A 144,179-nucleotide genomic window follows, 5' to 3' on the forward strand; every position below is an offset into this window, starting at 1 on the left:
AATAACTATCATATAAGTTCAAATAGCAGCTGTTAAATAAAAAGCAATAACTTTAAAATACTATGGGCTTGAGCATGCTCAAGAGGCTCCTGTGATGCTGTGTAACAGTAAATAGTAAACAGATCATTATAGATAGCACAAGGGGTTTATTTACAACTAGAAATAGTTATAATGTGCTTTACTGAACAAGATGAAAAAGTGAACATTGTTATATAGCTTTTAAAGAGCAGATAAAATGACCCAAAGTAGATGAGCAGAGGATGTATTTCAACTAACTCTGATCCTGACATGCTGAACGTGTATGACCGCTGACCAAACAAAAACAATTTTTCATGATACTTCATGCTGGTTTTGGTAATCTCGGGTGAACTTCAGGAGAAGTGATTTCAAGACTGGTACTTGAAAATGTCTGGCAACAGTCTGAGCAAGCTGCAATTTGAGGGTGGCTGTTACAGACAGAATAGGATAAGAGAAAGTGTGAAAGGGAAGAAGAAGAATGGAGCGTTGGAGTGGGAGTGGACTTGAACAGCTCCAGAGAGCTTGTCCAAATTTTGGTATGTAATCAGATGTAGATGATGATAGGTCAGCTTGTGGAAAAAACGGACCTCTTGAAACTCCCTTTTTTTATCATCTTGGACAAACCTTGACAGCAGCTCCTAAGTATGTCAGCAGGTTTCTATTACATGAGGCATTTCTGAAAAAGAAACAACGGGGAGGGATATCAGCCTTCCTGCCTTTTTTTCATCAGAACTGAAGCATTTTGGATCAGCTGGAGGCTTTTCAGAGAATTTTAGGACAGCCCAACAATAAGGAGATGCATAGTCCAATTTTGACTCACCAATTGCATGGTCGTCTGCTTCTGCATTACTTTGAAACAACATGTGTACCTTTTCACATTAAATGTGAGTGTGTGAATATAGCATCCATCTAATATGCTAGCATAGTATACAATAGGTGTGAGCACACCGGTTTGAAATTTATTTCACATGTCAAATCATTCATACCCCGCCTCTCGCCCGATGACCGCTGGGATAGACTCCAGCCCCCCCCCCCCTTCCTCTCCTAAAGGTCCTGCAGCTGGTCTCCTCAGTTCTCTGATGTTGACAGACTGTTGTTAGAAGAGGTGATGCTACCCAGTAGGGAAACATGGACCTGTCCTAACTGCTTTCTCACATTTAGCTGTAATCAAATTCAAGATGAGCTAATCTTTTTTCATGAAATAATAAAATGGTATCTTTGCCTTTATCTGTAACTTTAACACTTGATACGTTTCCTACGTTCTGCTGTAAATAAGTTATTGGTTTGTGGGTTTTAAAATTCATTGCATTCTGTTCTTTGTTGACATTTTATACAATTTTTGGAATTGGGGTTGCACTAAACAAACCTCAGCAGACTTGAGTTTGCTTCTCTTACTTTTATTTCACACTAGTCTCACAGACGTTCCCACAAGGATCAGACCAACAACCTAAGCCCCTGTGACTTAAGCTGTACGTCACATTCAGAACACTTCTGAGAGCCGTGTCCACCACCTTGCAAACGACTCACAGTGGAACCTAAATCAGCCTGACACACTTCAGCGGGTCTAGAGTTCACAGGCAAGTTATTTGGGGTAATGCAAAGCAGAACGTGAGGAATTAGAGGTCATGGATCAGATCACTGTACTAACACTCACTGTACCTTGTTGACAACCAAAAAAGGAGCTTTTTCCAACTTCCACATAGCTTTTGCATTGCTCTCTGAGAAGAGTAACACGAAGGCTGCCTTTGATTCCGCCAGTGTTCAGACTCTTAACTTAGATTTACAGTAATGAGAGAAGTTTTAAAGCTGTGAGTCCCCAGGGTCAGCTCCTTCCATCATTATCATCATCATTCCTAAAGGTAATCTGGGCTGACTTTGAACTGAGGCTTGGTGGTATGCCTCAGCCCCCCCCCAAAGATACACAGGCTTCTGTGTTTTTATGTGTTTATCTGCGTGGGGCAGCAGGGTGCGTGAGCACAGGTCTGTTTTCTGAGAATGTGTGGATTTGTTTCAGGTTCTTTCCTCTGTGTTTCTGACACATTGCAATCATTTGATTCCAGACTTTTGATGCGTAACAAGGGGGGGTTTTTATTCCTAAACAAAAAGCCTCAAAGGCCACCAGTCCATCCTCAAGATGGAAATTAGAGTTTATCAGCCTGGTTCTAAGTTCAATTTGGACTTTTTTTTTAAAGTATTAATACCTACTGCACAACTTCGTTTCTCAGTCCTGAAAAGTAAATCTACTAAGGAAACTCTTCAGAGTAAACAATAAGGACAGTGTGGAGAGAAATCTGCTCATCTGGCCAAACAAAAGGAGGATTCGTTGAATACCTGACAAGTAAGAAACGTTTTCTCTCCGAGAAAAGCATGTGTTATCTTCTGCTGTTACTCAGGATGAACATCAATGGCTGATCGTCTCTTTCGGAGTTCATTCATTTTTTTCAAAACTCTGTTAATCTTTTGGTATGAGGACCTTTTTTTTTTTTTTTTTTTTTTTTTGTATTGCGCAGTTTATGCAAAAACTGAGGAAATAGTGTTTGAAGGAGAGCAAAGTGTCGTCCTATTCAATGATGGGTCTGTAAAGGAACTCATCGCCAAATGATAATTTATCTTTTCCAAACAACTGCTCGCCCGCCTTCCATTGGCCGCGAGGCTTCAGGGTGGAGCTGCAAACCGGAACAGCGCAGCTTCATTCGTTAATGACCAAGGTTAATGGGACGGGACCGCAGAACCAGAAGGGGACTCTTTTTTTTAATTGTCTTTAAGTAATACGCGCTTTCTTTCCTTACGCCATTTGCCTGTTTGCCTCAGAAGCAGCTGCACAGCCGCGTCTTCACCGTCCTGGGTTCAGCTGGTCATGTTCAGTCGCGGCTCCAAGAAGAGAGATTCCAGCAGATCGGTAGGAAGGCAAGACAATGTATTGATGGTTTGATCCCATAGTTTAAAAAAACAAAACAAAAAAAAACAAAAAACAAACAACAACAAAAAAAAGACGCACGCGACTATTTCTTGTTTCTTTGTGAAGTTTTCCTTTAATGTTTCTGCGCTGTCTCGTTTCCAAGGAGATCGGGTATCATCTGTACAGTTTCTGTACAGTTTCTGTACAGAAACTCACTCAGTCAGGGTGATTAAACTCGTGTTTACTCTGTTTCAGTCCATGGTTTTGGTTCCCAAAAGACATTTCCTTTTTTAAAAAATTATTATTATTCCTTTAAGTGTTTGTTTTGTGATGTGTGTGTTTCTGCAGTTGATGCGACTTATAAGGGACCTGACATGACTTGTGTTTTGTAACCTACTGTGCAAAGGTCTTGGGCCAACCCTCATTTTCTTTATATTTTGCCTCCGAGGAGCCAGACTTCCTTGAAATCTTTTAAAGTGGTTATTAGCAATATAGCTCACCAGGCTTTCTGAGTGTCTTTCAAAAATTCCCTTTGGCCATTGGCTGCTTTTCCACTTGTTTTCAGTTCATTTTGTAAAGTCATTTGCACTGACATGAATCATTCAAGCATAAAAAAGGCACATAGTTCAGGAGATGAACCAGCATTGCGTCTACACGTAACAGACAACTTGGCTGTTACGAGCCGCCTATTGGAAAGACAAATGATTTATCACAATCATCGCCCAGATTCTGTGAAAACTGCCAAAGCTAACAGTTGTGCAGACCTAAAATGGAATGTTTGCACCAAAAAGGTGGTTCATACAGAGCTGTTAGCTGAAAACTCGGCATATCTGGGCTGTCGTGTGCAGAATGTGATTTTAAAAAAGCTGAGGAAAGTGGCCTAGTGTTGCGCAAAAGTAGAATTGACAGGCCAAAAACAACAACAACAAAAAATGACTATCCACAGTAAATGAACTGTATCTGAAATTGGCATCTTTAACAAATGGGAAAATAAAGACATCAAGGCCTGACACGGGTGATGCATATCGACCTTCAGCTAATCCATGCTACTGTTCACTGAAGCCTCATTAGAAATGGTCTCTACGGAAGGGTGGCTCTCAAGAAGCTGTTCTTAAGGAAGGGAAACGGGGAGAAAAGGCTGAGGTATGCCAAATGACACAAGAAGTGGACAGAAAATCAGTGGCAACAGGTCTTATTGAGTGATGAATCCTCCCCAGAGCCAATTAGAGCTCAACATTATTGAAGCAGTGTGGGATCATCTTGACAGAGAATGGAACAAAAGGCAGCCAACATCCTAACAAGAGCTTTGGAAAGTCCTTCAAGAAGCCTGGAGAAATATTCCTGAAGACTGCTCAAAGAAATGACAGAAAGCTTGTCTAAGAGGGCTGAAGAATAAAGGCGGTCACACCAAGTGACGTTTTCAAGCTGTTTAGAATTCTACTACAACTGTTTTTGCCTTCTTTGCTGTGTTTTCATGTGTTTGCACGTGTTTCAGTAAATCACTGCACCTATTACAGTGGGGACTTTAAAGCCCCCAGGCACTGCTGTCTGCATCTGCTGCTTCAAGCTGTGACCTCTCATCCTCTGTCTCTGTCTATCACAAGCTGAACCTGGCAGATGAGCCACAGAGAGGGCAGCCCTGTATCACCTGTGGAGCTCAGTGTCCTGGCTTCTCCCTGCACAGATGGAGGTACAGTTTTTTTTCTCTTTTTTTTTTTCTCTTCACCCCATGCAGCAAAGTCTTGTTGTTGTTGTCAGGCTTTAGTGAGGAAAGCGATCATTGGCGGACCAGTTTTTTTGACCAACGTCATTCTAAAAGATATTTAAAACCATGAGTAATTTGCTTCTCCACAGTAGTGACATTTAAGCTGCTGCTAATTTGGCAAAGTCCCCATCTTTTTTTTCAAACAACAACTCTTTGGGTTCCCCCTTCAAGTGGAGTGGCATTCAGGAGGAACCCTTTCAGAAACCTGGCACTTTGTATAGAATCAACCATGCACGGTACTGTGAGGAAGCCATTGTTCTGCCCCCATGTGCTCTCAGATAATAGTTTTTTTTTATTGTGGGGACAATTCTTGAAGCACTGCCTGCTGCCTCTAAAGTTACTTTGTCACAACTGAGACGACACAAACTGTATATTGTATGGGGACGTGGTCTTGCTGTGAACTACAGGTGGTTTGGGTTTGAGTGTGAAAGAGTGTGACTGATGTGTGCAACTCTGTTATGGGACTCCAGTACAAAAAGCACCACACAAGGTCAAGGAGAGAATGAAAAACATGAATCACGTTTATAGTGCTACTGACTTATTGGACATGAGCTATAGCAGCATCTCACTGTATTGTTTGCTGGCTGCTGAGGCTCAGTTTGTGGAAAATAAAACCCCCGAAGCACAAACCAGAGGCAAACCAGAATTATCACTCATGTTGTTTTTCCCCACAAGGCCAGAGTATGTTACAAACATTAGGGTATCTTTAAAAAAAAAAAAGGAACAGTTGGATCTTTTCAAAATGAACATGGCAGCCTTGGATTTGTGGGGCATTTTGCCTTCCGGTGTCCACAATTGAAGGGGAGGGTCTGAACCATAAGTCCTTTCAGTCGCCTTAGCTCTAGAGTAAACCATTACAGAGGTAACAGGGAGCTCAGGAATGCAGCCTTTTTAATTGTTTGTCCTTGGCGTCTCACAATAAAGAGCAAACCTTTCCCCTCCAACAAACTTGAATAAAAAAAATAAATGCACGCAGACTTCAAGAAGACGATCCTCCAAAAGTTTTTTTTTTTTTTTCCCAGCTCCAATACGTCTTTGTCACTTAGGAGGAACTTCTCGAGGGAGGGGTTACATGCTGATTTTCCAACCCGGAGGTTGAAGATGGTGCGATGAAGTTGTCTGTGTGCAAATATTGTTTAGTCCAGTCACATACCAGATCCTCTGTCTGTTGCTCAGGTGGCTGAGGCCAAACAAGCGTTACTTTTTTCTGAAGATGAGTGCTCATGCCCCCACAGGTTTAACTGCAATCCATTTTTGTTTGGTTAGCGTTCCAAATACTAAGATCACATCAGAGTTCTAAAATGGCATCTGTAACGCAGTCTTAGCTGGGTTTTTATTTTTATGCAATCTAGCAAATATTAGCATGCCGATGTGCTGAAATGGTTCATGTAAACATTAACTAATGATCAACGTGCTGGCCATGCTACCAGTAGCTTCAGAGAGTTGAGAGATATGAGCTATATCACTATTTCTCCACATCCAACTTACAGCTAGCTGCCATTATAAAGGTTCACTATACAATATTTTAAACTTAAATACAGCAGCATACTACAACTATTTGCTTTCTGATGTTAGTGGTGGCATAATGATGTTCCAGAGCACCTGGTCTCTCTTTCTCTGGTAGCTCGTGCTGCATGTGCATTTAATTATTGCATGTGATCCTCCACCATTGAGTGTGAAGCGAGCAAGTATGCACATGAAGCCACAAACGTACACGGCATGCTCTTTCCTTTTTGCCTGTAAAGTAAGTTTTGGTTTGGATTTCTTTCTTCCTTCCTTTTGTTTGTTTACCACCCGCCCTCCATAGATTGCGTTTATATCAGAATTCTCTTAAATATCAGTTTTCTACATGTTCAGTAACTGAACAGATACAGTTCTACCTTGCCTTTCTTTGTCCTGTCGTTTTCTTTTCCGTCTCTATAGAAGGTTCCACTATGCTAGGCACCACCGTGTGTTTAAGGCTGGTCTTTTCTAGTCTGTCCACAGAGTGTGTTGAGGCATTTCCCATTCATGGTGAAGAGGGGAGCCAGAATGGCGCTGTGTATTTAAGATCACCCAGGCCTACCAAAACATCCCACTCAAGAATTTGCTTTTTTTGTTGTCTCGCTGAGACGTGAGTGTTGAAGCAAACTCTCCATGTCTTCTGACAAAAGGTCTGGGAGAAGATCCAGGACGTTTGAGGAGCTCTGGGGTCTTTAATGTGGATGTACAGAAAATGTACAGATAAAGTGAGGCTTTCTTTAGTGTGGCTGCTTCTTTGTAGCCGTGCATGTGTAACTCAGTAAGCTGAGTTGGCTGCTCTGGGCTGGTTAGCAATAGGGCGAGATTCTCCTCGCACAACATGATCCTTCTGAATTATTAATGTTGGCCTTTGGCTTAATTGATTCTCCTTGTACTAATGAGACTCATTACCAGGCTTATTAACATGGGCCATGAGTGTGGCTGTGATATCTGATCAGGAAGATCAGATGACTCTGCCTCTACCGCAAGTTGCCACTGTGTTTTAGGGCTGTATTTAATATACGGTATACCTTGAAAGTTACACTTGACCTGCTTTGTAGACTCGGGTTGGTGCAGACATGCATCAGACGAAGAGTTTGCAGTTTGATCTTACCGGCTGCAGTTTTTCATTTCCTCTGTCCAGCAGCACAACATAAAGCCTGAATTAAGGCTGTACTGTTTTGTTTTCCAAGTTTTTACCAGAGCTGACTGGAGCTTGACAAAGCCTGTCCTTGTAATGCAACAGGGGTTCAGCTGAAACAGTAGCTGTCTAGAAGCAGTATGGGAAAAGAGATGGAGAAAAGAACAGGGGAAAGAGAGGAGATGGCACTTGCAATAGATTAAGAGGGACTGTGGTTGAGTTTTAACCCAACTCTGAATGGCTTACTGACGTCTGTCCCCTCGGTAACCCAGTTTGATCTGCATAACACAGGGCAGCCCCACTATTCTCTATGTTAACAAGACTGCCTGGCAAATAAAACTGTGAGGGCGCCCAGGCATATGAATGCGCTCTGACTATTGCAGCAGAGAATAAGGAGAGGAGGTGGAAGAAAGAAGCCATTGGTGGTCAGTGGCAGACAAAAGAAACTCAGTTGATTTATAGCTAATACTCTGTCTCTGCATTGGCACAGTCTTGATAAGCCTCTCGGCTTGATAGTTTGTCGGGGTGAAAACACTTTCTTACCCGCTGTGTTCTCTCCTTTTCGAGGCTTGTTTTCAAGCAGAAGGCAGGAGCAGCAAATGTGAGAGCAGTTTTTTGGGTCAAGAGATACAGCTGTGTAGATTGCATGTTTTGTCTTTGTCATCTATCGGAGATTCACTTTAAAGAGGTTATATTTCCTACAGTCTGTGAGTCTGACATAAATCATCATTTGACCTATGGCTTCTCATTCAGACTGAACTCTCCCCTCCCATCTCTCCGCTGTGACGCTCTACTGGCTTTGTTTCCTGCTTCTCTCCTAGTGGCCAACATTACTCCTTGTTTTCCCCTCATCCTATCTACACGGAGTCAAACCACATTATGCTCAGGTATAAACGGAGTGCTGAGGATTTGATTTGATTTTAATGAGTTGGTCTTTGTGGGGATTATGCACGGTGGTCAAGGACACAGTTGATTGTGTATGCATGAGAAACCAGCTAATTTCCTGAGGGGCCTGTTGGTCAGCTGTTGAATTCCAATGAAACTCTACCGTCAACATTTAAAATCCTTGTCTTATTTGACATAAAAAAGCAGTCTAATGTTGCAGATTTTGAGAGAACCACGGCAGAATTTTCTCCATTTATCTGATTTCCACTCTTGATGTCGGGGTTTCATTGTGTAAGCAAGTCATTACATGTCTGAATATCCCTCAAATGTGGGTACACTTTGAACAGCCATAACTCATTCAAATGAAAATAAAAAAAATAAGGCTGTATGTGCTTCAGACCCTGGGTTATATGGATGGATTCAACAGTGTTAAGAGAGGTTTGCCTTGTGATCAATTGGGGAGATCCATCTAGTATCAGCTTGACCCAATGCATGCCCCGTTGACCTCTCAAGCCATAGTCACACAGTCCATTTCAAGTCGGAAGTTATGCGCCCTCTTTGTGTATCAGAGTCCCGTGTGAAAGCACGATTTCACACAACTGGGTGAAATAACCTTTAGTAAAGTAAGCTAATGTTTACTTTGATATGTTCTTCTGAAAATGTCAGAAAGTAGTGATCAAAGCCATGCTAAAAGGACAACTGCGACATCAAGGCTCTTCAAAATGCCAGCACAGAAAAGACTATTATGCAAAGATATGCAGCCCGTCGGTATAGTTTTAGGTGAAGGGTCTCAGGAAATTATAATTGATAAATATGACATTTGAAGAAACTCTAGTTTATTCTGACGTTCTCTTTGAGTTGTCATTTTGATACACATCTGTTTCAGTACCTTTGGCAAGAAAATAGTTTATATAGACATAGTTTATGGTCATATGCTCAAGCATTGGCAACATTGAAGTTTATTAATCTTTTTCTCTTCTTTTTTTCCCTTTTCCCTAAGCGGAACTCTTTCTCCTGTTTGATTTGTTATCATTGTGTATGGTGTGTGGCATGTTTCACTGGCTGGTAAGAAAGAATATGCGTTGCGTTTCCCAACAGATCTGTGTACTGTATGTCTCGATGGATTAGAAGACACAACAGCAGGTGTTGTCATTTCATCCACCAGGTGGGTTCTGGAAGTTGTAAAAGGAGACCCTGCGAGGTGTTTTGTTTCTGCTCCGCTCTGTGCTTGTTAATGGTTTCTGTAACTTGGAGTGGTTAGTGCTGCAAGACCCTTTTTGACACCCTATGCACACCCTATTTGTTTATTCATAACATGATGGTTAAACTAAATTTTAATGGAATAATCTGTTACTGCATCTCTTTTACATTTGTCTCTCTTGTGGAAGTTAAAAGGTTTGTGTGTTGTTACAGAGATAAAAGAGGGAAAATGATCAGTTTTCAACTGCCAAACTGTCTTTGTAGTGGTATGTTGTCTCACTTGTGTGTTCTTTTGAAAATAAAATAAATATTCTTAACTCCTTTCACAACATTTTCAAAAAAACAGCAAATACCAGTGTGTAGAAATGAGAGGCTCTCGTGGGTGCTCAGCTCTGTTGAGTATTCAGCTGTTCCTCTCTTTGACACCAAACCAGAAGGGGGCAAACATGTCCTACTCAGACAAAACTTAAACTCCACTGTTTGTCACTTGGTTGCTTCCACTGTCATACAGAAGTCTAAAATTTTGATTTTACTAAGTGTTTGGTGGGTGGGGAGTGCCAGTCAGCCAGTCACTTGGTGATGTTTGTATTAAACATAGCCAATGTGTCAAGCAATGAGGTAAACATTTTCTTTTTACTCTGTTACCCTGGTAACATCAGCTCATCAATCATTTTTTCATATGGTTCTGTGCTTCAGGCTCTGCATGCTAATAAAGTCAAATGATGAACTTAAATTAGCTCATATGCTAAGGTTTTCATATCCAGCTTGTGATAAAGTCTAAGTCCATAGATCCTCATTTCTGTCTTATCCTCATTCTTATTCTCATGTTGTCCATTAAGGTCCAGTAAAGGATATACGAGGATTTATCTTAAAGTGATGAGTCATGCAAAGCTTTGCTAGTAGAGTACTGCAATGAAACGCATAATCAGTCCCTTTTTAAGGTATATGAATAAAATAACTCCTCCCTGTCTACTTAATCTATGCACACTCCATCAGTTTGTTTGCAGTTTTGTACACTTTACTCTGTTTCCCAATTGAACCCAACATATTTTCTTTAATATGGAGGTTAAATAAACGGAACAGCTGTGTGGGTCGATGGTGTCTTCTGGCAGCTTCAGCAATAAAGTCTGTGGCTTTACTCTGATCCCCATCTTTAGATTTGTCTCTGCTACTCTTATCAAGGTCATCTGGAACAGGTGCTCATGCATTTGGATTAAGACTGATAGGCATCAAAGTTGCCATTTGACACACACACACACACACGCACACACACACACACACACACACACGCGCATATGAACACACGTGCATGGTCATCCCCTGGAGATGAATCTAAAAGTCACACTGTCCAGATCCATACCCATAAATAAATGTGTGCTGGTTAATGCGGTCTTTTATTGTGGTATTTCCTATCTTGTTTCACTCGATCCTCACCAGTATTTTTGTATTTTCGCATAGAGGTGATGGGTATGGAATCTCTGAACTTTTTTTTTTCCCAGCTTTGTACCACTTGTGACTATTTTTCACCCTTTTCTCCCATGTAAACATCTGTAATTCCCCCTGACTGGTGCACTAGTGATGCTAATTTACCAAGATTTTTGCCCTTGTGTTGATCCATGCCTTAATTAAGGCTTAGTGTGCTAAACCGCTTTTGAACTGTCACTGAGAATAACGGGAAGCAGGCTAGATGCTGTCAGATGTGCAAAGAACTAAAATTTACTGTTCACAGGCCTGCAATTTCAACCCGCCCACCCCGCTTAGAGAGTTAATTCATGTTATCCTGACTGTTTCCCCTGCTGGGATACTGCAGTTAATGTGCACTTTGTTCTGGTTCTGGTATTATTGCACCTTAAAGCTGGAAACGCATCATGGTCTTTGCCTTTGTTCATATTTCTGCTTTGATCAGAGGCACATATACAATTAATGGCTTAGTTGAGATGTCCATTGATGTTATTCTAGGCTTAAGCACAAGTAACAGTACCACATATTATTACTCTGCCATCTTTTTATATCTGAGCTACCCACATACGCAGTGACGGCCACTGGTCTATAACTATTTCTGTATGATGTTAAGACACGGTTACATTGCTCGAAAACACTTACAAGATTATATTTGTTTTAATATCTCTAAAAACTTTTCTCCCGTCAACGTCTGAATTTCTCAAAGGCTCTATGATATAATATTTGGTGTTGCTCTGGAGCTATGTTTGTCTGTCGGTCGTAGTAATGTGTACATCCTTTGGGAGAGTGCTACAACTAACTTTCTAACATGAATTAAAATGTGTTCTGTATATTGGACACAATGGCATGCATTGCATTGGCTTATAGTATTGCTCAAAATCAACGAAGATATCAAAAGAAATCCTTTCCAGTGATGAGCAGCACAGATAGTCCGTAACCATAATGGTGTTTGTGAGTTCTAAGGATTACTAGAATCTCTCAGTTGATATAATTTAGGTCTCAGTTATATTATTAATTCTATTAAGGTTGTGTTTTTCATGTACAACGCTTTCCATCTTTCTTTGCCATGTTTTATAATGAACACAAAGTACTTATAAGAGTGGTAGGTAGGGGTGTGTATCTTTACTTCATAATACGTTCCTATGTGTATTGAGATGCATTTAAATACGAATTGAATAATATGATTTCAGAGCGATACATTTTTAAACAAATTTAATTTGATTTTATGCAGTTTTATCCAGTCCCGAACATTTCTTTAATGCAGCTATTCTTTTTCCGTCATAAAGTTTTTACTTCATTCCATTAGATCCAGGGCTCATTGGACCGATTAAATGACATCTTTAACAGTAAAACCGTGTTTTAAGTTGTCTCGGGGCATGTGCTTCAAAAGTGAAAGGTCACAGTATCAAAACATATAGAATTCCTCCAAGAGATCATTAATGTAATAAAAAAAAGAAATAAATCAAATGTCAGAATAATAATCTGTCAATATTTCAGCGAAATTCATAAAGTTTACCCTGCCTGTGGAGCTGGGACAAAGGTCAGCAGATCACTGAAGTCGTTAAATCACGTCCTTTGGGAACTATGACAAAAGGTACACAATTTGGTGCCAACCCACCAAATAGAGTGGGGAAAAAAAAAGATGAACCAAAGATGGACCGTTAACATAAATAGGATAAAATGAGAAAATGTATCTCCATTTGCAGGCTAAATGAGGGATAAGATAATCCGATTAATTAGAAAAACATTTAAAAGGAAAACAAATTAATACATAAAGCAGTATAATTTAATTGGAAACCAGACAAAAAAGTCGATTTTTAGATAGATGCATATACCAGGAATTAAAACTGTCTCCAATGAACAAACATATTTCCTGTCTGACTCACATTAACGTCTTTATCAGCTGCCAGGCTGCTCATACAATGTGTTGCAGTTAGAAACGGATGTGTATTTTTAGATGAAGGCCAGACAAATCACATTTGTTTTTGCTGTCAAAGCCCTCTTTGATTCTCTCCACCTCATCACTGAGATTGTCATAGATTTAATTTCAATCTATATTTGAGAATGTTTAATCACATAGCTCCACTTAACATTAGAAACTGCTCCTGATCAGTTGAATATTACATAAGCACGGTGAACTACTATCTTACAGTCATGTTTGCGTGTGTAAGAATGACCAAAAGGCCATGCAGGATAACAATAATGAGACATCAGTTTATTTGCCACCACGGTGAGGATAATGCTTCTAGCCAGGCCACCCCTTTAAAGATTTTCTGACTCCACCACTGAACCCTAGAGCCGTATATCAAAGCTTGACTCAGAATTATTTTAGATGTTTGCATTTTTTCTAACAAACTACTTAAAAATGATAGGTCATTTATTGTTGTGTACAAAGAATTATCTGGTTGTCAACTCATTGATTTATCAGTTCAGTAATAGAGTAGTGGGTGGATGGGTGGGCACGTAACGTGGGCTTTATTGGAAACCAAAGAAACATTGCCTAAATGAAATTCAGTGAGTAATTTTGTTTTCTTCTAAAGTTGCAGGTTAATTTTGCTTTTATTTCCACTGTTCAGTTGTATTAATCATTGTTTTTACTTAGAAATAATGCAGTGCTTCACCTCAGCTCACTGACCCATCGTCTGTGGCCCCCTGTCTCCTCCTCCCAGCACCCGTCCATCCATGTAGCTCCTCCATCTTAAAGGGCGAAACAAGGTTTAAGCAGTGCACCACTTCAAAGCCCTCTTTGATTCTCTCCACCTCATGTTTTACCATCTGTTAACACCTGTTCCCTTGAGGGAGTGTGTGTTTCGAAATAATTGATAATGTAAACATTGATCTGAACTGTACTCAGAACGCTGTTTGAACACACGGTGAGATTTCATGTTTCAGTGGTGATTTTTAGAGGGGGAGAAAGGAGCTCAGTTTTGTGTTCGTAGCAGCCAACAGAGGTCACTGTTGTACAGTCATCTTCATCATCCTTGTAGCATGGGCTGGACACTAAATGAAATATAGGTTTCATGTATGAACAGCAGGTAAAGAGTCAGACCTATGTACTGTACGACGGTGCCCCGAGATGATCACTTTGCACAGAAGGTTGGACTCCTAAGACTTCCCTTTTACTTTAATAACTTGTTCTAATTTTGCTGCTGACCCAAAATTCCAGTGGGACCTGAAACCTCATTTGTCTTCACTGTGCACACACAGTGTTAAATTATTTGATTGGTTTATTGATTGAGTGGCCCCACTGATTATAGGTTGGCTTAAGTAGCATATTGACCAGAGAGCATTGACTGGAGAAGGGACCGACAGCCATCAAGCCACAGTGCTTATTTGCTGTATTGATGGGTTGTTTTGATACCTCATACAGAGAAATGACAGCTTTAGGTTTGCGTGTGTGTTGGATATCTTGTGCTTAACTGCATTTCTTCATTCTCTGTTAAGCTATTTGAATATACTTCCATGACACAGCTTTGACCCTTTTTTTTTTTTAATCAATCTATTTTTTCTTCACCCTCTGAATCTCTGTCACTGTGTAATTTGTCGTCATCTGAAGAAAAAGTGGGCGATGTGTCATCTTCGCTCTGCTCACAGTCCCACACGAGTCGAGGCTAAATCTAAAAGGCTGGTTGGACTGTGATGGTGTTCTCCTCCTGTTTGACAGGCTCCTAAGCCCAGTTTCATGGATGGGAGAGTTGGCTCAAGCTGCCTCTATCAACCGACAACTGATCTGGGTGCAAATAAAATGGAGGGGAGCAGGAAGTGTGAGATGAAGGAGGGGGATGAGAAGGAGGCTCTGAGGCATGGCCAGTTTCCTCTGTTAGCGGGCTAAAGTAACACTCTTTCACAGAGATATTTGGATAGCACAGATACACACTTGCCACCAATCAGAAAACAAAACAAAAAAAAAAAGCATTTTTTTGGTGTTGTACTGCATCCAGTAATGATGTTAAAGAACACGCAAATGTTATCTTTGTTTGATTATTTATGTTTCATTTAACCAATGTTGAACATTGAATTTTAAAAAAAAAAAAGAACTTTATATAGTGTCAGTCCCAAATAAATGAAGATCCCTCAAAGCTAATGCTTTTGGTATCTGCTCCTCTGGGGAATTTTGGGTTATTGACTGTACCCGTGTTGGTTGGTCAACTAATGAGACCCTCCCATAGGAGAATAATTACCTGACACTCGAGTCCCCAAAGTTCGCAGGACCTCATGTTTTGAGTCATTGTTGCAACAGTAGGTTTAAGAAGTGCAGTTGATTAAGCCTTAAAGGTTAGTATGCTCAAAAATTTTGACACTGTGTATGGTGATATGCAGGATTTTCCTTTAAGACTTAAAATAAATCTCTCTAAGCACCAAAGATTCATGAACGTGTGAATATCTTTCTCAAAGCATCAAGACCAAATGAAACGCACACATGCAAATATCCCTGTCAGAGCAAATGGGACATTAGCCTTCTGATACATTGTTAGTCAGTTTGAATTATGTCTTTTTTTTCCCAGGACATGTAAATAATGATTTTCCTTTTGCTTTTAATGCTGATAAACATTTGGACGTTGATTAACACAAAGCCACAAAGCCAAGGTTCTGATGAAAGTCAAATTTCTCAGGCTATAGGTTTGAATGGGTTAAAAGAAGGGCTGGGCAACGAATAAAAATTTTAATCTAATTAATCACGATTAATCGCATTTGTACGCAAAATCCAAAAATTAATTCAAAAGTAGTGTATAGCTTTTAGCATTTAGTTTTATTTTAAATGTACTGCCATATGAATGAAAGTGCCATAACATTTGTTGTGCAAACACACTTTTAACATCAGCATCTTTATGTAGTTTTTATGTAGAAGCCTCGCTCCACTGTCTGTTTCCTTGAATGACTTGCTGCTATCAGTTGTGTGTTTTGCCTTTAAGTGATATTTTAGACTGGAACTACTACGCTGAGAAGACAATTCAACTTGGCAGTGTTTACAGATGACTTTGGTTCTGTTGACTCCGCCGTCTGGAAGAACTTTAAAATGAAAATGGCCGAGTAAAAGTTCCGTACCCTTCTCCATGTTTGGTGGATCCACCGATTACTTTCTTTTCCGGTTCCGCAGCAGACAGCAACAGACTTTTACAAAATAAAAGCCTGTGAGCAACAGATTGTTACAATAATAAAATAAATAATAAACCAGGGGTGATCTGTGGCGTAGTGGGTTGAGCAGGTGCCCCATGTACTAGAGGGATAAAATCCTCGCTGCAGCTGGCCCCGGTTTGAGTCCCGCATCGGACGGCCCTGTGCTGCGTGTTGTTCCCCCTCTCTCTGCCCCCTGCCTCTGAACTTTCCTATCCATTAAAAGGCATAAAACTGCATTAATGCGCGATAAAACATTTATTGGCGTTAAATAATTAAACAATAACGAGTTAACTTGCCCAGCCCTAGTTAAAAGAAATACAAATTTACAATGAAAAAATTATCTCAATATGAACAACATCATACGCCTTACACTTACTGTACATAGGCACAGCATGGTTAGCATGTTAGCATGGTGATGGTTAGCGGCAGGTGCTGCCTTAAAATTTTCTCAAGCACACTTACTCTGTTATCAGCTATGGTTGCTCAGCCTCACTACACCCACCCTCAATTATAGTTGGTCAACGAATCTTCTGCCGACAGAAATCTTAATCAACCATGAACACTGTAATCATGATTCTGCAGCTTCACTATTAAATTATAAACGGTGATTTCAAAGTTGCTGCAATGTTGGTGTTTTAGGACAAATGTACAGCATGATTGCCATGTCCAGCCAGACTTTCCATAGTTTTGCATTGTCGCATGATTGTAGTGCTACTTCAAACGTTTAAGTACACAAAAGTGTGTCTTGGAATGTTCTTGTTTGGGAATCGATACGTGCACAGATGAGCCAAAACAAAAGACACGTCCAGTGATGATAACTATTCGACATGCGAGTGTAAACGCCAATACCACAAAATCAGCAACAACCCACAATCAGTGCGTTACGCCTAGTTTTTTTTTCCACATCACACTTCAATTTCATGTCTGTGCTGTATCCATTTCAAACACGAGAAGGTAAAGTACCCTGAAATGAGCTCATACAGCTGTGTGTTGCACAGAGACAGCGTGGGCACAGACGTAGACACTGAATCACTCTGATTAAGATGGATAAAAAAGGAAGCCAGGAATGCAGACACCTGACAGAGTTAGCTCAGAGATTTGATTGAAGCCATTATCTCCCTCATTTAGTAAAATTATAGCTCTGGGCCTCCAACTGAACCACCTCTGCATACTCAAAATTTAGGCTCATGTTTTCATCTCTTCCCTTTCTTTATCCCTCATCTAGTTTATTTATACAGGTTGACCAGTTGCCAAGGAGATAAATGTTGTAAAGTTTGCCGGTGCCTTGACAGCAAGCCAGGCAAGTACTGAATTGCCAATATGACAATAGAAACAGAGGCTCTAAAGATAGGCTAATTGAGCATGCACAGGGGAGACAGAAAAAGAGAAGAAAACAAAGAGATTGACACTCCTTACTTGAGATCAAAATTAGCCTTTTTTTTTATTAGTTCAGGGCTGTGAGAACAAATACAGAAATAGAGTACACATTGCTTTGTTTTCCAATTCCTTTTTGACCCCTGATAGTGGTACTTTTCAATCTATTCACTTTGAGTTTCAAAACGTCATCATTTAAGATTAGGATACCCAACCCTGGAAACGTGGAACCTGGAAAAAATGAATAGATGAATAAAATAAATGGCCTGATAAAAAAAAATATTTATTAAACAAACATTTTTTTCTGAATTTAATTAGTCTCTGAATAATGTCAATAATGTACTAACGCACTTTCTATTGTCTCCGCGACACTCCTCTTATGCCCCGTTACCTTGTTTAGACATGATTCTGAATGGGACATCAGTTAAGTGGTGGCGTGACGGCCAAGTCCAGGGCTTGAAAATGGAGTGAGCTGATTTGTTGAGTCAAAAGACTGTTGTGTGCATGTCAGAGGTCAGCTTTTAACCAGCAAATCCCCCTTGCATCCGTATAATCCCCGTTTTGCGGTTTTCCCACACCACAGGGCTCATCTTGGACCCACCAGAGTGCAGACAGACAGACGGTCTCGATGGCTCCTGATAGCTTTCACGGGCCTCAGAGTCAACATTCACAAGTTTTCATATTTCCAACAAAGATCTTCTGCCCTGCAGAAGTGCCAGCTTATGAATTAGCCCATCAAAGTTAGGTTTGACACAATATTCAATATGTCTATCAACTGTAATGCAAACTTGAATAGGTATAGCATAAATTAGACTGTTTTTTTTTTTTTTATACAGTCTTTGTTTTTTCTGGGTTACAGTGAGAATAAATTATGCAACACAAATCAGTTTATAGCACAGTCTGTAAATGAACAGATGTACATCACTGCTATGCCATCGCATGGTTCGTGAACTATTTTGAAACCTCAAATTGGGCATCTGGCCACTATGTTGGTCTTTTTGGGGATGGAAGGGACCGTATTTGGATAAAAAGGTGAAGCTGGAGAATAATCTTTAAGCTTGGATGGACAAAAGTAATTTTCTTTGAGGACTAATATCTACTCAATTTTGAAATGATGTTCAGAAGGACCACCAGCACACTAATGACCCCATAAGGACTCATGGGAGACAATCATTGACTTGCGACTCTCACCCTTTGGCAGCTATGATAGGCTGAACAGAATGAAGCTGAACAGGATGAAATATTTACTGTCATGACCATTTTTCATTCTGTAGTGATTTCTTACCAATTCTTGTCAATACACCACAACTGCTTTTCTGTGTGTGAGGTAAAGTGGTGGACTGTAAAATCACATTAGTTCTGTTTTCTGCCTATTTTCAGCATGTTTTTTGTGCCAGTTTTGAATGTGCGCTACTTAATATTGTTGCATGTGAAGCTGCTGCTATATCCTGTCCATATACGTTTTGAAATCGCGTACTCGTTCCTGTCTTTCATCATTGTGTAGATGGGCTATGGCCATATTTGTTTTCTACTTTGTGAAGAAAAATTACATCATAATCAAGTTTTTTTTGCACTTGCCTGCAAGTATTTGAAATTTCCAGGACTTCCTTTTTTGTGATAAAAGTTTAAGAAATGTTTTAGTTCATATAGTTTTTCTCCTGGTGCACATTTTCAGATGAATATGTTATAATTCAAGTGCCCCAAACTAACCGACGCACAGAATAACTGTTACAGCATAAGTGCTGGTTGGTTTATACCTGCTTTTTCCATGTATAAAACATTGTTTTCTGTGGTCTATATAGGACCTTGAGGAGGACTTGGCACATCAGCAAAAGCTTATTGTTCGTTCCTCGTGTTCGTAGATAGTTGAGGTCTGTTAAGCTGAGGAGACTTTCTTGTTGAGTGATCTGCACTGTGTATGTCTACATTCTTTCAGAGTGAGCTTAGCCTTGCCTTCATTCAACCCCCTCTGCATTAAAAACGAAAAAAAAAACTTGCCTGTGGCAAACTCTGACACAATCACACACTCATCATTTCCCCCACAGACTGAATCGCTCATTTGGTGTAGGGATCAAAGACTTCAATATTTATAAGTGGTCTTGGGGTGTAATTTGTTTCTCGTTTGAGTCTGATGAGCCCATTCCCCGTCTGCCTTTTATTTATCTACGTGTTTATTTATTTATCTGTTCAAACCCAACTTCTTCTTCCTCATTACAGCTGCTTTAATGTCCTCGCTCGGCAGAAAGCAATTGAGATATAATGAACGCCGTGCAGGCACATTGAGAGTAAAATGTAAATTGTTTGCCTGCAGCTCTAGTGATGAAACGGGAGGCAGACAGATTGGAAAAGCCGCAGTGTATGGAAAGTCCTGTCTCTTGTCATGTGGGAACATGGAGCTCAATCCGCCTGTTTCTGGCGTGTATATTTTTTTATGGCACATTTTCATTTCCATCTGGTTGGCTTATGAGACTTTTGGCTTTGTTTGTTTGTTTATCTTCTAATGCGTTTTAAGGTAATTTTCATCCTCTTAGCTCTTTATGAGCCTGCGTTTGATCCACATCTGTCACGGGTGTGTGCCTAATGACGCCGCAGTTGTTTCCTGATCTGGTTCCCAGCAAGTCAAGATCAGGCTTGTGGCTGTGATTGACGTATAAGAGTAAATATCTTGTAATGACAATCTGCTAGGAAAACAAATGAAAAGATCCGCTCTCCTCCTGTGCTTAATAGATTGATATTTGATTCCTCCTGCAGGTTGAATGGGGCGCGTGCGTGAGCTGACTGGTTAGGATTGCCATTTAGCACAGCAGGTGCTAAAGGCTGGACACTCTTTGTTTAGCTCTGATGCCCGAAGCAGGTGCAGCCCATGTGTGCACCTGTGTGAGTTTGTATACACTTCCACACGTGCCTTCGTGTGCTTAAGGGCATACAGAGAATGGCCTCTGCAGAGTGTAAACTTGTAATATTTAATAGCTTGACACCAGAGCCAGGACGCGTGCCTCAGTTTGTCAGATGGTGTGCAGCCCAAAACTCATGTTCAACTAGTGCAAGATGGGATGAGCAACAGTGACTGTACTGTATGTGTTAATTTTTAGTTTTTTTATTATCTTGACATTGAACTGGCCTTTTTTTTTTTTTTTTAAGCGGTTTGAACTTTCATAATCAAGTCTTGAAAAAGGAAAAGCAGAATCCCCATCTGCCATGATCACCCCTCCATCCAGTTGTTGCCTGTGTATAAAACATTTATAGATACTCCTGAGACTTTTGCATCTTAACAATTGGATAGAGCTGTTTTTATCAATCCTTTTGTTTATCATCTCCTTTGGGTAAGTGGATCACATCATTCTGTGTGTGGCTGTGTGAAGGCGCAGCTGAAGGTACATCGCACAGGCTTGAAGGGGGCTGTTCACAAGGTTCCAGCTCCACCTCTGGCCTGTTTGAATTGCAGATGCTCTAACCCAAGCAAGCTGTGCTCCAAGTCCCTGAATAATGAATCTCAAGCGCAAGAAGAATGGTTGATGTGAGCGAGTGTTTGTCTCTTTCATTTGTGGACTCTTGCTGGTGTCTGCTTGCACTTGACTTAATTAGTATTCCGTAGTGTTCGCTACACAGATGCTGTGGCTGGCTTGCAGCAGAAGTTGTCTGACTGCTTATCTTTGTGTTCTTTGTTTAGCCTTCATTTTTCTAAAAGTATATTAAAGTTAATGAAACTTCTTAAAAGTAAACCCTGCAGTAGTTACAGTTTCAGGTTTTGGTATAATTACTGCCATCAACAAAAGGACCTAAACGGCACTGCATTTGCCTAAAAAGATCTTAGAAATCTTGCCAAGATTAGATTAGCACCACTCTCATGACTGTACACAAAAAAGAGGCTCCAGGTTGCCAGTAGTTAGATCGTCTAAGCATGGGTTGTTTGAATGCAAAGGGTTGTAGCAAAGCCATTAGCTTAGTAAGGAAAGTTGTACAGGAGATACAGAATGTAGACACACATGTAACTTCACAGTTTTAACTTTTCTGTTTCACTTGTGATTTTTTTTTAAATGTATTTATTTTTGTAACTCTTAATAATAGTTGTACCTTTATGGGATTTGATGGGTCTGGTATAGATGGACCATTGAACACACTCTTTCCTGCAGCTCTTCCTGTGTCTCGGACCTGCCAAAAGCGCAGTGCACCAAAACAGCACCAAAGCTCCCAGTTAGCCAGCTACTGTGACGTCAGTTTTGGCGCTAATCACAGTTTGTGAGGGCAAGAACGACGGCCATAAACCATGTTTTAGGCTGAACACTTGGCCTGCTCCAGAGCAGTTTATATTCAGAGTTCAGGATTATTTTCCTGATGATATCCAAGACATTAAAATCCAACTGAAACATTTAAATGTCAAGAGGCCGAAGTATTAAATCTATGTTAATGTCTGACGCTGAAGTTATTGATAGACCTTGAATAACTGTTCGACTGAGAAGAAAATCAAATAATTCAATCGTCAACTGACAAAGGCAGTCTGTGAATGTAGAAATCAATGACACATCTGAGGCTGATTATGAGTGATTTAGGTTAGCATAGGAGCTAGTGGTGCATGATATCAGCAGAGACACTACCCTCTTTCTAGCCTGATAAATGATTTTGTACAACAGAAGGTAGAGTGGAATAGGTCAAACACAATAGGCTTACATAGAGCTGTTGCTTAGACACACAAAAGTCCTATGCTCTTACCTCACCGTCTCCCTACCTGATGCAGTTGAATGTTGGCCAACTGACCCCTGAGAGCTCTAGAAGGCTATATGGGGGAAAAAGTGATATAAAATAATAAATGTGTGTAAGTGTATGAGAGAACATGCTTCGTCAACTGCCTGACAAAGATGAGGAGAGAGTCTTACTTTTGCACATGGTGGCGCATGTATCGTAACTCTAGGGTATCTGTCTCTATGGAACTGGAAATTCGACCAGGATTCATGTTGGCTGACATTAAGTTTCAGCAGTCCTCAGGGAGAAGTGACTGTGATGATAACAGGCTGACAGCAGTGAAGCATCCAAGAAGCACTTGTTGGATTTGGCGGGGCTGCAGAGGCAAGAACTTGCTTGAAAGTTTGCAGTCAGTGTGACGCAACAAACACACTCATGTCAAGCTCTGAAGATTTCCTGACCATGCCCTTGCTCAGAGGTGTCGGTTTCATATTTTGTTATTGTTGTTACCATGCCATTACCGCTGTTGTTTATTTGAATAGTGATCAGCTTTATGTCAACCATTCAGAGCTGTGTTTTTCCCCCAAATAGAAATCTTTTAACAATATATGTCAAGCAAGTTTCTTTTCCCAGCAAGTTTTGTCGCTCTGAAAACTTATATTTCTTCATCATTTATAATTTTTTTCTGTCCGTCAGTCTATCCCAACTTTGAATAAGGCCTGTCAAGTAGGGCTGGTTGACAAAACAAAGACAAAATTTGATCGCGATTGAATTTATGCCGACCTCGGTGATCAGCATGCAACATTTTCACTTGATCTGTCAACAGGGCCAGCTGTATGAACACTCCGGTCCACTAATTGACCCCAAAAGACCAGCGGACTGAAGAAGGAAACTAAGCAAAAACGCTAGTGTAGTCGAGGAGAACCAGGGTCAGACTTGAGGGTCATTTATGCTCCCTTTACGTACATAAATGGTTACACCCGTTTAAAATGTTGTCCAGCGTCACTGCCCACAAACTCCCACGTATGCTTTTTGTTGGCATGGTTGCTAGGCAATATTCATCCACCAGAGTTCACTTCCGAGTTCCAATGTCAATTTCACACAATGGCAAACAAGGCGACGGTGAGATCATGATAATGCAGAGAAATAAAATACATCACAGTACGTGGGTTCCACCAACTGCAAAACATTGCCCCCGCGATTTCCGGTGGTACTGCTCCTTTTGCTGCGTTTGGGCTTGCATCAGCAAGGTCTCTGAAAGAGAACGCCCCAGGCGTATGCATCTAATCACATGAAAAGGTGAAAATGTGGGTCAAGGCAACTTGATGCACCAGTTCATGCAGTCCAAGGCTCAAACAGAAAAGCATCATCTCATTTGAGGCTACTACCCCATTTGAAAATAATTCAAAATGAAGCAAATAGATTACAACAGTAGTTTCATGTTTCATCATAGCCAATCCAATTTGCACCAAAGTGCTTTCCACTAAAATAGCATCAGACATGATTTAGAGATACAAAAGTCTTGTGATCCAGAATTTGTGATTACAGTTATCGATTTTGGTTTTACATTCATAGTTTTTATTTGATTTCAAGGGGAGAAAACTTGCATTGTTTCTAAGTATGTTTGCACAGTTGAGTGATGGTCATTATTAGTATACATTGAGAGCATTAACACAGGATATCGTGATCACGATTGATCAATATAGAAAATAATATCATGATAATATGTTTTGCTGTTCTGACATGTTCTGTTTAGTTAATTGCAGTTAATCTCTCATTTATTCCTTTCTCTCTTTATCTAAAAATCTTAAAAAATAATCCTCCTTATGGCAATACATGCCATGGCAAAAACAGAAAATGAAATCAGTCATATCAATTTTTTTTTTTTTTTAGATGTATTCAGCATCCATTTAAATGTTGTTAACCGTGTTCAACATCTTAGAAGTGGCCTGGTTGACGCAAAGTTACAGTGCCACTCTGTCAGCCACCGCAGGTCCAAACAGTAAAAACAAGCAAACAGTTATGTGGTACTTGTGGAATATGGCTTTAACAATGTAATAAAACTACTGTATGAAAATGGTCCAATTGTCTCATATGATCTCTAGCCAAGACTTGACAGGCTAGGCTTGCTATTTTATAGTAACTAACTTTCATCTTGCTGCTACTGAAGTTATATCTTTTTTTTTTAGTCAAAGTCCAAAATCATAAGTAACTGTTTTTGATAAAACTTTAGTATAATTTAGTTAAAGGATCAAGAATGACTTTTCCCAGTATTAATTCAACAGTGCCCAATAGTGTGTGTTTGCTGTGCTTAACTAGAGGTTTACTGTGACAGAGTTTCAGTAATCCTCATGCTGCCATCTGTTGTTTGACCTCCTCCTTATCAACACACAGCCATCCTCCATGGGTTCAGTGTGTATTTGTGTCTCCATGTCCAATAATGAGGTGTGTTTGTTTGCATTTGCAGAGCATGACTGTCAGTCAGCCATCATGAACCAGACAAGGAGTGGGGGGGGGGGTATCATTAGCAAAACCCAACAAAGGCTTTGTTTGAGGGTTAACAGGGTCGTGATCCAGCCAAAAGGTTCACATGTGGGACTTATTTCAGTCCATAATGTAGTAATGCACAGGGTGGAGACTAGTTTTGGGTCTACTTGTTAGTGGTATCCGTAATGATCAGATTTCAGAAGGCATTCGTTCACTGATGGGAGGCTGCTTTCATTGCTTGCCGGGAAGCTGATTGATATTCATCCCAATAATCAGAAAAACTAGGAATGAACAGTGGAGAATGATTTGCTTTTATTTATTTGTGTCATCCGGTGTTCCACCGTCATAATACTCATATTTTTGGCTGACTTCCAATTAAGCAAGACCTCATGTGGATTCATTACTTTTTTTTTTGCTCCATCTGGTTAAGCTTGGAAAACTTGGAGGAGAATGTCATACTGACTGTCTAACTCTGTGTTTTTATGTTAGCTCACATCAAAAGATCCAAAGGGGGACTGTGTTGATGGATGAGGATGGCATGTTATGCATATTTTGCTATTAGAAAGTTGCTCCTAAAATATCAAGATAACCATTGTTTCGGATCACATTAGTGTGACTGTTCTTGAATCACACTTTAAAGATTTTGTTGTATTTGATGGGAAATTGTCAGAATTAATGGCATTTATTTAAAGATTGGGGAAACAATCCCACAAAAAGAAGAGTGCTGGGTTTAAAAAGTTATGATTCTTTGAAAAATTATAAAAAAAAGATTATTTGTATGGATACTACCAAAGCTCACAGTTACGCATTTAGTATTTGGTTTACCTCTCTTTAGTTTTCTAAGCTGCATGACAACATCAGGGCATAATATAGTGAGTGTTTCTTCGATGTTTCAACTGCAAAGCCTTCAGTTGATCTCTAGTAAAGCAACAACAGGATTATATATTTTTATCTCGGGAAGTACACTGTTGGAGTGAAGTCAGGGCTCGGAAAGTACCGCAAGGCTCTGATTCCTTCTTTGGCTGGTACGCTACAGATTGTTATCCTGTTTAAAGATCCTGAATATTTTAGTTCAATTCACTACAGTCCAATTTCATTCAGTTCAATACAATGATATTTTATTCATCCCCAAAGGGAAATTATATTTAGATGGATGGATGGATGGATGGATGGATGGATGGATACTTTATTTATCCTGGTAGAAATTCTGGTTATCCAGAGGCAAAAATGAATGAAATGGTGCAAAGATTTTACAAGCCCATGTGTATGTAACCTTATATTCTCAATTATGAGGTTGCAGATATGTAACGAAGAAAAGGTTCATAGAGTAAAGGATACATCATTTGTATATTTCCGTTGTTGTAATAGATTAAATAATTTGAAAAGAATGCAGCTCACAAACCTGGATTAAATTTGTTTTTGGGCTCTTTGACTAAAAGTTTGAAATGAAAGTCAATGACTTTTGTTGGATTAAAAACATTTTGTGCACACATCCTCCCCCCATGCTGTATATTAGCTTGTTTGGAGTTCTTTCTCAGGCTTTTTCCACGCATACCTTATTCCTTCTCATGCCTGTGCAGAATCCTAGCTGTTCAACTTCAAATTATCTCTGCTGTTTCTCATCTGTTTTTCATGATTTTTTGCACAGTTCCAATGTTTAAAGTTATTATTTATCAGTCTTTTGTCTGTAGCACCAAGCCCTGTTCATAGGCAATAGAATCAATGTGTACGCTTTAGATGAGCTTACAGGGTAACACATTATGTGACACATCATGTTTTGTAAAATCTGTAACAAAAACAAAGTGTAAAGCCAGTGTGTTTTTTGTATTTTTTTTTATTAGGGTGACTATTTGGTTATTTTTTGGCTGGACAAAGTAACTTCCTGTAGTTTCATGTCACTCTGAGGTTGTTGCACACATAGCAAAGACTCCAAGAATTCACAGCACAGGACGAATATGTTGCCTTTGGACACAGCCGGACTAGCTTTTTTTCACTCCGTTCTAGTTTTCTGTGTTAAGCGAGTGATTTTCAAACTGTGAAAAACTCCTCGAGAAGTGAGAGCGAGAGAGAGAGAGTTCAAAGGTGTGTGCAGAGGGAGTTGTCAAAGGTTCAAGTTTGAAGCTATACTGCATGTGGGTACACAAACATAAATGTTGGAGTCTAGTTGGCAACATTTTTCCCAGTTGTCTTAGATCATCACAGCTTTTTGTTTTAAAAGAAGCCTTTTCAGTCTTATATCCTGAATTTATAGGGATTCGGGTCAATAGGATTGTTCTCTCTCCTGTCGTCATGCTGAAAAATGGGATTTCTTCCATTCAAGCTGGTGTACTTGACACCCACTCTGCTGCCGCTGAACCTTCTTTTTCTATTTTTTTTGCGTCATTGCAGCTTGTTCTTCAGCTATTCTATGAGTCATCCTATTTCACTGCAATTTAGTCTTGAAATAGGTTTGAATTGCGACAGCATCATTATGTCTTTTCTTTTTTTTGCTTGACAGCTTTAAAATCTGTGACGGAAGAAAGGTCAAAGCAGACCTGTGGTTATCTCGATCGATAATATGAGGTCCTGTCTTAGGCTTCTGTGTGATATTTGCACTGATTACTGTTGTCACCTTCTCTTTCACAATTTGTTGTCTTTGTCATATTTCCAAGTGCTTGACAATGGGCGAACACAAAGGATGTAAAAGTTAATAGATGTGCAAGGCGAGAATAACAAAAAACACTTTTTCAGGCTTTGATTTTGGCACGTTTTCCTTGCCAACTTTCAGGACTGAGGGTGAAGTGCAGAGCTCTTCATTTTCATTCTGAAACAGCTGAACAGAGCATTCTGAATTGACACAGCAGTCCAACAGCCCTAGCAGGTATACACAATTCCTCTCAGCATTGTTCAAATCCCAGAGTTGAGGTATTTCCAAAGCCAGACCTGTTCGACACACCAGATTCTTCAGTGATTTGTGTGGTGTCTAATTTGTTCTCCACATGATGTGTACACACACACACGAACAGACGTTCCATGCACGCAGACCATCGCACACAGCCAAAAGCTGTCTGACATTTATTCCATCTCTCTCCTAACAGGCAGCTAACATTAACCGGGCTACATTACATCTGCATGTTAGAGAGCAGCTTTTAAGGGAAGCTGCATGTTGGCGGGCGTGATCAACTTGATTTCCTCTGGGTTTAGTGACCCTCACAGGATTCATTTACCATTTGAGCTCCACGTAAACTGGGAGGAATGGAGGCATATTTGGGAAACAAAACGTGGCCTCTGTGAATGCTCTCTGCCAAACCTAGGAAGTAGGTCAGCCTTTAAAGCACATCATCTCTGATCAAATCACCTTAGACGAGTGCAAGTTTGGAACAGTCCTTTTGGCTTACAGGTTCCTGACTTTAATCACCTGAAAGTATCCAAGTGGCAGCCTTGACAAGAGTCGGCTGAATTCTGCAGATGCTAAGTAAAGGTGCTTGAATGCTTCCTTTGTTTTCTCCTCTGGCTGGGGTAGAATACGCAGAACTATTTTTAATGAAAGGAAAAGAGATGATATCACTCCAGAATTCCTTGCAGCAACAACACATAATATATACATAAATTTAATTTTTGCCTTTCTTTTTTTATGGTTTTAAATGTCCAACCGTACCAGCCTGCATGACACAGTAGGAACTAAAGGGCCGAAGCATCTAATGCACTTTTTGTCGTCCACCTTTGAGAATATCGTAGATTCACTAAGGCAAATCCACATCACGTCCAAGTGATAAGGCACATTTCAACTAACAGCATCAAGAAACCAAGGAGCCCGTGGCTTTTTTTTTCTTTCTTTTCTTTTTAGTCCTTTGTCTCATTCATTCTGGAGCTGCCCAACCAACGTAGCTCATAGTCTGCGCTTTTTTAAAAGAAAATTTGTACCTTTACTTTGTCCAAGCACAGTGCCTCGTAGAGATTAGGGTTTCAGGATGCATTACTTGAAGATACCGGGAAAGAAAAATCAAATCAGCATGATGCGCTTGATTCGATGGCAGAGACGGAGCATTCAGCACACCAAATTCCTGAGACTGTAACTTTTTCACAAGACAGAGAGAGCAGGGAAGACATCGTGAGAAAATGTGTGCGAGGGGATCCGTGTTTCACCCGGCTGGTGTAAATTGGCTGCTGACCTGTTGCTCCATCACCAGGAGCAATGTTTTTTTTTTCCACAGCACAACACTTTGAAGTCCCTCTTTTTCTGTCTCTATTCCTCTTTTCTTTCCCTCTGATCTCCCATTTTCACTTTTTCACTGATTTACATCAGTAAGTGTTTTCAACCTTTGTTATGCAAAAGAATAAAAACTCAATTTAGTTCTAGCTAATGAGTGCTGAATTTGAGAAAAGGGGTTTTCTTTTCTTTTTTTTGATACAGGGCCAACTTTTTCAGGTGAGAATTTGCAATGCAAGTGGTGTGGACAGAATCGTTTGTAAAATTAGGGCAGCAAGGCACTTTTGGATTAGTGTTTCCTCTGAATAAGCCCTTTCTTCTACAATAACAGCTCACAGAAAGACTAAGATTTGGAAAAAATAACACCAATTAAAAAGTTTTTGAAGTCTGATTATGCAGTGAGTTAATGATGGTGTCTTTTCAGTTTTTGATAAAAAACTGTGACCTTTAAAGTCAACAATAAGCTATTGTAACAGTAGAAACTTGTTAAAACTGTCATTAAAACTGAGATTAAACTGTTATTATCATTAAGACAAACAAACCTCTTTGACCTGATTTGCTCTGTTTTTAATCCATCGGTCTTGACAAATCGAAATAAAAGTTGTAAAGATAGAAAATTGACGACTTCATTTGATTAAATTTAACATGTTTACATGTTGTATGACAGCAGATTATTAAATCAAATATCGGCAATTTAATTGAATGAAAATGTAAATTGAAATTAAATGCACTGAAATCAATTATAGATTCAAGTTCAGTTTATTGTTAGATTGAGTGAGAATAGTTTCCTTTTCTGTAGTGATAAATTTTTTTCTCAGTCATAAGTCAGTGTTGTTTAAAAGAGGCATGTTAATAAAGTCTTTATGAAATGTCTGTGACAGGCTTTGGTAAAATACCATAAAGGTAATTATAACCGCTCTCTTTTCAAGCATCAATCTTCTGGTCTTTTGATAGTTGGTTCACTGACGGGGATTAACTTTAGCTGAGCAGAGTTATTGGTAACAGATTTTAGATCTGGTAATGTCTGCTGGTCACAACCTCAAAAATGTATGTCTTTTGTTGTTTTTATGTTGTTTTGTGTCCTTTCACTTGATCGAGAAATTGCCAAAAGTTCAGTACATTGCTTGATAATGAAAATAGTACAGGCCCCAGTGCAATTGCTTCTCTCTTCTGTTTTAATGTGCAGTTTCTCCAGAGACTTCAATATTTCCCCAAGCCCCAAATCATGCAATTTTAAGCTTCACGTCTTTTTACAATATATACATATATATATATATATATATATATATATATATATATATATATATATATATATTTTTTTTTTTCTCTCTCTCATTTAACCAGCTGACATTTGCAGCAACGTTTTTCTAATTGTTCCTGTTGTTTTGTAGTGCAAGCGAAGCAACAAAACGAACAATTAATTGAAGGTAATTATTTCTTGAAATAGATTTTTCAGATGTTCCAGTATTGTTTTTTTAAGAAATCGGCTACTGTGTCCAACATACAGCAAACACAAAGCTGTGTTCATCGTGGCCGAACTCCAAAAACACTGGTGGGCCTTTCAGGCCATTTGTATGTTCTCTGTGTCCGAGCTTGGCTGAGGCCGGGCCCATAGTTGACGGCAGATGATCCCTTTTTTAATGAGATTTTTTTTTCCCTCCCCTCTCTGTCTCGCCTCATGGCGCCACAAGGGAATTATCTTAGTCAGATAGAAGCCCTGAACCATGAACAGAAAAGCCGTGCACGCAGCAAGGACAGCGGCACTCAGACAGACGGGGAAGGAGAGGCGGATAAGGAGGGATGGAGAGGAACACAGCAGGGGCGCTGAATGTGAGGGGAGGAGAAATGAGTTATCGTCACTTATTGACAGACGCCTATCTGCACTCACTGCTGCGAGACAAGTTCCCGATGTCCGTTTCAGATACCAGTTTTAGCTCTGAGTTGAATTAGTTGAATTTAGTCACACTATTTCCTTTTCATATTGATAATATATAACTGATATCTGTTGTTGCATGACTTTAAAACTATCTCACTCTGTCATCTGCTGTATTTCAGTCCTGTGGGTTGTCAAGGTGATATTCAGTATTCATGTGAATGCATGATCTTCGATTTATAACTCACGTCACGCCCCATCTGTCATCTATTGTGTCATGTAAAGTTTCATTTTTTTGAGCTAATGCATATTTACGTCCTTGGCTCACATGGTTCAGATTAGTGAAAGATCAGAACCTTAATCCAGCATAGAGTACATTAGGTACAGAACCAGACATTCGGATCTTCCTGTTCATCCAATCTGCATGTATTTTGACTGCGGGGCGAAACCAGAGCACCCAGAGGAAGCCCATCCAGATACTGGGTGCACAGCTGGTATACACATTGAAACTTGATGACGCAGTGGATGATTGGTAGGACAGTCTGTTGGTCGGATGGCCTTTTGGTCCATCACTTTGGTCCGGACGGAAAAATCTGAATGACTGCTGAATGGATTTCCACAAAATCCCACAAGGCAGACATCCATGGTGCCCGTGTGATGAAACTCAATGACTTTGGTCGTTCCGTGTCTTTTCATTCTTCATCAGTTTCACTTTTTTTGACGTATCCAGTACTCTGCTTCATGATCAAGCTGAAAGCCTCAGCTGCACTTTGTGTATAGTGTTAATTTGCGAATGTTATCAAGCAAAACATGTTAAACATTAGACCTGCGAAACATCGTTATATCGGGATAATCAGCATGTGAGCACAGACTCTTTATCTTAATTCCTTTCCCCCTTCTGTTTATAACACTTTTGTTTTAGTATTCAAAATCAACACTTTAAGTATACAGTATTAGTGACTAATGCATCTGAATCTGCTTTTCAAGCTTTTTTTGGATAATTTGGTCATCAAAGAACTCTTGACGAATTTAGAGCTAAATTTCATGCTTTAGCCACAATCTAATTACATTCTCGTTACCCAGGGTGCATGCCAACACCAGATGTATTGGGGTCATCTATCTGTCTATTATTATCTATTTAACCACCATCTAGCCATACTGTCAGCCAACCCCCTTCTTTCTCTGTGACTGATGACTTCTGCTCAGCACACACAAATCTTAATGAGCCTATCTGACAACTTTTAGGCTGCATTCTAGCCAGAAAGTCAGCCCGCAATGAACACTGCAAGTTATTTTCCTCATTGTTTCCTCAAGTCTGGAGACAGTTGGAGGGATGGAGGAGAGGAGAGGTAGTTAAGGAGAAAAAAAAACATAATAAGGATTGTAGGGAGGTTGCATAATGGAATGGAAACCGCATCCACACCATTGTTACAGTTCCTCTGTGTGTGCTTGCATTGTAACATGTGGGGTCTCACATTAAGCCGCCTGCTGCTTTTCAAAAGCCTTCTTGATCATTCCTTTGTTCCTCGTTTTTTTTACTTTCCCCTCCCTCGCTTCCTCTCTGTCTTGCAGCGTGGCTTCCTCAGAGAGAAGTTGATATATGACATCTGTTTGACTGGAATTGGATTGCGGACATCCCTTGTGGATCATAGAAACGCATCTCTGCTATTTCTCCATGCGTTGTGCATCTGGCTTGAAAAATGGGGCTTTAGAGTAAGAGGAAGGAGGTTTGGATTGAAATGAAAATAACTGAAAAATCGGCTTGTTAGTTCAGCACTGAAATGGCTGAACCATCAGCAATTCCAGTCTGAGATGGAAAGAACGGGGGAAGGAGGAAGCCAGAGACATATGAGAACAGAGAACTTGGGAAAATCATTCACTGAGAAAAGCAGGAAAAGAAAGGCTTTTAAAAAAAAAAGAGAGAGAAAAACAACACAAAGCCTCATTAAATCGACAGGCTGCTGTCAGAAAGCTTGTTGTCTTGTTTCCATCTGAATGATGGACCATCTGAAACTCTTGTCTTCCTTCACTTTGACTCTGTTTCCTGTCTCAATGTACATCCACAGATAAAATAGAGGAATTGGGTTCTTTAGCAGCTCTTTGTTAAATCCACTAAAGAGACGGGATTTCCTTTGTCAAGGTGAAGTTACAGACCCCCTTTGACTCGCAGTCTTCTGCTAAGTGCTCTGTCAGAATACAGAGGATGTTTAGGCCATGTGTTTTGAAAATGTCTAACGGAACAAGTAGTTTGGCTTCCTCACGGAGTGGCTGATATAACACACATGGTTTACTGGAACTGGATCAGACACAAAAAGGGAGTTAAAGGAAGAGGAGTGTTAGTTTGGGGAATTTGACATTTCCCCACTTTACCTGTGGAGTGATATGCCTTAACGCTACTCATCCTACGTTAAAACACTTTTATTGTAAGTTACTTGTGACAACAATTTTTAGATTTTGAGACGTAGTGATAGATGACAAGCAAGAAACGAGCAAGCAGAAGACCCTGCAAATTGCTGATCACCTAACAATTTAAACAATGTCATAACAGAAAGCCTTTACGCCTTGGACAAGTCTGAAAAGTAATGGGGAAATACACGCCATAAATGGAGTCAATTAATGCCATCAAACGGCTGGCTCCACAGAAACACAAAAATCAATGCTACTGTCTAAAACATAATTTTAAGCCTTCTGTTACCTCCTCTATCAACATTATGTCAGTCATGTCATTTTTGCCCAGGTTGTTTACCTACCGAGTGCAAGCAGCTGAATGCTGACTAAAAACCGTGTCATTAAAAACACAAGTTTTCGGAGTTATAAAAATCTCCCCTCAACATCCAACATCCAATCAACTCAACAGGTTTAGCTTGAAGGAAAAGCGTACATTTAATTCTTTCATTTGAAAACCACAACAGCAGTCAATGTCCTCTGTCTATTTCCCAACGAACAGGGACACACATGATGGTCCAGTTAACACATCCTCTACACCACATGTGAAGTCTCCTTTGGATTAGAATAACAGGATCAGTTAAAATTACTCAAACATCTACCCTTTGTCCTCACGAATAGCTTGGAGGCAGACTTTTAGATTTTAACATTGGGGCGCTTGAGCGCTAACATGCTGCGTTCAAATTAAGGATGAGTGATCTGCCATTAGCTGGTGCTAGAGTATCTCATTTTCCATTTCATTTCCCCGACTTAAATCCCCCCCTCCCCCCTAAACCGTGTCTACATTATGCATGGAGCAGAAAGTGTATCATAGTAGATATGAAATATGCATGAGCCTCTGTGCAGTTACTCCTCATCCCTTCATTCCTTACCCCCCAAAGGAAGGAATCATTCTGTGTTGTCTGTTTGGGTTAGTGGCTCGGATCAATGAATTGTTCTTCTTGGGGGTTTGTGTGCGCCTTCTGTCTCGTCGTTGGTGGTATTTTCTTCAAATGGCATTGGAAATTAAAAAAGAAAAAAAATAATTGATTTTTGGATCGGGATGGTGGTGACAGAGAAGTACAGGATGAAAGACTGTAAAGAAAATAGATGTGGACCCAAAGGTCGGTGTACAGAAAAAGAAAGGAAACTGAAAAGAGACAAAGACGAAAACAAGGCTGACAGATCATCAAACAGAGGGAAGCCGTTCTGGGGACTGTCAATAGAAGCAATATCCACTGATTGATTGTGTCAGTGTGTCACACAGAGCTGATCTCTGGAGACCTTGTTTTTGTGTGTGTGTGTGTGTGTGTGTGTGTGTGTGTGTATGTGATGGGGTGGGGAAAGAGTGGATCATGGCCTCAGCTGTTGTAAGAACAGGGGGCCACGCGCCTCTTTTGGAAACCCTCCAAAAAAAATCCCATATTGCGAAACCTCAGTTGCCACAAAGGGAGCGCCTCCATCTTGTGGGAATGTTTTTTGCTTCTCCACCCTGTTCTCAAGTTACGATTGTATTTGTTTATTGGCTCAAGAAGATGGCTTTTTAATGACACTGGAAAGCAAAGCACGTGTATGGTGAGAGGTTTAGCTTTGGTGTATTAGGCTTGGAGCTGATATTAACAGAGGTTTCCACCCAGTACACCCCCCCTCTCTCTCTGAGGTCTGAAGAGGGAGAGCGCACATCTTTTGGGATTCGCATGGCAAAGTTTTGGCTATGAGGATAAACAGAGGCATCACCTCGCCCACGCAGACCCACAGCTGTGCAGATGAACACTCTGCATGGATGACACAACAAGCACAAACCTCTTATGCAGTGATTTGGAAAGATCTGTTTAGATATTTGTGATTATTTCTTGAATTACAGCTTGTAAGATTGTTATGTACATCACAAGGCTTACAGGAAAGGGTGAGTATGTGTCAGTGTGTCACATCTGCGAACACACACAAGCAAAAGCATGACCTCAAACACAGATAGTCCAAACAGGGTAGAGGTCATGGCCTGATCAGACATGAGTGTGTGTGTATGTGTGTGTATCACTGTGTCTAAGACTTCATAATGTTTTCGTTGTCTTTGATACAAAAATGCGTTTAATGCTCTACATGAAAGTCTGCTGCAGATGGGATGTCTTTATTTGCAGCCTGTGGTAGATTAATCATGAGTGTGCTTATGAGTGTGAGTGACCTCAGGACTCCCGCTAAGGAGTTCTCCCGCTGTGAATGGTGGATGATACGATGACTCGGACAATCTGAGCAGTGGACAAATCAAACTGCTTTAAACATCTTGTCCAGTTTTTGTAGCTGCCTTTAAATTCGGGGTGAGCTAATGTTTTTCGTGTGAGTAAAATGTGTCCCTTTCAACATTTCATATGTTTTCTATGTGCTATATAGATTTTAAAAAAATAGGTTAATGAGATCTTTAACAACCCGCTTTCACCTGACAGACTGGAGTTCAACTCCTTCTGGAAACCACTCTTGTTCTCTTAACTTGGATTTTTTTCTCTTACGTTATGAGTACACAACAAAGCTACTTGGATTGGTATAGGAAATAACAAACCTGTTTAGGATTAGGAAAAAATTAAGATATAGTTTGCCCTTAAGTGCAGCGCTTGGATAACCATCACATTCCTCACAAACTGTCACTATGAGTCACATGGTGGGAGAGAAGCCAGGCTCCTCTAACTGAGAATTCATTGTTTCCAGAAATGTGGAATGGCTACTATTTTGCCACAAAATAGTTTTGTGGCAACTGGGTTGTCTATACATATAAAAATGTCTCTCTTTGAGCTGCATCCTGTTTATGTCAAATGTATAAGTATACATTTGAAAAACACAGAGGATTTGAGCATGTTGCAAAAAAAAATGGCGTTTTCTCAAAAGAATGTGTGGAAGAGAAGTAAGAATTTAATTTTGCTTGATACCAATCCAAGTCTCACATAGTGTCCCACATAAACTTAACTTGTCTCTGTAGAGTTTGCCTCCAGCGTGTGTTGACAACAACACTGAAGTTAGATTTTGTAGCTTTAAATTCAGCAGTTAAAGGTGGGGTATGAGATGTTTTCTGGAGCATTTTTTATCATATTGTCTGAAAACCTCCTCACGACCCCATTGCACCCACTAAAATAGAATGTTTGGAAAAAAACGAAATCTTTTAGTCCATTGTAGAGGGTGTAGCAAGAGGAAATAGCCCCTTTCACACTGCTGAATAACCCGCATTTAATTCGCGAATTTAGTGTGTCCGCTGTTGCGTTCACACTGCCGACCCGGGCTGCCGTGTCAACTCGACTCGCCTTTCGACCCGCGTCGGACCCTAGTCTTTTTGCCGAGCCGAGTTCGATGTGAACGCAATCGACGCGGGTCGGACGTGGGCGTGGCGTGACGTGAGGAGTTTAAAAGACAGAATGGACAGCTGATTCAGAACAACAGCGACAGGTGAGGACAAGTTTCACTCTGTTTTAGCCTACATCAAGTTGGAGACATTTTTTAATATGGCCAACTGGGGAGACAAGGAGGTCCGCGAGCTCCTCAGCCTCCGAGCAGAGGACGTTATTTTCCGCCACATTTCGGGGACGGTGAAAGATGGACCTCTGCTGGAAGGGTTGGCGAGAAAGATGGGAGAGCGCGGTTTCCCACGCACCATAAAGTAACATCTCCATGAACTGCATACACAATTGCATAAACGATATCTCAAGGTGTCCCGCCATCGTTTGTTTGAAAAATTTGATGCAGACAGGTGTATTTAACCCTACCTCCGACGCATGGCTTGTGCCTACATCATTGTACACGCCCAGCATTTTATGTGTTTCGTGTGACACTCTGCCACTAGGCAACTCCCCCTGAACTCGGCTTCAGGCGACACGGGTCACCAACACGCCAAGCGTTCACATTGCTCGACGCGGGTCGAAGGTGCAATTTGGACCCGCTAAGGTAGCGGGTTGCAGTGTGAAAGGGGCTTATGTCTGACCAATAGAAGTAATGATGAGAGTTATTTCTATTGGATTCTGACATGCCAATCAACCGTCAGCCCCCCTCACCCCCCCTGCGCATTCACAGACTCGTGACTCGTTCATGTGTTTTGAAGGCGTGGTTTCGAGGGGTGGGCTGAAGGGAGAGGCAAGGTTGTGTATTTTCAAAAATATAGCTTGCAGGAACCGTTTTTCCAGACCCTACCTTTAAGGGGAAAAAAACCTGCCCTTTACCACTGCAACTCAGAAACCAACTTCAGCATCATGCTTTGACGGAGCCTTAGCCTGAGGGAACTCATGTTGAGCCATGTGGGATTTTACATGTCTAGTTAAATAGGCAGTATTGAAACTGAGGCCTGTGTTTACCATGTGTTCATTAGAGGCACTTGCTTCTTGTGGATCTTGTTCTTTTGAAAATATTACCAGCTAAAATTGTTGCAGCGTAGCCAGTGTGTGTGTGGGGGGGGGTCTCTTTTTTGTCTTCCTTTGTGGTTTGACTGACACACTCTATCTGTCTTTAAGAACGGGCTATAAACTAATGCCATCATTGTATAGTAGGAAATTGAAAATATTGTGGATCACCATCCGAATTGTTCTTATCCTGATTACTGGGTTTGCTTTCTTGTTGCCTGTGTTAAAGTTGTTCTAAACAACTCTTAACAATCTCATCTGTCCTTTGTGAGCATTACAGTAATTGAGTTGGTCTTATGTGTGTGGTTGTTGCATTTTTCACCCTGGTCTGTTACTGGGATTCCACAACTGAGTGAATGTACACACAGAGTGTGTGATGCATCTAAGCTTTATTATTTCTGAAGGGAACTCTGAGCCGGATTGGTGAATTATTCTTGTTAGATAACTTGAGAGGATCTTAACTCCCTTCCTCCGCAAAGACAGAGCATGGTTGAAAGGCCCAAGATTTGGGAGATGTGTGTGTTTAATATTCCTGAGAGATTTGCAGGATTCACTCAGAGGATGAACAAACTGAAAGATGAGACGAGAAAGATGTAGTAAGTGAACAATTTTTCATTACTTGATCTCTACTCACGCTGTGTGTGTGTGTGTGTGTGTGTGTGTGCATGCACTTTAAGCAGGAGGTTTCATGGACAATCTTGTGCAAGTAAAGCTGGGCGTCGTGAAATCCAAGCACAGCCTCCCAGTAGTAAGATAGCATCTCGAAAGCACACTGAGAACTTTGTTAATTCCTGGAAGACGCTGTTTGTGTGTGCAGTTGAAGGGTATTTGGCTGTTGAGTTATTGTCAAAGTGGCTGTGCCTCACTTTTCCATCCTTATCCTCTCTTCTTTTTAGCCCACGTGAGGCACAAACAGATCGGAAACAGCTGTGAGAATTATTCTGTCTAATAAGAGCCAAGCTTGGCTTCTCGGTTAGCCTCAGACTTTAAAAAAAAAAAAAAAAAGCACCCTGCCTTGAAAATCCCCTCAAAGTTTGCAATGCTGCTTAACTTGGCTCCATATAGCTGTGTGTGTGTGTGTGTGTGTGTGTGTGTTTCTCTCTCCGCAGGGTAACCCATATGCAATGGATACCAGTCATTCTGCCAAAAGGCTAACTGCCAGACCAGAGAGAAAGAGAAGAAAGGATGCTAACTCCTTCTTCTCGTCTCTCTCTGTTTCAGTCTCTTGACTTTTCTCCCAGTAACACAGCCCATTTACTCTCCTCTCTCCCTCTTCATCACTGTTTTCATTTCCCTTGAAGCAAACGCACAGATATTTCAGTGTCTCTCACTTTTTCTTTTCTCTTAGCCTCCCTCCATCTTGGCTGATGCTCAGCTCGTGGTCTTCAGCCTCACCTCAGCTCTCATCACCCGTCACACTTTATGAGAGATCGAAAAAAGAGAGAGGCAGCCAAGCTAATAAGCAGAGGGAGCTGACAGCCAGAAACCATGAGATGATGAGATCACTGCAGAGCTGTTCGGACATACTGGGTCACGAGGCGAATTCCAGGCCTTCCTGTGGCCACACGCGATAAGCGTGGCCTTGAAAAGTGTCTGTACGACACACAGTTTAAACACTGAGGTTTCACTGATTTTATAGAGCTGATCATTAGTTTAAGAGTAAAGCTAATTTTGTTACGTCACAGAAAATGTGGCTTTACCCACCCTGCCAAACATGAAAGATTAAAACAATAACAAAGTAAATAAAACATTGTCTCTAAATCATAAGGAAATAAGCGGTGATCTCTGCTCTGAGACGCTGGGGGTGCATTCACACAACAGCCATACTGACAGATCTCAGATCAACTAAAATGAAACACAATTACGAATCAAACATAGTTTACTTTAATAGAAGAAAACTGATGAGATGTTAAATAACAAATGCATTTAGCAGATATTAAGTATCTCAGACATGTTCCAGCTTTTCTAAGTTACCAACATTGTTAAATCGCGTAACTTACATTTTCATGGTTGTTAAATCCTGCCAATCTATTCATCTGAAATATCAGCACGGGGGGGCACACCTGTGAAGAGACGAAGAGACTCATTCGGACAGTTTCAGCGTTGCGTGGGTGTATCCATTGAACTATTTTAATCCCAAAATTTGTAAAAGTACCAGGTGAAAAGGGAAGTGGGTGCTGGTAGTAATTCTTACTCCTTTTTTTGTAGTCTCCTGAACTCAGTTACTCCTGAAACTTCATTTCTCTGTGTGGGAGTGCAGCACTCAAACATCTGTGTTGCTATTCAGGCTCTTCACAAAATGAATCTACGGTGTATGACTCCAGTAAGCACGTGCATATAGGGTCACGTAACGGCGCAGTACAAGATAGTTAACTTGGCCTTTCAATCTGCCAAGAATAAATCTGGTTCTTTGAGCTGATGTGTTGCCAGGTCTGCAGTGGTGCCACATTTCAGCTTCTATCGAATAGAAAGTCAATGAAAAAACAGTTAACAGTCCAACTCCACAGTTCTTGGCCTCTTCACGTGTTTTAAGTAACTATTGTCTTACACATGTGCCCATGCAGACCTCTGAGTTTGCTTTAATCTGACTTTGAATCTTGCCCTGTTATGTTTGTATAAGAGAATCCATTTCCACCTTTTCACTTTAAGAGATTTAGAGCAGAGTTTCTAACACTCCTCTATGTACTGTAATTTTGATGCTGATCTTACTCCTGTCCTCTCTCTGATTAGCTAAAGCATGACAATGGTTTCACAGTTCACCGAAATAGTTGCAGCGCTCATTGTGTGAAAACTACCTTGTGTTGACTGTAATGTTCTTTGTGTCTGAGTAAGACTTCCAGTCACAGCCTTATTCACAAAGGTAGGCATGGCAACTGACCACATGATACATCTAGTTCTCCTTTTGCAACGTTGACATAGGTTCTTTCACGTGAAATATCTGTCCAGCATCAGGACGAGGGAACATTTCTAAATGGTGAATGTAAATTTGATCCATATAACCTGAAGATGCAGATATCTCGGCATGCCTTCATTTCATTGGAGTTATTTGGAGTAACTCTCTCCACATGCTCTTGTACTCATAAGGGTGTGACTGAATATGTTGGGTCAGTTATTGCGGGATTTGCCCTTGCATATATCCACCGTATACAAATGATTTCAAAGTTGACGCATACATTAGGAGCTCTGCCTTCGAGCAATCGGCTTCTATTCTTGCTGTATTTTTGGCCGCCTCAGCTTTGCTTTTTTTGTCTTCCTCTGACCCTCATTTCCCTCTCTCTATGGGACTGTGGGAAGAATGATTGATAACTTAATTTGTTCCAAACATAAGAGGGGGATGAGTACCTGACTTATCCTGTGTGTGCAGATACAAGGATGAGGAGGCACTTCTTTTTTCTTTTTCTCTTTTTTTTTGTTTTCCTGGACTTGCCTCAGGCCATCTTCACGCATACATGTTTTTAAGGAGGCTAAAGGTTTAACTTCTTAAAAAGCATTAGGTCAGCCATTAGAAAAGTAAGGTGTAAAGGCTATTTTTTTCTGCTGCAGACTTCTTGTGCGACGTCATGAGATGCCCTTTGTCCTGGTTGTTGCTGCTCTGGTTTTCTTTACAAATGGTAGCGATTGTGCCAGGAACAGCAGGGTGATTCTCAGCATATTTCAGACATGATGGTTGCCTTTTGTCCCAGATTTGAGTGATGTGGACTGTAGCAGGTAAGTTTCCATAGTAGCAGGAGAGGAAACACGAGGCGTTGTGGCCTGATGCCTGGAACTGATATAATCTACATAAATATTGTTCAGCGTAGTGTTATGTTGTCATGGGTGGGGACTGTTATTTTGTAATGACCCCTGCTTGATCATCCTTTGTTGATCCTTATGTCTCTGTCTTGTTTTATTTGTGTGTATGTGTATTATGAGGTGTAAATGTTAGCTGACACCCTGTGTATATGCTCAGCAGACACAGCATAACGAGTCTTTGTTGTTAGGTGGGGACAGGCTGCAGCCATCCTTATTCTCCGGAAACCCCTCAAGATTTACAGCAGTAACTCTGGCTACCTCACTCTCCTGAGAACAGTAGTGGCACAGGGTTCGAACCACAGACCATGTGATGACGTTCTGCCAACATCACCCTCGCTGATGGCACCGGAAACCTCAGACTGGAAAGGTTCAGAGGGAAATCTCTTTTTCCTGTGTTCACTCATTTGTTTTCCAGTATTTACTTGACAAATGAATGGCAGGGCAGGGAGGGAGGACGGTCACCCCTTTCAGAGTGAACCATTTTGATCCATGATTAGTTTAGGACTCGGCATCCTGAGACCCATTACAGGGACACAGTCAGCTAGTGATTTAAGTTATCCGCTGCTCACTGAATGAACATTAGTGCAACTCTGACAGAGGAGGCATTTTGGAAAGTGCTCTAGCAGATGTTTCCATAGACTGCTACCGCTGTGGGTTTACATGAGTAGACTGATTAACTACTGAACAGGGAATACTAATCTAGTATTAGGTGCTGTTTACACATACCCGGGTATTTTGATAAACGAAGACCTTTCCCTTCGTTTGTGCCTTTCGTTTATACGAAAACGGAGTTTTTTCCTCCGAAAACAAAGCTAAAAAAAAAACTCCGGCAAAAGTGGAGATTTTTTAAAAATTCCGTTTAGCGTTTGTGTGTAAACTGGTTGAAAGAGACAAAAACGGAGTTTTGGGAATGGAATGAGGAGTTGTCGTCATAGTACAGAGCCCCGCCCCTATCCACCATGTTGGCAGGATGCTAGCGTGAAAACGCCATTCTCTCCGTCCATTGTTTATCTGGCAAGCATGGAGGTACTAGCAGCATTTCTGTTGTTGAGAGCTATACTCGCTTGTGTGATTTTGAAAATTACAGTCATACAATGTATTGAACAACAAAGACATTTTTCACGGCTTTAGCAGTTTTATAGTCCAGCGCAACGTGTAAAAGTAGCTCAGTCTCGCTATCAGTCCACACACATGAGCCTGGCGCCATATTTTCTTCTTGAAAAGGATCCGGAAGTTCTTCCTGTCAGCGGTTCTCTATTAGGCTTCTGATTGGTTTGTGTGGAATTCTCATTGTTCTAACACTGCCACCGTCAGGCTTGGCATAATTTAACAGCTCTTGATAGCGTATTTATGCGGATCAATGTAGACGTGGGTTTTTTTTAAAACGGGGCTGTGTGCACCTAGTTTTTTTTGCAAACGAAGGTTAGAAAATATGCGTTTATCAAAATACCCGGGTATGTGTAAACAGCACTGAATTTTAAGAAAAGTAATTCTGCAGCTAAAGACACCTAATTTGCATTAACATCCTATTCAATAAAAACAAATGTTGTTTATCATCTGTGCTGCATTCTTTGATTATGATATCCACACCATCAGTCACACAGTACGGATGTAGTCTGGGGAAATGACAGAAGAGGCTTCTGCTGCTTAAGTCGTCTAACTTCATGCATCCATGTGCTGCCGCATAAATTGGAAACGATGCATTTAGACAACTATTTTGTAGTCTGTTAATTCAAGAGAGCGCCAGATTTACTTTACCCTTCTTGTAAGGTCAGTTTTGCTACATCTTTGCCTGTGAATCCTGCTTGGTGCCCAGTAAGGATCTAACTGCCTCACATGATTAAAAATGCAAATTAAAAAAAAAAAAAAACAAGCAAAAACATGAATAAAAACCTAATTTGCATGTTTTCACCGGAAATGTTTCCATGTTCACCATTATTGTAGTCGAACTTTTGTCAAAGTCTTCAATCATGGAGGCTACTCTGCTTCTTGTTCCCACATGTTGTCGACACAGAAAACTGCCGGAACATTTATGTGTTAAGTTCAGTTGAGGAATTGGCTGATGAAAAATGCTTTTAGGAGGCAGCGGGTGAGGTTAATGTGGACGATTTTCCCTCTCAGCAACCTGCTCGGTGGTCAGCCCCGATCACATTCATGTGTTGAAAAGCCCTGTTATAGTGTCACCTCCATGCTGCCTCATGCACACTCGGGGCTCTCACCCTGCTGACCATCTGCGAGCAGGATCGCTCGTCTCCTCCTCATCATCTCAGCCCAAGGAAGTCATTTCTTTATCCCTCTTGTTTCTCTTGGATTCTCTGATCAGCGATCTGAGCACAGACTTTTTCAATTAGGGAGGGCCGTTGAAAGTGTTTGCTTCAGGCTGCACCTCTGCTGCTCTCTTTTCCTCCTGAGATCCTCTTGTCATTTAGCGCATTTCTTCCCCTTTTCCACCTCGCTCCCATGCAGCACCACACAGAAGGGTGGGAAGCGGTGTGTGACTTTTAAACATTTTCGTCCCTTTCATTCATTCTGATGTGTTCAGAGGTGCTGATTCACGATGAGCAGTTGCCTTTGGCTGGGTGTTAAGTTTTTTTCCCACTGGTGTTGTAAATTTGGTGTTTTGAGTTCGCTGAACAGCTAATCCCCTTAGTGATTGGTTAGGTTTCTTAAGCGCACTGCTGACTCATCTCGACAAGAGATACAGACTTAAAGGAATGTTTTTTTTTTTTTTATTTCGAGAAGGCCTACACACCATAACAGCCTATTCTGCGTCACGTAAAAACAATTTTTGAAGTGATCGCGGCATCATAGTGAACATTTGCATCCTGTTATGTTCTCGGTTAATTATAACAGAGTTGTGTCAGTAAAGTGAGAGCATCACTTGGTTCTTGTCTTTCCGTTCCCGGGGGTGTTGCATTGTTGTGCTGCCAATGTAGTTGTCAGGAGTGGGCAGCTTTATCTTTAGACGAGGGGGGAAGATGGAAGTGAGAAGATGCTCGTCACAGGTGAAAGAACAGGGTGCCTCAGTAGATTAAGGAAGAGGAGTAAGGGAATAAAAAGCAAATGAATGACTGGAGGGAGGGGAAGAAAAGTCAGTTGAGAGGCGGTGCCTTGTCATCTCAGCTGCTGTGATAGAAGTGGGCTGACAGCACCCATAGCTCCCAGCATCTCACAGCTGTGCGACATGCCTTCTTTATTTTTAAACCAGACACTTATATCAGGCTGCCAGGTCCACTCAGCACACAGACTATTGTCTTGTATAGTCGTTATGTGTGTGCATGTGTTTGTCTGATTCTACACATGCCGGGATAAGTTGTTTGTGTCACTGTTTCAGTAGCAGTCCTCATAAATCAGCATGTTGAGTATTGAGTGCTCCTCTGACGCATGCTCGGACTCAATTCAGCTCAGACGTCACAAATTTAAGAACAGTTTACACACGAGGTCCGGTGCTGGCTCGGCAGTCTATTGACCATGTGAGTGTGTCAAGAAATTGACTGAGTGCTTTCCACACAGACATGCTGGCAGCTCTGTTGATGGCACCCTTGTGTGAGATGCTGGTAAACAAGGGCAGGGGGGGGAAAGAGGCTCTGATTTGATGTAGTGATGCAGCTCACACTTCTTCAACTTGGTCTGTGAGCAACCACCCAAAGTGAATACATCAATTTGATAAAAATGTTTTGACGTGTTGCAAGGGAACTTTTCATGTACATTTGTGCGTGCAGGAAAGTCATCAGGGTTCTTACTTGATAAAGTGGATTTGTTGACAGTTTTAAGACGAGACTTGTCCTTTCATTCTATTGGCTTTTCCTGCTACGTGAAACAGCCCTCTGTTCAAAGTTTCTCTTGAGTAAAACACCAGGATCTGTTCAGCTGACTGAAGAAGATGAAAACACGTGAAAATATCGAGGGTCAAAGGTGGATAGAAAGCTGGGATGAATCGAATTCTGGAAGTTGCGCTTTAGGTGCCTTTGTCCCAATTGATTTGGTAAATGAGTGGTGGCCTCACTCACCCATAACCCCCATCAGTTTTTGTGAAGATTGAACTTTTTAACACTTCACATCTTAACTGTGAATTTCCCCCTCCCACAAGTTTTCCTGTAAGACTCATAGCTCAACTTATATTATCCCATGTCATCACGCTCATGTGCTAATATTGGGAAATGGATCCGTTCTGATGTTAAGCATGTATAATGTTTACCATATGAATTATATTTGATTGCATTCACATGCTAAAATTGACTAATTAGCATTCAACATATTTTCCAGCTTAGCAGATTTTTTTTTATCAAGAACCCGAATGTCACACAAATGAAAAATTTGAAAATGGTCGTGGATGGAAAGTTAAATATAAGCTGTTTTTTCATGCAGGCTAAAATGATCTATATTACGTTTGAAGAATATGCAGCTTCTAGTGGTCATGAGAGTAACTCCATTTAAATTGTAAAAATCGCAACCATGTAGTTGATGGTTGTGCTGTATAAAGAGTACAGCAGTAGGAGCAGTACTTTACAGGACACCGTGGGGTGTTATAAATTATAAGTATAAACAGAAAACCTATATGGTCATTTCGATTGGAGGACTTGTTGGTTTCCAAAGTAAATCTTGAGAAGAACATCAAAACATAGTCATAGTCATATTCTTCCTTTTGGCACAATAAATGTTGGTGTCCTAATAGAAGAGAACAGAAGTCAATAGGAATTTTCCTCTGTGTACTCTTTTTGGTATAAAGTTTAATTAAAATCCACTCCAAAGTTTTGAAATATCAAACTAAATTGTTGCAGTGTTTGATCAACAAGCTCATTCTAAGAAACCCTCCTGTTATCGTAGCAAAAGTGGAATTTCATTTATAAAACCATTGTTCCTCAAACAATTAAGACATAGTGTAACAGCAGTCTGATTTTTGTAGTTTATGTAAATACATCAAAATTGAATTTATGTGTCTTGAATCAAGGGAAAAAGAAGGTTACATTTTTGTTTGGCTGCTTTTCTTTTGCATCCAGTTTAAATGAACATCTGTTTGGTGTTGGAAGGGAGGCATGTTGTTGGCCAGTTCAGGGTTCTACTTGAGTGCACAAGGCCTGTGTGACATAAATGACATCATCTACCCCAGTCCACAAGCATCCTTGGGACCCCTCTGCGATAATCCACATGCACCTCCAAAAATGTTTTATTGCACAGACCAACTGTACATGCTTTTTTATCAACCGTTCAAAAGGTGGAGCACACACATGAGACAGAGAAGATGTTGAGCAGAGGGAGGAGAACAGTATAGATTCTTGTTTCAAGATTGTAAGAGCACAATAACTGCAGGATGATTAATGTGCACACTTGGACAGTTTTACACATCCATAAATGCAGAAACCTTGAATTCACCTTTAAGCTTTCAGCTCAGGTTGATCAGACAAGATTTAATGGAGCATGGATGGAAGAGCAGAGAAAGTGTGTAATCACAGTTAAGGCAGACTGTTTGTGGGGGTGGAGGTGGGGTCAGCGAGGTCATTTCAATTTAGAAATATATCTCTGCATCAACCTAGTTTAATTGCACTTTTTATTCATTGTGTACTTTGACTTCTTATCAGACTAGCCTTGTCTTGGATGCGTCTGAATACACACGTAGAGCAAATGCACACATATATGTACACAGCACCCTGGAGACCACTGGAGGTGGAGAGTGCAGCCAGAAAAAGCAAGCTGCCACTCAACCCTGCCGAGCACAGCCACTGATAAGGTCGACCATGGGGAGATGTCAGCACTCAGGACCTGTCCATCAAACACGAGAGTCTGCCTCCACCAAGTACTTCACAAAAGTGATGGAAGCGATTGGTTTGGGGGGGGGGGGGGGTAAGTGAGAAAGACGGAGAAGCTGAGAGGCAGATATAGAGTGGCTCGTAATTAAGAGGATTGAGAGAGAAGAATAAAGGGAATGAAAGACAGAAAAAAACGTGAAACCTTAAAAAAAAAAAAAACACAAGACAAGGTAAAAATGCACAGAATGTGACTTTTGTTATGAGGCAGCCAAACCACCTATCTTTAATGACGCTCCATTATTTCTGCTACTCTTCTTATCGGGTTACAGAGATTAAATCAATTACCATAAGAAATCTTACAAACGTCGAGACACTGTGAGGCTGAGACCTATATGGAACAGTTGTGCTTTGTTTAAAACTTTCAGCGGAAGACAATTTCGGTAAACACAACACTGATTCAAGAATGCATGCGGAGGCCCCATCGCAGCACTTTTTACAGACAGTGTTGAAGAGGAGAAACCTTCAGTATCCTCAAGTTTAACTTCTTCCCTTTGAGCAATTCTGCAGGCAAGGGAGGAACCGAGTTTTTGCTACTGACTCAATGGATGATCATGTCACTCTTTAGTCATCTCTGCCTTCGATAACACTCACAAAAACACTACACTAAAATCAAAAATGTGCTCACACTTGCTCTTTTTTCCCCACATAGAATCATGAATGATCAAAGAGGCCCCAGATGTTGTTCCTCACCTATCTCATTCCACCATCTCTTGACATGGAAGTGGCCCTGGCAGCTTTCATTTTAACTGAGGACTGCCTCTAGTCCTGTTAGGTGGTCATTAAACACGAAGAGAAGGATTAGACTTTCATGGGATGTGGAGCGGCCTTCCATCTCCTGCTAGAGCTAATAAGGAAAAGAGACACACAGCTGAGTCTCAGAGTTAGCGACAGGATAATTTGATTTTTGTTCCACGCCTCCCTTGTTTTTCCATCATGTTTGGTCAAGAACACATGAGCCCCATAACAGCACAACACACCAGCCCTGTCTGTGGAAACTTTTTTTTTTTTCCACAGACAGAGGTGGTGTGTTTTTTTTTTTCTTCCAAATCCGGCAGTGGAAATTCTTTGTTTCTGATCTGTTGGTTGAATGTGCCACACAAAAACTGAGCTAGAGCAGAAGTAGAGATGGCTCTACTTGAACTGTATATTGAAGTCCTGTTGGAGAGTAATGATGGACTGAATAACCGGAAGAGCTATGTTTAGTCATGCTCTCAGATGGATTGATAGCAGATCCTCCATTTTTGGTCTTCATTTTATGGTGCAGGACTCTCACCTGCTAAGTTTGAGGGCAGATTCCCCACATTGACCTCACCCTGCAGTGTTAATGTTTCAGTGTCATAAGTCTTCTGCTTGCCTCACTCTTTGCTAATCCAAGAGATCAGATCTGCTGAGATAAGCACTGGGACGGTAAAAGGCTGCAGAGCAGTGCATTGTAAACTATATAACTGTCAGTTTGATCTGTGTCATAGATGGAAAGAGGGAAATAGGTCAAGGTATATCAATAAATCCTCACAAATAGCCTTGTTTTCACCCTGGTTAAATGTCTAAATAATTTAGTCTGGACACAATTAAGTACATTTGCATTCATTTATTTTTTGCTTTCCATCTCATAGGATTTATTTTTTTTTTTTTTACACAAGTCAAATAAAAGATTAATTATTTTAATTGCAGTGGTACTATTTATGGTCATGATGTGGGCATGTGAGCTGGCATTACCAGTTGGTTTCTGTGTTGCCTGGGAACTTTTTCTGTCTCTATGGCAACATGTGAGAAATCAGACTTTTCTTTGCTCTCCTTTTATCCTTGTTTATAATGTCAAGTTACCATAAATACAGGACTTCGAGAAGCACTTATGGTAATACCCCCAGTTTGTGGGGCAACAAAAGCTTTAATTAGGCCGAATGCCAACCATATGGGACAGTAGGTAGGCTCCCTACTCGTGTGGTCCAAACACACTCTCACGGAAACACACACACACAGACAAACATGCAGTTTATGCATGCATTAAAGAGTTTCAGGAAAAGTAGCATAAAAGACCGAGAACCAGATTCTGTGCTACAGGCTTGTTTTTGAGCCACGTAAAAGATTAAAGTCTCAACAAGAAGGATGTTGAGATAATGTCCTCAGGTTATTAAGTTCAGTCTACACCAACCGTTGGTTTTACTCTCCGAATGTATATTCTGCATGAGAGCATGATTAGACCATAAGACTGATACCACTCTCATTTCTGCACATTAATGTGGAGTTGGCAACAGAAACATTTAACCATACAGTGAACAGCCTGAAAGCTGGGTGGAGGCGTGTCTCTCTTTCAAAATATCTCTGTCTTTTGACTTGTCTGATTCAATTCAAAATGCTCATTGATGGCATCATGACAGCAGATTAAATGTCTGGGAAGTTCCTGTACTGACAAACTCGTCACATAGAGACCATTATGGCATGTAACTTATCATTTTATCCGAACAAGAAAAAGTGGTCGCTGAATGTTAAATGGTTAACACGATTAAAGTATAACATTAACCTAATAATGTAAACCTTGCTGTGTTAGCAAAGATGATAGTTAAATCAACTGCGGCTATCTTTTTTCCTTTGTGATTTCTGTGGTTGCCATAGTCACGCAGGGGATGCCGAGTTGCTCAGTGGCTCAGATTCTGTCTGGAAACACATTTGTATGTACTGGCAGAAGTGCTTTCAACTGCTATCAGCTGAGCCAATGGCCTCCCACCACCCGCTCTGTATTTGCACAGATGAAGGATGGCACCAATATTTACATTTAGTTCTACGAAAGAAAACAAATTGTGTATTTCCTAAAACGTCGGACTTGCTCCTTTATCACACGCCATTATGATTCACTGGTGTACCAAATGCCCTTATCGCCACACTGAGCCCAGTGAGGGCAGGTGAGGATGTAGCGAGGGCAACAACTTGGCTAATTTAACAGAGGAAGCTGCAGATCAATTATAGTAGGAGGAGAGGGAGGAGTAACTGGAGTGAAGAATGGGCTGATTTGAGGGGGAAAGGGAGAAAAATAGCAAGAAGGAGCTAATGAAAGCATGGGAGGATGTGTCAAGAAAGAGGGACGTGGAGGATTAGAGGGAGTTAATTAAAAAAGAGAAGGAGGCTATAGACTGAAGGTTAAACAAAGGTAAGTAAAGAGAGAGCGGGGTAAATGCGGGGACAAAGAAAAGCAGAGCTGGAGGGAAGTGTCTGATTGGTGGAAAGGGGATATTTGGAGGGAAAATGAATTGAGGGAGGGCAATGAGAGTCTGTACAAGGGACCTGTGCAGCTGTAAGTAGTGAAGCAAGGTTAGAGTGAGGGGGGGTGAGCAGGGTCTGAGAATGGTGCCAAGCTGTCCCAGAGGTGATGAATGAGGCCATAATGAAGTATCTTTGCTCCTCTGCCTCTGCCGCTGGCTGGCTGGAGAATAACCACAGCTCTGGCACAGTGACGAGACCCGCTCAATCATGCCAGCAGAGCGCACACACTCACAGTGAAGTCTCCATGATACACACCCACATACACACAGACACGTTTTTTGGAACAGCTCCACCTTGCAAAGCTAACACACTTTTTATGATGGGTGATCTGTCTTTCCCTACCACCCACTGTATCCCTATCACACACACACACACAAACACATATTTTTACCTTCATTCTTTCTCTGCTTCCAGAGCAGGGGTGGCAGGAGTGTGGGCTTTGTAAAACAACCCATTGTTTTGTATGACAGGTCAGTGATGCACAAGACCTTGTGGTTTTCCACAAGCACACATGTGAGAGGGATGGAAGTGAAGACAAATAGCACATTCCTCCTCTGCTGTAAACAAGTCGTGCTGTCCTGCGGTTTTCACTGCTGTCACCAGCACACCGACGCGTCAGCCTGCCAGTTCGTCCCGGAGCAGAAACAATGCGTCCTCAGTGTGAGGAGAGGACAGTGGCTAACCGTACCCGTCTTTCCCTCTCTCACTTAAATGTGCTGCTTGTTTAATGTGTTCAATAAAGATCCTGAACACAGATCTCTGACTGGCCAGGATGTCGGCTTTAAGAGGGCTTTGACCATCAGCTATAATGTTTAGCAATGACTAGTCTGCAATGTAGCAAGCATGTGAATCAGTGGTACACTGAAAAAAGCTGAGCAGTGTTACTAGCTTTACCTGTTTGTGGCTTTTCATGTTGTGACTGATTGTTGTATGTACAAGCTTGAAATGTCTTCTAGATGGGATCTGCACCTTCATTTTTCTTGTGCTGGCTTTTGTGATGCGACAAAATGCAACAAAAGCCCTCCCAGAGGCTAAACGAACGTTGCTTTTGAAATTCAAATGGAATGCAGAGTGCTTTGACTTGTGGTTTGCAGTGCGTTTGTCCAGCACAGCTCCACATGCTGAAAACGTCCCTGTTTTAGCCTTGGCTGCGTGTGGCTGCCTGCCTCCTTGACAGTGCAGCGGAACTATCTAGATGGAGGCAGTTGAAACCTCTCATTCACCCCCAAAGATGTTGTAATAATAATATAATGACACACATTTCTGTTGAAATGCAACTTTTGCCTGTACTGAACTGTTGAACCAGTTTGAACCCCTGACTTCTTCTCTAAATCTCCTCTAAAACCAACTGAAACCCTCTTGTGCCTGGTTATTTTTTTTACATTTGATAACAGTGTCTGATTTCAAAAGCTACTTGGCACCACTCTGTAAGTCCTGTGAATATTCATCTGCAGTGTGAAATGGATTATTACTCCCCCCCCCCCCCCCCCCCCCCCCTCATTGGCAATGCTTCAGGGGGGAAGCTTTGAATTAGGAAACAGCACTAGATAGGCTGCACTGCTTGAACTTTGCTGACAGGCTATTTTTCACCGATCACTCCCTAAAGACCAGAGCTGAGAGACTGACGAAGAACTGTGGTGCAAATTAGAAGACGGGTGGTGGATCTCTCTCCTACTCTCCTCTCCTTTTGTATGGCTGTCAACAGAATCTCTTCCGTGACTCTCCTCATGTTTGACAGCACACTGACCACTGATTTTCTTTTTTTCTTTTTTCTTTTTGATTTATGCTTAATGTCCCATCATAGAATGACACCAAGGTACACAGAATACGAAACATATTTCTTCCTGAAGCGCGCATTATACTACCAGATATTATACTAACACGGAGAAAAAAAAACATGCACACTCACTCACTCACTCCCAGGGTCCGTTTAGAGTCATTAACCTAACATACATGTTTTTGGATGGAGGGAACCCGCACATGGTTGATGGCAACATCCAAACTCCACGCAGAAAGACCCCAGTTGGGATTTGAACCAGAACCATTCTGACATATTACTTTATTGCCTGAAGTATGTGTGTGTGCGAGTAGATATTATTGTAAGTAGGCCATGTGCTGGAACCACCACTCGCTGCTGCTCCACTGCTCCATCTAAAGGAGCTTCTCGCCTGCATAATATAACCTACACTGCTAGCAAAGTATGTGCCAACTCACACCCTGATTAATCCTATAACACAAATAGACACTGTACTGCTTGTGTGTGAACTTTCACACTATCAGTTCCTCAGTTATACAGAAACAAATACTCAAACGCACACAGTTTGAATTAGAGCGTGTCCTGGCTTATCGTGTTCAGGGTGGTGCAGGTCACCAGAGTACTCTGTGCGTGTGTATTTCGACTGTAGATTGGTCTTGGTCTGGACTTGTAGATCTTCAAAGCAGCACAGTCTCCACTCTGTTCTGTGTAGCATGTATCTTCACCTCTGCCATGAGCTGCTCTTTTCCTCTATACAAATCTTCAGATTTTCTCACTTTCTTTCTATCAATCTGTCTTCTTGTATTTATTTCTGTTACTCATTTGCTAAATCTTCAGAGCCAAGTATCACAAAGCGAACACGCACATTGACACACACATAGCACGGGCTATTGTCACGATGGATAGCTGAGGTTCTGTTTTGTCTCTTTTACAAGAAGAGTTTGCACGTAAACCTGTGTGTGATTTGTGAAGCCAGAGGACAGAGTGAGAGATAAACATCAACAGTAATCAAATACAAAGGAATTTGGAGCAGAGGGATGGCCTGAAGAGAGAGCTCAGCAAGTCAATTCTTGAAAGATGTGTCTCCACCACTGAGGTTGGACCCAAAGTTGTTTATCATTACATTACTGTGCAGTTTTATTCACATTTACAAAACTGCATACAGGACCAGAGAAAGAAAGGAAGCGAGGGAAAACCATGATCCAAATTGCTCTTCATTAATTTAGCCACCAATTTGAGATCATTTTAGTAGCTTAGTGTTACAGTGTAATGCAACGCTATGGCTTCCTTTCTGTTTCCTTTTTCATTTTTATCTCACTCGTGAACAAATCCTGGAATCAACTTAGCAAAATGTAAGAAATCACTTAAAGCCTGCTTATGAATGACTGAACGAGGACAGACATTTCCGCTGTGTGTGTGTGCGTGTGTGTGTGTGTGTGACCCCAGTGGAGCGTGTAAGTTTAATGAGAGGGCCAGAGACTGGCCTTGTCACCAGCCTTGCAGTCTGGGCCAGACTTTAATTAGCACATGAATGCATAACCTGGTTATGATACTGTAAGGTCAAGCAAAGTTACATACTCACACACCCACACACACTCTTGTTCAGACAGTTTACCTATGAATGCACAGCAAATGTCGTGTGGGAGAGAGTATTTGAACCCAAATGGATTTGTGTCAAAGAGTATGTGTGGGGAGAGTTGAGATATTGCATCTTTTTATTATTACATCTAAGTTAGCAGATTTCATTCTCTGGAAAAACCCAGATTTTCAGACCTCCCTTGAATGTTCCCACAGTCAACAAAGCTCATGCTGCAGATAAGAAGCCCCGGTCCTAACTTTGGACGGCTCTTATCTTTGGACGCCCACTGCAGTGTGACAAAATTGCCCAGATTTTGAAAATAAAGCTCAAAGAGCTGCACCACTATCGGCGTTCTCCCTTTGCTCTTCATTCACTCCCTCCCAGCAATTTGCCACGTTTGCGAACTTCTTTTATAACTTTGCCTCTTCCCCTCATTCAAACACACGCATGTATGCTGGTGACATCAAGGTGTAAAAGTGGTCACTGCCTTCAACCCCCAGACAAAAAGGGCCCCCCTGTTTGGTTCAGGTCAAAGTTAGAAAATTAGTTGGCGGAGAAAGCCTGGTTTCCCACCTACTATGCCCATCCCCCACACTTCTTCCCATCCAACCACGCAGCAGCTTTCTCCCAACCCAACTTCATTACCATAAGACACACAAACACAAACTGCAGCAAGCCTGATGGTGTCTGTCTGCCTCTGCATCATAAAGCAGCACATAAAATCAGAGGAGTTCTTGGGGGGGGGGGGGGGGGGTCCTTTGAAGTTGAACAATGACCTCCAACTTGTTGTTTTCTGACAACCCCTCCATCCTCCGTATTTGTACACATACACACCTCCACGACATCTTACCCCTGCCAAAGGAAACACTTCCTGGGTCTAGTTTGTGTGTCTTTTGGCTGGTCAATCTGTGTTGGATAAATTGCTCTCTTTTATTCTTATTTTCATTTTGTAGCCTGTCGATCTGCGGTAAGTTATTGCTGGTGGCTGCAGCGGCATCATGCTGAGAGAAAATGATCCCTCATGGCCTGACTGATGTAATCAGAGCAGACCGCAGGCCCCCACACAGCGCTGCATGTGGCTGTAGACCCCCATCAACAAACTTTCAAAGATAATGCGTAACAGACTCAGACTATTAATTAATCTGGATAATACAGCTAAACGTTGCTCTGGTATCTAGCACACCACAAACACACACACACACACACACACAAACAGAATAATGTGTATGCAGAGTTCTTGTGATATTCTGTGAATCTCTGTAGTCGGTGGAGGAAAATTGCTGTAATCCGAAAAGCTCCAACAGAGACATTTGAACCCCCTGCAGGACTTTCACTGAACAGACACTTTTGTGTTTGACTTAAAGTCGATTATTGGAAATGCACTTTTCGGATATCTCACTGAAGATGCTGGAGTTCCCTCCATTTGTCTCCAATAATGTTGGCCCACCCTCTTCCTTCAATGCTTGTGTTTATCAGCGTTGTCACATTTGCTGCTGTCTCACAGGTGGGTGGTCTCAGATAATGAAAGGCGCTGTGGATGTGAATCTCCGCTTCTCAGTTGTTTCCATCATTTATCTGACTGTGCCCCCCCTCTCACCACTCACAATCGCGCCATGGCCATTTCTCTCACAGTCACCTGCTGACACAAACACACCTTCTGGCTGCCAGGTATCTTTTCTCCCAGCATTTTATTTATCCTAAATCTGATGCATTCCACACTAGACAAAGATTATTTTTTAGATCAGATAACCTCACTCTTCGACATCAAAAACAAAAATCAGGCTTGACGTTGTTGGAGTTCGACGCCCTGCTGTGTCAAACTGCAGGTTGTTGAGGAGCATTCTCCTTCAGTGCCACCATTTTGAATCCCTAATCGGTTTGTTGAATTCAGCAGGGGCCACACGACGGCACATGCCATACTCTGCTTACGTATGTTCGGATGCCAGAGCTTATGTCGGTCTAGATAAGACACGTTTTGACCACCTGCTTCCCAGTTTAATTATCAATCTGCACAGTCAGAGATCCCAGTCCTGGTTATTTCAGAACAAAAATAAAAAAAATAATTTATCCTCTTCTCACACAGCTATCCCAGTCTCTAGTCTGTTATTCTGTATGGTTTCCAACTTCCGAGTACATCACAGGTAAGGTGAATGTGGCTTTTTGCCAGCACAGTGGATCTCAGACACTTTATATCAAGTGCCAGTCAAACTGCAGCAAAGTACCAGTATAGAAGAAAGGGCTGACTGCTTAAACATCGTATGCTAAAAATATAGATGTTAATAAACATGATGGTGGTGCAATGTTACATTTTTCTGCTGCAGTGCCCCTATCACCATCATCATCTCGACAGAAAGGCTGTTCCATACTGAATGTGAATGCAAACTATGCCTGTATTTCCCTGTCACGGTCAGATGTGCATGTGTGAACATGTACCTACATGTGGACACCCACTTTAGATATAACAGAACTTGCCAGATCTGCCATCAGTTTTCAATCAGTACATACTATGTTGTCATGATTATCTGAAGCATTTCTGCATTTCTGGTTGGAGTTTTCTTGGTGACTGATATTTATAGCTATTAATGTGAAGCCAGACAACTTACTGGTCTGGCTCTAGTTTGTGCATACTTGCAAATTTAATGGTAACTCAAGGTGGTTGGATTAAGAATACATTCTTAAAATGAATAAACTGCAGGTTAACAGTTTAATGACTATTATGGCTGTTATACTGCAGCATTTTCTGTTGCTCTTTTTCTGTGTACCAAGTGAAAAATTGAGTTGTGGGTATTTAGTTATTACATAGAATACAAAGTTTATGTAAGTAGATCATTTTGGCACACCTAATGTATACAGTTTTCAAACCAACATCATTTGTGTGACTCTCAGTCAGCCACTTTGTCAGTTGATGCACTTGTTTATTTTGGTCACCACAAGCTTTACACACACACACACACCCATATGTGTGTGTATATGTGTATATATACATATATATATATATATATATATATATATATATATATAAAACAAAGATTTGTGAAAAGGGGAATCCTTGTAGCCTTGACCATTTCTTTTATAGAAGTAGTTCCAGTGATAAGACATTTTCAGACCTAATGCCTACTGTCACCTGCTGTGTAAATGTAAATAAAAACAGAGTGCAATGATTTGCAAATCTCATAAACCAATATTTTATTCACTGTAGAGCACAGAAAATTTATGAAATGTTTAAAGTCCATCCGTCCATTTTCTATACCCGCTGAATCCGTCGGTCGGTTGAAATGTTTAGAGTAAAATGTTTTATTATTTCATGAAAAATACTAGCTCATCTTGAATTTGATGGACGTGGACAACAAAAGGGTGGAAAGTAAGTGGTATTAAAAAGAAAGAATTGTAGGATCACGTTAGAACGCATTCGCTTATTTAGCCACAGGCCAGTAACATGACTGAGCACAGGAAGAGCACCTTAGAGATGCAGAGTCTCTCAGAAGTAAAGATGGGTGGAGGTTCGACAATCTGCAAAGAGCTGCATCTACACTATAGAGCAATTTCAGAATAATGTTCCTCAATGTGAAATTGAAAAGACTTTGGATGTCCTCTCATAGAGTGTATGAATGAAATTATTTTTGGAAATCATGGATGACTTGTCCTCTGAACTAAAATAAAGAGGAACCTTTAGGCACCTTCAAGTATCCCTAGGGAACTGTCAAACCTGAAGGTTATATACATTTTTTAGAGCAACATATGCTCCCAACCAAACGATTAGGGATGGCCTTGCATATTCCAGCAAGACAATGCTAAATTGCATACTGTATCTATTACAACAGTCTGGCTTTTTAGTAAAGGAGTCCGGGTGCTGGAGTGGCATGCCCACAGGCGAGACCTTTCACAAATTAAAAACATCATGAAATGTAAAATATGAATAAGAAGACCCAGTGCAGTTGCTAGCATCCTATGTTAGACAAGAATGGGACAACATTCCTCTCCCAAAGGTTAAGCGGCTGATCTCCTCAGTAAAGGAAATGCTACACAGTGGTAAACATGGCCCTCTCATTTTATTAGACATGTTTTTGCCATCAAATTCAAATTAAGCTAATGTTTTTCATGACTAATTCAAACATTCAACATGTTTTCTATGTTCTGTTTTGGATTTAATATTGGTTTGTGACGTTTAACAAACATTGCATTCTGTTTTTGTTCAAATCATACACAGTCTCCCAACCTTTGTGGAATTGGGAATGTGTATATACTGTAGCTTGTGGTGATAACAAATCTTGAAAACAGAGTTTCTGCTGCGAAGATCTGATGTTGCGTTACTGCCTTCCTGTTTCTGTTTACTCTCGTCTGCCTCGACCAAGCCAACAGAAACCCTTGTCCTTACAAAAAAAGAGATCAGTGTTATCTTTGATTTGGTATTTGATGTAGAATCTTGGATCACATGAGTGCAACAGTTTGAAATTTAAGTCCAGTTCCTATGTCTGTGGAAAGCATGGGAGGGCAAGGGGTGTATACACATACACACAATAAAATGTACACACCCAGTCCATGGTTGTGTCCCCGACCTCTGAGGTTTGGCTGAACAGTAGACCATGATGAAGCTCTTAAGTGGGTGCAGGCAGACCAGATGTGGCTGTCTAACCTCACAGACCTAACAAGTGGCTGCTTGGCTAGTAGCCTCACCACTGCTCAGCTGCTTAATATTCTGCCTAGAAAGCCAAGCTGGTCACGGTAGTGAACTACCAGTAGGGGGCTCACCCCAAACATATGAGGCTTTCAGAAATGTTGAGAAGCTGGGTATCAAAAAAGCTTTTATGTTAACAAGGTTTATTAAAGCCACATCCTCATGTCTTTGTTGATTAGTCTACTGCCTTTTAGAATTTAATGTGGCTTTGGGTTTGTGGCAAAACCAAGCTGTCATGGATTCATGCTCATTATTAACAGCACCGAATCTTTATATTGTCAGTAATGTTTCATAAAGAAATGATGCCTCTTTCCAGCATACTGATGCAGTTTTAGTGCATTATTCTGTAATAGATTCTACAATCCCACAATACTTATCATTTCCTTACTTTCATCTTACATTCAGTGGCAACTGAAAATATCCTCATGGTTGATTTCATAACACCTGGCATTGAGAAAAATGATAATATCAATTTTGCGTGTTCTGATTAATAAAGCAGTAGGCCTACCACAAAGGTAAAGTTATCCCAATTAGCCTTGATGAACTAAGGCAGGATTCACACAGATGTGTTGCATTAAGACATAACTGAGCGGGCCTGACGTTTGGAATTCTAGTGACCATCACAAGATCAGACAGACAATTAATCAGACATTTTAATGAGCTGGCGCCTCCATTGCGCCTCCAGCAAAATAAGTGACGCAAGAGACCCAGAATTCAAATCTGCAGCGCAAGATATCACCCAGTCAAAGTGAATGATCGGTTGATACCTTAAAAATGTGTACGGATGAATCCAGCCAAAGTCAAGGGATGCTGGATTTTAAATGAGTCCTGATTTACTTCAGACATCTTATTTGAAAATTATTTCAAAGAACTAAATGACAAGATTTACACTGAAGCTAGCTTAGCTTAGCATTAAGACTGGAAACAAGGGAAAGTGCAAGCTAGCTCAGTAATTTTCTTTATTTCCTTATTTTCCCTTTTTACACTTTGGTTATAGTACAGGTTAAAGAAATAAGACACAACATGCCATTAAATGGGTAAGTAGAGGTTGAGTAACTTCACCTGATGGTACATAGATGTACCAAGCTAACAATCCTGTGTGCAGTATAAATTTACTACTTACATTAAGTTGTTTGTTTGTCTTTTTTCTTTTTCAGTCAGTTTTTTCTTCTATGAATGCGTGTTCTAAAACAAGGCAAAAGGATCCAGTCTCTTTTCCAGAAGAAGTAGGGAATAGGAGTTAACTCTTCTATAGGCTATGGTAGAACCACATTTTCTGATAAGCATGAGGTTATGATTAAAAATAGTTTTTTATGTTTGAATTGCAGGAGTCAGCCATACTTAGCTTGACTGAAAGTCAGGAATGTCTGCCACTATTTATACAGATAAATTGCGCCTTTTGTGTCTATTTAATCAGTGGGTTGGTGCTCCTGTCAGCTTTCAGAGCCTCCATATGAGTTGCCACATGCTAGTACTGGTAGCAACTGGTAGCTTTCATATTTCAACGGACAGATGTGATGTGAGGTATTGTTTTTTCTCCTCTAACTCTTAATAACAACTTTCCCAGAATTTTACCACTTGAAACGGTGTCCTCCACCTGTGCTTTAAGTTGCAGCCACTTAACTGTGAAGTTAGCCAGAAGTCCTCAAGTTGATGATCAGACTTTGCAGGCCAACACAGGAACTCTATCGTTTGCTGAGCCTGCAGCTCAGGAGGGTGACAAATTTCAACCCTCTACTCTAAAATAGTCATTTGCGGCTGAGGATTCTTGCAGTGCGAAAATCCCTGTGGGGAAAGAGCTGCATTGACTTTGTACAAGCAGAGTGTTACTCGGCTGATTTTTAATCTTTCAGCTAACAGTCTTTTCTTGCTTCTCTGTCTCAATCAATTTTCGTGAACTTGAATCTGAAAAGAATTTGCTTAGCATGCTGAAGTCTCAACAAGACCAAACCATGAACAACAGGAATAAAATCTCATCAACAGATTACAGAGCTGAGCATGGTTTAGTTTCCAAAAATATGTTATTCATTGCACATGGGCACTAAATGTGTCCCAGATGTGAGAGCTTTGTGTGTTGTTCAGGCACTGCACCCCCAGATCACTGCTGTGTCATCAAAAAATGTGTGCTCTCTTATATCCGCTTCTCAACTTGGGAGACATTTTTATAACCATTTTTTTTTGTCTAGTCATCTATCCATTTTCCCATTTTGATCCAACTAAGCTTGTGATTATTCTTAGCAAACCCTGCTGATTCAACGTATTGATTAGATATTGTTTGAGATAATGAAAGCCTATCCCACTAGTATCAGTTCAAATACTCTTACTCTTGATTTTTATATGGAATCAATAAAGGTCACAATAGCGAAGCAGCACACTGATCTCTTGGTGGGATCTGGGGCATTTGGAGGATCAGATGGACAAGCAGGGTCAGTTGCAACAGCTAAATGCAAAGTAGCTCATGATCAATAGAGAGCAGTACCACATTTCTTCTCTTTCTGAGTGAAACCATGTAAATTTGTGGGAGGTTCTCAGAGCTCTGCACATTTGTTGACCGTATGTATCACAGCAGCCATGTGCCGTGTGTACCATGGATCAGGTCAGCAGGGAATACCAGTGTCCTCCTTATGTGCTGTTAAAAGGTTATCACAATGCTAGACAAATCTATAGGTTGATTCTACCGAATGCATGAATTTTGGCATGTGGCTTGGTTGCAGATGGATGGGTTTGGTGATAGCATGTACTCCCCCTTCCTCATTGTGTTTCTCTCTTGACTCAAAGCAATCTGGTTTTCTCACCACCTTTTGTGTCCTTCTCTCACCTGGTCTATAGCACATTGATGTTGCTTTTGTGATCTCTTTTTATGATCTTTTCCTTAGTTCCTGTCTAGATAACCTCTTGGTGAGCTGCCAGGTTGAATGACAGATTGAATATGATTAATTCTCCCGCCAGCATCAAGTCTTGTGACTGGTGTAGTCTTGGCAGTGCAGATGCTCACATCCTGACACATGTATGCTCACAAAGAGCTGCCTTTCCCGTCCTTAGTGTGTACTGCTGACTGGTATGCTGGCCCACATACCAGACGAAAGCCAGAACAGGCTCCAAACACTCTTGAGCTGCTGTGCTGTGATGTGATTAGACTTGGTGGATATCAGCTGTGCCTTTTTTACAGATTAGTGTGTCATTTTATTTTTTATTTATCAGAGAAGTGTAGCTTGGAAGGAAATCTATTTTCACAAATGTGTACATTTTTTCTTGTGTATGCTTTCTGTGTTATTGTGTGTGTAAGCATATGCAAATGTGGGAGAACCTGGCTGTGATGTCATATGCGGGTCAACAGTAGGACAATTATTGTGTCTGGAGCTCCACATGGGGTATAAGCGTTCTGTTTTCAGCTTCCTTGTGCCTGAGTAGCGCAGCCTCAACCGGGCTACACAGAGGCCCGTCTGTGGCCTGGAGAACCCGAGGAGCGCCAGGAGCCCGTGGGGCGAATAAATACACTGTGAAAAGCGTGTTAAGAGAGGTGTGAAAGAAATCGGAGGACGAGACACTAGGTTTTGTGTGGAACTGTTCCCTCCCCTTCGCCTCTGCAGTAGCTACACATGCTCTTTCTTTTTCTCTCTGTGTCTCACCCGCTCACACTTCTCCTTTCATGCACATACTTCGCAGAGAGGTTCACAGTTCAAATAAACAGAAGCTGAAGCACTGGGCCAGGTCTGGGGCTGTGGGCCAGGATGACTTTCACTCAGGGTTTTGCTTTCTTTCACGTTTTCTTAATGGGTCATGCTTTAAAATGGGGAACATAAGGGAGCAGCTGTAAGAGGGGAATGAACTAGGTGATGAAAAAGTTACAGATGGATAGAGACTTAAATGTGACTACCTATTGAGAAAGAAATTTGCACAGACCAGGTATCCAAAACAAGCTCACAGTATATGTTAAAAGGCAATATAAGTGATGGATTGAAGGTCTGTCTTTGCTCTGAGATGCATTCACTTGGAAAGTTTGACCTCACTTTGATTAAATTCTTTAAAAGGATTTGTCTGTGTGTTTATATGTGTGTGGATTACTTGATGTGACTCATCCCTCCTGCAGCGTTGCCTCTCCTTGTGTCAGTATTTTGCTGTCTACAGTCTCGGCACTCAGCATCAATCGGTCAGTAAAGCTCCAAATTCAGCGGTTTCATCTACCCATGATGAAACGCACTGCGAGCCTGTCACATCTTGTAAATGGCAATTTCCTCTCAAATCCATACTGTCTGCAGGCCTTCAGTAAGCTGTGGGCAGAGGGCATGCAGTGGCCTCATCGACAGGCACATGGTTTGCCGTGTATGTGTGTGGAATCTGCTCTTTCATCCATCCTCATTTGCTGAAGTAAACAGTGTAACGAGAGCGAAATGGAGGAAATTAATTTGCCTAAACTTGTCTTTGGTGAATATTTGTAGGCATTCTGAGTATGTTGTGTGATCTTGCTAATCAGTTAAGCTGTTTAAGCTTTTTTTCCATTTTGAGCTCAGATGGACATGCACTATATAGCCAAAAGTATTCGCTCATCTACCTTTATAGGCATATGAACTTAAGTGACATCCCATTCTTCATCCATAGGGTTTAACATGACGCCGGCCCACCCTTTGCAGCTATAACAGCTTCAACTCTTCTGGGAAAGCTTTCCACAAGGTTTAGGAGTGTGTTTGTGGGAAGTTTTGACCATTCTTCCAGAAGCGCATTTGTGAGGTCAGACGCTGATGTTGGATGAGAAGGCCTGGCTCACAGTCTCCACTCTGATTCATCTCAAAGGTGTTCTATCGGGTTGAGATCAGGACTCCGTTTAGGCCAGTCAAGTTCTTCCACACCAAACTGGCTCATCCATGTCTTTATGGACCTTGCTTTGTGTATTGGTGCGCAGTCATGTTGGAACAGGAAGGGGCCATCCCCAAACTGTTTCCACAAAGTTAGGGAGCATGAAATTGTCCAAAATCTCTTGGTATGCTGAAGCATTCAGTTCCTTTCCCTGGAACTAAGGGGCCAAGCCCAGCTCCTGAACAACAACCCCACACCATTACCCCCCCTCCACCAAACTTTACACTTGGCACAATGCAGTCAGACAAGTACTGTTCTCCTTGCAACCGCCAAACCCAGACTCGTCCATCAGATTGCCAGATGGAGAAGTGTGATTTGTCACTCCAGAGAACACGTCTCCGCTGCTCTAGAGTCCAGTGGTTTACATCACTGCATCTGACGCTTTGCATTGCACTTGGTGATGTATGGCTTGGATGCAGCTGCTCAGTCATGGAAACCCATTCCATGAAGCTCTCTACGCACTGTTCTTGAGCTAATCTGAAGGCCACATGAAGTTTGGAGGACTGTAGCAACTGACTGCAGAAAGTTGGCGACCTCTGTGCGTCTCAGCATCGCCTGTCATTTTACGTGGCCTACCACTTCATGGCTGAGTTGCTGCCGTTCCCAATCGCTTCCTCTTTGTTAAAATACCACTGACAGTTGACTGCGCAATATTTAGAACCGAGGAAATTTCACGACTGGACTTGTTGCACTGGTGGCATCCTATCACGGTACCACGCTGGAATTCACTGAGCCCCTGAGAACGAGTCATTCTTTCAGCAGTCTGGACATGTCTTTGTTTGTGGTCACAGTTCAGTCTGAATGTAGGAGAAGCAAAGTTGGCCTTAAGTTGCTAATTAATGCTCCTCATGGAAAGACTGAAGAGCTTTGAATAATGCCACGTCTGCCCCTCCCACCACAAATAGGTTGCAGCTTGTAGCTAGTCTGTAGATAGAGCATCAATGCAGCGAGTCCAACCTCAAGGTTATACTCCCACTTGGCTATCATGACATGTGTTGTAGCATTTTTGTCATCATTAATTTGACTCGAAACCACTCGTGTAAACACAGACTGGTTTCCTGATGAGAAACTCAGACATCCCTTTAGTTAGTGATTAGGAGTGTTGAAAGAGTCTCCTTTCATACATCCAGTTTAATTATGTGGATAGCAAATTGCCAACCAAACTCACAGTGCGCTTTTACATAAGCAGTGTCCGCTTTGTGTACATTTTTCAATGGATGTGTTTCAATGGATCAAAAGCCCTCAAGCAGAGCTTTATTTGACAAACTGATCCTGTCTGTCGTTGCTCTGCCCTCAAGCCCTCTTAAGCTAAATAGTTAGGCTTATCGTGATGAAGTGTTGGGATTTGCTTAACTAAATGTTGGAGCTTAAACTATTACAGGGGAACCTTTATTCCACAACTATCCCCTCACACCAGACAGAACTTGATGATTTACTCTATTTTTTTTTTTTTTATCTTTAGTTGAAATTTATGGATGTGACAAACCTCGTACCTTTATCCTTTATCTTTCTGAAAACAAAATAGTAAGATCACATATCAAGTTTAAGGCTACAGCAGATAGTAGTCCAGCTAACGAGTGAGCAATTATTCATTATTCACGATTCAACATCTGGTCAGTTGGCGTGCGATTGTGGCCACTGCTGAGGGCTGCCAAGAGATTTGTTGTAGGGAGAGCCAGAAAAATAAAGTCAAAGGAGGTTTAATGGATGGGGTGAAGTTGTGAATGAAACTTAAAAAACCTAAACCCGTAGGGTCAACAAATTAGTGCTGACGCCCACACACTTTTCATGGAGGCATTTATGAGGAGGTAAGGAAGCGGGAACATCAGTGGAGGCCGAGTGAGAAGGTTGAATCAGAGGAGTGGCTGCAGGGTGCTGAATGTGGGAGGTTTGGAGGTGGGTGGTTCATTCATGAGGCCACAAATTTATTCAGTATCAGAGCTGTGGCTTTATGCTTTGCTTCGAGAGAAATTAGAGACTTTTGTGAAATACTTTACAGCATCTTTTAAAACAGAATGTTATTAATCGCAGATGTGGAGGCTGAGCAAACAGAAAGCTGCATCTTTTCTCCCAAACTGTCTCCAGATTTCTAAAGCAAAGACACAGGAATAACAATTAGGTCAGGATTTTTCATTGTTTCTCTCTTGACTACTACAGCCGTGCCAGCATTTCATTTTTCCCCATTTCTCTCTCTGTCTCTCTCTTTTTAAACCAAAGCACAAACCAATTAGATTTTGAATCAGAATCCACATGTACATGAGAAAAGCTCATTGACATACCATTGTTGTTGGGCACAGCAAGCTGGAAACTGAGCTGCATCATTCAGGAGTCCAGTCTACAGTGGCAATGGATAGTCGGATGGACAGATGGAAGTGAAAGGATAGGAGTGTGTTTTTCCTCTGCGCTGAACAGCGCTCGTGTAAGTGGGCCAGGAGGGGCGAAAAATAGCTTTCAATCCCCATGAGGAGTTATTCTGCAAGGTCACCTCATTGCCCTGGGCCTTAATGCGTGAAACTAAGTGTCCATACTCTTCCTGTCTGCACCCCCCCCCCTCCTCTCGGTCTTTTCCTTTCTGTCTGTCTCCCTCTTATTTTCCCTTTCTGGCTTAATGGCTTAGACAGGCCTCTGTATCAGCAAGGCCTCTGCAGCAAGACTGGAGTTTGTGTGCTAACGAACCCCCGAGCTAATTAGAATTGCAGCCAAGCTGGCCGCTCTCCTCATTTCCTTGCCATTTCCCTCCTTTTGGACAAATACAATTTCACCCCCTCAACCCATGCAGAATTAATCCAGTTAATGTTCAGCACAGGATGAATAATGGCCACTTATCTGCTGGGAACATGGGTACAGAGGAGCTCTTGGGTGGAGTACCCACAGTAAGCCCCTACTCTGATGGCTCACTAAATCTGCTTTCTGGGCAGAGTAGTTGGGTCAAAGTACTGCTAGGTCATTTTAAAAATGAGGTTGTTGTACTTAAAGTTAGGCCAGTGAACTTTTATATTCACTGGCAATCCTTTCTCCTTCTTTATAACTGGATGCAAGTGTTGACATGAATCATTAAACCTTTAATGTAGCGCAAGGGCAGTTACCCAGCAGCATGTAAGCAAACAACAGTGCATCAGCCAAAAATTTACCAGTATTATCTGCAGTGCCTAACAACATCTTCCACAATTACTTCAAAAGGGTCATTCATGAGTGTTGACCACATTTATTCTCTAGAAACAGCAACGCCTAATTATTTGTGAGATCAGTCACCTGAGTAACATATTTTTAGCTGTCAGAGCATATTTGCAAAAGACAAAAATGACCTCAAGCAAATGTTTGGTTTTGGTTGGTTTTTTTGTTTCAAAATTCAAGTAGTTGTTTTGAATTTTCCAGTTTCCAGCTATTTTTCCAATGCACAACTTAAAAAGAAACTGATTGGAAACATGACTGTCGTGTGCGGTGCCTTGGTTTCTCCTGTCGATGCAAGAGCCAAGCAGGTTTTCATTACCGTTTGTTTGCCAGCGAGATCACGCAAAAACTAGCAGGCTGCTTTTCATGAAAGTCACTGGAGAGCGTGGCTAAAACGAGAGTCCAGTTTATTTTGGACGGTTTCAAATTTAAGCTGCATACACGGGTCCACGTTGCCTTTTGAACCAACACAGAGACAATGAGCGGGTCTTAAAGAGTTAGGAGTTTACTTCAGAAACGTTCTGAAGCAGTAGGAAGAAGAGCTTTATAGGTAATGAGTTCTCGCATTCTCCCTACATGTCTGAGCTATCAGCTGTTGGGGTGAGTCCCAGCTGCCTTGTGTGTTGACTCTAGAGTGATAGCCATCAGCATTTGTCACATGAAAGGAAAGGAGACTGGAGTTCCTTTAAAAAAAAAAAAAAAAAAAAAGATAAAAAGCTAGATGGAGAGGCTATATTGGGATGTCAGCTAAATTTCAGATCAAGATTGAAGGCATTGATTTATCAGGGGTGTTTTCCTGACCATATCATGGTGCATAAATCAGTTACATGATAAATGTTCTACTCCGATAAGATCCTTTGAGCTTATAAGACTTTACTTGCATACTTCAGATAGGCTCTAAGCCTCAGGGAACATGTATTTACAATATTGCTCATCCTGTGCTTTGATAACGACAGAAGCTAATGTCTATATGCTAGCTTAAAAAGGGAGTAAACCTGTTTGGCTAACTGTCTAAAATTACCAAGCAGAGGCTGTCTGTGCATGCCAGGCGTCCATGCAGCCAATGCTATCTGAGGTATGTCCCCTAAGCTGGCCTCGATGCTTTTTTTTCAGTCCTCTAGTGGCATTTGAAACAGCTCACTGCTGGTCTGGGAACAGTTTTATAGAAAATGACTTATTGAGAGAAGTGGCTCATTCTGTGGTTGCTCCGAGTGCAGGACACTGTCACTTAGGGCTCCTTGTAAAATCTTGCTTATGGGCTTATAAGTACAGCCCGAGCTGTAACTGATACTGTTATGTTAGCAAAGAGATGGCGATTATACATTCTTATGTGTGTCACCCTGCCACGTGTGAGGGGAAACTCGGGGCATGAAAGAAGGCTTTCACTAAAAAGGAGGGCTTCAGTTTTGTAACAGGGAACAGTGCCCGGAAGGTAAAAAGAGACGGTGTAGCTGTTTTTATCAGAAGTGGTGAAAAAGAAATAAATTAGTTAAAATCCTCTCCTTGCAGATTGGAGTGTATTTTAATAGGCAGGATTTTTGTATTTATCTGAACACCCCCTATTTAAAAAAAAATTAAAAATAAAAATCTAAACTTGTGTTTCATCATCAGGCACGTTAAACACAAATCCTAATCAAATTACTCTCTAACCTGTTTTTCATTCAGGCAAGTGCTTAGTTGTTTAATTTGATTTTGGTTCGCAACCAGTCAGTACGTTTTAATGACGTTAGAAAAAATGTAATTATTGTTTTAGCTTGACTAAAATGATCCCCATGTAAACATGCTATTCCACTAATTGTTGTTGTTGCCGTTTTTATTGTTGTTACTATAATCTAATCTTTATTTAACCAGACAAATAAAACTCTTGAGATTTGAAATATCTTTGAGCATTTATCACACCCGATTATTATTCACTGCAGGTCAAACTGCAGCAATAGCAGTCAGCCATAACGTTTGCTGCTTGATGTTCGAGCTTCCAAATTGTTAAGAACTTCTTTAAATGTATTAAATGAAACCAGATTCCTCCATTTAAGCTGTTTTTGCAGCTGATTCCAAGCCGAGGGAGCAGCATACTTAAACACACTTTTTCCCTGTTCGGTATAGACTCTGATGATTGAAAGGAATCTGTAAGTCATAGAAGAGAAGACGGTAACTTCCCATACGTCTTTGAGTAATGTAGGTCAGGTAATATGGTGGAAGCAGACCAAGGATGGGTTTGTATATATGAATATATCGGTGTCTGAGTCTGGAATGACTAAGTAGACTATCCAACTGGAGCATGCGACACACAATGATAGGTTTTGTGATGAACCTCAGTGCTTCATGATGTACTGTATCAGAGGCATGTAAACATTGCAAAAATGCATGCATGTAATTTACATCTCCGCAATCCAGCACGGACATAAAAGTGCCAGCCACAAGTCTTTTTTTGGCCTGAAAGGAAACACGAGACTTTCTAAAGAAAAATACAGTTTCAACCTCAGTTTCTTTCACCAGTTGCTTAATATAGAGCACATAAGACAGAGAATCATGCGGTTGGGAGCTGAATTACTCGTGCATGTATTGGTTCAAATTGAGCTAAGTGCTATGCGTGTGCCGCAGAGCTTCTGTTGTGGTCTTTGACCAAGAAGCTGGTACGCAGAAGGAGGAAAAGCTGGTAACACCAGACAATAACCACAAGAGATTATGTGAATCTTATTATCATTATTATCATTATTATTATTATTATTATAATTATTTTTAAGTAAAGTATTTAGCAATATACAAAGCTGTAAAACTGTCCAACTAATGACTTAACATGGTAAAGGTTTGCCACCTGATACATTGTTTGTCAACTGTTGCCGTCTGTGACATCATAGGTCAACACACTCCTATGCTTGTATACCAGGAAGAGAGGAGAAGTGCACTTAAATGGCCTATTTGTCCTATAAGCACAGCTCGGCTTAACTGTGCATGTGAAAATACTGAGTTATAGCACTTTTTAGAGCAGAGTGGCATTACACTTCAAATCCAACTTGTAACGGCAGTAGAAACTATGGCATTAATGATTTGTAGTAACACAGTCCTCGTTTTGAATCTTGGTAAGATAACATTTCAGCGCGAATTGACCAAAGGTCTTTACTGATTCACTGAGGAAACAGGTCTCCGAATGGTCAAAATCCTGCTAAGTTGGCTTTAATTTTTTTTCATTTCACTTCATTTTCATCGGTCTGTAAGTCTTTTGTCTCCTCTCCAGCTGATGCCTGTTTCTTATGTTAAACAGCGCTGTTGTGTTTACAGGAGCTACTCTCTCCATGTGCCCATGCAGGTCAGCTTCCTGCTGCTCCTCTCTTCCCTCCCTGTCTCTCGTCCTGCCCCAAGCCACTATATTCAGGGAAGTGTCTTAATTCACATGCAAATTCAGCCAGAGCACCAGTCATTCAGGTTGCTAATTACACCAATGTTGGGATGCTGACTTGCTGACATCACACCAGGATATTGGCATCCTGGGAGGAAAGCAGAGAGGGGAGCGGCTGCATAAAGACAGCTAGAAGGAGCCCAGAATTACACAGGAAGTTGACTATCTTGCCTTCAAACGAAAGCTATAGTTATTTTATTTATTTATTTTTCCTTTTTATCTCGATATAATGAATAAACACCAAATCCAACGTAGAGGATGTATTATTTGTGAAGTTATTGAAAATTATATATGTGAGTTGCTGCTAATGTGCTTAAACATTCAGAATCACTGCTGGTTATTCAACATCCAACAGTGTTCCTTGTGCATATACTTGGAATCGTATCACTAATTATACATTGAATTTAAGCTGTCAGAAAGAAAAGACGTATAATTAAAAAACTATATATATATGTATATATATATATATATTCAGAGACTGTCTGCATCCTGACGTCTAACTGACTTTCAAAGAATGCAGGCAGCAGCACTGGCTAATGTGCTTCATTGAATTGCTCATTCATCACCAAGTCTTTCAAAGGAAAACAAACTAATCAACTTACAATTGACCTCATATATAGGTTCACAAGATGCACTGATTATCTTTCATCCCAGAACTTTCCATCAAATGTCACATTCAACCAGCTGAAGAAGAATGTTGAATGCAGGAAATTTTGGATTGTCTGTTGATTTTAGATCTAAAAGAAATTATGCCTCTTTTCGTTCTTATATATTACTTATTGTCAGTGCACAGCTTATTTAGATGTACAGTTTAGAAAATAGTCAATTTCTTTCCAAGATTATAAACTGATGCGTTCCCAGACTTTTGGCATTTGTGCCTTTATTTTTTGATAGTTCACCGGAAACCAGTTAGTCATTGCCGTGGAATTGACGCGGTGGAATGATCTCGGGATTGAAGCGCTGCTGCTGTTCAGAGGGGTCGTTGAGCAGAGAGGGGAGCATTCTGCGCGCGCCGTGCCTTTACGCACAGAAGGTCCGCGCGGGTCGCCACTTTTCAGCAGCGTCAGTCTCAGAGGAGTTCTCCGGACTGAAGATACTTCTGGTGGAATCTGTCTTTGCTTGGACCAGTGCTTCGCCGCAGAGAGGAATCTTTTTTTTTACGCACTTTAAGTTGGCTGTGCGTTTGCAGACCTCCTGGGTGTATTTGCGGAGAGCAGGCGGGGGTTTGCAAAGGGCTGTTTTTTTTGTTTTTTTTTTGTTTTTTGACGGACAGAACAGATTTAGCGGAGAGGTGCGGATCGCGCAGCGGGCGAGACCGCTGTGTTTTCGTGGCAACGCTGGAGTTGTGTGACAAATTCTGCAATGAGGAGCGTGTATTTTAAAGCCCACAGCAAGTCGCCCATCGAAGTCAGGACTATGGTTTTACCCAGTCTCGGTTTGTAAGAAGGTGAGCAGCAGTTTATCTCTACCCCGTTGGTGTTGTTTTGTGACTTTTTGAAATGTTTGCGGTCATTAAACGCGTAATGGCACGCAGGGGATTGTGTCCGCACAGGAACTGGCGTTAAACCTCGGGAACCTTCTCTTAACTGTTTGCGTGAAGTATTTAGAGAACGACACAATTAAGTCAGTTTTATTTAGGTCCGTGGGGCCATTTAAACAAGTGTCGCCTCCCTCAATATTTTTATATTTGTCTTGAACTGATACTCGGCTTTTTCTAGCAGCTTTCTCCCTGTAGAGGGGCTTTCACTGGTTTATAGCCCCCACCCCACCCCCTGTGGCGCAGTGGTTAGACTCATGTGCAGTGGACCGTGTGTCTGTTTTGCCATAATGATTGATTTCCAAAGTAAATTACCAGATAGGTTTTCATTTTGCTTCAGCGCTTTGTTTTAAGGTGTCTGCCCAGTCCATGGTTATTTTAAAGTCATAATCTGCGTCCTGTTGGTTGAGAGGGTCTAACGTCCCCTGCAGATTGCAGGAAACTGTATTGGAAACAAGTTGCAATCGCAGCTTCGCGGGCAGAACATTACCAGACCCCATTCAGGCTAATAGACCCGTGGAGATGGCTTACTTATTACATGCATTTTAGCTGTGAAAGGGGCCACTACATTAACACATGAATTGGCTGGCAGGTAAATGATGAATAATGTGGTTTTAACACGGGCAGCTGGCTGCGGTGTTACTGGTCTGAGAGCAGCTCAAAGACAAACCAAACTGACAGGAGCCCAAATGCCACAGCATGATTTCTGACATTCTGCTGTGCCTCTGGAGAAATATCTGATGCTACTGTTGCTGTTTTTCATACTTCGAAAGAAACGTTAACATAATGTGACTTGGATAGTTCCTGGGTGGGCAGATATGCTGATAAATTTCTTCCCAAAAAAAAGGTATTGGAAATTAGAAGGCCCCCCAGCGCATTGAACATGTTGTTGATGCACACATTCACTCATGATCTGTCACCAAACTGCTGGTTTCGGATTGTGGGTTGGAACCTGTATCGCGGTTGTTTTTTAGCCCGTCTCTTCTACGATCCTCCCACCCATCACAAAGTTGTCATTTATGGAACTACGATGAATAAGTAATGCGATCTACTTTCACAGGTAGTTTCGCTGAAATGTCTCGATCTGATGCCCTTTTCTCTTTATTTTGCTTGGTATGTCTTCATTTCCCACTTCATATATCCACTGTCATATATCAGCCCTGATGTTTACATTTTTGACACCACTTATGACCAGTTGGATTGTCTTACCGCAATTCTCGGTAAAATAGAGTTTAAAAAATAAAAAATTACATCCAAATTACACCGTTGTCTGCTGTAACAGGTTAGAAAAATGAATCAAGATGAAGCAGATTGGCATGCAACATTTCCCACAAACCTTAGAGGCAGTATGGAAAGTTTTTTTTATACTGCTATAAAGTATATGGGTGACTTGACAGAGAAGAGTTTAAAATGATTATCAGAGGATAAAAAAGCTTTACTTATGTTCCATTCTCTTTAGAAAAGCTCTGTCCAGAGCCAAACAGTACACTACACTGCTGTTTTTACCAGCTGTGGGGGAGTTTGTAAGAAATTAAGTGAACTAAGTGTGGGAAATTAGTTAACTTTCCTTTCAAAATTAGCTGGAGCTGTTGGTGTTCAATACCAGTAAAATAGTTATTGTATTTCTGGTTAAATATACAGGTAGCTGTATGTTCCAATTCATTGGAGTATGGCCCAGAGGCTACTTAAAAAGATGGCAGGACTTTGGTTATCTGTAATCTGTAATTGGTTGTGACAGGTGGATGCAGGCCTAATCTTTGCCCTCAGCAACACATTGCATCAGGTTCTTGCTAATTGGTTTCTAATGGAAAATATCTTTGTCAAGCCTGCCTGCTTCTCATCAGGAGCACCTCAGTCTTTTTTAGAAGTGATTAACTCCTAATGGCTCTGAAGTCAACAGTTATCTGCCTATGTGCATCATTACCCATAGATATAAAGGTTTTGTTCACTTGTTTATGGTTAATTTGTGAAAAGCACGGCCATTTGTCAGCTGGAAGCCCCTGAAAAATTCAGCTTCGGTTGACTCAGCGGAAACGTTGAGGTTGATAAACAAAAGGCAGTTAAAGAGAAGAGTCCGTCCTTTCCTCTCACTTCCAAAGACAACAAATGTGGGGGAAGGGAAATAAAATAGACAAGACTTGGCTGCCTCCTGCATCCAGCTGTTCTCTCTTCTGCACTCTCCTCTCATCGCCCAACCTCTGCTTTGGTGCCGAGCTGCCATTTAAAGATGGGACTTTAATCTGGCCATCTAGAATGATGCCATGGAAAAGCTGCAGTGGTTTTGGGATTTGCTCAGGAATGAGAGCAGAACGAGAGTTCTGCTTCAAGCCCTCCAAAGCTGTACTTTTATGACTGACTCCTGGATACACTTGCATCAGATGTTTTTTCTAGAGTTTGTGATAGCCTTTGGCAATCATTGATTCCTTTTGTGAACATCTCTGTGACTCTAACTCACCTTTCCCCTTCTTCTAAAGCACTTTGGAACATTGTCTAAAAGGTGCTCGATACATTAATACTCGAGCCAGCTTTTGCCTTGTTTTGGAGCACACTTGCAAAGATAATACATTTGCTCCTTGTTTTAAGACGGTCAGTTTGGCTTAACCAAAGACCCTGCCTGCTGAGGGTCTTGTAATGTTGACCTACAGCAACTGAAGCAACTCTATTCATCTGTCTGAGGGGCCTATCAGACCCTAGTAATGCATTAAAACCCCCCATTACCTGAGTAACAGGGCTAACGTTGGAGAGCAGGATGATGATAATTAACCTGAAACAGTGAATCATTGTCCACTGACATCATGGTTACAGTGACTGCCATCCAAAAACAAACCCCCCAGTTTTTAAACAAACCTCACACTCCAACTGACCAATCATATGTCAGCATTTACAACTCCCCTGGGATGTAAAAGACCAGTCACATTTAAAAGCGGAAACAAGCCCTCTTACTTCCTTCTCTTTAGCTCAGAGTCATTTATGAGGAGTCGGAGATGTACTTGACTTGTATTACCAGAGCTACTCAATGTGATTTAATTGAAATCATGCAGCTTACAAGGAGAAGCTCAGGGATTAAGTTTCAGAGAAGGGAAATCCCAAGCACGTCCATGAAGCACATTGTAAATCATGGGGAGGGAAGGGAAGGGAGAGAGAGAGGAACAACAGGCCCTGTAGGTATGCAGCATGTCTTCCAGCGGTGATGAGGGGAGATCAAGATGTTTGTAAGGTGAATCACAGGAGGAAGCTTATCATCACACATCTGGACTGGGAGAGCGGGTCAGACAGGCGTTTTTCTCCCAAAGTCGCAAAATTCTCTTTCCTCTTAACGTGGAATTCCACAGAGACCGTAAAAGGCGAAGTGTGGGAAAGAGAGGTTTTTGATGTGCTGTGAAATGCTTCCCCTCATCTCCGCTGCTTGAGAGTCCTTCCTTACCCCATCACAGGTGTAATTCTCAACTATCTGGCAGAATATCAAGAGAACGGGAGAATTATTTCTGCCCTGTATCTCCTTATTTGGTGCATTTTTCCTACACTTTCAGCCGCCATCCTTACAGCGAGTGTGAGTTGTGATAGACTCATAAGATTTGTTTTGTGTGTGCCATTCAAATTGAATTATAGATGACGGCGAATGTTCATGACTGGAATGAGCCAAGCCGAGTTGCCCCCGGGCTACGGCGCTGCGCACTAGGGAACAGAAGTTGCTAAACACTTCTTTCCAGTGTGCCCACTTGACAGCTCATTCCATGACTTTATCTGTATCGCTGCTCTGTTTATCATCAATATTCATGTCAGTGATATCTCGCCACTTTGTGTGTTTTGTTAATATTCATGGAGTCAGTCAGTTAAGTCTGCAGCGTGCCCTTTCACAATGACAGGGAAGTTGCAGAGGTCTGCTGTTCTGCACTGGGTGGTGCTGGGAGCTGGAGCTGACAGAGCCTGTCAAGCTTCAGTAGATGGTGAAGAATCTTAAGTAGGGATGGATAATTCATCCAGCTTGACCCATATTTGTACGTTTTCCTCTCAAGGATTACATTTCTTAAGACTAGTAGCGACATGTCAGGTGGATGGTTTACTTATACCGACTACAAATAGTCGCCAAAATCCACCAGTGCTTCATCAGATAAGCTGAGGTGCTTTGTCTAATAAGGCTCAACCCTTGGACAAGAGGTGCTCTATTGTCAGAAAAACAAAACAGGACGAGACTTAGCCAGCTCACCATCGAGTACCGTCAGTTCTCTGAGCACTTTTCTCCCACAGGTAGCTCACGCTTACAATTTCAAAAAGCGGGGGCAGCATCAAGTGTTATTCATTTTATCTAGCGAAGCAAATATGAAGCAATCTATAAAAAAAAATCTTTAAACAAGAAATGTAAAGTGATTTAGAGCAAATAAACTATGCCACATTGCTTGTTGTAACTCAGTAGAGGTAGCAGTTGTCCTTACTGGAAACAAACCTTGAGACTAGAAAAGAAAAACAACTGCAGTGGACATCAACAAGAGGAAAATAGAGAGAGCTTTTATTTTCAGGAATAACTTTAAACTCACGGAATATCTGGGATTATATCTGAGAAGAGTCCAGCCAGTGACATGTTGTTTAAAGGTCTTGGACCGGAACTCGCATGTCACAACATGTTTCTATTTCACCTTTTAATGCGCATCAGGTCTTCTTCGAAACATGCAAAAACGTCTCTCTTTTTTTTGCACAGAAGTGGGAATTGTTCTTAGATTTTGATCATTTCCTCTCATTATCTCATTCACATCTTCTAAATGTTAATCAAAACGTAGACACCAATCAAAAGCACTGGAAAACAGATTGTTGTAAATGATACTTTGCTTCGTGGTTCTACAGCCCACTGCTGACTTCAACCCAGTTAGGAGTTTCCTCATACACTATATGATAAAAGTTAAGAAAGGCTTGTGTAATATCAAGATTTTTCCATCTGCTTTGTATCCATGTGTGTGAGCACACTATAACAGATCCTCAGTTACTCAAGGTATCAGTCTGTCAGACAGTGTCCTGTCTTTAAGCTCCTCCGTAGGGCTGACTGTCACACAGGCCGGCCTCCATCTGGGATAGTAATGAGATTGTCTCCCCTGTTTATCTGCCTGAGGGGGTTACGGGTTAGTGGGGTGTGACCTTTTGGCCACCCAGTCTCCACTTTCAAGGGATAAGCCCGTCAAGGACAAAGGAATCTGTATGTATGCAGTGTGACCATTTTCATCAGAATACAAACCAGGCAAAGATAGCTTCACAGTTTCTTGTAGTCGACTCACTCAGATATTTAACCCACATCCTATTCTTTTCTAGTGCGTCCCACTTTCTACGGAGTCGCTCTTTTCTGCTTATCTGGGTAATTTTGATGGCAAAAGTCCAGTGTGAGAAATAAAACTCTCATTATTCTCTGGACATATCAGAAAATCATGTCAAACACTCCCAAGCAATTCTTTTTTTTTAATGAATAACACTGATTCCAGCTTGTAGGTGGGTGGATCTTTGTGGGGATGAAGCACCATCCTTTACTGTTTCACACGGACAATACTGGTGTGAATACTAATTTTCGCAGCTGGTTTGGGATTCTGTATTCATACTCAATACTTCTAGAGGACTAATGAGCAGTGTGTTTGTGGCGATCATATTTAACAGGGAGAGCTGCAGTGGGAGGACTTGACCTCTCAGTTTGGGTTATTTTCAATCCTTTTCTGGCTAATTGGAGAGACCCAAACAGAACAGCAGTCTAATCTTGTCTCTTAGGCTTCTATTAAAACACACTGCTATTTAGCTATGATTTTGTTCAACAGATGCTTGTTTTCACCTTGACGATTGTGTTTTTGGGTATTTGGAGTTAAAATGTTATCAGTCTACAAATCCTATAAACAACATTATTTAGTTTGATGAGTATCTATGTCTTTGACTTCAATCCTGAATTTCCTGTTTGATAACTTCTGTCTTTAATCTGTGCCTGTCTGTATATACAACTTTGGCTTGATGAGGGTCATTGTGTTTGTCCACGGCAGGAAGATCTGTGTGCACTGTAAGTGTCGGCGTGAGGAACATGCAGTGACAGCCATGCCTGTAGAGATGGAGAAGACCGTCACCAAGCTGATGTATGACTTCCAGAGGAACTCAACCTCCGACGATGACTCAGGCTGTGCCCTGGAGGAGTACGCCTGGGTGCCACCGGGACTTAAACCGGAACAGGTATCTGCAGGTTCCCTCCTACCCTGCTCTTATCACATCACATTACATTAGCAGTGGACAACACTGAAATTAATATCAAACATCTGCACAAGGCAGCTTTCCCAATAGGCTTTATGCAAGACAACAAGCATGTTGTCTTCTCACGGACTTAAGCCTGGTTTATAGTCGGTAACGCAAGACGCAACGCAAGCCCTTGCGCGGTTGCAAGCCCCCCCTTGCGTGCTTGCGTGTGTCACCTCAATTTTCTAAACTTTACGCAAGACGCAAGCACAAGCCACTGGCTGTGTTCGAAACCGCCTACTACTTGAAAACGGCATACTCATCGATCTGACAGTATGCAGAGCGTTACACACAGTGCACTTAACTCCTGCCCGAGCCCAAATCAGCCAGCCTGAAAAGCTGATATCCTTTAAGCTATAAACTCTGTAAATATATAACTTTAGCAACATTTGAAACATTTTCAGGCGAGAAAGTAGTCGTTTAGACCCCCAAGGTGTTGAAAATCTGACAAAATACCGGCTATTTACAAGAAGAAGAAGCATGAATCCACTCGAAGAGGTCCTGGCGGTGAATTTGCTTTCATCATAGTAGGCTTGTCATTGAAAAAACCCGCTACTCCACCTACTGTCCTGGCGGTGAATCGCCACGCAGCACACGCAAGCGCCGACAAAGCAAAATGAAGTATAAACGTCTCGAGCCATTAACATATGCGCAAGACGCAAGCGCAAGGGCAGTTAAAAGAAGTATAACTCAGCCTTTACTGTCGATCTTGCACAGTTGGGTGTGGAGACACAAACCTGTGTGTTTGCACCCACAGCTTCGTGAGAAAGTGTCCGTCCTCCAGAGTTTTGTTAAGAGCAAAGTCTACACCAATGATTGGTGTTTTGTAATCACATTATACTTTACAGCAAAAGCTGAGCTTTAAGTTTAGTGATCAAAATGTGTGAATAAAACGTCTTTAAAAACAGTGGTGTTGTACAGCATGATATCAGTGTGGTTGGAAGGCCAGACAAAGAAGATTCCAGAGATGTGCACAGGCAGGTTTCACTTGGAAAATGTATTACTTTCTCACCACATGATGGTGTTCACCTCATAAAGATTCCCGGTACTGCCTTGTATTTTACCACACCCCATGTCTAAATGTTGTAGCTGCTCACTTATACCTAATGATAGCTCATCCGTTGTGCTGACTGCAGGCTAATGGATAACAAGGATTATGTTTCTCCAGCACTGAGATTAATCTCCAATTCATTAAGGTTGCAAACATGTTTACAGTGGATTTCATAGCCCTCATAAATGCTAAGTCAAGCTCGCATAACACGTTATATGACCCCATGCATGTTGAATAAAATCCTTTTTAAGAATAACTCCTCTGAGCTGTAACCGTGCACCAGTTTTATTGGACAATAGGAGCATTTATGGAAGCTGGTTTCATTTGTTCATGTGCTGAGAGCAATGGGCTGGTCAATACACTTAGCACAGCCTCCCGTTTTCATCTGGGTGGACTGAGAGCAGCTATTTTTCATCAATCTCCGGGGTCATGCTTATAACCCCGAGCTCAATTACGTTCTTGTCTAGTGATGATAGGATCTCAGGAACAATAAGGCGATAATGGGAAATGGACTGGGAAGATGGGCAAAAGGACGATGATGAACAGCCATGAAAATAAGTGAGGGTTTTATTTATTTCTCTGTCTTATCATTTGGACAATTCCCATAAACAGAAACGGCCATCTTTAATGGAAGACTTGATCATTATAAATTCTAAACTGACTCGGTTTTTCATCCATAATGGTCAGCAGCACATGAAATAGCACAGGATCTATGTATTTTCCCAATATGGGGAAAATATTGTTTCTTAAAAGTGTGTCACAAATGTGGAAGCTTGTTGTGTGGGGCAGAAGCAAACAAAAAGCTCAAGCTTGGTAACTAAAGGGTGGGTTTTAGATTTCCCCACTGGGAGCCAGACTTCTGTATTAGTCAGCTATTCATCCAGTAGGGGTGTCAAGTCACCACACTGTAATGAGAGATTTCTACTCTATAGTTTTCAGTCAGATATATTTGAGGGATAACTCAGCACTTATTTAGGACTTCCTCTGTCAACAATATAAACCCTACAGATGCCTGTGTCAAATTTTAGCAGTTTACTAGCATATATCAAAAATGCTCACGAAGTAAAATCATTTCTATCACTGAATGTAACCATGCATTGTTGTGGACTTGTTATTGAACTGCATTGTGAGGAAAGCCTCCGCTCCTCCAGCTCATCTCCATCCTTTAAAATAACATGCTTGGATGTTGCCAAGTTACAGCTCATCGAGGCCAAGAATGTTGCTTAGCAGTGGCCTGTTAGTGGCTTTTTTTCTTCTTTTTTTGCCATCACGTAGCAAGAGCTTCAGTCTTTAATTTTGAGTTGAGATTTAGGTAGTTTCTCAAACAACTTGCATGTGGGCTATTTGAGCAGAAATTCAGTTTAAGGGCATCGCTGTAAACCGGTTATCTTTGCAGAATCTGAACCAGATCAGTTAACTAAAACTGCAAGGGAACGGCAGGCAGTTTGACCTGTTCCTGAATGGACCTGAACACACTTGAAACAATTCCAGTCAAAGACGTGGGACAATAAATCTGTCAGCTGCTGACCTGATTACAGCTGTCTGATTGTGATTGACAGTGTGTAAAAGCTCATGGCCTCTTGAAGATGAGGCTGATGAGCTTGTGTGATTTGCGGGTTTTCCCTTTTGGATCAAAATAACTTAATTTTGGGGATTTTCATCAACTACTGCATGCATCGCTGTCGTAAATGTTCGTGACTATTTCATCCCTTGCCAACCTGAGGTCAAAATCTTTGTCCAATAGCTTGATTTATGACCAAATACCTTCAAAGTTTATGACATCCTCATCAACCTGAGAACCTTTTGTGTGGTGACTTATGGCCAATTTATGGTTGCACGTTTGTGCCTCTTTGCATACGTCTTAAGGCCATGCAGAGTGAAGGATCATGGGAATTCAAACAACAATGAGCTCATGAAGACTCGCTTGTGTGCAGAAGAGCAGCATGTCGCCCCTGGGCAGTTGTAATGTGTAGGTCCAATGCTGATTGGCAAATCTTAATGATGAAGAAGTAAATAATCAAGAAGTTTAGATAAGAAGTAAAGGCAACGGCTTCACTGAACAATTTACGTTGTGTTCAGTACTCGGATCCACAAAGCAGTTCGGTCCTTCAACACTGTCTGCTCGCAGCATAGAAGAGTTAGAAGTGCACAGATATGCTTGGCACCAATGCAGAATCCAGTATTGTATAATGCCTGGACCTTTAGCCTGTGGGTATAGCTGCTAATGTTTCGGGGCTTGTGGGGTAACCAGCAGATAATAGGGCTCAAACCTCGTGCTTGATATAAAGAAGCTAATAAAAAGCTCAGTTGTGGTCAGGTGATAGCCCATGGGTTTAATCACTTGTGTGTCAGAGGCTATTTCAGCCTTTGCTCTCCACCAGTTCTTTTGCCTGCATGCACCCGAAGACCAACTGGTTCGCACAACTCAGACTTGTACGCTATTAAAGCTCCTCCGTTGCTATGAAAACACTATCTTTCCCACCATGGCTAAGTGGACCTGCCACTGCTTCTTAACAATATAATATCCCTCTCCATTAAGTGTTGCAAAGTGTGTTGTCGAAAGAATGCCCAAGCCGGTGCCTAGTGGCGTTTGGCCATGAACAGAAATGGAAACCAGCTGTGAGAAACTATCTCTCACAACACTCATTTTCAAAGTCCTACCATTAGCTTTTTAAAAACACTCCCTTCAGTCCAGTTTGAAATTCTGCCCTGTGTTTAGTTTGGTCTGCTTTCGATTACAGTTATTATCACAAGCTTCTTCTCCTGGTTCTCTCTGGAAATCTGTGTCTGCTGTGCGTCTGCATAAATATGTGTGTGTGCATGTGTGTATCATACTTTAGATCTTTTCCTCAGGGCAGTGAGCCTTTCACCTCCAGACTCTAACCTGTTGTTGGAGGCATGTTCTGTAATTTATCATTATGAGTCTGTGTGCAGGCATGTGTGTGTATGTAGTGCGTGATTAATCAGTGCTCGACTTGATTCAGTCTTTCACGGACAATCCAGAGATCGGCCCTGGCATCCGTCCTGAGTTGTGCTGCTTTACACAAAGCCCCTCGCCAACGCCGGTGGAAGCCAGCCAAAGCAGAACAGAGGGAATTAAGTTACACTTCCAATAAGAGCCGTAAATTCATCCCAACAACAAACACACATGTATGAGGCTACTTTACAGAAACGCAGGCTGCCTTTGATGTTGAATGTGACGAAACAAATTTGAGACTTCAACTCAAGGATATGTTTTAAAAACAATAGCCTTAATTGAGGCCCATACTCACTAATGCTGGTCTGAATTATTCAGGTCGATCTGTTTTTGTGTGACAGACTTGGCGTTATTGCCAAGGACAAATCTGGTGGCTTCTCATCAGTAAATCCATTCAGCAGTCCGACAGGTCATCACAACAGACATCACCCAGTCAGCAAGTATTGATCACCGACATAAAAGACATCAATGAGTTTTCTGCTCTTTACTTTCGTGTCTTTTACTGAATCAAATGTTATCCTCCTGTTATTTGTCCTTTCACTGTTCCTGCATCTTTCCAACATTTTTGTTCATCACTTTTTTCCTCCTTTCTTTTTGACCTCTGTCTTTTAAAATCTTCCTTAAAGACCCTCTGGCTCTCTTGTTTGGCTCCTCCCCCTCCACTAACATTCATCTGTAACTGCCTGACCTTTGTTATACTCCGCCCCCTGTTACAATCTAATAACGATAATAATAATAAGAAAAACTGCAATAAATACCACAAAGATAGCACTCATTGTCTTCTTTGGAGGAATGACCAAGTTAGTTGAATTGTCCAGATTAGCCTTAATCTGCTGCCGCGCGCGGCCAAATTCATGTGGGTTAATCACTGCTTTGGTCGTGTATATGTGGTGAGTGTGTGCACATTTGACAGATCAGTGATACATTCCCATGTCAATGTGCAGAGATGGAGAAGTGAGGTTCCATTAAGTCTCCGCTGGTTGGTCGTAAATCAAAGTGATTTTTAAGTGTGTGTGTGAATGTGTGTGTGTGTGTGTGTGTGTTGGTGACTCCCATGTAGATCTTGACACACCAGTTTTGTCTTTTCACAATTTTCTTTTTTGGCACTGAAATGATCAATCAACATTTTAATAATGGTTTACTTGATGTGAACAATTTATCAAACGAAAAGCGGTTTGATGTAGTATCTTTAAGGTAGTTTCCCTTTTATTAATAAACTGAATCCTTTCAGATTTTTTTTCTTTTTTTTTTTTTACAGGTGAAAAAGAATAAATTAATCACTGTAATATTGAACCTTAGACATTTCATTTGGTGACATTTCACAGAAAATACAAATGTTTAACTGAGAGCTAAATCGATCATGAAAATTACAAACGTCTGCAGACCCCATGTATTTTGGGTTTCTCCCTCATCATCTCGCTATCTCTGGGGTCTCTTCAGGTTCATCAGTACTACAGCTCCCTGCCTGAGGACAAGGTGCCCTATGTGAACAGCCCAGGAGAGAAATACCGCATCAAACAGCTGCTCCATCAGCTCCCGCCCCACGACAATGAGGTGAGAGTCCAAACTGAGGCCCTCCCCCACCTTCATCCATTTATCTTCTCCTCTCTCCCCGCCTTCAGGGCATTACAAAGCTAAGAGGGGAGCAAAGGGGAGACAGGCACAGGAAAAATGGAGTCTGTCTTTTTAATGGGTGTGAATGAGATAGCAGGTGATTGTAGCTGCTTATTAAGATTTGTTACTTTAATAAATCTTTACCACAATTTGTCTTGAGATACTGGTTTTGCCCTTTAAACGTGGCACACTTCCTTAGAGAACTGCTACCCTGCAGCGCACACAACGTTAGTTGCCTTTTTCTTTTCGCAAGTATGCACACTAAACCAATTTGGCGATGAATGGGCGAAGCACCACTATTGAAAGGAGGGTACATAAAGGAAAGGGTAATGTTTGTAAAACTATTTGGTAAGGCACAATCTCTCTAATGTCCTGTGAGACATCGGGTTGATTAGATAGACAATGAAATGAAAGCCATAAGGAAAGAGCACGCTACCTGCAGTAAAGCATGGTGGAGGTTCTACCATGAAGGGGGGCTGCTTTACTATTTGTTGTACTGCAGGAATTGAAAATACAAATGCTTCCTGTAAAATGTCAACGAACGTATGCAATTCTTTACATAGCTCCATTTTATCTTAGCAACCTCCCTTTTCCCCATCGACCAACAAGAACTCCCAGAGTGCTGGACACCTTTAGGTTCCTAGAATTCCTAGAACTAGAATTAGACGCAGAGCCTTTAGTTTTCAGGCCCCTCCATTGTTGAGCCAGCTGCTAGTTTGGTCAGAGACACTTCCTCTGTCCCCCTCCCCCATATAAACCTTGAAGATTGCCTTTTTTAAATAGCATATTTATTTCATTCATTCAAATTAGATTATTTTTGTGCTTTACTTGTTTTAAATGCTCCTTTTTTAAATTCTCGCTTTTATTTCTGCTACATATTAATGTCTGCAAAATGCTGTTCTAATCTTTAAATTTTTTACCTTTTACATTTGTTTTTGGGAAGTTTCTATGGAAATCAAGCAGAGTTCAAAATTTTATTTATTTCTGAAGATATGAATTAGGAATAATGTGCTGACGAAGCAGGAGTAGATCTGGCCTGGACTGTGACATCCCCCTCGAACATTAATGAATGACTTCTATTTTGTTTAGTTAGCTATTTTCAGATAACTACCTTAAACTCCCTGCCTGTGCGTAGGATCAAACATTTTAAAAAACAATGCGTGATAAGCATGTGTTGTGTTCGTGTCTGTAGGTACGCTATTGTAACAGCCTGGACGACGAGGAGAAGCGAGAACTGAAGCTCTTCAGTAACCAAAGGAAACGGGAAAACCTCGGTCGTGGCAATATTCGTCCATTCCCTGTGACGATGACGGGGGCGATCTGCGAGCAGGTAGCTAATGGAAACATCAAGAACTGAATTTTTTCAGTGGCGCATGATTTCACTTCTAAATGCCACTTCTGCATGTTGGAGCCATGACAACAATCAGTCACAAGTGACACAGTCAAAAGTGTCTCATGTGTCTGTTGGAATGAAAGCAATGAATCGTGGGGAGTGACCTACTGAGGGACTTTCTGACATTTAAAGTGTGATGATGTATGAGAGCTGGCTTATGTTGACACATGAAGGGCAGAGATGCATCATTTATCTGTGTTTTCCCGCAATGTTTCTGACCTTTTCTGTCTCACCTCAAAGTCTTAAGAGGTTCTTGCGGTGATGAGTCTACATGCAGTCTCATTTTCCTCCCGCCAAGCCAGCTGTCAAACTCCGGCAATCCCACAATTTGTGGGTCACAGTTAAAACAGCCCTGTTATTTTACAGTGGTATCCAGTGTCCCATCAAATATTTAATATATTGCTTACTTGTACTCTTTTTGTAGCCCTATGGGAATACTGAGTGCAGTGGAGTGTTCTTTTAACAACAAACTTGCACACTTCAGCATCCGCCTGCCATTTATTACTGTGTGTGGAACAGGTTCAACCAAAGTGTGATGGCGCCCCGAGTGTATAGCTGCTTTACTGCTGGTGTTTCATGTCCAGTTAGCCAACGCTCACAATAACACACCTGCAGTACACGAGGGAGCTGAGTCTGAGTGAAAGTGTGTATTGATTGAATTCCCCCACCCCTCCTTTGGCCTCCTTACAGCAGCAGGCTCTGTTCCAGTGAGACAACCTGATTGTACCCCGAACTCGATCTCCACCTTCCCACCCCTTCAAATCTACTTTGCTGCCGGGCCACTCTTACTCATTTATCTTCCAGCTTTTCTGCTTTTACACCTCAGCGCCAGTCTCGCTCTCAGTTTTATCCTCCCATATATCTTTCTGTTTTATTCCTCCCTGTTTTCCCCATGGTGACATCCAGTAGCACTTCAGCCTCCTCTCACCCTGTCTGTGCATGTTTAGGACTCATCTTAAAATGTATTTTTTTCTTATTTTTGTTTTCATCAGTTATTTATATTGATAATAGTAGGAGTAGTACTGAACTCAGGTGCATGATACATCCGTCAGTGGTCCTTCAGATGCTTCTGTAACTTGTCTTGATCCTTCTTGTGATATCTAAAGGACTTCCAAAACAAACAAATAAATTAATTCATTAAACGCTTTTTAATATGCCACAGTTGACAGTTGAACTCAAGGAATCTGTTTGCAGAATTATGAGACAAGACTGTCTCACAGTCAACATTGCTCTAAAATGGAAGAAGATCAGAACCATCAAAAGCAAAATCATCTGATCTGATTGGTGTTGAGGAATTCAGGCCCTAATCATCACTTCATTAATATAATTTCTGCGTCAAACATGGCGATGGCTGAGAAACAAGTCAGGACTTGAGTGAGACCCTTTCTTGAGTGCTCAGGATTAAAGTCCGAGACATAACAAAAAGTGCAACTGATTAGAAAAATCCCCATTGACACTGTATTCTCTGCTTCTTTAGTAGGTGTGTCCAAAATGTCCCGCAAAAGTGTAATTCTCTTTATCTTCAAATGCAGTGATAAAGAGGAAAGAGGAGTGTTACATTTTTTTATTTTTTTTATTCAAAAGTTGCCATAGACTTTTTCTTTCCTTTCTCTTTAGTGTGGAGGCCAGATTAATGGCGGCGACATCGCTGTGTTTGCATCCCGAGCGGGTCACAGCGTGTGTTGGCACCCTGCCTGCTTTGTGTGCAGTATGTGCAAGGAGCTCCTGGTGGATCTCATCTACTTCCACCAGGACGGGAAAATCTACTGCGGCCGGCACCACGCAGAGAGGCTGAAGCCTCGCTGCACAGCCTGCGACGAGGTAGATTCACACGCACACACAACATGCCTGCCCACAGATGACTATGTATTTATAGATGCACATGTAATGGTCAGTAGAGCTATTTATAATGCATTCACAAACACGCAGCTTGCACTTACACATGCCTACATACACACCAAACAGCTGCCATATGAAGCTCACAGGTTTTCTTCCTTAATGGGGTCGGCTTTCAATAGCCTGATCTCCCAACCATTAACACTGACTTACTCTCTTACTGTGCAAATGGGAATGAAGACACTGTTAGTACTTAAGAGTCCCCCCAATGGTTTAACAGTAGCGCCGTTAAAAGCAAATGCACCACCTAAATTTAACCAAGTCCCCACTCACATTAGCCTCCTACACAAGTCGGAGACAAAGAGGCTGATCTCAGAGTTCTGTTCTGCAGAGAGGTGGTGTGGTTGGAGGAGGAGGGAAGCGAGTAAAGTCTTTGTGTTGTCATTCAGCACTGAGTAATAACCCAACTGTGATAAACGATACTCTTTCTTATTTCTGCTTTCCTAGATCATCTTTGCGGATGAGTGCACTGAGGCAGAGGGTCGTCACTGGCACATGAAGCACTTCTGCTGTTTTGAGTGCGAGACAGTGCTGGGGGGCCAGCGTTACATCATGAAAGAGGGACGGCCTTACTGCTGCTCCTGCTTTGAGTCCCTCTACGCAGAGTACTGCGACTCCTGCGGGGAGCATATTGGTATGCTGGTTCTGGTCTTTTTTTCAGCACTTTATAATGAAATAGTCAGTGGGGTTACATGGCACTGAAAGGATCGGATTATTGGTTAAATTACAATAAGACTGAGTTATTACGTTCATGTAGACACGAAATTGGATTGGATTACTCGCGATCGGATTAAGACCCCGAGATAATTCGGTTGAAAGTCAAATTAAACGTGCTTGTAGACGGTGAAGCACGTAGTGAATTAGACTGCGTTCTGCGCATGCTAAAGATTTTTTCCCGGGGTCGTGAACCGGAAGTCGGGAGAGACGATATTACTGTTGTTGTCGCTGTCGGAAAGAAACAAACAACGTGATGGAGAATGCGCCGTTGTGCAATAAGCAGCTCATCACAAACGAAATGTAGAGGGACGTAGCTTCGTCTTGCTTTTCGTTCGCCATTTTCTCGAATGCCTGAGTTTGTTGTTGTTGTTGTTGGTGGTGAAGTGGCTCTATTAGCAATAGTTGAAATGGGTACAGCTCCACCTATCGTATCGGAGTATGACATGCTTTGTGCCTCTGATTCCATTCATTCACCGCCATATATCCAAGGATAATTACCGTTGCTCAAATAAGGAGCATAACACAACTATAGCTATAATCAAATTAATCTCATCATGTAACCCCACTGAATGTCATCCGTGGGGCAAGGGTGCATGGCTGATAGACACAGAAACCCCAGTTTACAGAGCACAAAAATATAACAAGCACATATCAAGCAGCTTGATGTCAAGCTCTGGGACAGTGGCATGATTGTATCAAGAATATCTAGAGACTTTTCAACCTTTCCTTTAATCCTTTAAAGTGTCAAATTCTAACATCTCACAACCTGTAGTTGTGGAGGAAACCCCACTTGGAGAAGAAACTGGAGCATTTTTTTCTGCTTTTATACCAGTACAAACAGATCTGTATGTCTAGGATTTCCCAACATGTCGTCCAGGTGTGAGTTTGGCTCCTATTTCTGAACAAATTTGATCTGCAATTATTTTTTCAGACTGGAGACAGAAAAGTGTTTGGCAAAAAAACTGGAAATCCTAATAAATTGGAACCACCAGAAAACACTCACAAACCAGATGGCAGTCATTAGCAAATAGCTGGTTTTCTTTTCCCCTACGACTTGAAACATTCTCAAAAGCAAGCTCCATAATGAGTTTGCCCCACAGCACTTAAGTTACCGCCTCTAGCTCCATTTTCTCTGTCAGCGAGCTAATTAAAATATGCTGCTATTTTTACATAGCGAGACAACATTTTTAAATGAGACATTAAGATTTTGCCTTGTGTTTTAACTGAATATTTGCACATGTGCCACACTCTGTAATTTTATCTCAGCCCTCTATATTCATGTCTGTTTTTTCTCCCGCAGGCATTGATCAAGGACAGATGACGTATGACGGGCAGCACTGGCATGCCACAGAGGGCTGCTTCTGCTGTGCCCGCTGCAAACGCTCTCTGCTGGGTCGGCCTTTTCTGCCCAAGCAGGGTCAAATCTTCTGCTCGCGCTCCTGCAGTCTAGGGGAAGAGCCCAATGGCTCTGACTCTTCTGATTCTGCCTTCCAAAGCGCTCGCTCCACCAGAGAGTCCAGACGTAGCTCCAAGACTGCAAAGAGTGCAGGGGGAGCAGGTGGGGTGCAGACTGAGAGGTGTTCAGGCGAGGTGGACCCTCTGTCTATACAAATGGATCTTCTGAGTCTGTCCAGCCAAACACCCAGTTTGACTCGTGAGCCACCTTCCTGGCAGAACCAGGAGCAAGCAGGTAATGGTTACGGTTATGAATCACAATCTAACCCAGCGACCAATCCCACTCCTCTCCAGCTCCTCAGCCAGTGCAATGTCAGGAGTGCCTATAACTTGAGTTCTGGACAAAATAATCAACAGTATGACCATAGGATCAAGGAGAACGGAGGTTTAAAGCGACCCCCAATCTCAGCCATGAAGGGCCAGTCTCTGAATGAGACGTGGTTCCAACAGGCGGCTCCAGAAGAGTACTATCTACCCAAACTGCGGACCCAGAAGAGCTTTACTGAGATGTCCCATTGCTCTCAGCAGCACAATGGCTTCTCCTCGGACAAGCGCTCAATTAGTTTGCACGGCTTTCAGAGGGACAGAGATGCAGGGCCTCAAACAGCTGCCCAAGTAGCAAGAAGCAGGAACCCCATTAATGCACTTAACTTCACAGAACAGCTGACCCCGCTAGAGCAGACCCCAAGAGGATCCATGGAGTCCCTGGCTCTGTCCAATGCTACAGGTGGGTCAGGTAACTTTGAGTGGACTTACTTAACTTACTTAATAACTGTAATGTTATTATTGTATATGTCCTTTAACTGGAATTGATTTACAATTAATAAAACAAAAGGTTCACATTTTCCTTCCACTGTTTCCTTGCAGGTAATTCAGCAGATGGTGGAGGAAAGCATCAGGAGCACCTCTCTCGTTTCTCTATGCCAGACCTGAGCAAAGGCTCTGGAATGAATGTGTCAGAGAAAAGTAACATGGACACACTCAATTCCTCCGGGCAGTTTCGTAGCTCTGAGTCTATTCATAGTCTCACTGCCGGCCAGTCCTACATGGAAATGAACCCTCCAAGGTCTTCTCAGTACCAGGTGCAGTATTGTGACCCTCCTGGCATGGGTGTGAGTATGGCAATGACTCATTTACCACCTGGCTTCACCTACCAGGACGAGGATAGGATTAGCCTGGTTAGCAGCGCCAATGCTGCACGTCTGCCACCTATTAGTGAGCGCAGGGTGGGTGGCGTTGGAGGGAGGGGAGCAAGTATCCGAACAGATGCTCCGGAAGAGACCCCACAGAGGCGTAGACACCACCATCACCGTGCCCGAAGATCCCGACGATCTCGGTCAGAAAACGCTCTAAATTTGGTGTCAGAGCGAAGGGTAAGACTCCAGGAGAGGCCGCAGCTGTGTGTCCGAGAGGATTATGACCGCTTCCCACCACCAAGGAGTGCCAGGGAGCAGTTTGGAGTTGGAGGAGGGAGATACCAGCCCCAGCTCTTCAGGCAGTGCCCCAGGACCACATCAGACCTGACCCTGCAGAACCCTGGGGCTGGCAGGCGCACTGGCTTGAGCCAATACTCCTGGGATGATTATGAGGACGATGACTGGTGCTCCACCTGCTCCTCATCCTCAGAATCAGAGGATGAAGGTTACTTCCTGGGCGAGCCCATCCCCAGGCCCATCCAACTGCGCTTTCTCAGCAACCAAGAGCTAGTCCATAAGTACAGCAACACGGGGATAGGAGGACCTAACCGCAGCGGACAGTTACACACCCGCAAACGCAGAAAAAGCAAGAACTGCATTATCTCTTAACATCTGGACAGTAAAGTACAATTTGTTCAGCTTGTGTACACTAGCATTCTCCACCTGGAACAAAATAACATGTCAGTGTTGAGTGTTGATTATCATGTAGTTGAAAGTCAGTGATGAATTGCAGTTGGTAGACCGTGAAAAAGCCACAGTGTTTGCATGTTTGTTCATTTTAATGTTTCAGAGTCTCCTGAGTGCTACAGCTAACGGTTACATGTGCAGTTCTATCAAGTCACAACCTTTGTCAAAAGCTGATGTGCAATTTCTTTCGGTCATTTCTTAATTTCCATGCAGCAACAAGTGTACGGCAAGTTCTGTTTGGTACAGTTTTACATTTTCACGCCATGCGGTTTAGATATAGGATATATTGTACTATTGACTTAAGTTCATAATATGTACATAGATAAATGAATTAATAATTTCACTTAAGTTAAAGAAGTCTGTGTAAATACGGTTGTAAATGAGCCCTCACATATTTTTATATTTTGTATGGATAGAATCATTTATGTATTAAGATATCTATGATGTAGAGACAGAACATAACAAAAACAGAAAGGAAAAAAAAAACTTATGCATGTGTTATTTGGCTGACCTGGTCCTGCATTTGGAATAAAGGAGTATTTCAGTGAGTTTTGGGATCGACAGCTGGTGTTTCTTCACAGTGTGACAACACATGAGTGGTGAAGTGTGTAAAACACGTCCTGTCTCCATCTGTTTAATGCATAAATGAATGACAATGTGGTGTAGAGGCTGATTAGAATCATCCTCGTCTGAACTGTCAGATGGTAAGAAGTGGAGGTCACGACCAAACACACAAAGTGTATTGCCCTGTTAGCAGATGCAGCTGAAGTTTGACATAATTGCATCAACCTTCACAAGTTGGAAATTACTTTCAAAAGGTTTTCGAGATGTATTGATTGAAACCAGGTGAAGATGTAACTATTTTTTTCCACGCTAGTGAGGTAGCTAAAATATTCTTGGCCTGCTCAGAGTACGCTTTAGCAATTTCTGTGGCATGACCTTTTTTTTTGTCCATTTACTTGCTAATCTAACAACATTCTCATCAGCTTTATCTGTATGTTCAGCCAAATGTTAACACGCAACACACTAAGATAAAGATGCTAAATGTAGAAAACACAGCATATGCTTAAAGCACGTAGCATTGTGATTCTACTCTTGATGCCAGGCCCTGCAGCAGTCTCCACTCGGGCTCCTCGTAGTCGTATCTGCCTTTGATAAACTTATCAATCTTTGCCTGATCCAGAAATATATTACCCGCTGTATTCTGTATTAGTTTAAGTCTCAGCTTTGGGGTAACAAAGAACATTTGGTTTGTTATCACAGTGCTGATTTGCTGGTGTTCAGGGTGACATTTTTTTTTTTAATTTGGGTGCTAGTCATGATTGGGATGAACGGGGAGTGAAAGTGCACGTTAAAAGCTTTTTAGAATGTATATGACTTTATGCCTGTGGAGTATCTAGGTACACCAAGGTCCTAAGAGAAATGAAAACTGAGAAGAGAATATAATTTAGTTTGCTCAAACCTGTTCCTAAAAAGACAAAAAAAAAAAGTTTTCCAGGCTTAATTTCTTACTTGAGAAGCCAGAAAATGTACAGGTCTGCACGCTCTTGGAAAACACTGACATTGAAATGTTTTTTGTTGGTGACTGTGTGAACAGTAGACGGTGGTCAGAGTGCTCTCAGCTTGTAGAATCAGACAATCGGACAAACAAAATCCTGATGAAGCAGCTAAACTAAAACTCAAAAGGGGACCATGAGAGCACACACAACACGGTCCGCGATTTATTGTTGTACAGTCCGGAGTTACAACACAGACCATGCTTGTAAACCTAGTCTGTATAACTTTCTGATGGAGAAAGTTTGTTCTTATGTCCTCATTCCTAGTTGCTTTTAGCTCAGCTCTGCCATCAGGTTTTGTTTCAGATTCCTCCAGATTCTGCTCTGACTTCTTACTACTGCAAGTAAGACTCAGGAACTTCACAGAAGGTAAAGGTAAAAAGATAAATAAATTTAAATATTTATTTCAAAGTAAATCCTCATTTAGATGCTTCAGCCACAGATTGAGAAAACCAAAGAGGTGTCACAACCTCCAAACTCTGATTGTTGCTATAAAGACTTTTAGCCTGTTGGGGATCGAAACAGCTTAGCCTGAAAAAAACACCTAATTAAATGTGTGACATAAATTTTTTCTGTGCCGGATACTATGAAATAGGATCTTGATAGGTGGCTGCTTTGTAGATTCTCGGGCTAAAAACACATTTGAGAGTGTTAGGAAAATGACTCGTGCATTTGAGGTTTAATTATTGACATGTTCTGTATAGCAAGTTGTGTTGCTTAGTGCTAAGTAGTGTCATACTGTAAATTGGATTGCTTCTGACGTCCATGTTGTAAAGGGATTACTGCTGTTAGCCCCCATAATCCACAGACATACACACACACACATTTAACGTTTTTGGAAAAAGGTGTGCGAACATCAATCTGTTGATTAGAGGCAACGAAGCAGTAATGCTGTTGCCATAATTGCCACATTAGTGCGTTTAGCTTACCTCACATCACCCCAGCTTCCAAGTGTGCGTGTGTTTCAGTTTTCATATTTATTCTGAGGCGCTTGGATAACCCATAGACGGGGAGAAAAATAGACCTAATTTAGTCCACTGTGATACAACAAAACCAGCTGCATAAACATATGAGCTGTGTTCTGTGAGCTGCTGATGGCCTGGTCTGTAAATGTGGGCTCTTCCCTGCTTTTTACCGAGTCCTTAAACCATGCCTGCAGACTGTCAGTCACATCATCTTCGATAGTCTTCAGCATTGTGGAGATTATGCCTTTAACACAACTTGCATCAACCCATATTATTGTTTCTTTTTTAGTCTCTCACCCCAGCGAGCGTATGTGTCGGGTGTCTGCATGTGTTTAATTAAAAGCAAATGGAGGCAGCACAGCGAGGGGTGCCACAGATTGCTGCCATATGCTTCTCAGGCTGGGCCTTATTCAAGTAGAGTATGGTGGGGAGATAATCCACAAGTTGGTTGGATGCTTCCAGTTGTGACAGACAGGACAGCCAGTAAATTAGAGCCACGAGGGCTTAGGTAGCTTGTCAGGTGACCCTATCAGAATTACTGCCAGGAAGAAGGGGGTTCATTGTTCTCTGATCGTGACTGAGATTATCAGTCTGTTGAATGTAATGTTTTTCAGATCAAATGGGTGAAAAGCATTTACGTTTGTATTTTGTTTGAGTCGGTCCATGTTATAATCACAGTATACAACAGCCTGTGTGGAGCTATAAAAGATTAAAGATGAGTTTTAGGTTTGTTTGTTTTTTTGCTAAATGACAGCAGAACTAAACTACTGTTGCATGGAAGCACAGTTCAGTGTAACCATCAGTTGTCTAACATTATCTTACAGCCATTTATGTTGAGCTTTAAACAAAGCTGTCTGTCTGGTCTGATGGCAAAACATTTTTTGGTTTTCATGTGACCACAATGAACTGCATTTCCTTACATTACGAAAACAAGTTGAGCGATCTTATCTTGTGTTATCTTCACGGCTCTCGGTTTATTAAGGCCTGACAGGGTTGCCTTTGTGTGAAGCTCAGACATTTACTGACATTTACAGTATGTTGCTGTTCTGGATAAACAACAAGCAAATCAGGTGACAAAGTGAACATAAAGACTCAGAGTTTAAAATTGGCTGAAAACCCATACATTTCTATATATCTGTCAAGCTCCCTCTTTTATCTCATTATGAGACACCTATCCTTGTCTGAGACTTAAAAATAATCATCTTTACTATAATGTTAATTTGAGTACCATGCATTATATTCATATGGTATTCCAATGTTGTAGTTATAAAACTCATTACCATGTGTTGTACCTTTGTATTGAACTGCAGTATAGGAAATCCACTGCTTTAATTAGCAACAACATACATTTAGACGTGTGTGTGTGTGTGTGTGTGTGTGTGTGTGTGTGTGTGTGTGTGTGTGTGCGCGTGTGTGTGAAGGCCCAAATGCACAGCTGTCATGTGTTGAATCTGTTGGAGTTGTTTTAGGAGATTCTAAAACCCATAATTACCGGTCCTTACAAGCAGAAAGGCTGCAAATTACAGCTGTGCTCCCAAAATAGCCTGATTCAATTATTTTCAAATGAAGAATGTAAATGGTGAGTTTTCGCACATTCACGTGTAACCAGCTTACTTCTCATAGGCACGCAAGTAGATGTAAACTGTTTTGCCTCACACACTGATGGCCTCTGAATAGGAGACATGTGACAAGACTTGAGTGAGTCTCCTTCTACAGCCCCATCATGTGGATTCAATTATTTTGGCAAGAATGCACAACCACAGCTTTTTCAACCTAGATGTAGTGATTTGCCACTTCCAGCAGAAGCTCTTATCAGTGTAAGTGAGTGTTCTTCTCTCTTCCCTGGGGTGTGAGTCCCCATATTCGGACACTGTATCTGAACTTGTCAGGTATAATCGCTCCGTAAGCCGCACAATCCGCGTAAAAGGTCACAAGGCCAGCAGGGGATTTCCCTCCCTCATCGCCTGCTCACAGAATTCCCTCTGTTTCACCCTGGTTTCACCCCAACATTTAGTCCCACTGTCCCACTTCTCTCCTGAGGTCGATGTGTTAATATCCAGTGACAGCAGCCCTTTTGTCCATCTGTCTTTTCTTCTCGCTTCTCTTTGCTTTAACTTCTTTTTCTAAAAGAAGCTGAATTATGACGGTTTCTTTTCTGAACCGGTTCATCTCAAAAATGCATCCTCGACCCTTTAAGCGTGACCTTTACGCCTCCACGGCATCATTTGCGACCTGCCAAGACTTTAATGCCCACTTGATTTTCCTTCTCAAATGAATCGTCTTTTCAATAGACTTGGTAAGTTTATAAAAGGTTTTTACAGTAAAAAGTAGAAATAGGACTTATGACACAATTGATTTCTTCAATGTGGGCCCTCATTTGGCCTGGCTTTTGTCCTCCAGTCATGGAGACTCACAATAAGAATTTATTTGTGGTGTTCACTCAGTCTGACACGTGCCACAGTGAAGTGCTGCCAGGTCTGTTTTAATCCACACATCCCACAGCTCAAGGGGCACCTCGCCATAATGGAGAAAGGCATGCTGGGTACCTCGATGCTGCACATTCAGAGGACTCCGTCTGGTTCAAGATATAAGCCCCCAATAATACCCCTCCTAACCCTGGTGACTCATTAACAAGCTGAGATCTCAGGAGGGGTCCCATCTGTGTGCCACCTCTATGAAATCACCACTGCTAGCGACATTTAATGTAGGACATAAATCCCATTTGTTTCAGGGATTCCCTTCAGCACATTAATTAGGCTTAAGTTGTGTCTTTTCACTTATTTTCCATTATGCCCCCTCCCTATGTCTGAGTCTCTAGCTGTTTAGCAGAGATGATGGATGGACTGATTAGTCTCCTCCAGCTGTATCTGGGACACGGTGTCTATGATGTTGACTTAGCATCAAAGTGTGTTTCAAGAGATTCCAAGACTCATTGTTTATTATTTCAATGTGTTTTAACTCAAGCTAATCTTCCTTTTTGTCTTACAACATTTGAAGTGAAGCTGTATATAAGAAAAGTTGATATTAATTAAATAAGATGTTCACTTTATTCCTGTGATTTACTTGGCAATATGATTATTACTTTTATTAAAGTTATGTGCAAGATTGTATTTGCACAAGGGCATGAAAGGCAAAAACCAGATGTTCAGTCATTACTAGTGTTTGCTGTGACAGGAAACATTTTTAAGCTGCACGTTAACTTGACTTGCCAGTAACTTGACTTGACGGAACGATCTGGAAATTCCTCTGTGGAAAGCCTTTGGAAAAGGGCAGGCATTTTCAAATAGATATTTAGCAGGTGATTGGATGAAGCATCTTTTCAAGAAAACGACGAGTGAACTTCCCCAAACTGGATGAGCCAAGCAGAAACTTACTAAACCCGTCGCTGAAAAGGAGATGCCATAGTTGATTGTCATCTTTTCATGTCTCTATCCGTCTGTCATCCATCTCGACAACTGCTTATCAAATCTACTGAAAAATTGGTGGATGTATTGCCAGTGAGTGCACGTGTCACGTGTAAGGACGGTCTGATTGGGAGTGGGCACTTGTAAACTTGCCCACTCAAGTACATGATAGTGTGTACTGCTCCAGTTACACTGTAATTTTAGTATTGGAACTTCCTGCTGCATTTGTTAAGGGGGTTTATGCTTTTTCACCATCTGTTTTCCCAGACTGTAGATGGTGCCGAGCTGTTGGTCGCAACACAACAAGAGGAGAGTGCACACATCATTCATTTTCTTCTGAATCTCGAAGGCCATCCTCTTCATGATGTTTTGAATGTACTTTATGAGGGGATTGTGATGCCCCATCGCCTCTTGGATCAACTCCAGCAGCAGTTCAACTTTTTTGATTGACATTTGTAGCTACTGGAATTCTTTTTTTTTTTTTTTTAATATCAAATCTCAGTGTTATGTTCTGTGCAGTACTGACAACAGCATAGAAACACAGACAATAAATTAAGCTATCTTCTTATATTAGCTTAGCTTAGCTTAGCTCAGCTCAGCTCAGCTCAGCTTAGCTTAGCTTATATGTTGAAACTTAAATAAAAGTTAAAAGCTAATAAAAGAGAAAAGGAAGTACCCAAGATGACCCCAAGTGAACAAATACCTGCAGTGGACCGAAACCAAATTTTAATCGAAATCACACCCATGGGAAAAGCCCATATAGACAGGGAAGCAAATTTTGAAAGTTTCTTCTTAGTACTGTACTAGTGTGTGAACCAGGCTCTTGAAGGGGAAGCGGGTAACAGAGTATATACTTTTAGAGTATTACTATAAAGTATGGCACTTTTAAATCTTCGTTCTACTTATAGAACTTATAGACTTGATGTGTTGTCATTTGGAAAACCTATATGTCTACACGCGTGAAATGTGACCAAAATGGCCTCTCAGGATTATTATCTGGTTTCCTCAGTTGTAGACTCTGTCAATTGTTTATCAATGTTTGTTTTTTCCTAACCTGGACACAACAAATACTATGATTTCAATGTTGCTAAAATGAACGATTCCATGTAAAACTTGAGCTGCTGAGGAGGTCTCATTCAGGGCAACACTTAATGAAATCGTCCCTCACACTATGGCCACTGGCTGGTGTCAGAATGACCTGCTAATTCCTCTGACATCTGCTCCTCATTCTCCTCCACTTAGTCAAAGCAGATAATCTTCAGACACAATGGCCAATTCAATCAAGTGGAATTTCTGCGCAGCATGGCCGCTAACTGACATTGTGTCATTTCATAATTAAATTCACATGCTCACACATAGCAGCATGTGTTGATCCATTTACTGGAGGAGTCGGTGCAGACACTACGTGTCCTGAAATCTTGAGTCTTCTACAACATTGACTCATTTAATCAACAACACATCTAAATGCATTCACTCCCTTCTGATTTGAAGCACTGCCAGTGAGCTCAGTGTTGCCAAGCAGAGACACGGGGGAGGCATGACCCTCATTTCACCTTTTCACCGGAGAAGGATTTTTAAAACCTTTTTTTTTTAATTCTTATTTGTTTCTTTGAGTCTCAGTCATTAAAGCTGCTTTTAGTGTGTGAATTAAGTTAGTGTTTTGTCTTTTTCCAGGTAATACGGGTTGTCTATATGCTGATATGTGCTGACAGTCAGCATTGCGTGAACACTTAGGAACACATGGAGTTTTGGAAGTGGAGGCTTTTTATAGATAATTAGTGGCCTTAAATCAAAGTAGTTCACCAAATCTATGTGAAAAACATAAAGGATTAAGTATAAATGAAATATGTCTAGAAAATAAAAAAATACTACACTCTTTTTGTCCATTTTTAAAAGTATTTGTTCATGGGTTTTTAATACCAACATTTTCACTTGATTCCTGATGAATAGAGTACTACTCTCTCCCATCTTACCTCACTGACTGAAAACAAACATCAAATTAATTTATCATGAAATCATCTTTAGTGTAAACCATCCTGATTCACATTTGGGCGGTGCTTTTACATCATGTATAAAGATATCATATTATAAAGTATGAATTGCAAAAAACTGCTTATACAGTTTTTATTCATATCCTCTTCCTCCATCACACTGATACAAAATGATATTATAGTTATAGAGATAACCATTATACCTGTTACAGTAAGTGTGAACCTTTTTATGAGATTAGTTTAAACTGGGGTGAGTGGATTAGTATGACTTCGGTTAGTGTTGGGTGGTAGTGTACTTATGGTCGCTCCTGTGCGTCTCGGCAGAAGGTTAACAGCGCCATCTGCTGATGTGAGACACTAGTACTGGGTCAGTAAATGGAAGCCTCTCAAGGTTAACAGTCAATGGGAAATCAAACAGTTAAAGAGGGGATTTTTTTTTTTTTTACCCCAACATTGAGAGCATCCAATGGTTCCGGTACATTGTGTTGGCCTGCATTTATGAATGATCAGCTTTATCCTAAGATTAACCATTTCTATTCTGATGAGGGTGGTCTCTTCTGGGAGGAAAATGCCCCCATTCGATGTGCACCTGAGGTGCATGATATTCCGAGGCCCACACCAGCCAACTGAATACCTGAAGAAAAATTTGACCTGACAACCCTTCACTTCTCTCATCAATACGACAAATAAGGAACATAAGGATGAAGTTTCAGAGACTTGCAGAATCAATATTTCATTTACACCAGTCCATTTTTATCTAAAGTTAGCCTGGGAATTCCCATGCTGCTTTGCGCGTGATTTCATTCTCATTGCAAAGTCAGCCTTAATTGAATTCCAATTGGCTTGAATTGGAGTTACTATCTAAGTGCCTTGAGATGACATTTGTTGTATTTGGCGCTATATAAATAAAAACGAATTGAATTGAATTGAAACCACCGCCCTTATTTTTGCCAGAGTTTGGGAACCAATCACAGAACGGGGGGCAGCAAGACGATGACGACGTCTGTGCGCTACACCGAAGCTTGTAGAGTGTTAATCCAACATGACAGCGGACACAACGTTACCGTTCGATGCAGCCTTAGAAAGTGTTTTAAGTAGCTTAGAGCGCAAGTTTACTTTTATTTTACTTTTTTTCTTCTTCTTCCTGGTCGAATTTCTGTCGTCATATGGTATAAGTGATACAATTGGCTATGAATCGTGCGCAAAGCAGCATGGGAAGAACCAGACGCCATTTGATAGACATTCGTAGCGCCCAATAAACAGCTCTAGGCATTCGGAAACCACGCCTCAAATACGAGAAAATGCACACCTAGTTCCCAGACCACCATCTCATTGAGATTGTGGACGCGTCGGCCAGGCTAATCTAAAGTGGTAATTTTAGGTCCATCAAAAGTAGGAGTTAAATATTTCAATTATTTTTTTTAAATCTATCTTTTGATATTTCCCATTATTTTGCAGTTTAGCTCTTATAAGAACCCTGGATTGAGAGGCAGGCCAGGCCTGAGTGAATAAAATGTTCCCAATGGGTTCTCCAATTTATCGTTTAGTTAATCCTCCATCAGCTTTATTAAAGCACGGCGGGATAGCCGTACAGCATGATCAGAATGAACTGCCACTCACATGTGGCTCAAATCCCCACAGTGCAAAACTGTGAGCAGAATGTGTTTAGCAGCTAATGAGGGCCAGTTGCTGCTAGCAGCTGCTGAGAAGAGATAAGAAAGACGAGACCTTCAAAGATCAGTCAGTCAGCTAAACCAAAAGAAGAGAGGTGAGGTGGACTCACAGGCCAGAACTTGACTGAGGTTTGCTTAATTTGCAATAATGAGAAGAAGAAATGTTCCTCAAAGAAGCCTGATTCTGGTGTTTGTATTGGAAAAGTATTGAAGATGCTGAAAACATACAGTAAATACAGTATATGGACATGCAAGTAAAACTACATTGAACTCAAGATCCCAAGAAGAAGAACGACAAGAGAAATAAAGCATCACAGATAATGTGTCATGTGTGTCCATGTAGTTTACAAGACAACTCTATGAAATCTAAAATGATAAATGGATATAATTCTTTTCACATAGAAAAGCTTTTTGTTAAAAGAACTGAGCCTTTGAGCAACACATCGCTCATTGTCCGTAGTAGCAACTTGTCTCCTGTTATACTGATGTTTCACAACAATTTCAAAGTCTCACATTGAGGATGTGGTTTATTCTCAGTGGTGACAGAAACCAATTGAACCATAGTGTGAGTGTGATGGGTGTTAACTCCAACATGTCTCCAAAGGACCTTCCAAAGCTGCCTCGCTCTCAGCTTGATCACCAGGCCGTGAAGGAGACAAAAGAAATGGGAAAAGAACCGTGTTGTGAGACATTGTGGGACAGTTTTAATTCATTTTGCTCCCTCTGGTCGTCCAACAACAGACTGCAGGGTCCAAAGGGATCAAAGGGAGCAGTGGATGATTTATTACTCGAAAGCAGGAGGAAGGGGACTCCTGACCTCACGGTGACAAACACGTTGCAGCTAAAGGTGCAGTTGTACTAGTATGGGTCACCTCCTGAATGAGGTAGTACAACTGGACTGATCTGGACCCAGTTGCATTTTGCAAGGTTAAGTAAGAATTGCATACCAGTGAATGATATTGAGGGAAATTATTAGCTTTAGATGATTCTTTGTCACAGCTGCAGGTACAAACAAGCTTTTTGTAAATAAATGAAGAACATATATCTGTAATGAGCTCCAGCAGCTTAATTCATAATCCATAAAAACTGGGAAGTGGTCTTGATAGTCCACAGAAGACCAGACTCACTCTGACTTATGTGATAATAATAATACTACCATTTATTTCACGTTACTTGTGATTTTAGCAGTCGAACTTAAAAAATCCTTGCTGAAAAGAAACAACCGGGAGTCTTGTTTCATAAGCATTTTTCAGTCATTTAACAATTTCTTGTGCTCTCTCCAACAGTCTCTCACTGTGTGAACACCGCCTCAGAACCTGGTCTCTGCTTTCTCTTCCTCTAAGAAGGATTTCCCACAGACAGTGATGGCTTTAAACTCCTCTGAGATCTCCAGCAGGGTCTTTCCTTTAGTCTCAGGCAAAAGGAAAAAGGAATAAAGGCTACCCAGCAGGCACATGCAAGCGAACAGCGTAAAGCAGTAAGAACTGAGCCCATTCTGTGGGAGGAAATTGGAGAGTGAGGCATCAGAGTGATGCAGCGTGGGGGCAGTGTGATACTCAGAATTCTGTGGATGTTAAAACGTGCTGCTTATTTTCAGGTCAGTCGTACTCACGATAAGGAATGGAAAGATCAGGCCCAGCATTGCGAACAAGAACCAGCGCAGCAGCCCCATGAGGACAAAAGCTGACAGTTGATTAGACTGGATGAAGAGCTCACTGTTGAGCGTAGCTGTGGCTGCACCTGTATGAACCAGGGAGATGAGACGGGGTTGAATTTATACATACAAATATCTTTTCTCAAACCATGTCAGTGTGCAATGTACTCAAATCCCTTCATTTAGCACTCAGCTACAAACTGCAAAGCACATACCAGGTCCTCCACAAAAGAAGACGATGAAGAGGATGATCAAAATAGCAGTACCATATGGAACCCACTCACTTAAATCCTGCATGAAAAAAAAACATATTTCATGAGTCATTTTTGCTACTGGCAGTACAGAAACATTTTGATATACTTTGGGCTCTCAAGCTACAGTAGTTCTACAAGATGTGTTGCGTGAAGTTTGCCTTCTCTGGTAAAACAGATTTGTTTTCTTTGAAGTTACACAATATTGTTACTGAGATATTTCATTCGTGAGAATAGAGTCAATAGAGAGCTCTGCATATCAAATAAAACAGCTTTTCTGCGTAACGACAATGTAATAACAAAAATCTTCCTGAGTCCTCCTGTCTACCTTCAGGTTCAGCGTGATGGTGACCAACACCAAGCATGCAGACATGAGACCATACCCGCCCCAGAGTAACACCCTCCTCCCTATGTGCTCAATCAGAAGACCCTGTTAGGAAGGAACGCAAAGGAAAAATTTTCATTTAAAAACCGTGCTTGTATTACCTATCTGTTGGAAAAGTTGAACAGTGATGGCAATCAAAGCAAAGGCCATGCGCTGAAGATGATACTTCAGCACAGATGAGCTTTTTGCAGGTTGAGGGATTTACTCACACAGGAGATGGAGGTGATAATTTCACAAACTCCGAGACCCAGAGTGATGTAACGGATCTTGTCTTTAGGTATATTTGCCTCCAGGAAAATGTCAAAAGAGAAGGTGCTGATCTGGGAAGTGAGATGATAGATGTAAAGATACTAGAATTAAATCTATAAACCAGTCTTTCCTGTTTCTTGACCAAAATCAATAGAGCAAAATCAAAGTTTGGACATGACATACTATACTATATCTGTCAAACACCTAACTGAGGCCCATCCTCACCGCAGACATGCCTGACATCTGGTTGCAGCAACAGATGGTGAACATGGTAATGAGCTGCCATCGGACAGTCCTGTCCCTCAGCAGCTGCAGAGGGCTCTTTGTTGGGGCCGCCTCAATGGCAAGCTGCTCAGTCAACATCTCATCCATTTCCTGTTTGTACTCACCTTGTCCCCACAGACTCTGGAGGGCTGGAGGGACAAAAACCAGAGAAACCACGGGTGAAAGTGATATAAAACAACCGCACAAAATGTGCTTCTCCATTTGTATGGACATGAGGAAATATACCCACCTGTTTTGCACGCCTTCTCATCGCCTTTCTCTATGAATAAATATCTGGGAGCCTCAGGGAAAAAAGGCAGAACCATAACCTGAACAACAGAGAAACATGCAGGGACACAGAGGACAAAGTTCCACAGGTCCTCACGTCCGAGGATCTCACTGGAAAAACAAAACGTTGAGGTGTAACTTGGTTTTATTCCTTTCTTAGTCATCATTTTGGTGTAGTACTTTTTGTCATGTCTGGGTTTTAACTCATTTTGCCCACAACAACTCTTCAAGCCTTAACCTTTGCCTTCTTATATAGGTATGCTGAGAGTGGGTGCATACCTTAATCCAAAAAACTGTCCAGACAGTTTACCGAGCGACGTAAAAGTGGTTGATGTCAGAGTCACTGTGCCTCTTATCTTTCTGGGTGAAATCTCCCCAAGATACATTAAATGGAGGCTTGCTCCTAAACCTGCAGGACAAGGTACAGTATACGCCAGCAATGAGTGCATCCCTGTGCAACATCACTGAAATACCAACAGTAAAAACAAAATGAATTTAAATGGACTGTGTAATAGTCCATTTAAATAGCTTACCTGATGAGTACCCATACAGAATCCTTGCCACGATTATCATTTCAAAAGATTTGACCTCTTTACTCGTCAGCATGATTCCAGCTCCAACAATGGAAATAAAGCTGTTGCAGATAATCGCCCTTTTTCTGATGAAAGAACACACGTAACTTCAGATAATTTTAGACTACATGACTTAGTACCACATTAACAGGGCTGTTATACAAGAGGTGTCCGTGAGGACACGAGTGTTCAGTGTGGTGCGAAATAACTAAATGCCTCATCAGAGTAACAAAAGGTCATATCCTGTCTCCTTCTCACCGCCACTCATAACTCCACCAGGAGTGTATACATGCAGTCACAGACACCACTAGAAACACACCATGGTATGTATTAAACCAGAGAAACAAAATGCCACCTCCATTGATGAAGCAACAATATGACTTCAAAGACACATATTTTTAAAGCTTTAGAAATTAATGCAAAATTGTTATTTTGGCTTTTTTTGTTTCGAGTACATAAACTCGATCAATACATTATGTTAAGCTTTCCCTCTGCTGCCACCCTCAGGAGTATTACAGTAATTACAGGCATGCAGACTTATGCCAGTAAGAAATATCTTCTTTTGCCTCCTTGTCACCGCCACCTGTCATTTTACATGTTGTCACAATCACCACCAGACATTTAATATGTGCCACCTGGATGATTACACACCTGATGGTGTAATCAACAGCAATGAGAAGGAAGCCAAATAAGACCCTTTGGGCTTATTTGTATCACAGAGGTTGTACAGATGACCATGCGCCCAGCTATTCATTGATTCATCGTGAGCGTGCATAGCACGTTCACCTGTGTGGAGCACGTGTGTTTACACAGTGGGTCAAAGCTGGCTGCTTTTACAGGTGCACAAATTCTAATTGGCCTCACCTTCCCAGCCTGCCTGAGAAGAATTTGACACTGACAGCCCCAAAGAGTCCCCCGACAGCATACATGGAGACGATAAGAGACCAGATCATGGTGACCGTCTGTGGAGATGGCGGCTCGTCATATCTGTCATACCAGCTGCTGTTGATGAAGCGCTGTATGTACTGCGGAGAGGTTTAAAAACAATAGTTTACAGCCAAAATGCTCAGAAAATGAGGTGAAAATGGAATAAAATCCAGTGTCTCACAGGTGAGGGAGAGCTCAGTCCTGTGTTATGGTAACCAGTCTGAAAACCTCCTCCAATGCCCAGAATGATGATGAGGAACAGAGCGTTGCCATGGGTCTAAAGAGCAGATTGAAAAACTTTAAAAAATATGTATTTTCAACATGTTTGGCTGCGACACATGTGAGGCGATTGCATGACGATGTAAACTTTCTTCCATTTCACCTTCAACTGATAGGTTATATACTACAAGGGTAAAACAACACGTCAGACAAATCAATTTCAACTTTGACCTAAACTTTTCAAAATCTCCCTTATTCCAGTCATTAAGGGAATGCATGTTTTTAACATCATAAACAAAAGAGCTGAGAGAAGGATTCTGGTTTGGAGATTTTTATGTCAAACTAAATATTAAGTGAAATCGTGATTATTTTTCACTAGATTTTTCAGCCTTAAGTGGGAGACATTTTGAAAATAACTAAGAAACCGACAAAGTGCAATGACTCAGCTGAAACTGTGGTTTAAATGACTCACTACAAAGCCAGTATGACCAGCCAATTGTCCAGCTGCTTGTGTAAAACAACATGTTAAGTTGTTCTTACAGTTTCTTCTTATGTTAAACTTTGCTAGAACTCAAGCTAAATGTCATATTAGTATAAGAAATGTTGTCTATGCTGGATTTTTACACAAATAGGTTCCCTATGCTACCTATTCTTCCAACATTTACATGTTTGCATATTAAAACAATACTGAGCGTGTCGCAAATTTGGCAGAAATCAGTGAAAGCCTACCAGGTGCTGGAGCAAAGTTTCCATTTTCTCTTTACTGGCGTGGACCTCACAGTATATACAGTGTGTTCACATTGCACGAACTCTGTTAAGAGTTCCGGGCTGGTTATCATTAACTTCTCAGACTGAATATTAAGTAAGTGGCAGTCCCATCCTGACAAAGAGTCTGTCCAGTGGACTGATGTTATTGTTCAAACCTGTTTTGATCTACAGTGCACGATGTATTCAAACTGTTCAATAAATATGGACGAATTTCAGAGCATGAAGGGCAATGATGCAAACCTAAGCTGGACACCCCAGCTAAGTTTTGTTCTGATCTAACATCCTTTGGGGGACATTGCATTGGGAACAATTATTAGCTGATACAACCACATGGAAAAGGTAAATTATTTTGGGAAATCTTTGTCAAACACTACAACACAGACTGCAAATGCAGCCTAAAACTTTACTGTGCAAAAAAAGAAGCTTTATGTTAAACCCATCCAAGCAGCTTTGTTCACTTCTCTGGCTTCTGAGATATCTAGGATGGACCCCAACTCCATGGAAATGTGTATTGCGGTCAGTTTAATCAATATTCTAGATCTTTTTCCCTTTTTGTCTTTCTTTTATTTCCTTCTTATTTCCAAATAGGTGGATGCCGTATGCTCTGGACCAAAGAAGGAAACGGACCATTCAGACTGATATCAGTGATGGTAAGGGGTTACATCAGTGTGATTAATGCTATGATGGCAGCCTCATTGTAGATAAGTACTCTAAGATTTTAGAGGAACCACTGCTGCCTTTGTAACATATGCTTTTTCAGCGATGTCCATCTGTTTTTCAACAAAACAATGCAATGATGATGTTTCACATCTTTATATGTTTGGAATAATGAGACAAATGAACTGCATGTGGACTTTGTCTAAAATTATGGTCATAGTTAGGGTTATGGTCAGGGTTAACCATAACCCTAGATCCACAATGCCAGAACAACTTTTTGAACCATCCCAGTCAGACGTTTGAACACACTTCTAAATCAACTGGTAGATGTGTCCGAAGTGTAATTTATAAACAAATCTGTCCCAAATACATTCATTTTTAAGGACGTGATATACCCACACAGAAAAGTAAAGAAAATACAAACAAAATCCTCTATACTGTAATGTACGATTTGTGGATTATATGCATTATGAATAAGCCAAACCCAGCTTTTTCATTGTAAAGTAGTCAGGCACTTGAGAATTACAGTTTGAAACATCAGAAACATCAACAGAATCAAAGGTTTCCTCTCCCAAAAAGACCAGGAGAAACTCATCCATGCATTCATCTCCAGCAGACTCCATCACTGTAACGCTCTTTTAACTGGACTTCCCAAAAAGAGCATTAAACATCTGCAGCTCATCTAGAACGCTGCTGCTAGAGTTTTAACCCGGACTAAGAGATCTGAACACATCACACCAGTTTTAATATCTTTACACTGGCTTCCAGTCAGTCACAGAATAGATTTTAAAAGCCTGCTGATGGTTTACAAATCCCAGAACGGTTTAGGCCCAAAATACATCTGTGATATGTTCAGAGAATATAAACCCAACAGAACTCTTAGATCCAAGGACTCAGGTCAGCTGGTCCAGTCCAGAGTCCAGACTAAACATGGAGAAGCAGCATTTACCTGTTATGCTGCAAACAAGTGGAACAAACTGCCAGTGGAGATTAAACTTTCACCAAATGTAGACATTTTTAAATCCAGGTTCAAAACATTTCTTTTCTCACATGTCTATGCATGAAATCTGAACGATATCTTTTCATTTATCTGGACTGTTGCTTATTTTTAAATTCATTTAAATATTTTAATTGTTTCTCTTTATATTATTTTGTGTATTTTTGATGCTTCTTCCACTCCCTGCCACAATGCTTTTATTTTGTGTAAAGCACTTTGAATTGTTTTGTACATGAAATGTACTATACAAATAAATTTGATTTGATTTGATTTGATTTTGACTGCACACATTCTCTAATTCTACAATAATGCACAATAGTGGGATACTTTTGTGCGGTATGCCATTTTAGCCATGACCCTGGCGGGCTTCACAGTGAAGGTGTCGTCGATGCACTTGACCAGCAGGGGGCAGTGATCATAAATTGCTCATTACATGTCAGGCCGGGATCCGCTCTTTCCTCTCCTCGCTGACAGTGGCGCCGGCGGAAATAACACCGTCCAGTGTTTTCCGTAGTCATCGTTGACTAGCTGCTTACAACGAAGACTGGGTTTGTCCACACAAAGAACGCTTCCAGTTTCTGTATTTGCTTTTTTATTTTGAGACAAAAATGCCGCTTGAGAATCTGGAGGAAGAGGGCTTGCCCAAGAACCCTGATCTGAGGATAGCACAGCTGAAGTTTCTGCTCACAATGGACGGTCACCGACAGGATGCTAAAGTAAAGACGGAGCTCATGGACGCTATCAAAGCTAACAGTGAGTTAGCCTTTCACATCGCAGCGTTAGCCCACATAGCCTTTTCATTACACACACACACGCTCTTCCAGTGTTGTATATTGTTACAGTAGTAATACACTGTGTGCTTTATTATACCAGAAATGCAGGTCAAGAAAAAAATAATAAAAAATAATAAATAAATCACGTTTATGATAGTTGTATTTCGAGAAAAGTAGCGTCCGAGCTAACGACATTAGCATACGTCAACCAGTCAGCAAACGTTTACAAGTTCTGTTAAGCAACTTTTCCAGATATTAGTAGGCTAGTTTTCATGTGTACAATGTCCATTTTATTGGTATACCTTTGAGTTTTATCTATCATTTCAGTTGGGAAAAGGCAGTTATTAATTATTCGTTGTTAATTTGTAGGTCAACCTAACGGACAGGTCTCTGTGGCACATTAAACATGAGAGTCGTGAGGCTGTTTTGGAGGGTTTGATTCACATTCGTCATTCAGTGAGCAACTAATTAAACGACTCTTTTTGCTTCAGACATGGCCCCGTATTATGAGGCCCTGTGTAAGGAGCTGAAGTGGCAGCTGGACAGCGAGCTGCTGAGCAAGATGAAGAAGGCCAACGAGGAGGAGCTGAAGCGCCTGGATGATGTGCTGGAGGATGCAGAGAAGAGCCTGGGAGAGAGTGAGATACGAGACGCCATGATGGCCAAAGCTGAGTATCTCATCCGAATTGGAGACAAGGTGAGATATCCCAGCAAGGACGTGTAAAGTGGAACTCTGTGGTACTTTTAAAGAAAAGCTTCAGTCAGCGTTGCCCCTCACATGCACTTGAGCCCTTCTAAAGTAAGAAGACAGTATTTTGTTGTTGGAAGGAAAAAATGGGGATGTAAATCCCATTTCCTTCAACCGATCTCCTCCACTTAGGTCCCAAACATCGACTCCTGTCTGCTCATTTGTCTGTCATTTGTACATTTTCTATTTTCAAAGCTTATTGTTTGGGGTTTCCTGTCCTGATGCTTTGTTTTTCTTTGTCAACTTGTGTTTCCCCTTCTTTTATAAAAAAAAAGACCTTTTTAAACAAACCGATTTAGTTTGTTCCATGTTTTCGACATAGCTGTCTGGGAGCACCCAGTATCTTTTGATCCACTCAGAGTTGAATTACCCTCTCAAATGAGTTATAGATTAACTATAATCTATAACTTCATTTTTCCCCTCCATGATCGAGGGAATTCCATATTTTTTTCCCCAAAAAATAGTCCATCAGTTTAAATTTTTTTTTTTAAAAGGCGGGGGTTTACAAAGCTAGAATGAAAACAAGCTGTTTTGTGTCATGTTTTTATTTTTTCTCAAAACAAAAAAAAGAAGCTAAACGACCTCCATAGTTCCATAGTTTTCTCCAGGAATTGTTGTATTAGTTAAAGTGGAGGGATTTAACTTTTGAATTTTATCTCGCAAAGCTTTTGCTACAAGATCACCTAAATTTAGTTTCTTCTGCTTTTCTCTTATGTCACTGTAGGAGGGCGCTTTAACAGCCTTCAGGAAGACGTATGATAAGACAGTGGCTCTGGGTCACAGATTAGACATAGTCTTCTATCTGCTGAGGATCGGCCTCTTCTACATGGATAGCGACCTCATTACACGCAATTCAGAGAAAGCCAAGAGGTAAGTTCTTCGTCATCTAGATTCTCAAACATCTCAACTGTTTCTCTAACGTACTCGGCTATCTCTTACGTCTCTGTTCTCTGCAGCCTCATCGAAGAAGGGGGAGACTGGGACAGGAGGAATCGCCTGAAGGTCTACCAGGGCCTTTATTGTGTGGCCATCAGAGACTTCAAGCAAGCTGCTGAGCTCTTCCTCGACACAGTCTCCACCTTTACCTCCTATGAACTCATGGACTACAAGACCTTTGTTACTTACACCGTCTATGTCTGCATGATCGCCCTTGAGAGGCCTGACCTCCGTGAAAAGGTAAGAGAGGCGCAAAACAGCTTGATACATTTCTTTGAACATGTGCAAGTTGGCAGCACAAGTGTAGTTAAACATATTTTCTGCAGGTGATAAAGGGAGCAGAGATCTTGGAGGTGCTGCACAGCCTGCCAACTGTCCGCCAGTATCTTTTCTCACTCTACGAGTGCCGTTACTCGGTCTTCTTCCAGTCTCTGGGTAAGCACGCTTTTTATTTGACGCCACTAATGCTTCTGATTAGGGTGCTTTATATAATAACCGTGAGCCTCTGTGCTGCAGCCACGGTGGAGCAGGAGATGAAGAAGGACTGGCTCTTTGCCCCCCACTACCGCCACTATGTGAGGGAGATGAGGATCCAGGCCTACAGCCAGCTGCTAGAGTCCTACCGCTCCCTCACTCTGGGATACATGGCTGAGGCCTTCGGTGTCAGCACAGAGTTCATTGACCAGTGAGTGTTGAATCCTGGAACGTTCAGGAGATGCAGGTGTTCTCGCCGGTGTTTAACCGTGTAACCAAACTACCAGAAAGTCTATTTGCCATGCTTTCAGTCGTGTTTGTTCTTAGTTATTTTCCTTCACTGGGTTTTCCCACGCAGAGGTGGGCTTCAGTCCCCTCGCAATCATGAATCGGATTAAGCGGTTATAGAAATGAATCTTTGGTGGTTTATTGGCTGTTACTTCTTAATCACCAACTCCTCTCCCACCAACTATCCCAAAATATTAAACATGTCGGATATTTAGTACATGAAGCCTCACAAAGCACAGATTACAAGCACTGACACACAGTGATTGAACTCTGATTACGATCAGATTTGGGCAATTTGTCTGAAATGGCAAACCATTTCTCACGTTCAGGCTGACTCAACCAATCTAATTTTTTTTTTTATTTCACAGGGAACTGTCCCGGTTCATAGCGGCTGGCCGTCTCCACTGTAAAATCGATAAAGTAAATGAGATTGTGGAAACCAACAGGTAAGGCTTCTAACGCTGGGAAAGTTAGTACTTCAGTGAGACCATCAGTAACTAAACTCTACGTGTTGTCCTTCCGCAGACCTGATAGCAAAAACTGGCAGTACCAGGAAACCATCAAGAAGGGCGACCTGTTGCTGAACAGAGTCCAGAAGTTGTCAAGAGTTATTAACATGTAACCATGGTGGCCATTTTTTATTACAGCAAGGGAGGCTTGCATTTTTCTTCTTGGTATACCCAAACCTGTTGGTTGTCTGGCAAAGTGACTCGTATATTGTGTATATAATAAAAACCTGTTTACCTGCTAACGGTCACGTCTCTCTCGGTTCTTTATTAGACGAACGAGCCAGAGCCATGATTTCATATAAATAACAGTATAAATTATTTTATTTACACAAACTTGTTACAAAACAAATATACTATACAATCTTTTCTTTAAATATCAATTCTAACCTATGTTTTGTTCATGAATTACATAGCAGCCAATACAAGTCCAGCTGAAAATGATTCTGATAATGTATACAAAAAAGAAAAGAAACCTATACACGCCTTTACATCGTATGAATGGTGGGTGTTTCTCTTCCCAGAGATGAACCGTGTACTCCTTCACATTCCAAGTCAATGGTGCGAATAAAGAAAACATCCTCACAACGTTTCCATGTACAGGAGACAAAGTTGAGTTTTCAGTGGAGTTTTGCAGGTAAATGTAAAAGTGTTACATACAAATCTTGTAAACCAGAGCGTGCTTAAAGCACCCACCGAGGCTAACAAAACCGCAGTGTTCTGGTCCAGAACTTTTGAAAAAGAATCAGATTTCTTTATTTAAATGAAGAAAAAAAAAAAAGTTTCATACTGGGCAGCAGACTAACTCGGGTTTTTTTTGTTTTTTTTTAACCACATTTAGGGTTCACCGGCAGATTTAAAATCAAACTCCTAAATACTTTGAACATTCAAGTAAGGTAAAACAACCCCCAAAAAAGAAATACTGTCCACAAACGGTCAGGGTAAAACAAATTCAGGCACTTTCTTAATTTGATATTTCCTTCAAAAGCTGCTAAACTCGTTCCTTAAAAAGCTCTGATTCAAATGACTCGTTTGGCAACGATGATGCAAGCAGTTGGACTGTTTGAAGCGTTCCTCTTCCTTGCGATGATTGCGATGTCCCTTCAGCCTTTTAGAAAAGAACGAGTGTTCCAATCAGGAAATCCGTTTAAGGTCTACACAGCTAACGACTCGAGTCCATGGAAACTTCAGACGACGGGGGCGCAGCTTCAAGCCTGCACGACATTTCAAAATTGCAGACTAAACCGAGTCACAAGTTGCTTTTTTTTTTGTGTTCTTTTCTCCTTTCCTTTTTGTTCCGTTGATTCATAGGCAACATAAAATGTCTTGTAAAAGCACACGTGATTGAGACCTTGAAAAGTGAATAAAGGTACCCTCTGTCGTACAGACATGCTACGGTGGCAACACTCATTTCCTCTTTAAAGGATCTAAGTACACGATTCATGAGATGCTTCAGCCTCTACATATAGGTGTATTGCATTGTATACACTTGGCAGTGAACCACTTCAAATAGTCAATGTTCTCTGACGTTTCAATTCTTTTTATTTTATTTTATTTAAACTAAATAAATAATGATTTTTGAAAATTGTACCAAAAATTCAGCGTGTACGAAAAATGCCTGTGCAAAAATACATACTTTTACTATGTACAATCTGTTAACAAAATACGTATTCTCAAGTAGAGATACTGGAATACTTGTCTGTTTACATAAGCTACAAGGGAGGGGGGGGTGGCTAAATCAAAGATTCTTTTTTTTTTTTTTTTAAATAAAGAAATTCCTCTACTTTTCCACACTATTTGACATCAGTGAGGGTCCCGTAAATCAACAGGTGTTGCCAAAAGTTTCGCGTGAAGCCATCTCCATGAACCTCGCACTGTGAAACTCCCCCAGAACCCCTTTAATAAAGCAAACCTCCCCACAAGCTGGGAAGGTATTGCCTGATTTAAGACTCCATTTTGACAATAGGAATAAAGTATAATGCCTGACTTCTCTGACGGACGTCCTCAACACTTCCCAACGTAGAGTCACGGCGAGGCATTGAAGCGCTCAGAGAAACATCCCGAGACTTGGGTAGTGGTTACAAACACGGGGGAGGGCGGGGGTGAGACAATCAAACCCACAGAAGACAAGTGACGTGCAAGTTTGTTCCAGTTAAGACGTACCATACCTGATTCCCTATTAAGTAAAAATAAAAACGTTACAATTCACATCTGCCCAGATGCAGCTGAGGATTTCACACAGCTGTATGGGTAAAAAGGAGGCAAGCTGTGGCTTTAACAATACAGCTTACGCAGATTTTCCTCATATCCACAATGCACCATCACTGCCTCACGAGCAAGACTCCCTTAAAACAAACAAAAAAAAAAAAAACAACAACATACAGGTAGTTGGGCAGCTTGTGGCTAGCTATGTGGACAGCTAAGCAGAGCCGGTGGAGAAAGTAGATATTTAGTGCTGTTCACAGTTAGGGGTAGGTCTACTGTGGCTATCGTTTTTGCACGATGAAAAGATTAAGGAAATGAACAGGCGTCCCATCAGGACCAGGCTATCTTTGTGACAAAAACATCAAGTGTCCTTTTCACATTTAAAAAGGACAACCATCTTCACCAAGTCTACAAGGACCCTTTGTAGTTCAGTGTAAAAAGCTCATAAGAAATCATAAAAAGGTAACACTTGCATAATTTTTCTGGGTGATTGAAGAATTAACCAGATCATCCACATGGGCTCGTCTCAGGAAACTGTATGCAACCCGAGGACACTGAACGCGTCGTCAAGAGTCATACTAACAAAAAAGCAAAACAACAAGCTGATTGTGTGTTGTTTAAGCTGTTGCAATTAAGTTTGCTCCTCCTCACGCTCTCCTCGCAAGGCTTCTTAGATCAGGCGCTGGGGGTGTATTTAAGTTTGGAAATTCCAGTAGTCCAGCAGTCTCTGACGTGAGAAAAATACTTGTACACAAACACACACTTACACACCCATTCTTCAACATTCATGGAAGAGATCGGCCTCTCCAGTTGCCCAGCGTCACGGCGGCTTGTTGCGGCAGCCTTTCACCTGAACCACAGGACCCACGAGACCCCACGGCTGTTGCAATTGTTCTTTCCACCTCCAACCAGACAGGAAGACCTCTCAGAATACTGGGACAAGACTTGTGTCGGGGGATTCTTGGCTCGCTCATTAGATGCCTGTCCCCAATCAGTGCGTGCCCCTGCTTGCCCCACCTTTACACACACACGCACACATACATACATACATGGCTTTGGGAAAAATAGTAAGGACCACATCTACTTCATTGGGCAGTCCAGATCATCTCCACCCTGAGGATTGTGGGAAGCTGAGGGTAATGAGGATTTTTTTATTTTAGAAGGCCTCGTGCAGTTCAGAGCAGTATGCAGACCGCTCTGGACTATTCCCCGCCCGCCTGCCAGCTCCATACACAGACACCGGACTCTGCTGTCAGGGACGAGCCTTTGGCTGGGGAACAAAAAACAAAAGAAAAACTTGTTAAAGTTGTTTGAACTGTTTTAATTCTCCTATGAATCAATTTTGATATTAAATCTTCATATGTGAATTGCACTAGACTAGAAACATCAGTATCTGACTACATGGTAACAGAATGGTCATATTATTGGTAATGGGATTATGGGGCCTGTAATTTCCTGGGGAAAAAATGTAATTAAAAAACTACAACCAACTGCCTACATGCTAGAGGTTTTGGGGACCCATGAAAATGCTAGCTTCACATAAAATAACTTGGGAATGCATTACATTTTGCTGCTTTTGTTTCATGGTGCTGAATGCGTGTAAGCTAGTCCTCTATAACAGCTTACTGGACAACAGACAAAACAGCCGTTGTTAATGTTTATATTAAAGCCTTTTGTCCCACAGTCTAAATGTCAGATTTGAAAAATGCCTTGGCCTATGTGATAGTCATAGTCTTGAATGCATACCAGTTGTTTTATTATGAACTAATGCACCCACTACTTTTAGACTCATTACCATATTTTTCGGACTATAAGGCGCACTTAAAAGCCTTTAATTTTCTCAAAAAACGACAGAGCGCCTTATAATCAGGAGCGCTTTATATATGGATTAATTCTGGTTGTGCTTACTGACCTCGAAGCGATTTTGTGTGGTACACGGCGCTCTGTCAAAATGTTTTAGTACGACTTTGGTAAACTACAAAGCCGCACCGCTTGCAGCATCACGGCTACCGTAGTCAGGAGCGTCGCGGAGTAATACGTACTGTGCTTCACCATAATATTACAGTGTGTGTGTATAAGGACCCCAAAATGGCACCTGTCAAGAGACACGCTTAAAGACATGCTATGCAACTTTTTCATGGTCATAAAATTGCTTGGCAATCATCAGTTTGCTTGGCTGACCCGTTCTGATGAAAACGGTGACATTTCCATCTCCATCTGGTGGCCCTAGCCCGAAACAGCGCTTGCAACTTTGCCTGTGGCGCCGCGTGCTTTGTTTACCTCTGGAAGTCTCGCGACACACGAGAGCCGAGAACTACTGCTTCACGGCAGGTCGTAAAGGGCTCTGAGCCGAGCCAGGTAGCCTGATAGACACACCCTCTCTCCATTAGCTGTCGACGGCTAAATTGAATGCGGTTAGCTTCTAGAGGTGAACATCGGTCCGGCGTTCACCGAATGGCGTGAGCTTCAAAGAAGGGAAGGATTCAAAACTGATGCCAAAGTGGCTCGTTTTTTATTGTAATCGTAAGTACATTATGCTCATATTTAGAAACTAAGTTTTTTTCCTAGACATAGTAAATGTGGAGCTATTGAACCTTTTTGGTGATCGTTACATTTTCCAAGTCAAAACTTGTGAAAACGATGTTTGGTTAGCAGCCATTGAGCTAACCACCGTTTTCATCAGTGGATGTAGCTGCTAGTATATAGACAAATGTTGAGCAGTTGCCATGTGCAGGTTAGACATCGCGAACCTCCGTCGTCTTCTCCAACTCTCTGCCAGTGTCTTGAAAAATAAACCGTAAATTGCCTCTGGTGGGTTTACGACAGTCTGGCTAGACTGTCGCCTATTTTCTACGGAGCTCCCCCTACAGCTTTGGGGTGTGTATTGCATGGTAAACAAACCCCGTATTACTGAGCCCTGCTTTAAGACGCGGACTTGAACTCAAGGCTATCAGTCACGCAGTAGAACATGGGAATAGAGCAGCTGCGAGAGAATTCAACATTAAAGGGATAGTTCGCCTCTTTTGACATGAAGCTGTATGACATCCCATATTAGCAATATCATTTATGAACATTGACTTACCCCCTGCTGCGTCCTGTGAGCCGAGTTCCAGACTAGTTTTGGCACTGACGAAGCTATTCCGGCTCGTTAGCTGGGGCTTAAAAAATAAAGCGTCTTGCTTCTCAAAACAATATGCGTTCAAAAGAGTAATACATTTGCTTCACAAAATCGTTCATCCAGAAAAAGTCAGACCTCACAATCGCTTGGCGCTATTTTTGCCTCCCTTCATATCAATGCGTTCCGCCACCTAGCGATAGCTGCACCTGTTACGGTGTTTACTGCTCGGAAGCAGGGGACTGCTCGGTCTGCACTTTGCACCACATTGATATGAAGGGAGGCAAAAATAGCGCCAAGTGATTGTGAGGTCTGATTTTTTCTGGATGAACGATTTTGTGATGCAAATGTATTACTCTTTTGAACCCATATTGTTTTGAGACGCAAAATGCTTTATTTTTGGGGCCCCAGCCAACTAGCCGGACTACCTTCGTCAGCGCCAAAACGAGGCTGGAACTCTGCTCACAGGACGCAGCGGGGGGTAAGTCAATGTTCATAAATGATATTGCTAATATGGGACGTCATACAGCTTCATGTCAAAAGAGGCAAACTATCCCTTTAATGAATCAATGGTACGGAAGTGGAGGAAGCAAGAAGATGACCTGTGCCAAGTAAAGAAGACCACACAGGTCTACGTGTTATGACTGAACAAGGTTGGGAGTTATTGTGAACAGGTTTAATAAAGTTTGACTGACTTATCTGACTGTTTTGTTACGCTGAATGCGCCTTATAGTCCAGTGCGCTTTATATACGAAAAAAAGATAGAAAATAGACCATTTATTGACAGTTCGCTTTATAATCCAGTGCGCTCTATAGTGTGGAAAATACGGTACTTATTATTTGTAATCATTTAAAAAAATGTGTGCGTGATCGATATGAAAGAGACATGTACAAGTTGCTTGTCTCATCTGACACCATCTTCAAACCTGAATGCATCCAATTCACAAACATCACCATCGAAGCCTAAAATCTTCCCATTTGAAAGAGAGCAAACAGGTCAAATTTTTGATGATATCTGATTTTGACTGTTAGAACTGACAGATAAATACATTTTCCTGATCACTGGTTTCAGTGAGCACCACATCTACTACCTGATTATCTAGACACTACATGTACTAATATTCTCTTGTGAGCACACTTTAACTGTCTGTAACGTAGCCAACAGATCAATTCCATGAATTCATGGAAGATGCTCAGTTAAACAGACACTACCTTTTAATTAAACAATTACAAAACCCACCTGATGTAAATGGGAATTGTTGGGTAAACCTGGTGTCCCTGGAATGCTTCGCCCATGCTTCCCGTGGATGTTGTTAATGGCAGGTGACTTGGCCACTTTGGGTCTACCTGGTCCCGGTCCACCTCCTGCTCCACCTCCTGCTCCTCCTCCTCCGAGCCCTCCTCCTCCACCTCCACTATGAATGCCACTTTGGGCAGAAGAGCTTTTGCGCTTCTTGCCCTCCAGGCGCCCATCTGAGGAGTGGTGGCTAAAGCTGGCGTGGTGGTCAGTTGCGGATGAGGACTGGTGGTGGACAAAAGGCCCCAGGGAAAGAGTTGAGTCACTGCTGTTCATCACCACACTCATACGTTTGATCGACTCTGCAGGGCTGCCTGAAGGAGGACCTCGTGCCGGTGGCCCAGAGGAGCCGCCGGCTGAACCTCCAGAAGGCTCTGCCTTGAGACTAAGTGAGTTGGTCCGCACATTGGGGCCACAGTTGAGTCCAACGCTGTGGACTCCACTGTGGGAGAAGGACAACGACGATGAGGATGACAGACCTAATGAGCTGTGGTGGTAGGCGCTCCCTGAGCTGCTGACATTTACACAGTTCTTCTTGAACGAGGAGGAGGAAGAGAAATTGGCATTGGAAGAGGAGGATTCAGAGGAGTTATGCGATGAAGAGAGGGCAGAGCTGTTCTTCCTCTTCTTCCCCGAGCTGAAGCTAGTGCTGCTACTGTTACTGTTAGCTCCAGTGCTTCCTCCACTGGTGGAGTTGGGCGTAACAGGTGCTGAGGAGCCAGAGGGGGTCTCTTTGGGCCTAAAGGATGACGATGATGACTTAGTAGTTCCGCTGCTGGAGGAACGAGACTTAAGCGCCCGGCTTGAGGCTAGGGAAGGAGCTGAAGAAGAGGAGGATGAGGACAAGTGGGCTGAAGGCATCTGCGGCGACGAAGACACTTGTCGGGCCTGCGTGGTGCCATAGGCCGGGTGCTCAGCCCCGCCCTGTGGGGAACTGCGAGCATTTAAGGTGGTCCCATAGGAGAGCACTGACTTGCCCTCGTAAGATTGGCTATAAGGAGTTTGGGGCAAAGTGGCAGGGGGGCCCAGGAAGCCTGAGGAGGGAGTGCTACCGTGGGAAATTGTGCTTGTCCTATGGGTAGGTGCAACAGAGGAGGAATTCTCCAAGGCGAAGGGGATTTTCCTGCGACGAGAGAAATCATTGTCCGTTAGATTTTACTGTCAAGTTAAAAGCCTTCACTGCAAGAAAACAGTCCCATATAATATCATAATGTAAAAAAGCCTGTCCATTACCCACCTACTTAATACAGCATTCATGTTGGGAATATTAAACGTGCAGACTTACTTCCACATCTGTGAGTTGACGTGCTTTTCCATCATGGTGGTTAGGGCACATCTCACTTTGTCCCATCGCCTGTCAAAGGAGTAACAGCCTCTCCCAAACAGTCGACTTCCAAAGGTACAGTACTGGGAAGACAAGGGGGGCTTGGATGAGAAAAACAATCCACAATCCTTCATAGTTTCACATTGTGATAGAAGGAAAAGTTGTCAGCGGCTAACGGCAGATTAGTAACACTTACAGCTGCCGGTCGTGGGTGATAACCTGAATAGTGACAGTCCAGTTTGTCAGAGTTGTCCTCGCGCTCCTCATTCTCCCCCTCATCGCTGGAGGGTCTGGAAAACCCATCGAGGGTAGTTTGTGGATGGTGCGGTGACTCGTGGACTACTGCAGGGTCTCCAGAGGAACCACCTCCGTGACTGCTGTTTAGTCTGATTAACACAAAGTTTGGTGGATTTTTTTAACTTAAACATGTGAAGTGTTTCAAAGAACCATAAAAATGGAATAAAATCAACAAAGATACTAAACGTAAAATTGTATGTGACACAGTACTTACCGTGGAAGACCAGGACTGTGAAATTTGGGCTTTCCAGGAGGCAAAGGCTTAGTGGCATCTGGGGCTGGGCCGTTGCCATGAGCCACCTGGTGGGCTTCATGGCCAGGGGCGAGGTGGGAGGAGGGGTGTGGGTCCCTGAGAGGGGCGTTTTGCTGGGAATTGGGTTGGTGGAGTTCTCGCTCCCTCTCCCGCTCCCTTGTTCTGTTCTTGTGCTCTGCCAGCAACGTGTCAAAACGCTTCCTTCGCCCTGGCACTGCCCTCCGCTGGCTTAAGGAATGTGTCTGTTAGGATGATGAATGGTGGGGGAAAAAAAAGACAAAGATTTTGGGTAGATACTCTCCTTTGTTTCCAATCTCAACACCGTCTCCATTTCATTCCAATTTGTACATTACAGATGCAGCTCTAGCTTTGACAATATGTGTGAAAAGACTGGGAAAATGTTAGTCACTTTATGTCCTGCATGTTTATCATAAAACCCGATTTATTTATTTCTTTGTGCTATACGATTCCACGGTTGTTTAAAACACTATTACACCGCTCAACATGTGATGGGCCACAAGCAGTTTTGCTTGGCTCCCGTCAGTAGAAAACCACAGAGGCTGCCTGTGTTTCTCAAGCACTGTCCTTCAATCTTCCACAGAGTTCTAAAGCGTACAAGCTTCTGTAGAGAAATTGTAATATTCAGCCTTTTAAGTGGGAAGTTGGGACAGTAAGAGAACTGTTGAGGAGCATTACAAGCTTTATACTTTGATACATAGCACACATATCTTGGGCGTACAGCACAAAGCAGAGCGGTTACCTTGCATGTGAGGGATCTTGTGCAGGGTTTCCGAGCGGTCATATCCACAACGCCACAGTGGATATCTGCATTGAACTCACGCTCTGCAGGCACAAGAGGATAGGGAGAGGAGGCATGTTTGTGACTTAATGGTAATTACTAATATGCTGTGGTAAATAATAGGTTCATCTTTATGCATAAAAGAAAGAAACGCACAACCGACGAGACAGAATGTGCTGTGTGAGAACAACAGCGGGGCGGCTTTAGCTCAGGTGACAGTGCGGTCGTCCTACAGCCACGACTCCAGCCAATACTAAATTTGATGAACCAAACTTATCAATCTCGACTGACTTTACAAAATCTTAACATAATAAAACTACAACCACTGTTTGCCTCCATTCCCCCATCCAACTGACCTGACACTTTCTTGCTAAAGTGGCGTCTGCTACTGGTGCTGCTGTCGTGCTTCTTCTCCGAGAGGAGGCCTTTGCCGTTGGGAATCTGACCAGGGGCCAGCAATGGAGGCTTTGGTATGGAAGGACAGTTAAGGCCTGCTTTAAGGGTTGATGATGAGGAGGAGGTCGTGATGGCGGTAGTGTTGGAGCTCACAGTGGTGCTAGAGGAGGATGTAGAAGAGGAGGATGAGGTGGTAGCAGGGGCAGATGGAGCCTGCAGCAGCTTAGCTGACGAGTCCACCCTCAGATGCATCTTCTCCACCTTAACAGCTGGGGTGAGGCTGGAAGAGAAGGTTACAGAGATGAAGAGGGCAGCAAGGAGCAAGCTGAGAGTTAGAAACAATGAGCCAATGCGCTGCATATGGTCAGAGACAGATGCGGACATATGGAAGGGGCTGAAATGAGAAAATATGTATTGTCATTTATTAAAGACTTAAACAACACTTAAACTTAAACATCTGGAAGACTAGAATATTACAATAAATACATAAATAATAAATTGCAATAAAATTGTATTAAATATAAGAAAAGAACCAACTACAAGCAGCTGCCAGGTTTTTCCCCAATTAAGTGAATCTGGTGTAGCATTTAACTTCTTTATATGCACTCAGATTCATTCATTCAGTGGGTGAACAGCCCCCGTTTACTGATTTGCAACACAATGATCTACCAGTATAAACGTTTCAATCATCTTGGCTATTCTTCATTATTACAACAAGGATTCTCATTTTTGATTTATGATCAATAATCATTACAACTGTGTTCAAGAGTAGTTTAGTCATTTAGACTCAGCGTTTAGTTCTTTTCAGCAGGTTAAAGTATCAGTCTCAGGGCTATTTTCTCCCTACTGAAAGTTCAAACCCTGTTAATGTTCAGTTCTTGCCTTGCAGTGATCTCTGCGTGTGTACCAGTGCTTCCATCTGAAAATTTAAGGAGCACCAGTTCAACATCTAAGATCCCTCCTTAAATCACACTTTTTATATTCGTTCCATCTCCAGAGCATTGCTGATTAAAAATAGCTTTGTTAAAAAAATAAAAACAACAATCTCATTGACTGCACATCGGTAGTCCTCATCTGGTACTGTTGTGATGACACCACGCTCTCTTTTCTCTCTAAATGCATCATCGTAAAGCATAACCCTAGAAACACCCAATCCTGTGCAGGCTGAAGAATCAGACTTACATTTTATCTGGCTGGATCGTCCTGAATGGGGCAAAGGGGGGTCTTCGCTGAATGCCTGGCTTCTCTTTGGTGGATTTGACGAGTTTTGGATTAGAGGACGATGATGATGAGGAGGAGGATAAACTAGAGCCGGCAGCCGAAGGTCGGCCAAGGATGCCTCCACTTGTCACTCCAGCAGCCGCGGTCCCCGAGCCCAGCCCAGGTCCAAGCCCACCGCTGCTGATTCGGTTTCTGCTCGTCACAGGGAAGGCCGACGTTGAGGCCGGCTTGCTGGCTGAACTGTGTCTTCGGTCTGTAGTGACAGAGTAAAGCAAGCTGGCATTAAAAACACAAGAGTTGACGCAACAACATTATCTGTATCAATCACTGTGACAGGCTAAACAGAATTATGTGGCCATGAGACAAGAGAAAAGACAAGACTTATGGGAACAAACACATCTTTCGCTGACATTAGAGAGTTACTTTCCTCAACAACAAATAAGGAACATTTGTGAATCATGCCTGTACAGCCTGAAATAGAACCAGCTAATGGGTAAAGAGCTTTATTTCCTGCCTGAGCTTTGTACAACAGCTGCTGTGCAAACTGATAAAAGACCGTATGTCAGAAGAAAAGGTTATGATGATAGTTGGTTGTGGAAGAAAAGCCAAAAATAGGAATAAGAAAAAATGGGGGGGGGGGGGGGGCGTCATTATGTGTGCATCCAGAACTAAAAGGAAGGAATCCCAGGAGACAAATCACAGAAACATTTGGTCTTCTGAGGAAGCTCTCATCCATTCCTATTTTTAGAGTAGGGTCCAAAAACAAAAGACTACAGGGCGGATTATAGTTCTGCGTCTATCGTCTTGACGTGTTGCTTTGCTCTGGTCGCGAACCACTTTTCATGTTATGGTTCTGCAACCTCGGTCTGGAATTTCTCGGGACGCACAGTAGTTTCCCCTTGCGAGAATTTCGGTGGGCGGTGACGAGAACTTTGGGGGCGCCGGTGGAAGTGTTTATCTTTCAAAAAAAAAAAAAAAAAGTGTATGCAAGCTATGGATCTGGAGTTGCTCGACATCGAAGAAGAACAGCTTCTTTTATTGGAGTTGGCGAAAATGCAAAGGAGGAAGCCACACAGACAACCGGAAAGGCACACCGAGGACCAATCACAGCCGCTTTTGTCTGCGCACTTCCATTGGTGGTCTGCGTGCGTCTGTCGCGTAGTCAGGATTTTTCTGAGGTGCTCGACAACGCGCGCAGAGCCTCTGCGTGGGGGAGTGGTCAAGATTTTGACGCTCGCAGAGTCTCTGCGTCCGAGCGTCAGAGGCTTTGCGTCTGAAGCATAAATCAGCCTTACTTCAACCTCTCAACCAAGTTCTGTTTGGAGTTCATTCACACATAAAGACATTTTTTTTGCCCCCAAGTTTCGAATCTGGACCCATAGCAGCTCCATACAAACACACGAGGGCCCCAAAGGTCGCACAGACAGACCAACACTCCTGCTGCTCTGATCATGCACGCTGAGATAGACTGACCAGGACACATAGACAGAGGTGTCTGCTGCCGAGTGCAGGAGACAGAGGTTGGACTCGAACCCCTTGTTGAATATTTTAGGGCATGAGCCCAACGGCAAAGAACAAAGAGATAAAAAAATAAATAAATAAATAAAAACAGTTGCCCACATGGAAGGTCAAAGGCCAAACAATCAAAGAATATACGGGTGCCTTCTCTAAAAAAAATCTAAATAAATAAAATACATAAAAAACATGATCGAATATCTGTTTGTTTGCATTTACTTGCGTAAGACTGGATCTGCGAGCAGACAAGTCTTTGCTTGACGTGCTCATTAATGAATGTATGAAAGTACAGATGAGCTTGCAGCTTCTGATTCTGTGGTGAGTGTCGCCCCTGCTGGGATCAGCCTCAGCCGAGAAGCACAAACACCTAACCAAAGACAGATGGGCTCAGAGAGGCATGCTAACATCCTATTGAGAGGATCTTAATGGTATTGAGATCAGTGCCTCTGCCCCCCTGTTACCGCCATATGTGGTCTACCCATATTGACATCAGAGAGAATAAAAGTGAGTTAAACACAGCGAGAGACCCTCTATTTATTAAGACCACGAACAGCTGCATGGCTACAGGATTTCACTTGCTATCTACCACTTAGTTTAGTAGCTGAAATGATTAGTCAAACTGAAAATGATTCTGCAACTACTCTGGCCATCAATAAATCAATACATTTATAAAAAAGAAAAAGAAACACTCCAATTTTACACATTCTTTCGAGTCAACATCTCAAGTTTGAAATTTTCTGATTTTAACACTTGGGAGAGTCTTTGGGTCTTGGACTGTCATTCTATTGATTTACACTTAGTACTGGTGTATACCAAACATTTCGGAAACACAAGTAGCTGTAGGGGAATTAAATTGATGCATACCTAGTCGTAATGAACCTATTACAGACTATACACTCTCATAATGAATTATCACTGTTAGGTTGATGAAACGCACGGCAAACATGCTGAAATTACTGTAAAACCACAGCCCTTTAGGGATGATTTTACAGAATCTGTATAACAACGCCGCCACTATCAAGAGGTCTTACAGCCACCTGCTCAGTATTGTTTTCTTTACTGGGAAGGAGACAGCCTCTGAAAACTAATCTGGATGCTCCAGCACATACATAATTATCTGGTCCGCACAGGCCTGTATCAGTACATATTGTTTAAAAATGTAGGAGGAATCCATTGAGGGTTGACACAGATGCATTGACATTTCATTCAGGAGCCAAGTGTTGTTATACCTCCCTCTTGTGGCAGGTACTGACAACTGTAACTGCTGTAACACTTCAGAGAAACTACCAAGATTTACGATCATAAAATTAAACACAGAGATCCTATAAAACAAGACAGAGTAGGTGTCTCTCTAAAACATGCTTCAGAAAAATGAATTTGGGAGCAAAAAGACGATGGGAGGTTTAAGATGAACAGCAAAGCGATCACTGCATTCACAGATTTTTCATTTTCTTTGGCACAAAAGTCAAAGATATGACTCGGTTCAAATTCATGCACTGAAAAGCACTTATACGAACCCTATTCATGATACAAAAGGCTGTTTTGAATGGAGCTGTACAACGTTAAAACAGTTACTGGGAGGTCTTGAGCAAAATCAAATGATAACAAAGAGAACCGTAGACGAATTAAAACGGAGAATAAAATGACCAGGTCACCACTGAACGGCAGGGCTGCTTGATAATACAAACATCAGAATCACAATGATTACGTTCAACACTGAAATCAAGATTATCTAACGCAACTACCTTTAAAATCTTTAAAAAGGCACGATGATTGGCTTTTCTAGAAGTAAAAATATCTGTAAAAACAGATATGATTAATCAGCAAGACCTACTGTATGGAAAAAAAGGAACAGTGTGTTCACAGCTGAGCATGTGTTAAGTCATTATATATATTACCACTAGTCTTTGAATGGCATATGGTTCCTAAAGATGACATAGAATTGATGAATTTTACACTACACAACAGCCCTGTCCTACAGTCCACATGCAGCTTCCTGTACAAACTTAACAATGAAAAATGCTCAAGAACCAGATTTCTAAGCAAACAATTTCAACTAATAGCATCACCTAAACTGACATTCAAAGCAACGCATTTATATTTTTTTCTACTTCAACTTCCATACTCATCAATGTTTTGGTCGTGAACTGACAGTTAGCACAAGTACCAAACTGTTGTTTTACATTAGGAGGAAAATATCACAAAGTTCCCTCTGAAACATTAATGCCGTTTATTAATAATGCAGGTAAAACCTACTTCATCTAAATTAATTTGTTGACACATCAGTAGACGTGCATTTCCAAATGTCAAGTGAATTTTAAGATGTATTTTTGAAATGCTGGTTCATAGAAAATGCACATTAGGAACATTTCCATTGTCTGGTTTGAAGAGAACAATACAGGCTGTGTGACGCCATCAGAAGGTGGTGGTATAGGCTAAACTATGCATGCCTGTATCAAAGTAATGCTCATAAACTGGAAACATATTCATAGAAAAGACAGACAAAACCGGTCTCCTTTAAGACATGGGAAAAATGGAAGGTCTCTGGAAATATTTCAGTTTGGTATGTTATGATTAGTCTTTCATTTTAGCAAGCATTGGTCATGTTTATGGTCAGGATGCAGAAACAGCTGATCTTCTTCTTTTTTTTTTTTTTTTAAAGGGATAAACCACCACGAGTGAGTGTAAACCTGAAGCAGAACTTCAAAATGCGCCTTACAAAAATGGGATACAAAAAAACAAAAACAACAACAACTAGTTCCACCACTAACAACTACCCGAATGCGATGTTTCTATAATCAGGATTCACTGGAACTAATGCATGTTTTTAAAAACAAAATCTGACCTATGAATCTAATAAATGGCAGCTTGTCCCTCACAGTGTAGAAGGGTGTATTCATTTCAGTGAAAAAAAGCAGCCTCCTTTTCACCTGCCAACTTTTCATGTTTTCTGTAAATGACAAGTTCGCTACGTTCAGGAGAAAATGTAAAGATGTGGTAAGACTTCATAAACAACACTAAATGGCTGCAGACTGGGGGCATGAACACTCTGAACACATCTGAACATCAAGCCATGCCTTATCATCCAACAGTGCGTGTGTGTGTGTGTGTGTGTGTATAAAACTTACCGTAGTGTGCTTGGAAGGCTTGTGGCTTGACCACATGACCACAGTGGCTGCACATCACCAGATAGAAATCGTCCTGTGCGGGACACTGGCCAAATATGGGCATGTCTGTAGGAATCGGAGGGGTCAAGCAGAGAGAGGACACAACGTAAGGAGAAGTAAATAAAACGGAGCTGCATTCAGCTGCTGGCCCAATAAACAGTATCATCCACCCCCCCCCCACCCCTCAATTTGCCCACAATGCCAACCGTTTGCAGACCAAAGAAAATCTGTGGTGACAGTAAACTAAAACTCTTTAGGTTTTGGGTGAAATTAAAAAGCAATTTGGAGATAGCACCTCTGGCTTTGGTGAAACTGAATGGTATATTCATGTTTTAAGACCTCGTACCTAATCAAACAGCGATTAAGAAAGCAATCAGAATATCGACTATTTAATCATGACAACTTTTAGAGTGTATCTAATAAAAACAAACAAACAAAAACACAACATTAATACATCAGTCATGCATGCCCTTTTATATGAAATAACCTCCAAGAGCCACCTCATTCTTAACATATCTAAGGCTGAGGTAAACGTGGCCCCACGTCTTTCATGAAAACGTAAAGAAGGGAATTATACTGGCTGCTTTAAGGATGATAATCAACTAATAACTAATTTTTTATCAGTTCCCAGAGTCAGAACCAGACATGGAGAAGCTGCATTCAGCTTCTATGCTCCACATGTCTGGAACAAACTCCCAGAAAGCCTCAGATCAGCTGAAACACTCAGTGTATTTAAGTCCAGGTTGAAGACACACCTATTTTCAGCTGCGTTTGAATAAAGCTCAAAACGTAATCACTTTTTAACTATTGTTCTTATTTCTTTCTTTTTTGTTTAAAATTTAAATCATGCTTTTTATTTCTACTGTTTTAATGTCTCTGTAAAGCACTCTGAATCGCCTTGTAGTTGAATTGTGCTATACAAATAAACTTGCCTTGCCTAATAATAAAAAAAAATTATAAAGATAAATACTTGCATGAATGCCATGGTACGTGAATGATACAGCTCTATCCAAACAGTAACCACCCCTCACAGTTTATAAGCCACTCAAAGGCAAATCAGAGGAAGTGCTGCTCCTCAACAAAAAGTGATCAAAATTTACCCTGGCACAAAGAATCAGAAACTACCTCATTAAGGGGGCTAATTAAGAGATTGCCCCGGGGTGCCATGATGAGATGAACAGAAGAGAGGAAACAAGAGGAGAGAAGTGGAGCCCCTCTCCAATTCACACTCAGCTAGGGGCGTCAAGGGTTCTCCAAACATTACTGGCTGAGTCTGGAAGGGATGAGGGCCATTAAGCAAAGACCATATAAAAGAATCTACCTGCTGAGTTCCCTCTCAAAGAGGTCAGTGGCTGACTTGTGTGGATGAATTGATAAGCCTGATGCTACTTAATGTGTCAATCGTTTGAAGAGATTTGTCAAGTGTCTCCTTCAATAGCAGTGAAGCAAAAAAAGCTTTACTTCGCATCATCTGGTGTCTGCCGCAGAAATAAAAAAGGAGAAGTCTTCACTTGATGAACAAAGGCACGTACACTTTATCAAACTCAAGTAGGAAAGCTGACTGCTGTGCTAACCAAACAAGTTACAGATCGTAGAAACGTGATCTGGAGGGTACCATTAACTGACTGCCAACTGCAGAAACACCAGAAAAAGGCTGCTGTAAAGGATCTGAGTAACTTTTCTTCTCCACACATCTGTTTTCATTTGGTTCAGTCTATGAGCCATTCTCTTGTACAAGTAGCAAATTGAAATTATAATGAGAAAGCAGGCATTTTTGCCAAATCAATAACGTCCCATATATTGTTCATTAAAACTACACCTTCCAGCAGATCTTTTATTGAAACAGGCCAAGAACTGCAGTATCAGCCAGGCCCATAACATTTCCTTCCTGGATCAATAGCTAGGTAAAAAAAAACCAAAAAAAAAAAAAACACTCATTCTCAAACTGCTGCTGCTGATCGCCTGGAGGATTCTGCAAACAGGTTGCTCAACTATGAAAGGAGCCCAGCTATATACCCTGCTACTCTTCATTCAACACATCGAATACTACTGGATGGTGCGGCTAAAATGGCTTGATTTCAAATGTGGTCCGCCGCCACCAAGTCAGCCCCATTCTCAATGTCAATTTTCTTCCTTCACAAGGGGGAAGTGGAAAGGGTAGAGAGAAAGGAAGTCACACTGGAGAAGAAAGGAGAGGCAAAACAACGAAACATAGCCTAGAAACAAGTGCCAATGGAGGGGGTAGTGAAAGAGCAAAGAAGCAGGCCGAGGCCTCAGCAAGACAGAGAAGAGAGAAAGAAGAGAGCTGTAGTTTGAAAATAAGAAATAGAGCCTGAGAGCATGAGACAGAGGAGAACTGCGAGAGTCTAGTTCATTTCTGCATCCTCAGCCATGGCAGTGATGAATGGTGGAGGTGGGATCGCAGCAGCTCGAGCTGCTTCTCAGCAGCACACGTTGGCTCAGTCTGACCTGTGGGTGACGGTGGCACTACATTTCCCAGCTTCACCAACTGTGACAGCGCCACTGTAACATTTAGAAAAACGTGCAACAGAGGGACGGATTCATCAATCATTGGTTGCCACTCATTTTTACAATGTGAGCTATGTGTGTGTGTGTGTTAATTATCCGAGTGTGATAGAATGGCCATTTCACCACAGGAGGAATCTGGTGGTGAGTCATGATGGAGAGGTGTAGTCATCCACTCGTTATACCCCTACTAGAAGTCGCAGAGGCACAAGTCTGTATGAACGCAAACATCTGCCATGAACAGCATGTGTTGATCAGGCCCATGACACAAACAACAGTCACTGACAGACGCTGCAACATGATAAAAGATGTTTTAAGCTAGCTGCAAGTCAAGTGATGTACGCAGCGTCAAATATTACAATGATCACTGTGCCTGCCTGTAAACATTCCATGACCTGGAGATATGTTAATCTCATACGCTGGCAAACAGCATTTCCTCAACACGACGCACACAATCTGTCTTAATGCTAATCCACATCTAAATAACATGTAGTGTTAGTTAAATCGCATTTTATCAAATACTGTGTTGTGTGCCATCCCACGAGAGCCAAAAATATATGTGATATCAAAGCTGCGCTTTAATACCTGGGAGTCTTTGCCACTAGAATTGTGCAATGGTTTTAGGGTATGTACACAGCACACATTGTTGACCGATGTAAATGCAACATCAGATAAGGCCCCGCAACAAATAGCCTGGAATTAACCCTTTACAACATACAACACAAAGAGGAAAGAAAAATCCAAGTTGGACACCCAATCACGTCACAAGCGTGGGCCTAAATCTTTCCTGACAGAGTTCATCTGTGTAATGTGGTACACAAACAGAAAAATCACATCATATTCTGTGTCGACATGTAAATGGTTTAGCAGGACGGATGAGAGCCAGATATGGGTTTAACGCTCATTGAGAAACTTGGCCAGTTCTGGAACATCTACTCACACCACAACGACCGCTTAGTAACTGGCTGCAGATGCAATGATGTTGTTGAGGGTTTGTAAAAGGTGCTCTCGCTTTTTTTCTTAATCAGCGTCATTTTTTAAGCCAAGTAACAGAAAACAGAAAAATGTTTTCAGATGAAAAATTATAAAAAGATTCACGTCTGCCTTCGCTTGGTTCGGAAACGTCGCTCAAACGGGAGAATTCAGCTTTAGTTCGCCGTCCTTGTAGTGGCAGTGACTGTCCCGTTACACCAGGGTCACATGGGGCCTTGTTCATGGGTCCTCGGAGAAGAGACAAAAATTCTGACCGCAAAGTCATTTAAAGAAAACATCGTATGCCCTTTTCCAACAACCTTTACCGGGACCTTCATAAAATGTGGGAGACATCCTTTGGTGAAAAAAAAAAAACAAACAGCGAGACAGTAAAACACCTGTTTTCCACAAGAATTACCATCTTTATCCAATAACCGTTGGTGCGCATTATCGCTGAATGGCTTTGCATACAGTAAATAGCCTGACAGTAAACACTTTCACACACAACAAACCCATTTCAGATTACCACCAAACTAACTGAAAGAAAAACATGTGTCTGTTAGTTTTATTCTCAAACACTTCTCTTTATAAATCGGACACAGGCTGTCGGCAATGTTCTCTCCTTTAGAATAAATCTCGCTGCGATTTGTGTGTTGAACTAACCCAGACTCTTAAAGACACTGCACCTCTGAACAAAAGGGGCAGCTGAGAGGTTCATACTCTACTCAGAAGTAAGACTTTCTAGTCCTAGTCGGAACATAAAACATCAGACGCGGGACCAGTAGAACGTTATTTGCCAATTTCTGTCTTACGTAAACTATGTAACTACTGATGAGAATTTGCTGTTAACATTAAAGCTGACGGCATGAGTTTCCATTTCCCCACTCCAAAGTACAGCAAATATGGCATGATTTAAACTTAAAAGTTGGCGGCTATCAAGTTGAGGAGGCAGGACAACAGTACTCTGTGCAGGGAGTGTGACACAGAAACTCACTGAATGAAATATTTGTTGAAGGTTGAATGAAGGTTGTGTTTTGGGGTATTTCTGAGCTGGCACTGACACGAGGACACCCAAATAAATGTTCTTAAGCACAAAATGGTTGTTTTTCACATTTTGTTTCTTTTAGATAAGCTTTGGATGCGATGCTTAAATGTTTGAAAATACAAGAATAAACATGCTACAGGTATGCGCTTTTAAAGCACTTTTGTCAAATTAACTACTTAGGACACCGTGCAAAAATAGCCAGTAATGATGCCTCTCTTTAAACGAGCTGAATATAAAACTGTACCACCGTGGTAAGAAAGCTGAACTATCATTCAGGTTCATCCTCAATCCTTTCCGTCACCCAGTTAATTATAATTAATCTTAGACTTAGAGCGCTCGGTGAGCCTTGAAAATACAACATAATTGCAGGATCTAAAGCTAAATTCCTTTTTTTGTTTTGTTTTGTTGGAAGCGATGTCCCTTTGTATTGGCCCTCATTCTGAGTCCAGGACAAAAAAGCAAAGTGAGTGGTTTACAAGAATAAGGTTGAAATACAAACTACTCTGAGACATTGGTTTGTGGCTTCTGACAATGTACATTTTACCACTTGTGCTATAGGACATCCTCTCTATTCTGCTGTAGTTGTCTCATTGTTATTTAAAGAAAAAAACTGCTTGCTAAAGATAGCAGGGACATGATGATCACATCGTTGCTTTTAGAATTATTATCATCATTAGATTACCCCCTCCACACACACATATACACTCACACACACACAGTGAATACAAACTTTCTGAGTTTATGTTTTACAAGTCTGAATAGTTATTATAAAGTTGTTTCAAACTGAACACTCTATTCAAGTTTCAAACAATGTTCAAAATACAATTCTGTAACAAAACAATACACCCTATGAATCGGGTATGGTTATAATCATTCTTCCAGTATAATGATAGAGAGGGGTCTTCTACAAAAGAAAATATATTTGAGGTGACAATTTTAAGAATGACTTTAGCCACTACAAAGTCCTTTTGAATGCCTGCTACCTTAAAATTCTTCAAGCAACAAGCACTGGTGTAATCTCCAGGTAAACGGAGGGAAAACACACATGGAAGTTTTCACATGTAAAAATGGCAGAAACGAGGTCGCTCAACAATAAAGTTAATTTAATAATGCATTCCCTACATGTAATAACTATGTTTGGGCCTAATCCTAACTACTGTGAGTCTCAGTTAATAACCGTTACGTTATTTTGGGTATTAAAGTAAATGTCAAATCCAACACGAATAAAACACACGTTTTTACTGACAGTATCCGGTTGTCCATCAACTCATGAAGCGCATGTTCACTACATTTGAACTGTACGACGCATGTAAAGTGTTTTGAGTCCGTGTGTGTATGTATGCAAACCCCCAAGAACCAAAATACACCTTTGGCCCTAGAGCGGAAAAAACACTCACCTTCTCTGCATAAACGCATGGCTTCTCGATTTTTCCCCAAGTCTTTGAAACTTTCCTCCGATTCAGCACCTGAAAATGAGGCGATCCGACATAGAGACTGATAAATAGTTGCACTTGCTTGCCTGCCCGTGCTGTTGCTACCGGTAGCGTTTCTTCATATTCAACCAAAAACTGCATGCAATCGGCCAAAAAAAAAAAAAAAAAAAAAAAAAAGGGAAAGGACTGGCAACTGTCGCGCTCTACCTCGCTTCCTTGCGCACATTCGGGACGCTGGGCAACTCACCGTCGTGTCCGTGGAGTTTGACGGCGTCGACCCAGTTGCTCCAAGGCTGTCCCAGCATTATTTCAGGACTAGGCAACGATCTCCGCTCCGCAACAGTCGCCATTGCTGTGGAGCCTTCTCCCCGCTGGATCTGCTGCTGCTTCAGCTGCTGCCTGGCCGCTCGGCGCTGCTCCCCCCTGACGTCATCCTCGGGCCTTTCCGACATTCTTTCCGCTACAATGTAACAACATAAAGAGTCAGCTTTGCTCGGGCTCGGGATAGGACTTTTTCACAGACTGACACTGGCAAACCTGTGTTACTGCTTTCGTATGTGCCCCCGAAAAAAAAATGGATGAAAAAAATATTTAAAAAATGACCCGTATAGGAACGCGTACAGCCACTTGATAAACAACCAGCACAAATCTTACCCTACATATTTGCAGCCAGTTCACCTGAAGGTCTCCAGCTACCGCTAGTTAGCATTACTACTTTGACTCATGCACATGCTTGTGTACATATTCCCCGATTCTCTCTCTCTCCCCTTCAAACATGAAAACATGTCTTTTTTGTTCTTTATAATATGCACAAAGCACACAAATTAAGCGAACTATTGTACCAAATAGCTGAAGCTATCTCATAATGCCCTTGAGGACAATTTAAAAACGTGCCCAGTAACATACATTTTATTCATGTAAGACTTTTATTAAGAATTCCTTGGAAAGTGAATCCAAGATGTGTTGATTTTGGAAAATTTAAAGCTACACTGTGATAAACCACCGTGTCTCAGAGAGCACCCTGAAGGATATACTGAAAATCAGGGATTAAAAAATTGCTGAGCATATATAACATTTTTCTTATCCTTCCCCAATTTTATTTTATGTAAAATGGGGGAGAGACAACCTGCAGGTTTCCACTTTAAATTTGATCTGTTATCAATCTGTGATTGGTATTGTTAATGCTAAAAGTAAAGACAATCATTTGACGAGGATGCACGTGTTGGTGAATAAATAGAGATGTGATCTTTTGAATTTTCTTTCATGTCATTTGTAAACTTATAAAACATCTCTGTGTAGGTATGGCAATGGCGGATGTTTTTGCAATACTGCAACAACATGTTTGAAGGGAAAAATATCACATTTCTTAGTTTCCATGCTAATCCAATGTAAACTTTCAAGATACAAGACGTAAGTCATGAGAAGGAGAAACTAGAAAATAAAAACAGAACTGCAAGATCTGGAAAGAAAGCAGTACAAAACTCAGTTGTCTGTCATGTTATCAGAGTAAATGTTGGCATTAACAAGCGTGAGAACGTTCCAACATGTGCTCATCAGTAATGTGGACTGAAAAAGTGGTGTCAGTTCAAACTCTCAAAACATATTACAACCCTGAAATGCATTGCAATGATTTCCAAAATTGTTTGAAAACTGTGTAATGCGTTAGTACAACAAACAGTACGAAGGCAACTTACTGAATGTTTAAATATTTCATGAAAGCAGGAGTGTGCTGAGAACACCACATCTCTGCAGCTTTAAAGGTAAAATATTTTCCAATTGCATGATACTAGATTTAAGACAGGACTGTTTAGTACCCAGAACATTTTAGCTCTCAGAATATACAGGGCGATTTTGTTGTGATATGTGCAGATTACGAGTTGGTTTTGTCATGCTGAAATACGTTGTTTAACCCAAAAACGATGCAGTGAGTAGCTTCTCATTTCTTCAACAACTATGTCGGAAGGCACATCTCTGGTTGTGGAAAACATGTCACCATGTTTCAGACGAGTCTAATTATTGGTCGGCATCAAGTAAACAAAACAACTAAGGGTATAAGAATTGTCCAAAGCATTATTAAAACCCGGAAGGATAGTGGTGAATCCTCATCTTAAAGGAAGGGATGTGGACGGAAGAAAGTCTCGAATGAGCGTGATCAGAGATACCTTGAGAATTTGGTGAAATCAGACTGAGGAAAACCAGGAGAATTCACAGCAATGTTTAACAGTAAAAGTAAGAGCATTTCCACAGGCACAATGTAAACGGGTAAATAAGGTCACGTGGTCTGACGAGTTCAGATTCACCCCATTCCGGGGTGATGAGCACATCGGGGTAAAAAGAGTGGCGAATCAAGTGCTGCACACACCGTGCCGAGTTGTTACCATACAAGGCTGCGGGGGCAGCGTTATGATCTGGGATGGCTTCAACTGGTCCGGTTTAGGTTCGACAACTTTATGTGCCAAAAAAACCGACGCCCTTCTGTCTATCAGTTTTTTACTTCCCCGATGACACAGGCGCATTCCAAGGGGAATCGCAGCTCGTTGTCAAGAGAAGAAGAAGGCTGTGGATCCAGGCCGGTTAAAGAGCAGACACGCGTCCAATAATGTTTGCATACGAGAAACCCAACAATTGACTGTTTGTTTGGAACATCTGCTAAGTTATTACTAAAAAGCAGAACCCCTGATGGCAGGTGATTATTCCAGCAGGTACAGCTGAGTGATGGAGAAGGGATAAAGGTAACACTTCAAAAGATTCATGACAGACTCAAACCTATTCTCGTGTGATTTCTAAAAAGTTTTTCTAAATTTTTTTAAAAAGTTAGAAACTATTTCAGTTCAGTTGAACTTAATTCAGTATTACTTTTTTTTTAGCAACCATACATCAAAATGTAATCTCAGAGCACTTTACACTGAGAAAAAAAAACAAATAAAAACAACTAATTCTGCTTGAGCAAGCCTTGGCAAAAAACCATTAAGTTTTCTTTACTTTCACTTTTGAAATGATGTCCTTCTAATCAAATCCTGTGATGCATACACTTCACTGACACAAGAAAACAAAAAATGGGGGCCCTATATACAGCACTCCCAGAGATAACATTTTTAAAGATACCAGATTCTCTTCAGACAGAATTGTATCATACTGATAACGAGTGACTTGACTTACAAATGGCGTAAACATTTCTAGTCTAGTCCCTCCTTTTTTTGATGAATGATGTCTGATTCACAATAACCTTTTTCTTCCCCTTTTGAAAGTTAAAACCATTCGTCAGTTTGACAGAATTCAGCTACCTCCCTACATTGTTTTTCAAATATGGAAGTTGTTTGGTGAAGCAGATAACTAATAAGTGCTATAAAAGTAAAGTGTAATAGTGTACAACTCAGTCATAAACTGATCCACTGTATCAAACTGTTCAATGAACTTTTAACTCTTCTCCTCCTTCAACTCCAGCTGCTCTATTGTCTTAATGTCGCTTGTAGAGCAATAAAGATTTGACATGTTTGACATCTTAAGGATGTGTTTAATTAGATCCTCTACTCAAGCCCAAAAATGGAAAATTGGCACCTGACACTGACCTCTAGTAGAATATAGTGAGGAGTTTGAAATGGTGGGTGGTACTTTACTTTACAGCAATACTGGAACAGTTTGTGAACTTTAAAACTATGTGCTTTTGACTCATTTTGATGTACACCAACCTCTTTATTTTGCACACTCCCCAGCCTGAAATTGCCCTGGACGGGATACCACACTTCAGAACTTTGGCTTCTGGCCAGGCACGACACTGTTTTGCTTTATGAAACCATGTAACACCAGCAACTAGATAACTACACACTTAGTGGTTACAAAGAAGAAAAGGAAAAAGAAGACACTGTCACTATTACAAATAAAGTTGGAAGTAAAACAGACACCGTCGTCACAACAAATAAAGTTTAAAAAAATAAATCTTTTTGGGAGAGATCGTAATGACTGAGCGCCATGGTCCGTAAAAATCAATCACAAAAAGAATGGTTCTGTAAATTCATACTCATGTAAAACATTAGTCACGCACGCAATCTGTGCGCACAAATGAGATATCTGATTTGTGTTGTTAACTGCTACTTTCAAACAAAATGTCTGCCACATTATTGAGCAGAAACCTATGACAAAAGAGGTAAACTATTGGTTAGCCGAAATCCTCTATCAAGCAAGAACGGGAAAGTATTTGGATTTTTAAAACTGTAGCGCATGTTTTCACTTCTCTCATGATAGTAAAGCTATTAAGAGAAGAGGTGCTAAACAGACCAAAGTGTGCCAACTTTTACAAAACATGGCATCGAGTTAAACATATGGACATATTTTTTTGAAAGAATATGGACTTTTTCCAGTTTCGGGATGTTTGGTCTTTAGGTGCATTTTATTTTCAGATGAATATGTAAAAACGAAATGAATCACGCCATCTTTTTCAGGAAATATCATATTCTAACTGGTTAACAAAGCAGCTTTGATTGGAGAGACCATCCAATTCCATCCATACTCAAAAAGTTTATTATTATGTTGTTGTAGAAGGCATGCTCATGAACTCATCACCTAGCCCTCTAATCTAAACCTAAGCAGTCAAATTGGATGGCAAAAGGCAGCAGCTATATTGTCCTTTATAAAGTCCTTAGGCAAGTATCTGACAGAGCTACACAACCACCTACGACTACTCTAGAGCTGTTAGAAAACACATAATGAGAAGCTGAGAGATCTTACCTTGAAAAAAAAAACAAAACAAAAAAAAAACAAGGAACTTATTTTCAACTCGATCAAACGATCCTCATCAGTTTGGGTGTTTGCTGGCTGGCACACACACTGGAGGGGATAGCTGGAGATACAAACAAGCAAACAAGCCAACACGCATTAAACACAAGGACAATTATTGACAGGAGATGAGTTAGTTAAAAATGGTTGGTTGTACTTATTTTCAACTGTTAATCAGTGGAATTAAAATTCCACTATAGATGACTCCATCAAACGTTGACTGAACTGATCATCATATCTACCCACTGTTTCACACCCACAGTAATCAGTTGCACTTTTATGATTATTTTTTGTTGTCATAACCGATGCAGATATAGTGCAGTATTTACACAAGTTTCAGAAATAATTATAATTATAGCAAGTATGATAGATGTTTGTAGACTTAATTTTTACCAAAAGTGTATTTTTGGTATTGTAGAGCTTAAAGTGATACTCCGGAGTAGATTCAACCTGGAGTCATTTGAACCGTGATATCCAGCCAAGTAGCCCACCCGCAGTTTTTTCGATATTGGCTGAACATCAGCTGAGTTACTGAGTTATCCCGAATAGCTTTGTACAAGGGTTAATGGATCCTGGTCCGTATCTCCAAAATTACCACACTAAAATCACATGCCATGACACCAAACTTCTACAGTAGTACAAATATGGTCTGTGCTCACCAAACGATGCATTTGGAAGTTTGAAAATAGTCCATGAGTTTATTATTATCAACACAAGCCTGATAGCTTCTCTGCAGCTAAAGCTGCGTCGACGTCACTTCAGAGAGCTGGGAGCTTCAAAGTAAGATGAGGGTTGATCTACTACTGTAGACAACAAAGTATATGCTATATTCTACATGTTTTTTTATGAATTTTTATGTTGTAGAGTTGTGAAGTTATTTTATCAATGGAGAAACTGAGCAGCCTTGCTTTGTTGTCTACAGTAGTAGATCAACCCTCATCTTATTTTGAAGCTCCCAGCTCTCTGAAGTGACGTCGACGCAGCTTTAGCTGCAGAGAAGCTATCAGGCTTGTGTTGATAATAATTAACTCCTGGACTATTTTCAAACTTCCAAATGCATCGTTTGGTGAGTACAGACCATATTTGTACTCCTGTAGAAGTTTGGTGTCATGGCATGTGATTTTAGTGTGGTAATTTTGGAGATACGGACCAGCATCCATTAACCCTTGTATGAAGCTATTCGGGATAACTCAGTAACTCAGCTGATGTTCAGTCAATATCGAAAAAACTGCGGGTGGGCTACTTGGCTGGATGTCACGGTTCAAATGACCCCAGGTTGAATCTACTCCGGAGTATCACTTTAAGGTTAAGCTAGTGGAAAACCGAAGCTGAATGCAGAAAATGTCGGCAGCTCTAGCTATGGAAGCAATGTGCTTGTAAAAGTGTAAAAAAAAATTAAATAAATAAAAAAAAAAAGAATAATGACAAACACTGCTGTGAAATTCAGCATTTGTACAGCATTGAACTTGTGCTTTATCGTATTACGATGTAAATTAACCTTGTACTGATTTTCTCATACTTCTAGTCAAAAATCCTGCTTGATCATAAATTATTACGACTACCCTGAAATTTCAGCCCAAAGACAAACATTAGCCTACACCTTTGCCAGAGCACATAGTTTGCAAACATTGACGTTTCTAATAACATTTATAATCGTTTCCATTTATTATAAGGGATGAGAATCATGATCGCTGGCTCCTACCATTCACACGTTGCATTATTCTTATTATGGGGCAAGTTTCTGCCAATGTTTTGTCAGTGTGTTTGTGTGTATATTGCAGAAAGTATATCATAAAGAGGCATCAAATGAATGGGTGTATGTGAGTTGTGGGTTAAAGAGCTTTGGTGGTCAGTAAGAGTAAAAAAAAGTTTTTAGTAAAAGTTATTTTACGCAATAGGATTCCCCAAAAGAAAGAAAAAAAAAATCAGTTGGAGGTCAAGCTAAATTGACATCCTTATTTTACATTTCCTATATGCACCGTGTATGACCATTATGTGAGAGAAAATGTACTATATACAGTGAAACCATCCATTGATAAATAATCTGCTATCCTGCCATTTAAATGCATCTATACCACAGTTATGCCATTGGGTCGTTATTTGAGCTCTACAGTATCATGCTATCAAAGGCTATCAGTGGCAAGTTATAGGGTTATGTAATTTACTTAAACTTAACTTGATTGCTTTTGAGTAATAGGTGCGACGACTTCCATAGCAAGCTAACAGCAGCCAGCAGTTTTAGCTGGCGTTGCTCAAGTACAACACCTCTGCTACACCTCTACAACGCGCTAATTAAACTATCATGATAGATTACATTTCAAAAATCGAAAAGACAATATATAAACATCAATCAGTAGATCGTTACTGGACTAAATACACAATGTTTATGAGGAGCTGTGTCATGGAAACAGGCTCTATTCAGTGCTGGTCTGTGACTGGCACAGCGTTACTACATAGCAGTGGCGGCTAACTGTTACATTAGCCTGCTAGCTGACACCAGCCATGACTAGCGTTAGCGAGGAAGCTGGCAATAGCATGGCAGCCCAGCAGAAGTCATTAGCTACCGACACGTCTCGACAATAACTTCGTTCTTACCGTGACTCAAGATGCTGTGGATTTAGACGAGACACCAGGCTGATAGATAGCAACTGTGTACACTGAGCGAATAAGATAGAAGACGGTAAGGAAGAAGCTAGTGCAGTGCTCAGCCTCTAAAGAGGTCTTCACCTGGTGCTTCCATGTCTGTTTACCAGACTGCATTCTGGGACAGAGACGTCACTGCGCGAGGACGCACTCACGTCATCGAGGTATTTTTGTACTGTTGTCTACGCTGACAGGAAGGCTAATTGGCAAAGTTAGAAAAATTATCCAGTCAGAAATTATCCATATCATGAAATATTCTTAAACTTATCTTTCCTTTTTGACTCAACTGGAGCTTACCAACACATTTTTAAATACCGAGCAAAACGTAAAAGAATGGTCAGTTGTAAAGAAGGAATAGGATGTCACTTTTTGTAATTTACATAGTAAATGTTCTAACACAGCTTGTGTGAAACTTGGCAAAAGAGCAAACATGCCTCAGAGAGATGATGTATGGCAGGGCTTGGACATTACTGACTGCAAGGGCTGGTACTTTTGTGGAAGTACAAGGATAAAAACTGAATATCCTGGAGTCCTTGAGTCTGTGCATGTTTTTATGCATTGCTGGTGTTATCATATAGAGAAGCAGGTTTTCATAATGAAATTAGGCAAATTGGGAATTTTGATAAACTGGGGTCAACTCCCGGCTTGGGCCTTTCTGTGTGGAGTTTGCATGCTCTCCCCGTGTATGCGTGGGTTCTCTCCGGGTACTCCGGCTTCCTCCCACTGTCCAAAAACATGCATTTTAGGTTAATTTGTGTATCTAAAATTGTCCTTATGAGTGAGTGTGGGCGTGTGTGTGGTTCTTTGTCTCGTTTGTGTAGCCCTGTAATGGACTGGTGGCCTGTCCAGGGTGTACCCTGCCTCTCGCCCGATGATCGCTGGGATAGGCTCCAGCCCCCCCGCGACCCGACCGACGGATTCAGCGGGTATAGAAAATGGATGGATGGATGGATGGATGGAAAAACTGGGGTTCTAAGGCCACAGTAAGAACTAAGCCAAAACTTTCAGACTCAAGACAGCATTGCGTAAGAGCACACATGAACGCTGATGTTTCGTAACATTGTTCTGCACTTGTAGTTTTTAGATCTTATAGTTCTTCTTGTGAGAGGGATGGGAAAAAAACACACACACACACAATATTTAAAGTACCAAAGTGCACAGCGTCTTTGAAATGACAAATCCTAGATTAGGCTGTCAGCCACACTGATCAATCTGGGACAGTGGGCTTTGCCTCCATCAGAGACAAATCGACGGTCAGTATTACTGAATTCAGTTTTTATTGATGACAGCGAGAAAACAAAGTATTAACTTCCTTATTTTGTACTTACACTGTTTCATTAAGTATAAACTGTGTAAATTGTACTGATGAGAATATAAAAACAATGAGATGCCCTGTCAACTCTTCTTAAGTATACGTTGTCAAGAATAGGTGAATAAAAAAAGTTGTGATTTATCAAATGCCTTTTAAATGGCTAGTTTAACATTATGCTTAACTGTCAATAAAAATAGTCATAAATATTTGTTAATGCACAAATTCTCTTTTCGAGAAACTACGCCTAATGTAAATTGGGATTAATCAACTTTAAAAAGTGGGTGCCCAGAAAAAAAACACTGGTATACAGCGTCAAAGGGCAAAAAAGCAGCAATGACCTTTCCACACCAGGGGGGGGCAGTGACGCGCTTAACCGCGCCAAGTCTATCGGCAAGTACAAAGAAGAACAACAGTCAGCCACAGTGCAAACATGGGGGCTGTTACAGATGGTAAGTAATTCAGTGATGTAAGCTCTTTAGTAGAAGCTATCTGCAGCAATGTTGAGCTTGTAAGTCGTAGTATACAGCCGCTTGTTTTCCCTAAAGCGAATTGATTGTATACGTAACAGCAGCCTTTTCAACAGCGTATATACTGTATATTGTAGCCATGTCGGCTAACTATGTTAGCTCTGAAGCTCTCAGGTTTACACGACGTACCTGGAAAGCTGTTCAGTTGCCTCTATCGTCTGTATTACAGATGAAGTCATACGAAAGCGTCTACTTATCGACGGTGACGGAGCAGGAGATGACCGCCGAATCAATCTGCTGTTAAAGAGTTTCACCAAATGGTGCAACTCGCCTGGGACCCCGGAGGAAGGGTGAGGGAACTCCGCAGAGGACAGCCTGGGACACGAGTTTTCCATGTTTTTTTTCTTTTCTGTCTTTTGAAAAACGACTTTTCGTGTAATGAAATATGCTATGTAGTTGAATGGTAAACGGTTTAATATTGATGTGTAGATTTACTCAGTACCAGAGGATGCTGGGGACTCTGGCTCAGTGTGAGTTCTCCATGGGGAAGACGTTGATGGTTTACGACATGAATCTTCGGGAAATGGAGAATTACGAGAAGATCTACTCTAACATAGGTATGAGTGGATTTATTTTCATTTTTCATTTATTTATTTACAACTGCAAACGACTCATGAATACCATAATCTTTTTGTTTTTCCACTACAGAGCAAAACATTGAGTCTGCACACGACAAGATCACAGAATGCAAAAAGGAAATTCAGAGGGCCAAGAGGGTACGAAAAAATCGTCAAGGTAAGGATATTTACTGTAGTTGCAGCTTTATTGCCACTGCTTACTGGTACTCTAAAGCAGGGAATTATTGGAGGTGAAGCGTGGTATATATTTCATGGAAGTCACTGGTCATTGTAGGAGGTGTGGCCTATTAAAAATGGTTTATATCTACTCGTTTCCCTGTTTCCTCCCTCTTTTTCCCTCTCAGAATACGATGCTTTAGCAAAGGTAATCCAGCAGCACCCAGACCGACATGAAACGCTCCAGTGAGTTGACACGTGTTGATACAAACATTGTTTAAACTCCTGCGCTTTGTGTGTTAAAGCTTTCGTGATGGTTTACTTGTGGGCTGAACTTAGCTCTATTCTCTTATAGGCAGTTGGCGGCGCTTGACAAGGAACTCCAGCAACTTTCTCACATCAAGGAGAATGTGGATGCGAAGGTAAAAACCAAATATCTTCATTATCTCTTTTGGTTCGATTGTTTTCAATTACTCACACCTTTTTTTTTTTTCTTGTTCTCAACCTTTCCTTGCCTTTAGCTGGAGCTGAGGAAGAAGCAGTTTCATGTCCTCCTCACCACCATTCAGGAGCTACAGCAGACACTTGAGAGTGAGTACTTTTTCTCAATAGGAGCTGAGCAGTGCATCAGTTCAGATAAAGAGAGAAGTGGTGTCCATTTTCCCTCGCTTATTATTTTTCTCTTTCCTAGATGATGAGAAATCTGACAACGATGACCACAGTCAGGAGAGCCCGTCAGAGAACGGCGAATGACATACGGCGAACCTAACTGAAAAAGAAGGCGCTTTTAAATTAATTTGGGTTTGCCTGAGAATCCTTTTTGTATGTATTTTTGAATAAAGTTGACTTGTCCATTTTTGTCTGTCCTTGAAAGTCATCCGTACCGTTTTATTGGTCGTTTTCAAATGAATTAATAACCAAAGCTTACAGGCTGAAAGACAGCGATCAGTGATATAAATAACTTAAAGGGGAATTGCGGTATTTTCAACATTAAGCCTCTTTTATGAGTCGTCTGCAATGTTTTAGAACCCCCCCTCACCGCTTTTTTGAATCATTTGCCTTATTTTGATTCTTCTCAACCTGCTTCAGAATGGCAAGTCATGTGCATGTCCAAAAAGGTCCATAAAAGCACCATAAATGTACGTTTTCAAAATCATCAACTCACCGGAGTGGTTACTGGTGTGCACTGGTAATCCATATCAAATTTCGTTGTGAAAAGTTGCTTCTGTCGTGTTTTATTTGGCAGCTCGTTCATGCTCGAACTATTTTCTTAGCCACCTCACAGCCGTGGATAAACTTCCGCTCAGCAGTTGAATCTGACTTGCTATACTCCACACCACTTGATGGCGCCATTGATTGCGATTGTTCATTGTCCTTCGGCACGTAATCGGCACATAATCGTAATATCAACGAGCATCCAGTCTTCAATAGAACTCAATGGGATTTACAAAATGTCTAATAAAACATGACAGAAGCAACTTTTCGCAATGAAATTTGATATGGATTACCAGTGCACACCAGTAACCACTCCGGTGAGTTGATGATTTTAAAAACGGACGTTTATGGTGCTTTTACCGACCTTTTAGGACATGCACATGACTTGCCAATCTGAAGCAGGTTGAGAAGAATCAA

At 41.4% G+C, this 144,179-nt stretch overlaps 5 protein-coding genes across 7 annotated transcripts; 3 read left to right on the forward strand and 2 right to left on the reverse strand.

Moving 5' to 3' along the window:
• Window positions 1-2,732: 2,732 nt before the first annotated feature.
• Window positions 2,733-90,997, forward strand: prickle2b (prickle homolog 2b). Of its 2 annotated transcripts, XM_075460426.1 has the most exons (9): window positions 2,733-2,917; window positions 4,522-4,607; window positions 77,219-77,402; window positions 82,931-83,044; window positions 84,297-84,434; window positions 86,115-86,318; window positions 86,841-87,027; window positions 88,411-89,292; window positions 89,433-90,997. In XM_075460426.1, exons 1-9 carry the CDS (start codon window positions 2,876-2,878, stop codon window positions 90,368-90,370), a joined length of 2,775 nt encoding a protein of 924 aa, XP_075316541.1. In that variant the 5' UTR covers window positions 2,733-2,875; the 3' UTR covers window positions 90,371-90,997. The 2 variants fall into 2 exon arrangements, with proteins under 2 accessions (XP_075316541.1, XP_075316542.1); XM_075460427.1 differs by lacking the exons at window positions 2,733-2,917; window positions 4,522-4,607 and adding an exon at window positions 70,655-71,123.
• A 10,349-nt stretch (window positions 90,998-101,346) lies between these two features.
• Window positions 101,347-105,626, reverse strand: slc2a9l1 (solute carrier family 2 member 9, like 1). The gene is made up of 12 exons (XM_075459974.1): window positions 105,576-105,626; window positions 104,809-104,904; window positions 104,565-104,725; window positions 103,662-103,786; window positions 103,408-103,537; window positions 103,091-103,239; window positions 102,802-102,989; window positions 102,537-102,647; window positions 102,271-102,372; window positions 101,907-101,982; window positions 101,650-101,777; window positions 101,347-101,532 (listed from the first exon to the last, which is right to left on the reverse strand). Exons 1-12 carry the CDS (start codon window positions 105,597-105,599, stop codon window positions 101,347-101,349), a joined length of 1,476 nt encoding a protein of 491 aa, XP_075316089.1. The 5' UTR covers window positions 105,600-105,626.
• A 2,119-nt stretch (window positions 105,627-107,745) lies between these two features.
• psmd6 (proteasome 26S subunit, non-ATPase 6) lies at window positions 107,746-111,238 on the forward strand. The gene is made up of 8 exons (XM_075462038.1): window positions 107,746-108,021; window positions 108,533-108,738; window positions 109,514-109,659; window positions 109,746-109,965; window positions 110,052-110,160; window positions 110,242-110,410; window positions 110,856-110,933; window positions 111,013-111,238. Exons 1-8 carry the CDS (start codon window positions 107,877-107,879, stop codon window positions 111,107-111,109), a joined length of 1,170 nt encoding a protein of 389 aa, XP_075318153.1. The 5' UTR covers window positions 107,746-107,876; the 3' UTR covers window positions 111,110-111,238.
• Window positions 111,239-111,319: 81 nt separating this feature from the next.
• atxn7 (ataxin 7) lies at window positions 111,320-140,076 on the reverse strand. 2 transcript variants are annotated; one of them, XM_075460428.1, is made up of 13 exons: window positions 139,927-140,076; window positions 137,284-137,395; window positions 132,806-133,018; window positions 132,523-132,591; window positions 126,544-126,648; window positions 121,862-122,153; window positions 120,640-120,959; window positions 120,245-120,327; window positions 119,446-119,726; window positions 119,131-119,320; window positions 118,896-119,017; window positions 117,554-118,733; window positions 111,320-114,468 (listed from the first exon to the last, which is right to left on the reverse strand). In XM_075460428.1, exons 3-13 carry the CDS (start codon window positions 133,008-133,010, stop codon window positions 114,451-114,453), a joined length of 2,865 nt encoding a protein of 954 aa, XP_075316543.1. In that variant the 5' UTR covers window positions 133,011-133,018; window positions 137,284-137,395; window positions 139,927-140,076; the 3' UTR covers window positions 111,320-114,450. The 2 variants fall into 2 exon arrangements, with proteins under 2 accessions (XP_075316543.1, XP_075316544.1); XM_075460429.1 differs by lacking the exons at window positions 137,284-137,395; window positions 139,927-140,076 and adding an exon at window positions 133,213-133,232.
• Window positions 140,077-141,644: 1,568 nt separating this feature from the next.
• Window positions 141,645-143,401, forward strand: thoc7 (THO complex 7). The gene is made up of 8 exons (XM_075462039.1): window positions 141,645-141,735; window positions 141,983-142,103; window positions 142,243-142,370; window positions 142,462-142,548; window positions 142,736-142,793; window positions 142,903-142,969; window positions 143,069-143,138; window positions 143,239-143,401. Exons 1-8 carry the CDS (start codon window positions 141,717-141,719, stop codon window positions 143,298-143,300), a joined length of 612 nt encoding a protein of 203 aa, XP_075318154.1. The 5' UTR covers window positions 141,645-141,716; the 3' UTR covers window positions 143,301-143,401.
• Window positions 143,402-144,179: the final 778 nt, after the last annotated feature.

Source organism: Odontesthes bonariensis, chromosome 3 (assembly GCF_027942865.1).
Source record: "Odontesthes bonariensis isolate fOdoBon6 chromosome 3, fOdoBon6.hap1, whole genome shotgun sequence".
Lineage (NCBI taxonomy): Eukaryota > Metazoa > Chordata > Actinopteri > Atheriniformes > Atherinopsidae > Odontesthes > Odontesthes bonariensis.

Coding starts and splice junctions, on each gene's coding strand:
- prickle2b (XM_075460426.1), top strand. CDS start 2,876: ATGTTCAGTCGCGGCTCCAAGAAGAGAGATTCCAGCAGATCG. Junction 2,918..4,521: donor AGAGAGATTCCAGCAGATCG/GTAGGAAGGCAA, acceptor GTCTATCACAAG/CTGAACCTGGCAGATGAGCC. Junction 87,028..88,410: donor CTCCTGCGGGGAGCATATTG/GTATGCTGGTTC, acceptor TTTCTCCCGCAG/GCATTGATCAAGGACAGATG.
- atxn7 (XM_075460428.1), bottom strand. CDS start 133,010: ATGTCGGAAAGGCCCGAGGATGACGTCAGGGGGGAGCAGCGCCGAGCG. Junction 122,154..126,543: donor AGCCTTCCAAGCACACTACG/GTAAGTTTTATA, acceptor CTGTCACTACAG/ACCGAAGACACAGTTCAGCC. Junction 119,321..119,445: donor CACAGTCCTGGTCTTCCACG/GTAAGTACTGTG, acceptor TGTGTTAATCAG/ACTAAACAGCAGTCACGGAG.
- psmd6 (XM_075462038.1), top strand. CDS start 107,877: ATGCCGCTTGAGAATCTGGAGGAAGAGGGCTTGCCCAAGAACCCTGAT. Junction 108,022..108,532: donor GGACGCTATCAAAGCTAACA/GTGAGTTAGCCT, acceptor TTTTTGCTTCAG/ACATGGCCCCGTATTATGAG. Junction 110,934..111,012: donor GAGATTGTGGAAACCAACAG/GTAAGGCTTCTA, acceptor GTCCTTCCGCAG/ACCTGATAGCAAAAACTGGC.
- slc2a9l1 (XM_075459974.1), bottom strand. CDS start 105,599: ATGGAAACTTTGCTCCAGCACCTG. Junction 104,726..104,808: donor GACTGAGCTCTCCCTCACCT/GTGAGACACTGG, acceptor ACCTCTCCGCAG/TACATACAGCGCTTCATCAA. Junction 102,373..102,536: donor TTATCACCTCCATCTCCTGT/GTGAGTAAATCC, acceptor CCTTCCTAACAG/GGTCTTCTGATTGAGCACAT.
- thoc7 (XM_075462039.1), top strand. Junction 142,549..142,735: donor GGTACGAAAAAATCGTCAAG/GTAAGGATATTT, acceptor TTTCCCTCTCAG/AATACGATGCTTTAGCAAAG. Junction 143,139..143,238: donor GCTACAGCAGACACTTGAGA/GTGAGTACTTTT, acceptor TCTCTTTCCTAG/ATGATGAGAAATCTGACAAC.